At 44.3% G+C, this 129,806-nt stretch overlaps 1 protein-coding gene and 1 long non-coding RNA gene across 2 annotated transcripts; one reads left to right on the top strand and one right to left on the bottom strand.

Moving 5' to 3' along the window:
• Positions 1-63,570: 63,570 nt before the first annotated feature.
• Positions 63,571-104,403, top strand: GEMIN8 (gem nuclear organelle associated protein 8). Its single transcript, XM_075914529.1, has 4 exons — positions 63,571-63,682; positions 73,091-73,127; positions 77,294-77,741; positions 103,761-104,403. The coding sequence occupies exons 2-4, from the start codon at positions 73,125-73,127 to the stop codon at positions 104,015-104,017; spliced, it is 708 nt and encodes a 235-aa protein (XP_075770644.1). The 5' UTR covers positions 63,571-63,682; positions 73,091-73,124; the 3' UTR covers positions 104,018-104,403.
• Positions 102,994-118,564, bottom strand: LOC112545739 (uncharacterized). The gene is made up of 3 exons (XR_003089285.2): positions 118,441-118,564; positions 112,426-112,514; positions 102,994-103,362 (listed from the first exon to the last, which is right to left on the bottom strand). It is a non-coding gene; the product is annotated as an uncharacterized LOC112545739 (long non-coding RNA).
• Positions 118,565-129,806: the final 11,242 nt, after the last annotated feature.

A 129,806-nucleotide genomic window follows, 5' to 3' on the forward strand; every position in this document is an offset into this window, starting at 1 on the left:
AAGGTCTAAAGCAAATGTCTAGATAAGATCTTCACATGCCCTTAGCTATACTGAGGAAACCCCACAGCAGTTCAGTGATAAATTCTTCTATAATTCATATCAGAGTCTGCATTCCTAATGCATATACATGAGTCTCTGTGAAAAATCAATTGCATTGCTTTGGGTCATACACTTTATTATCTTCAATCTTCTGTACAATCCTGAAGTTCCTGGTGATAAATAATAAAGATGTTGTATTTATGAGTGACAAGATATTGACAGGGGAAACATTCCTCACTCCATCTGATGGAACTAGTGTGTTTTTCATTCATATGAAAGCATCTGAAGTATTGACACTTGCTTTATTTGGCACCTCCAGGATGGGAAAATGTGTGAGAATCTGAAGCAAATGCTGCAAACTTAACAGAATAGTTTTTTAGCATTCTTCAGTTTTCATTCGGGAAGGTATTTAAGCACACACTTAAGTCCACCAACACAATATTTAAGCACATGATTACATATAAGCACATTAAATCTAGGGATGTGAAGGACTAGTCGACTATCTGATAAGCAAATGCTTATCAGACAGTTGACAAGCTTGTCAGCTAGTCATCCCTCTCCCTTTGCTGCCTCTATCAGAAAAAGGCAGCAAGCGGGGGGGAGGGGAAGAAGAGGGAAGAAGAGCACTTCAAAGTGGCAGTGCAGCATGGAGCCTGGGGCCAGAGTCCGGGCTCTACATGGCTCTAACACATTGAAACGCCGCAAATGGAGCCTGGCATCAGGCTCCTCCCAGGATTTCAAAGTGGCAGCACCGTGTGGAGTCCAGGATCACCTGAGGAATCCCCAGCTGATCCCAGGCACCACATGCTTTGAAGCACCTGGAAGAAACCCGAGGCCAGGCTCCCACAGTACTTCAAAGCAGCAGCACCACAAGCAGCCTGGGATCAGCTGGGGAGTCCCCAGCTGACCCGGGGCTGCATGTGATGCTTTCACCTTTAAAGTGGAGCAACAGCCCTAGTGTGGAGACACCCCATCAACTGGTCAAATAGTCAATGCAAAATGCATTGACTATTTGATTAGTCAATTACCTGCACTTTAACATCTCTAGTCCTACGCACATGCTTAAAGTGCTGAACTTAATAGAAATGCTTTCCTGAACAGCAGCCTAAACAAGGAGAAATTCAGTAGATAGGGTGAAAAAAGGCATAAAATTTTAAAAGTAATGGCAATTAACCACTGGAACAACTTAAGAAAGATATACTTGATTCTCTATCAGGCTATGTGTATACTACAGGCTTCTTGCACAAGAAGCTTTTTGCGGAAGAGATCTTCTGCAAAAATGTCTTGCACAAGAGCACGTTCACACTGCAAAAGCACATTGAAAAAGTGATGCACTTTTGTGCAAGAGAGCGTCCAAATTGCATGGACGCTCCCTCAAAAGGAAACTCTGATTGCTATTTACAGACTGACCACCAGGGCACCTGTGCTTTTTGTGCAAAAAACCCTGTTCCCTGTCCACACACAGCTTTTTGTGCAAGAACTCCTGTGCAAAAAGGAGTTATTCCTCATAGAAGGAGGAATACCTACACTGGAAAAAATCCTCTGTTCTTTCATTTTACTTGCACAAAAACACACTTGAGGAGTAGACACTCCGCGAGTTTTGGGGCAAAAACTCTTTAGTGTAGACCTAGCCTTATTCAGTCATCTTAAAATCAAAGTTGTCTGTCTTTCTTAAAGATATACTGAAGCTCAAGCAATAGTTACAGGCTTGAGGCATCAACTACGAGGTGAAAATATAATAAGAAAAGCCAAAAAGGAGTTTGAAGAACAGTTTGCTATTACTTTTTGAGTTTTTTGGCTAAGTGTTTTTTAAGTACATCAGAAGCAGGAAGCCTGCTAAACCACCAGTGGGGTCCCTGGATGATTGAGATGCTAAAGGAGCACTCAAAGATGATAAGGTCATTGCAGAGAAACTAAACAAATTCTTTGCTTCAATCTTCATGGTTAAGGATATTGGGGAGATTCCCAAACCTGAGCCATACTTTTTAGGTGACAAATCTGAGGAATTGTACCAGATTGAGGTGTCATTAGAAGAGGTTTTGGAACAAATCGATAAATTTAACAGTAACAAGTCACCGGGACCAGATGGCATTCACCCAAGAGTTCTGAAAGAACTCAAATGTGAAATTGCACAACTATTGAGTGTGGTTTGTAAACTATCCTTTAAATCAGCTTCTGTGTCTAATGACTGGAAGATAGTTAATGTGATGCCAATATTTTAAAAAATGCTCTAGATGTGATCCTGCCAATTGCTATACAGTACTGGGCAAATTAGTTGAAACTATAGTAAAGAATTAAATTGTCAGACACGTAGATGAACATAATTTGTTGGGGAAAAGTCAACATGGTTTCTGTAAAGGAAACTCATGCCTTACTAATCTACTAAAGTTTTTGAGGGGGTCAACAAGCATGTGGACAAGGGGGATCCAGTGGATATACTGTACTTAGATTTCCAGAAAGCTTTTGACAAAGGTCCCTCACCAAAGTCTTTTAAGTAAAGTAAATTGTCATGGGATAAGAGGGAACATCCCTTCATGGATTGATAACTGGTTAAAAAACAGGAAACAAAGGGTAGGAATAAAAAGTAATTTTTCAGAATGGAGAGGGGTAACTAGTGGAGTCCCCCAAAGGTCCGCACTGGGACCAATCCTATTCAACTTATTTATAAATGATCTGGAAAAAGGGGTTGAGGTGGCAAAATTTACAGATGATACCAAACTGCTCAAGATAGTTAAGATCAAAGCAGACTGTGAAGAGCTTCAAAGAGATCTCACGAAACTAAGTGATTGGGCAACAAAAAGAAATTTAATGTTGATAAATGTAAAGTACTGCACATTGGAAAAAAATAACCCCAATTATACATACAATATAATGGGGACTAATTTAGCTATAACTTCTCAAGAGAGAGATCTTGGAATCATTGTGGATAGTTCTCTGAAAATCTGCACTCAGTAGCAGCAGTCAAAAAAGCAAACAGAATGTTAGGAATAATTTAAAAAGGGATAGAGAATTAGTCAGAGAACATCGTATTGCTTCTAAATAAAACCATGGTATGCCCACATGCCTGCATACAGATATGGTTGCCTCATCTCAGAAAAGATATATTGGTATTGGAAAAGTTTTGGAAAAGTGCAACAAAAATTATTAGGGGCTTCGAATGGGTGCCATATGAAGAGAGATTAAAAAGACTGGGACTTTTCATCTTAAAAAAGAGGAGACTAAAGCAGGATATGATAGAGGTCTATAAAATCATGAGTGGTGTGGAAAAAGTGAATAAGGAAAAGTTGTTTACTTCTAAAAAAGTCATGGAGGTTAGGTCCATCAGCGGCTATTAGGCAGGATGGGAAGGAGTGGTGTCCCTAACCTCTGTTTGTCAGAAGCTGGAAATGGATGACAGGAAAGGGATTTCTTGATGGTTACCTGTTCTGTTCACTCCCTCTGGGGCATCTGCCATAGGCCACTCTCAGCAGACAGGATACTGGGCTAGATGGACCTTTGGTCTGACCCAGTATGGCTGTTCTAATGTTTTTATGTAAGATCTCTGTTGTGTTATTCAGGTCAGACTAGATTATCATTATGATCCCTTCTCACCTTAAATCTAGAATTCCTAAAAACCAGAACAGTGAAATATTAAGAGAAGGGAGGTTGAAGGAAATAAAGACGGAAGCCACAAAGGGAAGGAGAAGCTTGTGAAGGGGAGTAACAGAGAGGAATAAATTGGAGCTAAGGCTCTAGAATTGTGAGGGAAATGAAAGTTACACTCCATGTAAAAATCCCAGGTGGAATCAGGAGGCTGAAAGTCTGGCTCCGTAAATTCACTGGAATCGTTTGCTCTTTAGCTTTCACTTTAGCTTTCTCAATATCAGTCATCTTCCCAAAAAGCTAAATCACCACTGGAAACATGTTAGCAGAGTACAGGCAGTCCCCGGGTTACGTACAAGATAGGGACTGTAGGTTTGTTCTTAAGTTGAATTTGTATGTAAGTCGGAACTGGGACATATTGTAGGGGAAACTCTAGCCAAACATTTCTCCAGAGCTCAGTTTTATTCTCCCACACCTCACTTCCCTCAGTCCTTTATTCTCAAGCTGAGGTGTCTGCTGAGAAAAGCTGCTCCGCGTCTCCCTTGTCTGCTGGGGGGGGGGGGGTGCTAGCTTCACGTCTCCCTGGTCTGCTGGGGGGAAGCAGCTAGTGCAGGGTTGCCTCACCCCGTTTGTAAGTAGGGATCCGATGTAAGTCGGATCCATGTAACCCGGGGACTGCCTGTATTGCAGCAGCCACCATGGAAAGGAATCAAACATCAGCCCTTTCACATTATTAGAAACAGAGAGCCAGCAGTTGCAATGGGAACAGCAGCTGATATCTTGGCACCATAGGAATGTCCCCTGCAGAGAAAACAGCATTTTTGTTCTTTATCCTTGCCTTTGACATCTGGTTTCACACCAGGGAGTACACAAAATTGAGTAAAAAGTTGTATCACCTAATCTGTGATAATCTGGTTTTCCTTAATTATAGTTGTTCTTCTAAGAGACAGAGAAGTCCCAATATTTGTATGATTCTCTCTAGATAGGACCAAAGTGATGAAAGAACTTGTAGAAGCCCTAGGCAAAGTGGAGAGGACAGGGAGGTACCATCAGAGACTTAGATAAGGGCAGTCACATGCAGTGGGTAGAGCAGGAATCAGTAACCAGAAGTCAGAGGCCACAGTTGGAATCACTTCTGCTCGAAATAGGCAGGCATGGGGGCTCCTGTGGTCATACACAAATACATTGAGTGACCACTGAACTGCTGCTGAACTTAAGAGCTGGTCTGCTGACTCTTCCTACCAGTTAGATGGCAAACCCAATCCTGCAGCCTATTATAGGCCAGCTGTGTTTGTTGACTACTAATTGCTCACATCAGTAACATGGGTTGTGAGGCGGACATATCTGTCTCTTGATCTCCAGTTGTCACCAGGCCTCTCCACACTTCCAAAATCACTGTTTGTGAAAGCAGGCAGCAAATCCTAGTATCTGCAATAAGGATGGTCGTCGTCCTGGTTCAGAAGAGCAGTGGAATGAGCATGTAAAGTTGGATGCAGTGTGATCTCTGCCTTCAGGGTCTCAGTACATCTGTAAATGGGTTTGTACAGAAGCCAGAGCAAGATATGTGGGGAAGTGGTCTGAAGGCCCTACAATTAACCCAGCAACAGAAGAAGAGATTAAAACCGGCCCTGCTGGATCTGCACAAGCTGGCAACAGAGAAGAGAGACCCTCATGAGGGTGTAATGGGGACATAGAAAGGTGCAGCTCTATAATGAGAAAAGGAATTCTTCATGATTCAACAGGTGTGATGCTCTCTCACCCCACAGGGAGTGTTGGATTGTAATGATGGCTCTTCAAACAGTGAAGGGAGCACAGGCACTGGAGATGAATTTCCAGTACTCCCTTTTCTGAAATTCACTGCCTGTCCTCCCTCCACCGGAGGATGGTAATGGCACTCCAGAGGAGTTCATCTCGGACTGGTAGTTGGTTTCAGGCTATCTGTCCAGCTCTAGTCCAGGTACTCTAGTAAAGAAGCCTGTACTGCCAAGAGAAGACCACCCAGAAAAGACTATAAATTATAGGAGATGTAAGTCGCAGTCTTCAAAGTCCTAGCAGGCCCAGATTCAGCCTTTTCTTTTCTGGTTATGAAACCATATTCAGAAAAATTAAGTGAAGCCAGAAATCATTCAGCTACACCTTAAGCAGATGCAGCATGTCTTTTAAGTGTGCCTTTGGTAGACAGAAACAGAGGAAAGCTGGCTAATGGCCTACTTCAAGCATGTAGGTCAACCTAGCAGTAATTAGCACTAACAGAGCATTTTTAATCCTAATGCACAGCTCTCAAAGCATCTACCATTGTAAATAAGTATCATTATCCCCACTTTACAGAGAGGGAAGACACTTAACTTCTCTGCAGCTCAATTTCCCCAAGGTTAATCACTGAGCCATTGTCTGAGCTGGGAACAGCAGCCACCGGTAGCCTCAGATCCAGCCCACTGGAACTGTTTCTCTTTAAATACTCTGAACATTGTTCACTCTTAAAAATGACAAACTACATACAGATCCATTCTCTGGCAGCAACTTAATTGCCTGAACTCCAAGTAACAGAAAAAAGGGAAGTGCAAGGCAAAAAATGCAACAGGTTTTTTTCTCCTACCAGTACTGATTTAGTCCTGCTGTCTCTTCAGTAAAAGAAGAAAGGATTCAATTTGATTTTACCTGATCGCTCCAGGGGGCTTATTCTCCACTGCAGGATACAACTGCCTCCCATTGGGGGGCATGTTAGATTGTCAGTGGAAGTCACTCTTATCATGCAACGGGAGAATTCGCTTCAGATTTATCTCTGTTGATTATGCTGCTCATTTCTGGAGGCATCCAGAAACAAGATGAGCTGGCACACATCAACTGAGGATCTACCATTCCAGTCAGTTGGTCTTGCTCTTGTGCAGAAAACTGCTTCCTACTGGTTTTGCACCTCCCATCACAATTTTTAAAAGGAAACTAATCAGGTTTCCAAAATGTAAATATTAAGGTAAAACAATAATACATTTATTATAATTTTTTGTTACATCATAAAACTTGCCTGTGCCTTTACTGCAGTTCAGTATGTATTTATCATTGCTTTCATACATTTACTGCCTGGAGAAAAGTCCCTCATGTACATATATTTTGTGTTTGTTTAATTATACAAAATATTCAAGCTAGCCAAAGGAATTCCAAGAGGCTTCTGCTTTCTGTCACCATGGAGACAAACAAACCAGAGATGTGTCTTGTTTTGACCTGGACATCTCCCTTTGTATAAAATATCAGTCTGAAACAAATACATTAGGAAAACACTTGACTGTGACAAGGAATGGCAGGATTGTGTTATGAGATCGATAAATCTAGGTGTAAATTGGGCTTCTTCACTCTCCTAAGAAAAATGTCTATGTAAACCTATACACAGAATTCTACAAATATTTTTATAAAGACTTTTATCATTACTCTAAAAATGCCATTCAGAAAAGCATCTGGGACAAACATGTAATTGAAAGTCTTTTAAACCTTTGTATACTTCTTAAATGTTGAAATGACATTATTTTGAACAGCATATTTGCAAGTATTTATAACTAAATACAGAAGCATCTAATGTAATTTACTAATATCATTGCTATTGAAATGATTTGTGTGCCAATAAGACTCTACTAATCTTGCTAAACACATTATTATTTTAAGAAGTCATTTAAAAACAATTTATATTAATCGGGTATGAATTAATTACTGGAAGTGCCCAAACACGTACCTCACCTAATTCAGAAAGACAAAAAGAACCATCACTCCAAAAGCTGATATAATGAATCAACAACTTCTTGAGTAATTATTTAAGCCAAAGACTCTTTGAGAGTTATTGAATTTTAAAGATTGGTTTCAGGTCTAAAAAAAACTTTCTGTAAGGAATAGGTATATCTATCTGTGCTTTTTGAGGACAGAATTTCATTCCAGCTGAGCTCTAATAAAATTACAGAAATATCTCAGAAATGGGCTAAATAAAAAAAGGAAAACTGTAACTTTAAAGATGCCACAAAAAGATAACCGAACAGATTATCAAAAGATAATTACATCCCTAATACATATATGTATTTAACTACATGTTCATAAAATGCAGAAACTCCTAATAGTAATTCATGAAGGAATGACAGCATCCAATATGAATGTAAAAAGCCTGAAAGAGGAGTATTTTCCTATAATTTCATAGAAATAGAAAGGAGAAGACCATAAAATTGCTACCCTACTTAAACAGCAAACACTCCTCAGCTCATTCTGTCTCTTCAAGCGAGCCACTGCGGACAGCTAAGAAAAACAGAGAAGACTTAAGAATCCAAACCCTGGGAAACCTTCCCAAGATTTCAACATGGATTATTTTGGCAGGAATGCAATGGCAAATGGCAAATCCAATGATAGCTTTCAGCTTTTTTTAATACATGTTTTATAATCTGATGCTTTTTTCTTAAAATTCCATCCACCTGAACCAGACAATTGCATGAAAATTTCAATACTTTTTAAAGTTTTTGTCCCTCATGGTTATGCAGAAAAGCTTCAAAACGTAAAGCAATTGGACCTAGGAGGCTCAGAAATCAGAAGGCAAATAAAAAGTACTCCAGGCTTATTTTTAAAAATATTATATTTAAGCAAATCTCAACTTTGAGGGCCTTACTCATGATATTTGAGCTCTTTAGATTGGCAATACTACAGTGGCAGGATCCCAGTCTAGGTACATCCTTAGCATGGCTAGGCACTGTATCAGTATGGGAGAACGTCAATGGTAGGATTCTATTTCTTTTTCTCCTAAGAGGAGCTAACAAAGAGCAGTTCTGGTTGTAGGCTGGGTGTATTTAAGCCTTCTGGATTATAGCAGACCTGTGACTCGTGTCTAGTAGAATAAACTAGCTTTATTTCCCTAAAGCCAGCTACATTAAATGTCAGCAAGACCTATACCATTGAAAGGGGGTCCTTAGTCATTGTATCAGTGTGACAGATATGTCTCCATTGGTTTCATCTCTATCTCTCTAGTCCTATTACTGTAAGTGAGATAACGTGGCTCTGAATCACTTCAATGAGTGTTTAGGAGCAGCCCTAGAAGTAGAAGAAGCAAGCAGAGGCATTCCTGAAATACCAGAACAGCAGGGGAGGCATCCTCCTGCAGGACATCCAGGTGAGCCTCAGATACAATATCTCCCAAGGAAAGGGGGAGTCCTCTGGGAACAGGGTTTGACTTCAGGGATATTGTTCTTCAAGACACGAGAATGTCATATCATGTGTCCTGGGAAAGGCTCAGCCAGGAGCGTAGCTTCCTGCTTGTCTGAGTCTCAGAAACAGAAGTTCTTGGTGTGCTGATACCATCCTTTAAGAGCCCTGGCAAGGGGTACTGTGCAGGTGTGAGGTGTGGCAGAGCTCCAGTCAGTGCCGCCCCATCACTCCCCTTGAGCATTAAACTCACTGACTCTTAATTACAAAGCTCAAAATAACTTATAACCATTAATTACTGAGGTAAGTAAGTACACTGAAGGACTGGGCTGGGTTTTGCAACTGAGAGAAACTTCCTGTTCAGAGTAGAAACCCAAAATGCATTCATACTATTGCAACACCTTCCTGACCTTGCTTCACAGAAGGTGGGCCTCGGTGCTTAGGAGGCAGGATGGTCCTGAAGGGATCCTGGTAGCAGAAAAATGGGTTCACTCTGGGGTGGGAACTAACGGGGTGGGTTGCTAGGAAGTTTCTTTTGGGAAGGTGTTAGCTCATGCAGAGAGTGAGGTGATTGGCCTTTCAAGAAGGGTTAGGGGCTGAGGATCTTGGGATCCTCACTGTGGCTGATGAAGGTTTGTATCTGTAATAAGGATGGTCGTCCTCCTGGTTCAGAAGGGGAGTGGAATGAGCATGTAAAGTTGGATGCAGTGTGATCTCTGCCTTCGGGGTCTCAATATGTCTGTGACTTGGTTTGTACAGAAGCCAGAGCAAGATATGTGGGAAGTGGTCTGAAGGCCCTACAATTAGCCCAGCAACAGGAGAAGAGATTGAAACCGGCCCTGCTGGATCTGCACAAGCTCGCAACAGAGAAGAGAGACCCTCATGAGGGTGTAATGGGGACATAGAAAGGTACAGGTCTATAATGAATAAAGGAATTCTTCATGATTCAACAGGTGTGACGCTCCCTCACCCCACAGGGAGTGTTGGATTGTAAGGATGGCTCTTCAAACAGCAAAGGGAGCACAGGCACTGGAGATGAATTTCCAGTACTCCCTTTTCTGGAACGCCTGGCATGAAAGGGTAACTTGCTGTTACTCCCTATGGAGTAATGATTCTTTCCATGTTGGTATCTTGAACACTGGCAGCTCATCACCTTCATGCTCCTCATGTCAAATTACCTCAGCTGTATGGCCACTTTAAAAAGCTGTATTTTCCCCTTAAAAAGTATCCTGTCTTTCCCCAATTCTGCACCCAATACATTTCCACAAACATACCTCATTTGCGTAATCTCCATGTTGCCCACTTTCATGTTTTTACTGTGTATCTTCTGATGCATGGTATTTTTCTTAACCTGAAGTCAAGGTGTTATGTGAGAATATTACTTGTTATTTAAACAGAAGTTTATAGCCCTTTTGATTCTGGAGGAACACTTGAAAAGACAACGTCGGTGTCACTTATAGGATCAAAAAGCAAAAGACAAAGAGAAAAAGCTCAAATCTCATGGTTTTTTGGCTACTGATTTGGGATTTTTGGACACTTAGAAATGGCAATATTGTAATCAGGCTGATAGATATTCTGATTTGTTATTTCAGGAGCAACCAGACAATATTTAATCCATTGAGATTCCTTCAGGGCAGCACTGCATAATAGAGATGCTATCATGAATCATATCTTGCTACTGAGCACAAGCAAGCAAATAACTTTCCCTTTTCCTTCTACCTTCACTTCAGTTTGATAACTATATTAAATGTGTTTTATATTACTGTAAATATCATTTGTTACAGGACCATGCTGCCAAAAATCACTGTGATTATAGTCCAGAATATTGCGTAACACTTTTGCGGTTCTAATAGGTTTTGTGGGGTTTTCCATGCAAAGGTCAAAGTGGCTGAGTTATAGTGAGTGGGTGTATGTTAGCTCTCTTCCTACTGCCCCTGCAAAGCAGCTGTTGTGTGTTAGTGCTTCATTGCAGTCCAAGGGAATATGAGTGACTATCTACAGCTATTAATCAGCACAGCAGCTGTGTTCAATCTAGAGATACCTGGAACATTTTGTAGCTGTCAAGTGGTTCATGCCAGTGTAGGTAATGTAACTGTGAAGAGGTAACTAATAGCAGAGCCATATAAAAGAAGGAGCCATCAAATACAATCATTTAAGTGGATGCAATAATGAATAGTAAATGTTATTAATAATGGTGTTTCTTGTGTATTTCTACCCTGAAAACAGCAGCATGGCCAAACTATTGGCTAGCACTTTCCTCTGATATATGAACAAAACTTATTGTTACCACCCTGAATATAAGAATAGATTTCTCCTGTTGAAATCTATTGTAGCTCAGTGTATTCTAGCCGTATTGCTAAGCATTTTATGTTGTATATTAGCCCTTCTAGGAGGACCATTTGCTTATGGTTGGATTTCATTCAGCAAAGTTTGAAACACTTAAGAAGTGATAAAGTTATAAATGCCTATTATATGTGTTGTATTGGCATAAAGCTCCAGCTAAGATAGGTCCCCAATCTGCTAGATACTGTACAAACACATGGGGTAGTCTAGACACCAACCAGGAGGTGTGACTGCAGTAAATGTAAGCCAACCAGAGCAAGTTTTGATCTAGCGTGCTAAAAAAAGCAATGAAGCTGCAGCAGCGTGCTCAGCGACATGACAGGTCATGTTCCTAAATACATAGCCAGGGTCCTGAGGGGGGATCTAAGCAGCTAGTCGAGGAGTTGACTATCCGATAAGCATATGCTTATTGGGTAGTTGAGTGACTACTCAACTAGTTGCCCCCACTGTTGTTCTCTCCCCTTGCTACCTCTATCAAAGGCAGCAACTTGGAGGAGAGCAGGAGTTGGTGCTGGGGGGAACTGACTTAAAAACTTGTTCCCCCCCAGCGCTGTCTCTGCGGGTGGGGGCAGGAGAGGCAGAGTCACAGTAGGGGACCGGGTGCAAGCCAAGACAGCTGATTCCGGCTCTTACCTGGTCCCGCACTGCACCTCTGCCTTTAAAATGTAGTAAGAGCCAGGCAGCTGTTACTACATTGAAAAGGCAGAGCTACAGCGGGTTTAGCTCCCAGGTCCAGGAGCTAACTCTGCTGTGGCTTTGCAGTTCCCCCCTTATTGAAATTCCATTGACTACTCAATTAGCTGATTACATGACATTTAACATCCCTAGTCTTAAGTGGGCTGAGCTAGCCTGTGCTACTGCTGCTTCACACTATTTTTAGTAATCTAGTTAGATCAACGCTAATTTGTGTGTGTTTCCACATACTGCAGACATTCTTCCCATTGAAGAAGGGTATGTCTACACTACCCTGCTAGTTCGAACTAGCGGGGTAATGTAGGCATAACGCACTTGCAAATGAAGCCCGGGATTTGAATTTCCCGGGCTTCATTTGCATAAGCGGTGCGCTGCCATTTTTAAAACCCCGCTGGTTCGAACCCCGTGCAGCGCAGCTACACGCGGCATGAACTAGGTAGTTCGAACTAGGCTTCCTAGTTCAAACTACCGTTACTCCTCGTGGAATGAGGTATGAGTTCGAACTAGGAGGGTAGTGTAGATATACCCGTATAGACATGCCCATTATTAGAGACCTTCTTCATCCATAGGAGCTAGCAGTCTAATATATAACAAAGGAAGTAGTAGCCGCTTAATTTGTCTATACCTCAGCACATCTGTTAACTGCAAACTGTCTTCATTCGCACAACAAGTATGCTGAAGACAGTCCTGATTTCCTAGCTCTCAGGCCAGTGTCTTAGTTGCAAGTTCATCCTTGATCTCCTACGTGGGGTAATAAAAATCAAAACTACATTTAAAAAAGAGAGATGCTTGTCAACATTGAATTGACTAAGCATTACGAACGTGCTTTGACAATCTTTGAGGGAGTTTTTTACATGCATTTTTTCTGAGTTAAAATTCATGTAAAGTTTTTGCAAGCACCAAAGAAAACACGGGTCTCATGGCCAATCATTAAACTGCCCAAACATATGAATGTTCAAGATGGAATTGTCCACTTGACCATCTTGAAATCACCTTTGCGGTGATCTGAAACCCCTGACAACTGTTAGGCTGTTGGTGTGTTAAGGTTACTGCCTCTCATACTGACTGTCTCCTTGTTTCCCTGTTAGTCTTTCTGCTGTCTCTTGTCCTATACTTAGATTGTAAACTCTTTGGAATAGAACATCTTCTTGTTCTGTATTTCTACAGCATCCAGCATAATGGAATCCTGGTCCATGGTTTGGGGCTTGTGACCAGGTGTATAAACCCTGCATGGATGCCAGAGAAACTCCATTTTGTTTCTGTGGCTTCCATTTTAAACAAGCCAGAGTCACCCCACCAATACATGGAACCTGCAGGTCATGCAGCATTGGCAGAAGAGCTAATTTGGCAGGGAAAGGGACGGTAACAATAGATCATAACACTGAGGAAAATAACGTGGCAGCTAGAAACAAGTCTAAAAATATAACTGACTGTTTGGAATATGTTGGCATGCATCCCAGGAATGTTGTCAGCTGGTATGCATCCAAAAATACATCTGACAAAGATATTTGCAGAAGTGTCCAGAAAGTTCTGCCAGACAGTCTACAGGTCAGTGTGCTGGTGGGCAGTTGAGAGAGTAGGACTTGAGGAACTGAAGAAGCAGAGACCTGAGAGCTGTCAGAGAAATAGGCAAGCAAGCAGCAGCAGCACAGGGAGTCCTGTCATTGGAGCAGAGTGGGGAAAAACAGGGAGAGTGAGTGAGCTAGCTCAGGAGAGAAAGTGTAGTGAAGTAAGCGATAGAATAGTATAGTGTTTGTTTATAGTGTATGGTGTGCAGGCGGATATTAAAGATGTGTTAATTGTTGGAGGAATTTATATATGTGAGACTTAAGGTACATTTTTAAACTGTGAAATACTCACGATCTGTAACTGCACAGCCACCTAAGCATCATCTCAACTGTATGTTATTGCGGTTTGAGGTGCTTTTTAATTTGCTAAAACAGATTCCCGTTTTAGATTATTATACCAGGTATTGCTGCTGGCACCAATACAAGGTGCCTTGTTCTGGAAAGCATATTGCTTGTGTCAATCATTTATTTATCAGAAGGCTACATCTATGTCCTCCAAGTATTTCCTTACCCCACTCTGGAGACCCATACCTAATGAGAGCTGATTAGTTATATGTTTTCAGAGTAAAAGCACCAGTGACAAAGGAGTTAAAGAGCTACTGTAGGCAAAGCTGACTCTGCCCTCTGACCCTGTCAAACATATCAGTGATGGAGTAAGGGCTTACAAGTGGGAATTTCCAGTCAGTTGCTGTGATTTTCTGGAAGCAGACAATGGCTTTATATCACCCAAGAGAGAGTCATGTAACCCTTCAAGGGAATTTACCTCTGAAAGGCCATTCATCCAAGTTCCCATGCCTAGGAGGAGATAACATACTCTGATATACTATCTGGGTAGGATAGGTTCACCATGCCCCCGAGGTGAGCCTTGGGTGAGTGGTACATCTACCCTCTATCTCTTTGGGGGTTTGGGAATCTGGGACTACAATAATGGGACTAAGGGAGAGGGAGCTAGGAGACCCATTCCCTTCAAATACAGTCAGATTAGTTGACTCAGTTTGTATCACAGAGGCCCCTGCTGAAGCAGATGGAGGCACCTTAAGGACTTTTCAGTGTCCAGACGATTGGTGGTGCCCATCAGCAGTCTGGGAATGGAAAGTGGGCTCCCAGGTTTTACTGAAATACAAGTAATAATACACCTCACCAGAGATGAAATTAACGGGGTGAGCCTCTGGCAAGAACTGTCTGAGCTTCAGGACCTGGGTAAGTACCTGTAAGAATTTAATAGAAATGTAGCCGTGTTAGTCTGGTGTAGCTGAAACAAAAAACAGGACTATGTAGCACTTTAAAGACTAACAAGATGGTTTATTAGGTGATGAGCTTTCATGGGGCAGACCCACTTCCAAATAGTGGAAGAAAATTGTCACAACTATATATACCAAAGGATACAATTTTAAAAAATGAACACATATGAAAAGGACAAATCAAATTTCAGAACAGAAGGGGTTGGGGGGGGGGGAGGTAAATGTCTGTGAGTTAATGATATTAGAGGTGATAATTGGGGAAGCTATCTTTGTAATGGGTAAGATAATTAGAGTCTTTATTCAAACTCAGGTGTAAAGTGTCAAATTTAAGCATGAATGACAGTTCAGAGGATTCTCTTTTCAAGTGTAGTCTTAAAAGGCCTTTGAAGCAGGATGCAGGTAATCAAGTTGTTGAGACAATGTCCTTTCTGGTTGAAATGGCAAGAAACTGTTTTTTCTTTGTGATCCTGTCTAATATCTGTTTTGTGGGCATTGATCTTTTGGTGAAGTGTCTGAGACGTTTGTCCAATGTACATAGCAGACGGACACTTTCGGCACATGATAGCATAAATTATATTTCTGGATGCACAGGAATATGTGTTCTTGATCTTATAATTCACTCGGTTAGGTCCAATAATGGTATCAGCAGAGTGAATATGTGGACAGAGCTGGCAACGGGGTTTGTTGCAAGGGAAGGTACCAGGGTTGGTATTAGAGTGGTATGTCCTGTGGTTGTTGGTAAGAATCATCTTGAGGTTAGGTGGTTGTCTATAGGAGACTATGGGTCTGTCTTCAAAGGCCTTTTAAGAATACACTTGAAAGAGAATCCTCTGAACTGTCATTCATGCTTAAATTCGACACTTTACACCTGAGTTTGAATAAAGACTCCAATTATCTTACCCATTACAAAGATAGCTTCCCCAATTATCACCTCTAATATCATTATAGACTAACTGAAGTGTAGGAGCATAAGCTTTCGTGGGCAAAGACCCACTTCGTCAGATGCATCTCACAAAGTGGGTCTTTGCCCACGAAAGCTTATGCTCCTACACTTCAGTTAGTCTATAAGGTGCCACAGGACTCCTCGTCGCTTTTTCAGATTCAGACTAACACGGCTACCCCTCTGATACTCTAATATCATTAACTCACAGATATTTACCTCCCCCCCCCCCAACCCCTTCTGTTCTGAAATTTGATTTGTCCTTTTCATGTGTGTTCATTTTTTTTAATTGCATCCTTTGGTATATATGGTTGTGACAATTTTCTTCCACTATTTGATCTGAGGAAATGGGTCTAGCCCATGAAAGCTCATCACCTAATAAACCATCTTGTTAGTCTTTAAAGTGCTACATAGTCCTGTTTTTTGTAAGAAATTAAGTTCCTTTTCCCCTGCAACTCACGAATCATAAGTGCTTCACAACCCTTTAAATACTCTATGAATAAATGAAACATTTACTATTATTATTACTACTGCTATAAGAAGTGATGGTTTAGAGAAAAAAAGGGGAAAGGCAAACAGCACTGTCAGGAACAATCTAACAACATTAAAAGGGAAATGACTGCTGTGTATTTCTACTAGATATACATTTAAATACTAGAATATCTTTTGAGATGGCAGAATGAATGTAAATTTGAGGAAATGACCAATACTGGTTATCGTGAATACTGCTAAAGACAATAGGAAATTAAAGTTTCAACCTGATAGGGTTCAAGGAAGCGCCTTGAAAGATTCTGCAGTAGAAACACCAAATTGTTCCATAAACGCATTTTGTATACTGAATGATGACATGATATCATGCCATTAAATCTCACTTGATAGGTCTACAACCCCATGTCAGAGAGATGGGAAATGCATCCAATTGATATGTATCAGGTTTTATGAGTGGATGGCCGGGCTAGTTTAATCACCAAAACCTATTTTTGAGCATCAGCAGTTTTTGTTAACTCACTGCTGATGGAATGAGACAAGGGTGGGGAAATCAATTTCTTTTGGTAACCAGCATCAGATCAATTTTAATCCAGAAAGAAAAGTGCTTTTGAGTCTCCAGAAGGCCTCTGATAGGTTATTTCTGTCAGTGTAGCAAACAATTAAACTTTTCTGTCACACGTATTGTATGTTCTTTCAGCATTTTTGCAGAATCATAGAATTGTAGGTTTGAAAGAGACATCAGGAGCTCATCTAGTGGAGTCCCCTGCTTTCATAACAGGACTCGGTATAATTTAGATCATCCCTTGTCTAACCTGGCCTTAAAAGACTCCAATGATGGTAATTACACTACGTCCCTGAGCAATTTTTTCCAGTGCTTAACCACCCTTGACAGTTAGGAAGTTTTTCCTAATGTCCTTCGTAGATCACCCTTGCTGCAATTTAAGCCCATTGCTTCTCATCCTATCATCAGACATTAAATACAAACATTTTTCTCCCTCCTCCTTGTAACAACCTTTTATGACCTTGAAAACTGTTATCATGTCCCCTCTCAGTCTTTCCTCTGTGAACTAAACAAATCCAGTTCTTACAATTTTCCCTCATAGATCATGATTTCTTGACCTTTAATCATTTTTGCTGGTTTTCTGTAGACTTTCTCCAATTTAGACATATCCTTCCAGAAATGTAGCACTCAAACTGGACCCAATACTCCAGCTGAAGCCTAATCAGCACCAAGTAGAGCAAAAGAATTACTTTTTGCACCTTGCTTACAACACTCCTGCCAATATCCCAAAATGATGTTTGCTTCTTTTCAAAAAACTTGTTTCCACTTTTTGTAGGCCTTTTTTTTTTTTAAGTTTCAGATCACTTTTAATAATTGAAGATCTTCAGATCATTGAAAAATTCCAAATCATTAAAATTTTGGGACTATTTGCATTATTGTAGTGACAAGAACATATTGTTCACTTCCTTGTATGCTAAAATGCTGTCCCATTGATGTGCTAGTTAGCAAAAATCAACTTCTTAATAGAAGAAAGAATAATGGATTTCATTTAGCACATTGAGCACTTGTTGGCTCCTAAGGACACAGTAAAGTTATTATTGATAAATGAAAAATCTATGATGGTTTTGTGGTGGGGGGTGCAAGGGTGTTAAAGTCTAAGTGCTAAGGACACTAGTAAGCATAACTTTGTAAACTGAAGACTTGGAGAAGTTCTTGGTTTGGTTTGCTTTCTTAGTCAAAGCGTGAGTCAGAGTTTAATCTTATTCTGGGACATCATGCCACTATATGGACTTCACAACCACACTGGTCTTTTATGCTATCTCATGCCAAACTCTGACCTAAGTTCACTGTCACTCCTATCACACATTACCAACTTCTGAGCTGTGAACATCTGAGTTTGATTATTTTTCACCATAAATGTAAACTTGCATTATTACAGTTGAATAGCATTTCATTTTCCTCACCATGGGCCTAATCTTTCAAATGCACCGAAGAAAAGATACTTGCATGTGTGTTTGAAGAAAAGCTAGAAATAATAGTGCCTCTTTCTGAGTGTCTGTAGCTTCTCTACCACCCAATTTAATGTCAGCTACAAATGCAACTTGTGTTGTTTACTCCCTCTTCCCGATCAATTCTATTAAAGACTGGATCTGGTCAGAAAATGTCATTCACAAAGTCATTTTCAGGACATTTCTTGTTTCTACCAAGGAAATATTGGAGAGATTTTCTGACAATTTCTTTTATAAAAAAAAAAAGCCTACATTGCATTTAAACACACATACATCTATACTATTTTAAAAGGAGAGGTGTCCATCACAGCATCTGTCACAGAGAACATTTGAGAAGACTTGAGAAGTTTCTAGGGCAATGTTTCTTAAACTTTTTAAGACCGAGGAACACCAAACAATACATTTTTTTTATGAGGAACACCGAGGATTTTTTGTTGAACAACAACAAAAAGAGCCGGGGGAGGCGGGGAGTTATTGGGGGAAAAAAGGTCGCCTGCCCCTTTAAGGGTGGCCATTTTGAACTCTGTTGTTCTCCACGGCACACCTCCGACTGCCTTGCAGGACAGTTTAAGAAACACTGTCCTAGGGGGAGGCAGGCCCCCACCCCCACTTACAGCCCCGCCCCCTCCACCAAGGTCCTGCCCCACCATGAGGAGGGGAGGAGGAGGAGCAGCGCACCGAGCACATGCCTCCCCACCACCACCAAGGGAAGGGGAAGAGAGCATGCCCCAGAATCTCTGTAGCAACAGAGAGGTAAGAGGATGCACGGCCCAAGCTTCCCTGCCCTCAGGAGCAGTGGGGAGGGAGGAGGCCCTGTGGCCTGAGCCAGCCCAAGCCTCCCCAGCCCCGGGAGCAGCGGGAAGGGAGGAGACCACGTAGCTCCAGCCTCGCCGGCCCCAGAGTAGCAGGAAGGGAGGCAGCCACATGGCCCTAGCTGGCCCACACCTCCTCGACCCCAAGAATAGCGGGAGGGAGGAGGCCACATGTATATCTCCTGTCACTACGGGACAGGTAACGCTGGCAGAACATAATTCCCAGGATCTGATTCTTTTCACAGATCGGTGGTTGTAAGGGAGTTTGCTAACAGTTGTGTCTGAGGTAGACCATCTCTAATATTTCAGGCTTTATCCACATGAAGAGCCAAATTCTGATCTTTCTTACGTTAGTGTAACTGAGATCTGAGTTTGACTCCGTGTTTGAAACAATGCTAGCAATAATGCTAGCTTAAGCATGGTTGTTGCTACCAAGGAAATTGTAGTGGAACTCTGACTCTCACGGAAAAAGATTTATTTACAACGGAAACCATATGTTTGCTGGATTGGATTGGGAGAAACAAAAGTACCTCACTCTATAGCATCAATAATTCTAAAATTTAATTATCTGCTTTTAGCCTGTCATCAGTCTAGTTTTCCTTGTCATTTGTATTGCTTTGAAAAAAACTTCAAAATTAATTTCCTTTAGCCATTTCATTATGTTTTTCTTATAAGACACTGAGATATAATCATTTTTGATTGTGTCATGTATTTGTATTTTCTATTAGAGCAAGTAAGGTTGTAATCTAGTTTTATAAAGTAAGGCAACCTAATATAATATTGGGGATTTAAGGATCAAGAGGTGTCACTTTCATATTGATTAAACATTGAAATAGATTTCTATTCTTATCTAATTTAATATGAGACAAAATTAAGTAAGTGAGTTGAAGATGGATCAGCAAGGTTCTAGATAATGACAGATCAGGCTTGTGTTTCAATTGCAAATCCTTAAACACCAGCTTCATTTGTGTGAAAAAACAGACTATAAAAGATACTGTATTTTCCGGCGTATAAGACGACTTTTGATGTTAAAAAACATCCCCCCAAAATCGGGGGTCGTCTTATACGCCGGGTATGGCTTTGCAAAGCCTCAGGGAAGCCGGCGGCGGGGCATCCCAGGCGCGCCTGAGCTGCCCCGCCGCCGGCTTCCCCCAAGGCTTTGCAAAGCCGCGGAGGGGCTCCGGCGGCGGGGCATCTCAGGAGCGCCTGGGATGCCCTGCCGCCGGCTTCCCCCAAGGCTTTGCAACACCGCGGAGGGGATCCGGCGGCGGGGCAGCCCAGGCGTGCCGGGGCTGTCCCGCTTCCGGGGCGTCCTCAGAGGCTTTGCTCCCGGTGTCCCTGGTCTGCTGGAGACGGTCCCCAGCAGACCAGAGGCACCGGGAGCAAAGCCGAAGCAGCAGCGGGGTGCCGCGCTTCCGAGGCTTTGCTCTGGCAAAGCCTCAGAGGCGCGGGACCCCGCCGCTGCTGCGGCTTTGCTCCCGGTGCCTCTGGTCTGCTGGGGACCGTCTCCAGAAGACCAGGGACACCGGGAGCAAAGGAGGCGGAGGGGCGCTGGAGTATAAGACGAAACCCTATCTTTTAACTAAAAAATTAGGGGGTCGTCTTATACGCCCAGTCACCTTATACACCGGAAAATACGGTATATCTTTCTCTAGGGCTTAACAGAACTGGAAAGAAATGATGAATTGGCAGGGTCCTCACATGCACCTCTGGGGTGTACTTTTATTGTTACATTTACAAAAAAAATCAATTAAGTTTTCCCCTTACCATGACTTCTTCCTAGTGTCTCTGCCCTCCATTTCTTCTTTCCCCTCAGGAAGAATCACACAACCCCTTTTGTAGGCTATGACTAGACTGCAGGCTTCTTTCAGAAGAAGCTTTTCCAAAGAGATCTTCCAAAAAACTTCTTCCGAAAGAGAACGCCCACACCGCCAAAGCTCATCGAAAAAGACATCTGCTTTTTCAAAAGATAGCATCCATACTGAATGGACGCTATCTCGCATTAAAACTGTGATTACTATGGACGCAGTGGCCACCAGTGCTTTTTCCTCTTTCCTCTTCTTTTGAAAGAACTCCCTCTTCCCCATCCACATATGCCTTTTTTTCTGAAAGAGCTCTTCTTCCTCATAGAAAGAGGTTTACCAAAGTCCATCTGTTCTTTCAATTTTTTTTTTGAACAGATGAGATTGCAATGTAGACGTAAGTGAAGATTTTTTGGAAAAACAGCTGTTTTTCCGAAAAAACTCTATAGTGTAGACATAGCCATAGTTTAAATTGAAATTATTGATCTTGTAACAGATTAGTAGGGTTTTTTTATCCTGAGACACCTCACCCTATTATCATGTATGGGTCCTGCTATCTTAGTATGTAACCCTGATACTGTTACATACTTTCTTCTTTCCACCTCAAGGGAATCATCTAGGATATACAAGCCATTGTTTTTCCTCTGTGCGATCCACCTGCCAACCAGTCCCAAAATTATGTGTTGCTGTCAGAAGGGTCTCCTCCCTGCTTGTGACATTTCCCCTACCATGCCCATGAAAAAAAGCAATAAGAGGTTTGACCTGAATAGAACCCCATAGATCTATAGATGGGGACTGTCACCAGAATCCATCTTTGCATATGAGCTTGCAAGATCAGGACCTTATTCATGAATGTTTCTATTCATATGTCATGATCATGAGAGATGGCCAGCAGCCTAGGGACTAAGGGGTTAACTATACCTAACTCAGGTAGAGTTGGCCAATAGGAATGTAGGTAGTAATTTCAAACTGGGACAAAAGCATTTTTATTTTTTCCCCTCCCTTTTCCCTGGGCAGTTCCCTCCAGCTACTGAAGGAGACAGACATGTCTCTCTCTCCAAAAAACAATTCTTCACTCTTCTATAAGTAGGGTAAAGTTTAGATAAACCCATTAGGTTTTATTGTTTTATGGTTTGGGAAATGGTATCTGATGTCTGTGTACTTTTAAAAAATGTTTTGGCTTCCCTTTGTAACTAAGTTCTAGGCCCATGGTGGAGTTTCTCCATGAGTATTACTTTATTACTTTTCCATCTAGTCGTTATGCTTGCAACAGGAATATTGGGGTGATAATAAAAGTTCTTTCTCTTTCCTTTTTATTAACCTGGTAGTGGTTAATGGTTATGCCCTGGTTTGTACTTTAGGGGTGAGATTTCCCAAGTGAACTCTCCCCTGGTTTTCTTATCAATACTTGGATGGTGGCAGCAGAGTTTTTTATCCCCAAAATCTAGGTTGTTAAGATTTTGGGGGGAAGTTTTATACCAAAGCCTGGTAGATAAGGTTTTGGGGTACTTTTGCTGGCCCCCACTTCTGCATTTATCATGCAGAGAACAGTGGTGGATCCCCAGGCCACTCACTCTCCCTGGCCAGAGCAGCAGGCAGGTGTCTGAGCTGCCCCTACCAGAGCAGCAGCCACGAGGCTCTGGAGCATCCGCTCTACTCCTAGATCAGCAGCAGAGGCATGGCGGAGCCCCACGCAGCACCTGCAGTGCCCCAGAGCACCTAGGATTTAGTTAGGGGTTTGTATAGTAAAAGTCATGGTCCAGTCGCAGCTCATGAATTTTTGTTTATGTGACCTGTCCATGACTTTTACTAAAATTACCCATGACTAAATCATAACCTTATTTAAGAGGAACTTTACTAAGCCTCCTAAATTATAGCAATGTGACAAAGTCAGGCTGGGCAGTGGTGAAGACAGTCCTAGAATAATAAAGGCACTTTTCCTATAAACTGAAAAGGGGTTAACTGCCTTAGACCTTTAAAAACTCTTCCTTGGGTGAGAGAAGCTGCTGCACAGAGACAGGCTTGCCCAAGGTGGGAAGCTGTTCTCTTGCCTACATGAAAAGCGACCTAACTGACTGCCTGTTTAGGTAATGGATTGGCCCCCTGAGCCAATAACAAGGCCACCTTCTTCCGGAGAAGGGGTAGGAAAAGGCCATTGTCTTCGTTTTGTGTTGTGAATTTGTTTTTATTCTTTGTGCCTGCCCCACAGCTTATCTGGAAAATAAACCCCAAGTGAGGAAAAAAGCACCATCAGGAGTAGGGCTGATATCCTCCAGGCTTCCTAACGCCAAAGGGGCCAGTGGTGAGCCTGGTGACATGTAGAAGATAAAATGCCACCCCCTTCTCTTTTCTGCTTTGTGGAAAAAGTGTTGCCTAGTGAACTATTCAGACATTTGGATAGAGACAAGCAGGACATCTTGAAGTCTTTTGATATTTTACAGACACCCAAATTATTTTCTGTATGATAGTATATGTGTGCATGTACACACACACACACACACACTTTTCCTCTAGAAATCATGCTGTAACAATCTTGATGATTTAATGCAAAGAAAAGCTAAAGAAAAATGGCTTTAGAAAGTAAAATAAAGCCACACATGACAGCCAGAAATACTAGTTTCCAAGATATGACTCAAAGTACAACTATTGTCTATGTCCATGTAAATGCGTGGAGGGGAAATGGAAGATTCTTAGGAATTTCAGCAGTCATTCCTTGTTTGCCTCACATCTAGCACTTTGCTCAGAGAAAAGCTAAATATGCTATGGATTTTAACTCTTTTTTAATCTTCCATTTAAAAATATTATTTCAAATTCTTCTACATGTACCAAACAGTTAGGCCCCAACCATTATATCTTGATCATCAGGGTGGATCTGGGACCTTCAGAGCTAAACATAAACCTCTATGGCAATGGTGGGCAACCTGCAGCTTGAGGGCCACATGTGGCTCATCAGGGCTGTATGTGTGGCCCAAGAGATATTTTCTTCTCTGTTTTCCACATGCCCAGTTGCCAGATTCCACTGGTTTCTGTCCATGTAGGGTTTTTTCCTACCGACTTTACTAAAGTGAAACATACATAAAGCAAGGGCACGTGAAGTGAGGTATGTGCTGATTGCATATAACATTGACTGTGAGACCCGGGTGCTCCTCTCCATCCGATCAAAGTGCTGCTATGCTTCAGTCAGCACACCCCACAAATTCTAGGTATGCAAGTGCAGTTAGAAAAACCATCCTATTCCGGGAGACTGTCTTGGTTACAACAATGTTGTGGCCCAGTGAGATGAAGGAGGGCCACTCACGCAGCTCACTCACTAGCCTGGATTGCCCATCGCTGCTCTACAGTTTGAGCCAGGGTATTGTTTCCCCTTCTTGCAGATGACTTCCTTCAGGAAACCAGCCACTAGACATGTAACAGAGGATTAAATCTTGTATGAAAGATAGATTTGTTTTTTGTTTGGCTCCTTAGAGCACCATTTCTCAAACTGTGGGTCACGACACCCCAGGGGGGTCACGAGCAACTTACAGGGGGGTCGCAGCTGGATCTGAGGTTTTTTATGCAAAAATGTGTCTCTCCCCAGAATCTCAGTTGCCGGTTTTCACCCGGACCCCTGCCACATCTGGAGTGTGCAAGGGAGTGAGGAGCGCCGCAGAGTCTAGTGAAGGGGGGCAGGAAGGGGCAGTTGCTGGGTGCCACGCTAGGGGGGGCACCAGGCTGGGTGGGAGTGGAGCACATGCTGCTCTGGCCCACATGACCAGCAGAGACCGGCAGCTGGCCACCTGATGCCTCCCCTACAAGCTGTGAGCTGAGGCAGCCAGGCCAGGCGGCAGGAGCAGTCACTTTAAAAGTAAGATTGTTCCTCCATGCCTGGCTCTGTGGGGGGAAGGGGAGAGATTTGATTGGAGCGGGGCTCCCGATGCTGAGGATGCCTGCCTCGGGGGAGTGAGGAGTGCACTGGGATGGGGGGGCGCTAGCGGGGCGTGGGTCTGAGGCAGGGGGGAGTGCACTGGGATGGAGAGGTGCTAGGGGGGTCTGGGTCTGAGGCAGGGAGGAGTGCACTGGGATGGCGGGGCGCTAGCGAGGCCTGGGTCTGAGGCAGGGGGGAGTGCACTGGGATGGGGGGTGCTAGGGGGGCCTGGCTCTGAGGCAGGGGGGAGTGCACTGGGATGGGGGGTGCTAGGGGGGTCTGGGTCTGAGGCACGGAGGAGTGCACTGGTATGGGGGATGCTAGGGGGGCCTGGCCTAACAACTTTGGAACAGTGAGGGTGGGGGGGTCACACAAATTCATTTAGCATTTTAGGGGGTTGCGGTATCACAAAGTTTGAGAACCCCTGCCTTTGAGGGTTTTATTTTTTGTGCATGTTTTGTTTTTATATTCTAGCACTATCCTGTAAGATGAGCTCTACCTTTTTTTCCAAAGTGATGGTTTCCTTCTTATGCCTTTGACTAACTTTCATAGAAAACAGTAGCATGGAGGTAGTGTCTTTCCACTGAATTAAGTATAGAGTTGCCTCAGTCACTTAGGCTACGTCTAGACTGCAGAGTTAAACTGAAAAAAGACATGCAATTTGCAGTACACAAGTTGCATATCTTTTTCTGATTTACTTTCAAAAGAGGCTTTTCCAAAATTTGGCATGTCCATATGGCACCAAATTTTGGAAAAAAATTGATCTTTCGACACATCCCTTATGCCTTGTAGAATGAGGTTTACAGGGATGGTGAAAGAGCATGTCCGCTTTTTCAAAAAAAATGTCTACCTCTGGTATCCCAGAAAAGCAATGCAGTCTAGACGTAGCCTTAGTAAATAAGAATGTCTGAAAGACTGATCTAAAGTGGTATTCATTACATTGATATAAATAGGTCAAATATATGGGTACAGAGCAAACTGGATACACAAGTCCTGAGCTCTCCCAACAGAAGCAGCACGCTCAGTCCCTGATAAGAAGGGAACATTTTGCTTTGTTTTCCTGTGACATCATTGGCCTGATTGATAGATAACACAGATGGGCATGTAACAGTCCTACACAAGTCTTATGCAGCCCTGCCATTGCTTCAGTTTCCCTTTCTGGGCTTATCATCTTCATCCAGATGTTCAAGAATCAAAAGACCTCTTTTTGGGGTCAAATGTCAACTTAAAACTATCTTGTCCCCAACTCCTGAAGATTGGTCCTTCTTTAGGGTTGGTCCTGGCAATTCAAAGGGGCCCAGTGTTCCTGGCTGCCACTGCTGCTACTATGGCAGTGGCATCGACTGGAGCCTCAGGCCCCTTAAATCACCACCGGAGTGCTCCACTGCACAACTCTGAGAGTGGGGGCATCTACCCGAGGCTCTACCCCTTCCGGGCACGAAGCTGGGCCCCCACACACACCTTACCCGGAGAAGCTGTTGGACCCCCTGAAGGTGGGTGAGATAATACCTTTTATTGAACCACTAGCTGCATCACATTGATAGAAGTTGGTCCAATAAACGATATTTAATATAATATTTAATTATATTTAAATTATATTACCACATCATAAGTATGCTGTAGTACATGAATGCAACAAACAGATGGAGATGAAGCAATAGCAAGGCATTTATTAGCAGCATAATAAGCAGTAGCTGCAGCACACCAGCTGCCTAACCACTATATTCTATTGCCTTCTGTTACATTTGATAAAAGTAATTTTGGCTATAAAGGGAAGAAACTCCCCTGCCCTGCAATTTCAGGTATGAAGTCAGTATTTCATTACAAAAAAAATGGGTAACAACATATCTGCATTTGAGAAATGGCAGGGGTGCTAAGGAACCAAAGTTTGAGTGTGGTTCCTTTGTTAGAGTAAGAAAACCATAAATTCCCATCTCCTCTTAAAATCATTGAGAAGAAGAGACCTTACACCTATTGACTTTCTGATAGGTGGGTATGGAATGCTTCTTATCTTGCACCTGCCTATGCACCAAGAAGTGATGATGCCAACACCCAGTCCACGTTGGATGACTTCACCGTAGTAGCAACACAACAAGACATTGCACTAGAACCAGGGTTCGGAAAACTGTCTGTCAGACACAAACGACCACCTGTCTGGACTAGAGACTATATTAGGGTATGTTCCTCGTTCCACGTTCCACGAGGAGTAATGGTAGTTCAGAATAGGAAGCCTAATCCGAACTACCTAGTCCGTGCCAAGTGTAGCCGCGGGGCACGGAGTCCGCACTAGCGGACATTTAAAAATGGCGGCGCCCGGCAATATGCAAATGAAGCCTGGGAAATTCAAATCCCGGGCTTCATTTGCAACTCCGGTTGCCTACATTACCACCCTCGTTCGAACTAGGGTGGTAGTGTAGACATACACCCTTATGTAGTATTGACAGTGTTTTCGGTGTAATATTTGTGCCAACAGTATAGTGGCATGTTCCATATTTGTTGCTGTGGTTAGAACAACAATGTTTATTTTATAATTAAGAAAGCTTCTTAAAAGAGGAGGGAATGTGATGTTTTAGATGCTGCTTGTAATTATTAGAACTGGGGGCACTGGCTGTTGGGAGTCTGGAAGCACTGGATACAGGAAACAGGAAGGAGGGGGGGAGAAGATTAGCCAGGGCTGAGTGAGAGCTACAGAGGGGTGCAGCAGCTTTGTAAAGAGCTTTCACTTTTGGTAAATACAGACCTGTTGATGTTTGTTAGTACCTTGCTTGTATGATACAACAAATTCATCTTTCTTGTAACATTAGAGACCAGAATTGCACACAATGTTCCAGATGAGATCTCATCAGTGCCTTGTACAATGGTACTAACACTTCTCTGTCATTACTGAAAACACCTGGCTTGATGTATCCTAGGACTTCATCACATTGACAATCCAATCACATTGGTCTTCAAACCACCTCTTTGTTGGGGAAGTGCCCTTTGTACTAGAATTGATTTTTTTAAAATGGAAAAAAGCCTTGTGACAACTTTTGTGACATGTTAACACTGTTTTGTTTCACAATTTCAGTCTTAGATGAACAATTTCACCAGTACAAGGTAGGTTTGGAATATGCTGTCAAAACAAGGAATTAAAATCCTGAAATTTTCCTCTTGGTTGACCCTATTTCCCAAACTGCTTTTATTAAGAGAATTAAGTTTTTAAACTCAGAAAGATAAACTATCAATTACAGGCAGTCCCCGGGTTACATGGATCCGACTTACATCGGATCCCTACTTACAAACGGGGTGAGACAACCCCGCACTAGCTGCTTCCCCCCAGCAGACCAGGGAGATGTGAAGCTAGCGCCCCCCCCCCCCTCCCCCAGCAGACCAGGGAGACGCGGAGCGGCTTTTCTCAGCAGACACCTCAGCTTGAGAATAAAGGACTGAGGGAAGTGAGGTGTGGGAGAATAAAACTGAGCTCTGGAGAAATGTTTGGTTAGAGTTTCCCCTACAATATGTCCCAGTTCCGACTTACATACAAATTCAACTTAAGAACAAACCTACAGTCCCTATCTTGTACGTAACCCGGGGACTGCATGTACCTCAAAATGGAAAATGGTGGGGCTCAAGAATTTGACAGTCATTTCTTTACAACTGCATGGATGGAAATGCCACTTTTTGTCGCCTATTCACAGAGGAAAAACCCAACAGCCGTAGCAACTGTGGCAATGGTGCTATTGAATGTCTTGAGATATTGTAGGCAATGCTAAGGTTTTAAGAACTGCCCCCAAAAGCTTAGGCCAGTTAAGGCTTAGCAGGGAAGCATTGTCAAGCAGTTCCTCAGTGATGTGTTCCCATTTGCCTCCTATGAGGAATGGAGAAATCCTATCTCTACCAAAGAGTATACATTTTCTTACACTTGTCCACATGGAAAATCAGAGCCTGGGTTTTACTGAACTACTTGGGCCCATCCTCTGAGAAATTCATAAACACAGACTGACTGGCAGGTTTGCCAAATGAAAAACAATACACCAAGATGAAGGATTAAAACAAAGGAGATTGTATCAAGAATAGAATAATAAGGGGACATCCACAAGAGCAAGAATTCTTAAAGATGACTAGTCTAGTTTGCAAAAGAGCTTTAAAATAGACTTACCACTTTTTCATGTATGCAGTCCTGGGCTTATTAAATAGCTTTTCTAGTAAAAGGGCCATGACATCTACATGCCTTTTGCTCCTAGAGAGGTAATTGCTTTTTCAGCACAAGTCATTTCAAGCTCTGTGCCATAAACTGAGTGACACACTGGACAAGTAATCTTGTGTTCCCACCGCACAAATTAGGAAGGTAACAGACCAAGAGAGTGACCATATGACCACCATTTCCACTGGATTTCAAATTACAGCATGGGAAGTACTAAAAAAACCTGTCCACCAATTTGTTACACAATGGATGGTAGTTCAGCCTATATTCTTAGAATAATTCTGGAGTAAAGTAGTTTTCAGATGTACTGTGAATATCTGGTACTTCAAAGAGGAAAGGTTTTTATTGTTCATTTTAGATTGTTTTGCATTTGAAATTTGTTTCTTGGCTATGTCAGACATTGTAACTGTGTTTTATAGTGATTTCAGCTTCCAATTCCCAGCTTATAGCTGAGTTAAATGAAATGTAACCCCCGGCTTATTCAGAACAGTGCTCTGTCCCCCTCTGCTGCTGGCTAGGACCCTGGGAGAATGCTGAGCCTGCTACAGCCTTGATTCATAGAGATGGATGGGACTTTTAGTTCAGGCAGTAGAAGCTTGTGTGTTTAGCTCCAGAGGTTCCCAGGTTTGATTCCCCATTGCCAATACCCAGCATTACAAATATATAAAGCATAGACTATAATCTTAAAACTTTAAGAGAATGTTAAAGTGCAGAATTAAGAACTCCAAACTTAGGAAAGGCTAGAATTAAGATTTCCTGAATTCCCCCTTGTTTACATGAAATGTTATGCAAACTTGAATTTCATGGCCACACACTGTCTCTTCTACAGGACCCCTAATTACTTAATGTACAGACTGAACAATACTCACTTAGGGTACGTCTACACAGCAAAATAACACAGTCTGCATCTACACGACAAGCAGTTATTTCAACATTATGTCAAACTAATGTCGAGCTGGAAGACTTCTTACTCCGACTCCTGCAACCCTCATTGTATGAGGAGTAAGGGAAGGTGAAGGAAGAGTGCTCTTTCTTGGACTTCCTGCTGTGTAGACAGTGCCAAAATCCAAAATAAGCTATTTCAACTTAAGCTACGCAATTGATGTATCTCAAGCTGCATATCTTGTTTCAGCTTTAGCCCTGCTGTGTAGACGTGCCCTAAATGAGCTGCTTTTCAATATTTCATTTTATCTTCATTGATCAACGTGTAGCCCCAAGCCTTATTTACTGCACACAATTCAGAAAACAATTATTATCCACGTAGACTTTTCTGTGGTGCTTAATGCTATAGTACCTACATGTTTCATAAACAAGAATTTATCTTCAAAGTACCCCTTGAGGTAAAGGGTCTGTGATATAAAGCAGTGTTTTAAAGTGGTCCACGAAATCACTTTGAGAAAGCTGCTAACAGCTCTGTGGCCACCTTGTGGCTCCCATTGGTGCCGGTTTGCCATTTGCAGCCAAGGGGAGCCACGGGAAGTGGAATGGGCCGGGCCACCGCTTCCCACAGCTCTCCTTGGCTGCAAACAGCAAACCAGTGCCAATGGGAGCTGCGAGGCTCCGTGGCCACAGCGCTGGTAAACACACACACTGGAGTGGCCATTTAGCAGCTTTCTCAAAGTGGTTTCACAAGCTTCTTTGAGAAACACTGCTATAGGATATAACTACATGAGAGATCTATTAAGCTTCCCTCTAAACACATAAGTGGTTTATACAAGAACCTTCAGGGCTAGAATTTGGGGCCTTGTAGGTTGTGGGCCACTGATGCCACCACATCACCACTGGTGAAGCTCCTGTTTGAGGACCCATAGAAGGCTGGGCCCAGCAGAAAATACCACCCAGAAGGACCTATGTGACAGCTTCCTGCAGCCCATTGATTGGCTAGTACCAGTACTTAAGCCAGGGAGACTTGACAGGGAATTTTTCTGAGCAACAATATATACTGCCCCTTTATCTTGCTTCAGACCCTACATATGAGATACCACACTTCAGCGTCTGATGCTATCTGCCTCCCGGGGTATGTCTTACTGCAGAGTTTTTCAAAAAAAACTTCACTTATGTCCACAATGCAATCGTGTTATTTCGAAAGTAAATTGAAAGAACAGAGGGTTTTTTCCGACATTGGTAAACCTCTTTCTATGAGGAAGAATGCCTTTTCTGAAACAGCTCTTTTGGAAAATGTTGTGTGTGGATGGGGAGGAGGGTTTTCTTTCGAAAGAAGAGGCCTCCAGGAAATAACACAGGTGCCCTGGTGGCCACTCAATCCAAAGTAATCACAACTCTATAGTTCCTGTCTCCTGGAACCTTTTAAAGCTGCAGACACCCTGGACAAGCCTTGTGGCAGGAAGCCGGTCCTGGGAGCAGCACCTGACCGCTTGGCTCTCCCTGCCACTGGCATTCTGAGCAATGGCTGAGCCGCAAGGCCCCCAAGACTCCCCTGCCCCTCGCAGGGAGCACGACCAGGGTTCCCAGGACCCACCAAGAGGCACCAAGCGGCGGGCACCCTCCTGGTCTGGAGCAGAGATCCTGTCCCTCCTCAAGCTGGAGGATGGGAGGGAAGAAAGCCCTACAGGATCTCTGCTCCAAACGCTACAACACCAACATTTATAGACACATGGCCGAGGCTGTAGCAGAGCAGGGTCACCCACCCTGAACCTTAGAACAGGTCTGGAGTAAGATGAAGGAGCTCCACCAGGGCTATGCGAGGGCCAGGGAATACAGCTCGCACTCCGGGGTAGGACACCACTCCTACCCCTACTTCAATGAGCTGCACCAGATCCTGGGGGCGGGGGAAGCCCTTTCCCCACCTGTGGTAGTCAACTCAGAACTCGAGACGCCTGTTGTCATCCGGTCAGAGGTCACAGAGGAGGAGGAGGAGCACATGCAGCATTATTGCGCGCCACGCGAACTCAGCAGGCAGCCCGTGAGCACATCCAGGATCCTGCTCCCAGGCTCAGGGGAGGCCACACACACGTCTGGCCCTGGGGAGGGGGGACATCCTCCCACCACCTGCCGTGGCTGGAAGCAGGTTAGCCAGAAGGGCGCAGGTACAACCCCATAAAGACTGAGGAGTACCGCACACCACACACGGCCATGACTCCATGTGCGAGGCACCACCCGCTCATGGGACATCCCCGTCCTCTGGACCGAGGACTGTTGCTCACTGCTCAAGAGGAGGGCACAGCCTCAGGGACAGTGTCTGTATGGATGACTGACCACCTCTCCCTCTTTTTATTCTCCACAGCTGGTCCAGCTGAGACTGAGGGGTGAGACATACCACCCAAGCCAGCTGCCTGACCACAGGGGACCCAAAAGCTCTCCAGGGTCCAGGAAGACCTCATGAGGCAGCATGTGGACATCCTGTGTCACATGCAGCAGACCCTGGTGCAGAAGGTCCAGGAGGACGCAGAGTGGTGGACCTGCATGTGGAACCAGCTTGTGCAGCAGGGCGATAACGTGTGTCATCATGTGTGAAATGATGGCACACCCAACTGCTGTCACTGCTCCTACCTTCCATCTTCCTGCCCCCCATTATGCCCATTCCCCCTCCTCCTGCATCCCCAAGCGATGACTCTGCTTCCTCCCCAAGCAATGCCCATGCCCCCTCCCCCGCCATCTCTGACTCACCTCCAGCCTCCACTCCTGCCTACCCCTCTGTGGTCCCAGGACCCACCCAATCCCAAGTTTGCTGAGGTCCCAACACCTGAAGTGGCATTTCCAGCCTCCCCCCACACCACTCCCAGCCATGAGCCCCTCCTCCCTCTCCAGGTTATGAGCCCCCTCCCCAGCTTTTTTTAATGAAAGATAAATACAGAGTTCATTCTGTTGAAATCCAAACAGGTGACTTTCTTTGATAGGATAACGAGTCTTGTGGATAAGGGAGAAACGGTGGAAGTGGTATACCTAGACTTTAGTAAGGTGTTTGATACGTTGTCGCATGATATTCTCATCAATAAACTAGGCAAATACAACTTAGATGGGGCTACTATAAGGTGGGTGCATAACTGGCTGGATAACCATACTCAGAGAGTAGTTATTAAATGGTTCACAATCCTGCTAGAAAGGTATAACAAGAGGCGTTCCGCAGAGGTCTGTTTTTCATATCTTCATCAACAATTTAGATATTGGCATAGAAAGTACGCTTAATAAGTTTGCAGATGATACCAAGCTGGGAGGGGTTGTGATTGCTCTGGAGGACAGGGTCATAATTCAAAATGATCTGGACAAATTGGAGAAATGGTCAAATACAAAGTGCTCCACTTAGGAAGGAACAATCAGTTTCACACATGCAGAATGGGAAGTGACTGTCTAAGAAGGAGTATGGCAGAAAGGAATCTAGGGGTTATAGTGGACCACAAGCTGAATATGAGTCAGCAGTGTGATGCTGTTGCAAAAAAAAATATGATTCTGGGCACCACATTTCAAGAAAGATGTGGAGAAATTGGAGAGGGTCCAGAGAAGAGCAACAAGAGAATGATTAAAGGTCTAGAGAACATGACCTATGAAGGAAGGCTGAAAGAATTGGGTTTGTTTAGTTTAGAAAAGAGAAGATTGAGCTGGGACATGACAGCAGTTTTCAGATATCATGGTGACATTGTCTTCTCAGGTAATTAACATTCAGGGGATATAAATTCAACTTTAGCAAGAAAACCCAATTTATGGCTAGAGTCCAATATCTTAATTCACAGCAAGTGGTGTTTTCTGGTGTGAATGGTTCTATAGACTTCAGTGGACCCACCTGTAGAATAAACACTGCACAACATGACTTGAGAACGAGCCCCGTCTTAAGTGCTTAAATAGGCCATATGTTGTGCATAAGTTTTGTGTTGGCCTTCTGCATAAGGTGATTGAGGGGTGGCAGTCAGGGTTTGTCTAGGTGGGGGGAAGGTGGCTTCTGACACCATCTGAGGGAGGGAGACTGTGGGCCCATTGACTGTACTGTAGTGGGGCGGGCTTATGGGAGCCTTTTGCAGTGCCGGTGCCAAGTTTTTCATGCCCTCTTTTGACAAAGTGAAGCCTAAGCCTGGAAAAGATTAATGGGTGCCTCATCACCTAGCTGCAAAGGATAGATAAAGAGGAGGCTGGGGCCAAATGGAAGAGGAGATGGGTGTACAGTCTTTTCCACTGCCTGACAGAGCCAGGGAGGAAATCAGTCACTTGCTGGCTATTGCCGCAGAGGAAGAGTTGCTTTATTTTATGCTGTTTGTATCTTGTTTTCAAACACTAAATCAAACAGGAATTTTTAAGGTTGTGATCAGTGAGCCAGAGAGTGGAAATATGTAGCAACTCTGAACCTTCACTTCATTATTATGAGCAGGCAAAATCTGAATTTCTACTAGTATTCAGTCCTTTGATCCAAGCCGCAATTCATCCATTTATCCAACCATTTTCTGAATTCAGCTTTCTTTCTTTTCTTTATGCAGTGAATTGGTAGTTTTCCCCTCTTTTGAAGCTGCTTTTCAATGTTATCAATAGCAACAAAACATGAGGCAAACTATCAAGTGTTTCTTGCCTGAGCTAACTATTTACCACAGCACTCCCAAGTAGGTCAACATTACCAGAGAGTAAAATAGGTCTAAGCATGCTGACATCATGAAACATCCTAAAGGTCAAGTTAGGAAACCCCAGAGATCTGACCACATTCATCCATACATTTATGACCTCAAGGCATGATTACTGCAAGTCATGTCTAAGAGTGAAGCTATGCAACTCAGGGGGAGGGGAAGGAATGCAGACAAAATATAACTGATTGCTTATGTAAGCGGGGGAATGGTCCCGCTATTGTGGGGAACTTTCCTGGCTTCTATACACCCCAGTGAAATGGACCAGCGAAAGGATCTGAGTCCCCGCTCCCACTTCCTTTACCCCACGGCTCCCTGATCCTGAGGGCTCCCCCTCCACTCTCCTGAGTAGCAGAGTCCTCGAAACCCCAACAAGGCTGGGCCCAGGTTTCCTGGGGCTTAATCCCCGACCTTGTAGTCACTAGGGGCAGGAGTTAGGGTGTCTCCCACTCTGAGGTGCTCTCTTTACACTGCAGGCCTTCTTGGCCCAGTGATCATTTCATCAGGTTCAAAGCAAATACAATTTATTAAACATCAACTGATTAAAGAGAAAAGAATAAGAAAAAATTAGAATGGTTAAATGAGAACACACAGCCCTGCTCTGTAGCACAGGGACATCAAAACAGCAGTCTGCAGAGTATAAGGACAGTTCACAGTCTCTTCCTTAGAGGCCCTGGATGTGCTGCAGGGGGCTGCAGGCTGGACACACTTGCTCTGGCAGTGACCACACAGCCTCAAGCTCTAAGTGGCCAGACCCCTCTCCCAGTCCAGAGCCTCTCCCCCACTTTGCAGTTCCCAGCTGCTCACCCCATCCAGCTGCAGGCTGTGCTGCTTGGCCAGTCTCTAGCTCCTTGCGTTGCTTCTCTGTTCCTTTTGGCTCTCTGAGCACTGCCAGTCTGCTGCTCAACACAGGGTCTGCGCTCCTTGAGCTGTGTGTGTCTGGCTCTGCTGCTGCAAAAATTGCCCCTCAGCACAGCTTGCACTCCTCTTAGCAGTCTCTCAGCTCTCTCCTTGCTCAGAAAGACCCTGAACAATCCCAGTTCACAGGGAGGACGGGTCCTGGCCTCTCCCCTTCCTCACTGGCCTGTCCAACTTGTCAATCAGGCTAAGCTGGAGTGTTGGCTGCTTTCCATTGTTTCTGGGGTCTGTCAGTCTCATGGACCCTTCCCCTTTTGATACTGGGAGCTGGCAAGCCAAAAAACTCCCACAGAGTTTAAGTAAGCAGCTAACAGTCCCCTTACACTTAGCAATACAAGTTGCCATGAGCACATCAGTCCATGACTTATTATGCTATTTCCCATTGACAAAATACCCCTCCTATTTCAAGGGCTATTCTTCCAGGCACTTGTACTTTACTACCTGAAATTTCTCCTCCTCCTCCTCCGTGATCATGATTTCCTATAACAGTTATACTCCACTGGAACAATGTGACTCTTGACTAGTATAAGGGGGAAGGGGAGCTTGTCCATGCAACATAAAAGAACTTTTGGAAATGATGATATATCTTTATCACTCTCATTTTATCTGTCCCTCATGGCTTTCCATCAATAAATTTAATCTCACTCTTGCTCTGGCTCTCCCACTCACATAGAAACTAATCTAGCTATTTTTCCTCTATGCTTTAAAGTGGGGAATTGTTTTTGATATTTCCACTTTTACATGCTTTGGAGGCATCCAGATAATATGGTGGTAGAACCTATAACAAAGCTTAGTTAGAAGTAAAACATGATATAGCTTATGTAAGGGTACGTCTACACTGCACGGCTATTGCGGGATACCAGAAGTATCCTGAAATAGCTACTCTGCATCTACACAAGCCACCCGTTACTTCAAAATACAGTATTTTTCAAAATAATAGGCATGCTATTTCAACATCCTGGTAACCCTCATTCCACGAGGGTAAGGATGTCTCGAAATAGCACATTATTTCAAAATTTGGCTCTGTAGAGATGCGCCAAATTTCAAAATAAGCTACTTTGAAATAGATTTGAAATAAAATATGCAATTTGCACCACGCAAACTGTGTATCTTATTTCAAGGTTATGGTATTGTGTAGATGCACTCTAATTGAACAGTAACATTATAAATGGGTGCAAATGTTGATCATAAATTGAGTGATTAATTATGGATCTTTTTTTTAAAATTTCCATTATTGAGGTTAATACCCGTGTAAAAATGTGACAAGTATAAACACTATTGCCAGCATTTTCAAATTTGAATGCTTACAGCACCCAACTCTCCACTGATGAGAATAGAAACTCATTATCTCTGAAACTCGGGCTGCTTCTCATTAAGGAATCTAAATCCCTATTTAGGCTCCAACTTGGAGCACTCTGGTTTGACAGTGTTCATGTTACAGCCCAATTCTGAAGTCAATAGGAGTTAAACTACTATAATAGCAGGGAGAATTGAGTGTGAAATCTATTAGCTTGTAGAAGAGTTTCCCAGGGCAAATGATGAATGTCTCATACTAAAATAGTAGAAACACTGCAGGGAGCAAACTGCATTAATAAAACCTTTGATTGAAAATTTATATTCACAAGAGTTAGGAAATTCACAACTATGATCCCAGCACAATTGTGGGAATTACTCATGTATACTAAGAAACACATGTAAGATTACTATTTATTACAGTGTCACTTCTATAGTAGAACAGTGCCCGGCACACCAATGTAATACATTGGCTGTGACAAGTCAGAAGAACTAGTCCATGCTCAGAGAGTTTACAGTATAAAAGTTAGGGCTGTCAAGTGATTGAAAAAATTATCCGTGATTAATTGTGCAATTAAATGCGATGTTAAATAATAATAAGAATACTATCTATTTAAATATTTTTGGATGTTTTCTACATTTTCAAATATATTGATTTCAATTACAACATAGAATACAAAGTGTATAGTGCTCACTTTATATTTACTTTTTATTACAAAACATTTACATTGTAAAAAAAACCTCAGTTCACCTCACTGAAGAATTGTAATGCATATTCTATCATGAAAGCTGAACTTACAAATGTAGAATTATATAAACAAGAATGGCTTCACTTAATAAAACAATGTAAAACTTTAGACCCCACAAGTCCACTCAGTCCTACTTATTTTTCAGCCAATCACTAAGATAAACAAGTTTGTTTACATTTGTGGGAGATAAAACTGTGCTTTTTGTTTACAATGTCACTTGATAGTGAAAACAGGCATTCAGATGGCACTGTTGCAGCCGGTATAGCAAGATATTTACGTGCCAGATGTGCTAGAGATTCATGTGCCTCTTCATGCTTCAACCACCATTCCAGAGGACATGCGTCCATGCTGATGATGTGTTCTGCTCGATAGTGATCCAAAACAGTGCATAATGAAGCATGTCCATTTTCATAATCTGAATCAGATACCACCAGCAGAAGGTTGATTTTTTTTGCGGGGGGGGGGGAAGGGTAGTTCGGTTTCTCTAGTTTCTGCATCAGAGGATTGCCATAACTTGGAATATATGGCAGAAGGCGGATAAAACCACGGAGCAGGAAACATACAGTCGTCCCCCCCTCCCCCCAAGGAGTTCAGTCACAAACCTGCAGCGCTCAAGTAATATTACGAGCTTTTGCAGTTTTTCAAGCTCCTTATCTGTTGGCACTGATAGATGGTGCTTTTGAAGAGCTAATGTGGATGTGATAGCAGCTTTATTGCTAAGCAATAGCCAATGTGGAATTCCATCTGGTTGAAATATCTTGTACCAGAGGTTCTTATTTCTGTTTATTTGAAGCTTGTTATATTCCTGTACTGTTAGCTGGATTGAGTCTGAAATGGCCCACGAGTTTTCTACATTTTGCCAGCTCGTTTTCAAAATTACCATCACTGAGTGCTACAGTAATGGATTGCTGCAGACTATAAGCAGTGCATGTCATGTGTTCAAAAGGCAAGCAACTGGCTGCTGCTACCATATTTTGTGCACTGTTAGTACTAATTGTTATCTTTTCATGAATATTCCATTCTTTCGCAACATCCATGAAACGCTCTGCACATGCTTCAGCATAATGTCTGTCTTCAGTATGAGTTACTGTTACAAAAACAACTGTAGTGTCCATGCAGCATCAATCAGGTGTGCCGTGACACCAAGATAGCTATGATTGCTCAAGGATGACCAGTGATCACCAGTCAAAGCAACAACCAGTGCATTTCTCAAAAGCTCCAACTTTGTAGTCTTATCATTGTCATATAGGTCATTTATTCATGATGAAATAGTTTCTTGAGAGGGCAAGGTATATGACTGATTGGAAGATGCTATTTGAATTATCTCTCTTAGCTCTCCTTCATTTACAATGTTGAGTGGTCTGCAATCCATAGCTATCCACTTTGCAATTGCATTGGCTAAGGTGTTGTATTTTGTTTGATCCATGGGCTTGTAGAAATCCTGAAACTTTGTAATTGTACAATGTCGTGGCTGTCTGGACTCGTTTGCTGGTGGTGGATTATCTGTAGCACAAGATCCGGAGGCAAAAGCATTTCAAATGCGGCAGCGTTTCAAAGGGGCAGTGCCGCACAGAGCTTGGGGTCAGCTGGAGTCCCCAGCTGACCCTGAGCTCCGCGTTGCACTGCCCCTTTGAAACACCACGGCAGCATTTCAAAGGGGCAGTGCCGCACAGCTGATCCCGGGGTCTGGTATTTCAAAGGGGTAGCACCACACAGCGGATCCCTGGCTCTGTGCAGCACTGCCTCTTTGAAACAGTGCAGCAGCGTTTCAAAGGGACAGAACCACACAGCTGATCCCAGGCTCCACGCAACACCTGAGATTAAGGTGCATTAATATTTTTACATGGTAATTCTGCCCTGCGCTAATTGCAGGTGTTAACGCACATTAATTGACAGCCCTAATAAAAATACAGCTCATATAGTGCAATATAAAATACTAACAGCAATATTATAGCAATAGGCATTAAACTTGCTAATTGCACCTACCCAAACAAGCAGACAACATTGCTACAGAGATAGCATCAATATAAGTCTGTATTCTGGCTGCTTTCCGCTATATGCAGAAACTTATCTATATATGTCATTTCTAGGACTAATTTGTGGTAAGTGGGACAGGTCAGGGTGCAGCTGAATTTTACCTTTTAAAGTCACAATTCCTGGCTTGTGATTTCCTTTTTAAGGCCATGGCTTTTCAGGGGTTTCTGGTACATATGCAGTGCTTTTTTTGTTTAAAAAAAAATTGCCGGTACTCATTTCTTGAGGAAAGTAAATTTGAAAAATGCCTCTCCCGCCCTTCTTCCTCTATCCTGCGCATAAGCAAAAAGCAAATTTTTTACCTTGTGCAAGTGCTCAAGGCCAGCTGGGGGCTGTGCTGGGGGAAACTGGCACAGAGCGAGTGCTCCCAAAAAAATGTGCCAGTTTGCCGTACTGGTGTGTACAGTCACAAAAAAAGTACTGTACATATGTCTAGCACAAGCCAAAATTACACCAAAAATTACTTTGCAGAGTTAAGTCTGTTGCTGAATTCTCTGATTTTTGTACTTTTAAATTCTCAACCATAATGCTTCATTAATTTAGGTTGGGGGAAAGGGATTTTCCATTAAATAAATGTGTGCTTAACTAGGACAAAGTTACATGATGGCCCAACATTCTTGTATTGCCCTTCTTCTTGTTTCATAGTTTTCTGCGAAATTAAGTCCATCCCTACCTGATACATGCTAAAGAGTCCAAGGTATGTCTATATGTTGTGAGAGTTTTATGGCCTGTTACAGGTTGGAATGTATTCAGTATATTTCCTCCGAAAAAGAACAATGAAGCTGAAAATGAAATCCTTAAGCAATGAAACAGCACCAAGAAAATTCCCCAAACTCCCAATTACTACAAGTCTAGATCTTGCTTACTTAGACCTGTTGTGCTGCCAACAGACTTCACATTGCTAAAACCAACTTTGCACTGTTTAGACTTGAACAAGAATCATATAAGTCTACAGAGTCATATAGTCATATAAGTCATATAGCAACAATCAATGTAAGCAACACAGTTTCTGTAGTAGTACTGCCTCAACTTAATTATATCAACCTAAGCATTACACCTCCTGTAGAGGTAGAATTATTAAGTTGGTGTAGTGAATTAGTTACATTGGTGGGAGCTACATTTGAGGGCTTGTCTACACTATAGGGGGAGATTGATCTAAGTTATGCAACTTCAGCTACATGAATAGTGTAGCAGAAGTAGATGTACTTAGATCTACAGGCGACCGCTGCACTTATGACCTAATTGGTTCCTGGAGAGCTGTCGTAAGTCAGGCCATTGTAACTCAAACCCTTATTGCCCATAGGATCAATGTTGTGTGGGGTTCCATTCCTGGCCCGATTTGACTCCTGGAAGTTGTAGTCTCTTGGAGCCGGGGGCTCTGCTGAGCAGTAAGCGGCCCCGTGGCACGAACGGCGCCCTGAGCTGTCTGGGGGCTGGGCCAGGCAGTAGGCAGCTCTGTGGTGGGCGCGAATGGCACCATGAGCCAGCCAGCCGGGAACTGGGCCAGGCAGTAGGTGGCCCCGTGGCGCAGCATGAATGGCGCTATGAGCTGGCTAGCCAGGGGCTGGGCCGGGTGGCAGGCGGCCCTGCACGTGATTGTAAATGTGGGAGGGTCACAGGTCAGGTGGTCACAAGTCGGGGGTCGCTTGTACTGACCACAGTATATTTGCAGTGGAGTGTTGATGGAAGATGTTCTCCCATTGACTCCCCTTGCATTTCTCATTGTGGTGGAATACTGGAATCAATGGGAGAATGATTGGTGATCAGTTTATCATGTCTAGCATAGACATTCCTTTTCAGTTTGAATAACAATTTAGAAACATAAAAAACAAAAGCCTTCTTGAGAGTCAACCAGTTTCTGCCTGCTCTGTGGAATGCCACCCCAAGTCAGCTGCATCAAATAGCAACTGTTCTGCAGACAAACATAGAAACCAAAAGGTATGTATAAGCAGAGGTTAAAGTAAGGAGGTGCACCCTGGTGTACAGCTCTGGCAAGAACTGGCCGAGCTACGGCAAAAGCCAGCAGGGAGCTATTTAAAGAGTTGGCGGGGATCTGGGTTGCAATAGGACAGTACTGGTAAGAAATTTAAGTTCCCTTCACCCCTGCATAGAATACATAGAAAACTAGTCATAAATTACATGGCGCCGAATTTTGAAATGGCCTATTTCAAAATAAAATTGAAATAAGATATGCAAACAGCATATCTTATTTCGATTTTAGAGTGCAGTCTAGATGTACCACTAGGTATCATCTTTGCTTTAGTAGTGGGCATCCTCTTTGAAAATGCACATCATACCAACTTTAAATTGCCCCTATTTAGACCTCTAAATGGCAGGTTAAATGTAATGGTACTATGAAAAAGGAAGGATTGTCTACAGCTGCTGTTGTCTGGTTTCACCATTCATTTTAATTATATTTCATCTGATTTATTATATTAGGCAATATACTGAAACTGGGGTGCCCTTGTTCAAAGAAACATCCAGTGGAGATAATTGTTGCCATATTTTATTACTAACGTTATTGCAAGGTCATATAATAACTTGTGAGAATTACTGGTAGTGCTGAATATTTTGTCTTGCCAGCAGTGATATAAGCCAGCTATTTTTCCCTTGACCTACAACAGTTTACATAAAAGCTGACAGATTTACAGGAAGAACAGGACATTTCCCCATAATTTGAAGAGTAGAGAGCATTCATAAAAAGAAATGCAGTTTAAAGGCAAACCAATGTTTTGTTCAGCTCAGTGCTAAAATGATCTAAAAGTTTTGGGGTTTTTTAATTGTATTTTTAAAGTGTCTATTAGCACTTTCTAAATAAAAGCTATACAATATTAAACATCATCAAATTAATTCATTTCACTTAACTTTCTGCAATTGAAAGAATACCAAGACTTCTTATTATTTTAGGCAGGTGTTTAATATCCTCTGTAGAAAGTGAGAACGTGGAGATAAAATGAATAATAAATGTATACTTGTAGTTTATCAGAAAGTGAAATCACTTTGTTTATATGATTCTGTGTCAAAATTAGCAACAATTACCAGTTGATACTATCTAATAAACTGTTTTTAAGTTCTCATAGACTCATAGACTCATAGACTTTAAGGTCAGAAGGGACCATTATGATCATCTAGTCTGACCCCCTGCACAGTATAGGCCACAGAATCTCACCCACCCCCTCCTAGAATAATCTTCTTACCTATATCTAAGATATTGAAGCCTTCAAATAGTTTGAAGACCCCAAGATGCAGAGAATCCTCCAGTTGAGATCTGTACCCCATGCTACAGAGGAAGGTGAAAAACCTCCAGGGTCTCTGCCAATCTACCCTGGAGGAAAATTCCTTCCCGACCCCAAATATGGCGATCAGCTAAACCCTGAGCATGTGGGCAAGACTCACCAGCCAGACACCCAGAAAGTTCTCTATAGTAACTCCTATCATCCCTCCATTGGCCTATTTCCCACTGATAATGAATGGTCAATTAGTTACCAAGATCATGTTAGCTCATCAAACCATCCCCTTCATAAATCCCTCTAGTTTAATCTTGAAACCAGATAGATCTTTTGCCCCCACTACTTCCCTTGGAAGGCTGTTCCAGAACTTCACTCCTCTAATGGTTAGAAACCTTCGTCTAATCTCAAGTCTAAACTTCCTACTAGCCAGCTTATATCCATTTGTTCTTGTGTCCACATTGGTATTAAGCTTAAATAATTCATCTCCCTCCCTGGTATTTATCCCTCTAATATATTTAAAGAGTGCAATCATGTCCCCCCTCAGCCTTCTTTTGGTTAAGGTAAACAAGCCAAGCTCCTTAAGTCTCCTTTCATAAGACAGGTTTTCCATTCCTCGGATCATCCTAGTGGCCCTTCTTTGTACCTGTTCCAGTTTGAATTCATCCTTCTTAAACATGGGAGACCAGAACTGCACACAGTATTCCAAATGGGGTCTCACTAATGCCTTGTATAATGGCACTAACACCTCCTTATCTCTACTGGAAATACTTCGCCTAATACATCCCAAGACCGTATTAGCCTTTTTCACGGCCATGTCACAATGGCGGCTCATAGTCATTCTATAATCAACCAGGACTCCGAGGTCCTTCTCCTCCTCCGTTACTTCCAACTGATGTGTCCCCAGCTTATAACTAAAATTCTTGTTATTAATCCCTAAATGCATAACCTTACACTCCTCACTATTAAATTTCATCCTATTGCTATCATTCCAATTTACAAGATCATCCAGATCTTCCTGTATGATATCCCGATCCTTTTCTGAATTGGCAATAGCTCCCAACTTTGTGTCATCCGCAAATTTTACTAGGACACTTCCACTTTTGGTGCCAAGGTCAGCAATAAAAAGATTAAATAAAATTGGCCCCAAAACTGATCCCTGAGGAACTCCGCTAGTAACCTTCCTCCAACCTGACAGTTCACCTTTCAATATAACCCGCTGTAGTCTCCCCTTTAACCAGTTGCTTATCCACCTCTCAACTTTCATATTAATCCCTATCTTTTCCAATTTAACCAATAATTCCCCATGTGGTACTGTATCAAATGCCTTACTAAAGTAGAGGTAGATTAGATCCACTGCATTTCCTTTATCTAAAAAATCTGTTACTTTGTGTTAGTTGTGTTTAATTGAATGTTTGGGCAGATCCCACTTTATGAAATGTTTGTGGATAATTAACTAGTTATTATTAAATATTTAAATTTGTGTTGTGATGCAGTTCTTTTGGAAGCTCTAATGTAAAAACTGCTAATGCACATTTGATCCCTCCTTCAGCTTCTCCGACCAGAATAATTTCTTATGTTTAGTTTAGATGCCTACAGTTTATACCTATACAAGAAGGATGCCTACACTATTAACGCAGATAAGAATATATGTATATATATACATCATGATGTAAAAAAATGATGTGGTGTCAAAAACCCTAAAAGGGCAGGAGCAGTGTAAAGAAAGCACTTGCCTAATAAGGAGTTTGATTAATTCAAATAGCTCAGGGAAGAACTATTAAGATCCTAACTAAGTGCAAGTGGACTCCTTTTACTTTTAATGCATTGCAGGGGTTGGTATACATACATACCTTTGCAGACTCATTCATAAATAAATTAGAGTACAGTTTTCAAGCACATAATATGAAACTATTTTGTAAAAAAGACAATAGATTGACCAGGGCAAGATGAAAATATGGAAAGTATAAGTGGTAGAGGAGCCATCCACATTACCAAAATCTCATCTATTGTAATTAAAAAAGAGCAGAACAATCTTCTTTAAATAACATATAACACCACCCAGTGACTTGCCCAATAAACTCACGTTGGGACAAATAGCATTATTTAAATGAAAAATGTTTTACATGGGAAAGTGTTATGAAGCATTAGAAATTAATTTGTATTTATATTACCATCTTCCATGATGCATTGTCAACATTCCACATAGGAGAGAAAGGGCTAGGAGAAGAAAAAATGTTACTTTGCAAATATATAGGAGCAGTGTCCATATTATTTTAATTTTCTTTAATTAAAAAAAATTGAATGATGATGGACTATGTTGTATGAGTACAAGTTTCAGAGGGGTAGTCATGTTAAGTCTGTTTCAGCAAAACTAACGAGGAATCCTGTGGCACCTAAATTGGTTTCTTTAAGGTACCACTCCTCATTATAGGTGTAAAGACTCTTTTGTTTAACACATTTGTACAAATTATAAACTAATGAGCTAAAAATTGTCACAACCACTGCAGTTAATGAAGATGTTAGAGTTTTCATAAAATATGCTCTATAAAGATAATATGAATTCAATGAGAATGCAATAGCTATGATCAAGTGCTGAAAGTGTAGGGTCTTATTAACACTGTTCAAAAGTTGAACGTATGAATTTCTAGTGCTATTTACCTTCCAAGATACAGCAAATAATCCTGCTGTAAGATGAAACTTTTATATTCTCCTTATATAATCCTTATAGTGTAAAAAACAGAATGCAAGAATACAGGAATTATTTTTGTCGACCATATTACAAAATGTGATGCAAGAGCAGAATTGCATTTGCAGAAAAGTTGTATATCTATCCACTTACAGTGCACTGCATCCATCACCATTGTATCTGAACCCTTGCAAGTACTTAAAATAGGAATAAGAATCTCTCTCTTCCATCCCAACTTTAGAGGGGTTCGTTATTCTTTTGGGTTCATTTCTAGGTTTTTTTGTATACCCATCACATGTATACAATGCCTCACACAAGGGGATCTGATTTCTGAAGGGAGCTCCACTGAGCACGAGCACAGTACAAATAACAAAGGATACATATTTTTGTTTGCTTGTTTATGTTTGTGTATGCATGCACATCTGAAGAAGTCAGGGAAAAGCTAAACTGAATCAATGTGTGATGCAAATAGTTCTGAAAGCAGTTACTTTTGGGTGCATACTAAAAATCCTTATTCTATATGACGGAGTTATTTTTTCTCTGGGGAACTTGTCTCATTACTCTGCTCTGACCCTTCCCCACCCCAACTATGCCCACTTACTATCTGGTGCAATAAGACCATCAGGAAACATGCTGACAGTGAGCTTGTGGTTTTCACATTATACTGTTCAGTTTGTTAATAATAAGTTTCATTGCTATCTTCTTTGGGAGTTGGGTTGTTTTGGTTTTTTTGCAAATGCTGAAAACAAGCATTTAGAGTTTTATTTTTTAATTTAACAAGCAAAGGGTTTGTCTGTATATTACAGCATACCAAATAGGACAGATCATTTAAATTAGCAAAGGATGGACCCTGCAACAATGTCTAATTAATGCTTTGGGAACTAATGTCACTACCATTTAACATCAAGTACTTGTGAAAGAATAAAAAGTTATCTTACATTCCCTCATACCCTGCTCTTTTGCTTTCTTCACACAATATTTAAAGCTAGTCAGATTCCTCCCTAGTGTAACTGTGTTGAAGTCAATGACTGTCTTCCATTGACAACGTCTATGGCAGTGTTTCCCAATTTTATTTGGCCACGGAACCCCTAGAGTTGCCTTAAAAAAAATGCCCCTGCCGCATTTCGTTAAGCAAAAAGAAAAAAAAAAGCCCTCACCATGGCTCTGTCTCTTTAACAGGAGGTGGGGGAGTGCTGGCTCTTCGCGGAACCCTTGTTTTCGCTTCGCGGATCCCCAGGGTTCCCCGGAGCACCAATTGGGAAACACTGGTCTATGGAATTGTACCTTGGATGAACTTAACCCAGCCAAACAATCTGTTTTGACTAACTGCCCTTCTTTTCCAGGGATAAGAGAAGCAGCATTTAAACGCTCGTGCTTATTAATTCACTCAGACTGGCTGTAATTGGTTTTTTGAAGGTATGATCATGGGATGTAGCCAGACCAAGCTTGATACATTTCAAACAAGCTCTCCTTATTTAATCCTCTTGCTTAAGATAGTAAGCTTTATTTTTATCTGAATTTAGCTCTACCTGCATGAAATCAGAAGTTGCTTTTTGCCACCTGCATCTTGATTAAAAACAGATCAGGAACTGCTTTGATTGTGGTGCTAAGCCAGTATTTATTAAACCACTTTGGTAAAATAGCTAGTTGAGAAGAAATATTGCTACTTCTGGTAGGAGGCTGTCTGATCTACAAATGGTGAGGGGTATTATACTGTGAGTAAGGGTACGTCTACACTACAGCGCTAATTCGAACTAACTTAGTTCGAATTAGTTAATTCGAACTAAGCTAATTTGAACTAACGCATCTAGAACTAAAAACTAGTTTGAATTAGCGTTTTGCTAATTCGAACTAGCATGTCCACATTAAGTGGACCCTGAACTGGGCTTAAGGATGGCCGGAAGCAGTGCCGGCAGGGCATCAGAGGAGGACTTAGAGCATAGAGATGCTGTCTCAGGCTAGCCGAGGGCTGCGCTTAAAGGGTCCCGACCCCCACCCCGGACAGACAGTTCTCAGGGGTGCCCCGCTTGCAAAGCAGTCCTGGCTTGGAGTGCCCTGAGTGCCCACACTGGGCACATCACACCACCTGGCCATCAGCCCGGCTGCACTTGCCGCAGGCTGCCATCTGGGGAGAGGGGACAATTGGGGGGCTGCAGGAGAGCTTCCACCCCCAGAAGCCCGCAGAGCCAGCCCAGTCCTCCCCATCGGGGGCTCGTGCCCCATTCCTTCCCTCACCTCCTTCCACTTACCCTTCCCTAGCCCCTCTTCTTGATGTACAAAATAAAGATAATGTGTCTTCCAAAATGGAATCTGTCTTTATTGAACAAAACTGGGGGAGACTGGGAAAAGGAGGTGGGAGAGGGGAAGAGAGAGGGTGGGAGAGGGGAGGGCAACTACAATGATCAGGGGTTGGGAACAGGTCCCATATGAAGAGATGCTAAAGAGACTGGGACTTTTCAGCTTAGAAAAGAGGAGACGGAGGGGGGACAGGTTGGGCATGTGAAAGGGACATTTAGATTGCTAGACTTAAGAACTTGAGAAGAAAAGGACTCTGCCCAACTTACCTGGGGTGGGACTTTTATTAATAGTTTATGTTTGGGAAAAAAACACAGAGTTCATAAATTAATGCCAAACCCACTTCCTGGCCAGACCCACTTCCTCAGATCAAATTCTGGAAAAGAATTGGCATGACCATATATACGAAAGGAATATAATGAAAAGCTCTCTTTACAAAGATAGCTTCCCCAATTATCACCCCTAGTATCACTATCTCATAGATACTAGCCCTTCCCCTCATCCCCCTTCTGTTCTAAATCTGATTTGTCAGTTTTATAATGTGTTTACTTTTTTTCATTGTATTCCTTTGGTATATATGGTCATGCCAATTCTCTTCTAGAATTTGATCTGAGGAAGTGGGTCTGGCCCAGGAAAGCTCATCATCTAATAAACCATCTTGTTAGTCTTTAAAGTGCTGCATTGTCCTTTCTTTTGTTTCAGTGCAATATGTGACCCTGTTTCCTAGATCCATGAATGGAGAGAGAAGTTTGCATGTGGACTTTACCCCTCCTGCATGGAAGCAGGAGTCAGCCAGCTCTAGAGCACCAACTGGGCTGTGCAAAGGGTATTCTGTGGCTCTGAAGTTGACACAGGAATAAAGAGCAGAGGAAGGGCAAAACTAGTATGATACATTGTCTCTCTTCCAGACCCCATTTGAGCTTTGCTGGGAAATAATACTACTCTGTATTTTCCTTCTGTGACCCCACCTCTTCAGAGACCTCAGTTGTGGGTTGCTACTGTGCCACATTCCACTGTGCTGCTGTTCACAAACCTGCCACAACGTGATCTATAGCAAGTATTCTGATGAAAACTGTGGCCACAACACAGTAGATGCCTTATATAGTTACAAATGGGTTCAAACAAAATATAACAGTCTGTTGACACTTAAAATAGGCAGAGCAATTGAAATACATATTTATTACTGGGCTATTCAGTCACCCTTCAACAAACATGTTATTTATGTCTATATATTTCAGTTGCTTTGCCTATTGGTTTTCTGGCATATCTACAGACTGTTTTATATTCGGTCTCTGTGTATATGGCCATGAGTCATTACAACAGCTGACAAATCCAACAGAATGACTTGCCAAATGAAGCCTGTGGACACATACAATGCAAGGCATGAAGAATAGAATGTTGTTACTGGCCTATAAACCAAAGTCTTGCTTTCAGAGTTATGTAGTTTTATCAGGAGGATAATTCCATCCTTTATGCTATCTCAAAAGGGATTAAAGTGAAAATGAAAAAAAAAATACATAGCTGTATTGAATTTTGTTTGCTTTTTTCTATCCCGCTTCAAGATTAGTGGTGGAACTCAACAAAAGTTTTTTATTTCTTCTTTTTCATAGATGCTACTGTATATCTGGATTCAAAACATGACACAATAGCACAAGAAACATCTTCTGAGATTCAGGCATATAATGATTTGAACCTTTCCTCTTGTAAGGTTTATATAGAGGGACATGCCATAATCTTACCCTTCTAAAGGGACCACTGAATGTGTTTAAAAGGGGATAGAATTGCAAACATAGCAAATCCTGCAATCCTCTTGTTTTCCCAGGATGAAATTTAGACTAAATTTAATCCAAACAAGACAGAGATGTTGCTAATGGGTAATTGAAAGAATCTTTGGGATAGACAGAGCCTCTGACTGACCCCTTTATGGAGTGGGCATGCCTTTTTGTCATCTCTCTGATTTTCCATCTGTGTCTGTTTTAATCCATTGTGGCCACTAGATTCTCAACTGACCTCCATGGTCCATATAGTGCCCTTTACAATATTTGCTGGCCTAAAAGTTTTGTCTCTTGTCTGATGCTGACTTTATTACAATTATCTATGCCTTTGAACTCAAAATTTGACCAATGAAGTGTATTCTACATTAGACTATCCTTGATTAACTTTATACTAGCTGATTCGTCTGTGATCTGCCTACTTTTTAATTGGGACAGAGCAACATGATACATGATATATGTACTCTGTGCTCTGCACGGGCTCTCAGTTCACTTCTGGTTGCCAGGGTTCAGTGGTTAGCTTTAAAAACACCTTAAAGAGTCCAGCCCATGATTATCTCTGAGGGTGTGTCTAGACTACATGCCTCCGTCGACGGAGGCATGTAGATTAGCCAGATCGGCAGAGGGAAATGAAGCCGTAATTAAAATAATCGCGGCTTCATTTAAATTTAAATGGCTGCCCCGCTCTGCCGATTAGCTGTTTGTCGGCAGATCGGGGTAGTCTGGACGCACTGCGCCGACAAAGAAGCCTTTCTTGATCGGCACAGGTAAACCTGGTTTCACGAGGCATACCTGTGCCGATCAAGAAAGGCTTCTTTGTCGGCGCGGCGCGTCCAGACTGCCCCGATCTGCCAACAAACAGCTGATCGGCAGAGCGGGGCAGCCATTTAAATTTAAATGAAGCCGCGATTATTTTAATCACGGCTTCATTTCCCTCTGCCGATCTGGCTAATCTACATGCCTCTGTCGACGGAGGCATGTAGTTTAGACGTACCCTGAGAGTACTTTTCTCCATAAGAGCAGTTGTAGTAGTTAGATTTGTCAGTATGCTCTTGTCTGTCTCAGGAGGGTGTGTGCGTGTGTTTGTGTGTCAGGAGGTAGATGTGTGTGTAAATTATCATTCTGCATTTACAGCAGGAGATAGGCAGGTTTATGAATTTTAATGAATAAAGATTAAAAACTACACATACGATAACATTGTAAATGCAAGAAACCATGAAGACATTGCTGAAGCAAACAAGGAAGTAAGGCTTCCCAATTCCAGGTCTATTGCTCAGGTATGTGCACCCAATGTTAATGAGGCCATTTTGTTGTTTATTTCATGATAACAGCAAATCAGCATTGGGGTGCTGTACAAGCACCTAGCAGGGGAGAGCCCCTGTACTGAATAGTTTATAATAGAATTAAAGGCAAGAGACAATGAGTAGCTGTAAGAATCGAAAGGAAAGGAGGAGCAAGAGGATGGGGAAAACTCATAAAGTCAAAAAGTTAGAGGCCAATAATGTACACGATGTGATGCTTCCCATTCAAACAGTATCTTTACACTTATATAGTCCCACCCCAGGTCTTAAGTGGTGTAAATTGTCACTGTTTTTAAATCTTTGCCTATTTCCAGGTTTGCTTGTTCAAGATATGCAGCAGTCCACACCTGCATGACTATGGTCAGGATTAAGCCTTAAGGGTGGAGTTTGACTAGCTGATCTGGATACCCAATTCTTGTTAATTTAAAACAAAAACAAAACAAAAAAACTCTGGTATCCATATCCTTTAGGCAGCTCAGCACAACTGACATGTAAAAGCTAAATGGCAAAAAGTAATGAAGTTTGTGTAGGGAAGACAGCCCCATCTCTGATATTCAGTTATACCAAAGTACTAATGCTTATGCCCTATTACTGTATATGCTCTACTGTTGCAGGTCAAACTGTTTGAGAAGCTCTACAACATTAGGATGCAGTTTAAATGCTATATTTTAACATTAACTCTGATTTATTTTGTTCATTAATGCAGTTGTTTAACATGTGTGTACAATTTACATGTCTTTGAATTCCTTGTTTTTAGTAATATTTTGAGAATTGAAGTTTAAAGAATTCTCCCATGAACCTGGGCTCCACGGGCACATCTGTACTTATTGGAAGATCAAGGGCTCTGGAAGTCAATCTTCTGGCATTCGATTTAGTGGGTCTTCTTTACACCTGTAAATCAAATGTTGAGAGCTGCCCTCGCTGGCATCTGGTACTCCTCCTTTTGTGAGAAGTAAAAGAAGCCATTGGTTGTCCACAGTGTGGACACTGCCAAGGCTAAGCTTAAGGTCTACTGTAGACCTGTCAAGAAATGTAGGCGAGAGCCAAAAAATAATGGGCCAAATCAGTGGTCATGTAACTCATATGTAATTTGGTCCAACATGCTCAGATAGGTCCAGATCCTGAAAAGTTTTACTCATTTTAAATAGTACCCTACTTCACTTGTAATCCCAACGAAATCATTAACACTACTCATGGAGTAAGATGTAAAGTTAAAACATCAGAATCTGGTCCATATCCTTTGCCTTTACTGTCCTCAATCCCTCATGCAATTGTCTTATGTATCTACCATCTTCACGTATTTAGAATATGTGTGATATTTGTAATGAGATTTCTAAATAAAAATAACTATTGAAGTGTCTTTTGTCATTGAAATAGCTCAGCTGTTTTGAATGCAAGGAAAAAAAGAGTTACAGTTCCTAGGAGTGCCAAAAATGACAAAATTCAAAGAGCTATATTAAGGAAAATTAAAAAGCTAAAAAACCCAAAGGGGTAAAGAAATTCAAAGACAAGAATGAAGCTGCCTCATTATCATATTTATTGTGTGTACATCCTGCATAAAGTACAGAAAACTCTGATGTATTTCATCACAGGCTGTTGTGCAAATGTCCCAGTGGTAAGCCTTCAGGAATGGGAATTTGAGAACTGAGTTTTTAACTGTGAAAATTCAGATGACAGGGGCTCCGTTTTCCAAGAAATCACATATAGCACACGTTATTTTTAGTTGGCAGATGATTTACCTATTGTAAGCATTTTAAATTCACACCACTACTGTTCCAAAGAATTGATGTTATGCATTTGTACTTACAATACTGCCACCTATTGATGCAGTTTTGTATATTGTAACCAGAACTTTGAAAAAAAAAATTGTAATAAAACTTTGCACTTTTATCACCTTTAAGCTCCATGTACTCCATTCAGTAAATGTCTCAATCAGTAAATGAAGAGGAGACATTCAGCACAAGGATGCTGTGAAGTTTACAGATTTAATGTTTTGTAAATCACATCCACTGACTTGAGTAGGAAACACTGTAGAAATATTACTGCTAAAGTTTGCTAGAACAGGGCAACAGTCTCTCCTATGGCTGCTAACATTAGGTTACATTATAACTTGAAACTAAATAGGATTCATAATGTCACTTAAGCATCTAGTTCCCATTCAAAAGTCAAATTCACTTTAACTGCTTAAAGATCTGTCCCATTTTCAGAAGTAACTTAGGACCTTCAGACCTTTAAGAGGCATTTAAGCACTTAACTTCCTTTGATATGGATCTGGACCCTAAGCATCATTGGAAGTCATTGGTAGCCTGTATGTTGAAAAGATCAGGTCAGTTTCAGTGGAGGATCTCACTACTTGTAAACAGTGTTCCCTCTAAGCTGAGCAGCGCGCAGTTTCACCAGTGATTAATCAACCCCATCCAGTCAGAGGCTCAGGGCTTCCTTTATGGAGCTGACTGACTGAGAGTGGGATGATTAATCACATGTGAGCTGAGCTGCTGTGCAGCTTAGAGGGAACACTGCTTGTAATGTTCAGAATGAGTTTAATATCACCTTTTAAAGCACAGTGAAAAATACATATCCTCTCTCACTGGCAGCCAATTTAGCGGGTCTTCACTAAATTGACTGTTTGGGGATTGACCACAAAAGCGCCAATCCCTCCAGTAAGTGTAGACAAAGACCTAAGAATAAACAGAATTATTTTACTATTTTTTCAGCACAATGCCTTGCTGCTATCTAAAGAAAGGATATTAAAATGAAATACAAATGCTATGTTCCAAAGCTGTGGTTTGATACAGATCTTGGGCAAAATCCTGGAAAGGCTGATGAAGGATGCAAACTAAAATTATGGCAGCTTTACTAATGCAAATCAATATGGTTTTATGGAAACTAGCTCTAGCAAATAAACTTTATTTTTTGAGGAGATTAGCAATCTGGTTAATGATGATAGATTTTTCTGAGGCTTAATACTGCATGACATTCTGATTAAAAAATCAGCACATATTAAATGGCCAACTTAGGGAATTCAAAGTAACTGTAAAAACAGAATCATCTCCATGTTTCTAATTGGATCTTACAGGGATTTGTTTTCAACATACTGCGGTTCAATAGCTTTGTAGCCGTGGAATTTTAGTTATAATGAATGTATGCTATAGCAAAAGGTTTGGATTAAACTTAAATACAAGATGTAGGCCTCAGACAGGCCCGGCAGCTTTGTTAACTTAGCTCCAGCTCTGTTAACTTAGCTCCAGCTCTGTTTGATGCTAGCATACTGAAATGAAGAGACAGAACATTGTAATACATAGTGATGTTAATATTAGGAAAGGCCTTGTAATAGATAAAGAGAAGTTTAATGGTGAAAGACTTTGTAACTTTGTTAATGTGACTAGACGTACCCATTTGTTCCATGCTGCAATTCTGTAAGGGTATGTCTACACAGCAAAGTTATTTCAAAATAACAGCCGTTATTTCGAAATAACTTTATTAGCATCTACATAGCCAAACCACTATTTCTACTTTATTTCAAAATAGCAGAGCACTTATTTTGAAATTGGTAAACCTCATTCTACGAGGAATAACGCCAATTCCAAAATTGCTCATTTGAAATAAGTGCTGTGTAGACACTAAGGCTATGTCTACACTGGCATGATTTTCCGGAAATGCTTTTAACGGAAAAGTTTTCAGTTAAAAGCATTTTCGGAAAAGCGCGTCTAGATTGGCAGGATGCTTTTCCGCAAAAGCACTTTTCGCGATCGGGGCTTTTTTGCGGAAAACAGTATTATGCTATCTACACTGGACCTTTTGGGAAAAAGTCTTTCGGAAAAAGACTTTTGCCTGAACAGAAGCAGCATTGTTTTTCCGGAAAAGCACTGATGATTTTACATGAGATCGTCAGTGCTTTTCCGGAAATTCAAGTGGCCAGTGTAGACAGCTGGCAAGTTTTTCCGGAAAAGCTGCTGATTTTCCGGAAAAACTTGCCAGTCTAGACACAGCCTAAGGGTATGTCTAGACTACAGGCAGTCCCCGGGTTACGTACAAGATAGGGACTGTAGGTTTGTTCTTAAGTTGAATCTGTATGTAAGTCGGAACTGGCGTCCAGATTCAGCCGCTGCTGAAACTGACCGCCAGTTCTGACTTACATACAGATTCAACTTAAGAACCCCAAGCTTCCCCAAGTCAGCTGCTGCTGAAACTGATCAGCGGCTGATTCCAGGAAGCCTGGGGCAGAGCAACTCTGCCTCGGGCTTCCTGTAGTCAGCGCTGGTCAGTTTCAGCAGCGGCTGACTTGGGGACGCCTGGGGCAGAGCAGCTGGGGTGCTGCTGGGTTGCTCCAGTAGCACCGCTCCTCGGCGCTACTGGACCAACCCAGCAGCACCCCAGTTGCTCTGCCCCAGGCGTCCTGATTCAGCCACTGCTGAAACTGACCAGCAGCGGCTAAATCAGGACCTGGGGCAGAGCAGCTGGGGTGCTGCCGGGTTGGTCCAGTAGTGCCCAGAGCGGCGCTGCAGGACCAATCGGCAGCGCCCCAGCTGCTCTGCCCCAGGGTCCAAAACAAAAGCCTGGTCTGCTGGGGGGGGGCACACTAGCTGTGTCCCCCCCCCCCCCCAGCAGACCAGGGACATGGGAGCAGAGCCGCAGCGGCAGCGGGGTCCCGCACCTCTGAGGTTTTGCCAGAGCAAAGCCTCAGAGGCGCGGGAACCCGCCGCGGCTGCGGCTTCAGTCCCGGTGCCTGTGGTCTACTGGGGACGGTCCCCAGCAGACCACAGGCACCGGGACTGAAGCCGCAGCAGCGGCGGGTTCCCGCGCTTCTGAGGCTTTGCTCTGGCAAAGCCTCAGAAGCGCAGGAACCCGCCCGGTGCCCCTCGTCTGCTGGAGACGGTCTCCAGCAGACCAGGGGCACCGGAGCAGCTTACAAACGGGGCTTTCTTGCCCCGGAGCTCACAGGTAGCAATCCGTCACCTCGACCTCCGGGGCGAGAAAGCCCCGTTCGTAAGTGCGGATCCGACATAAGTCGGATCCACGTAAGTCGGGGACTGCCTGTACACACTTCCGTCGACAGAAGTTTTGTCAATAGATTCTGTCGACAAAACTTCTGTAGACAAAGAGCATCCAGACTACATCACTTTGTTGACAAAGAGTGTCCAGACTGCCGGATGCTCTGAAGAAGGCACCCAGAAGTGCTTTTGGAAGGTCACAGGGGCAGCCTTAAAGCCCAGGCACTGCTGCATGCTCTCTGCAGAGATGCATGCTTAAAGGGATCCTCCTGGACAGCCGTTGCTCTGCTCCTGCTTCTGGCTTGCCTACCTCCTAGAGGGAAAGCAAAGCTGCTGCAGTTTTTGCTTTGGTTGCCCTGCTTCCTCGGACACCACAGCAGTTTATTTTTTGGTTTGGTTTTTGGCTTGTGTGTTTGTTCTTTGGTTTGTTTGGTTTTTTTGTTCTTTTGTTTATTTGTTTTTTTGGCTTTTTGGCCATGGAGCCTGAGCTGCCCTGGGCAGGTGATGGCCCCACATCGTGCTGCTGGAAGCTCTGCTGCATGCTCAGGAGAGCAGCATGATGCTTCTGGCAGAGCTGGAGTCTGAGCCCAGCTTTGAGCCCCATGCTCAGGCTGCAGCCCTGCTGCCCTTGACCCCAACTTAGTCATGGAAAGGCGAGTATGGAGGCTGGACACCAGTTCGGACTGGTGGGACAGGCTAGTGCTGCAGCAGTGGGATGACAACCAGTGGCTCCGGAATTTCCGCATGCGGAAGGCCACCTTCCAGGAGCTCTGTGTCTGGCTCGCCCCTGCCCTGCAACAACAGGATGCCCGCTTGCAGGCAGCCATCCCCCTGGAGAAGTGGGTCGCTATTGCCCTATAGAAGCTGGCCACCCCCAACAGCTACCGCTCCGTGGGGCATCAGTTCGGCATGGGGAAGTCTACCGTCGGGGCTGTCCTGATGGAGATAAGGCACTCTTGGGGGACAGTCCAGGGGGGCAGACAGAGAAGGGGGACGGTCAGGACCGGGTACAGGGACCAGGGGATGGGGTGGGGGTGGTGGAAGCCTGCGTGGCCTCATCCCACGGGAGTGCAGGAGCGATGGAGCGGTTGCCTGAGGGGGGACTCTGGGAGTGGAGGGGTGGGGGAGCACCTCTCACCAGCCCATGCAACTCCTCCCATGTCCCCTTATGTGTGCTCGTGTGTGTCCCTTTCTGCAGGTGGTGACGGCCATCAATTCAGACCTGCTCCACAGGACCATCCTGCAGACCATCCTGGCCAGATTTGGGGGGGTGGGGTTCCCAAACTGTGGTGGAGCACTCAACGAGACCCACATCCCCATCCGCGCCCCGCCCCATCAAGCAGCACAGTACATCAACAGGAAGGGCTACTTCTCCATGGTGCAGCAGGCCCTGGTCAACCACAGGGGACAGTTCACCCATGTTTGTGTCGGGTGGTCAGGCCGGGCACACGATGCTCACGTGTTCAGGAACTCCTACCTGTACCGCAGGCTGCAGGCTAGGGCATTCTTCCCAGAGAGGAACCCAGCAGTCGGTGATGTGCACATGCCTACATGCATCGTGGCCGATGAGGCCTACCCTCTCATGCCCTGGCTCACGAAGCCCTGCACCAGCCACCTGGATGTGAGCAGGGAACTGTTCAACTCCTGCCTCAGTAGGGCTCGCTTCCCAGCCATGACCTCCCGTATTGCAGCGCATATGTCCATGCGCTGCTGGGCAAATTCCTGCAGCAACTGCCAGCGCCACTCGGCCTCTGCCTCCAGCCTCCTGTCTATCGACTCCTGCATCCTTTGCAGGACCATGGTGTGCTGGCACACCAGGTCTAGGTAGGTGCGGCAGTGCCACCGGGTTCCCTGAAGCTATCTGGGTGGTGGGGCAGGTGTTGCGCCCGCCTCCTGGGGAGCTGGTCCGGCTGTGGAGGACGAGAGGGAAGAGTTGTCAGTCATGCGTGCTCACACTTTCCCTGAGAGGGCATGCCCTCCTTCCTCTCAGCAGGCGGTGCCAGTCCTAGGGCCAGAGGCTGCTCATGTGCGTCTCAGTAAGGCATGGTATGGCCTGGCCTGCAGCCATGGCCTCCCTGAAGCCCAGGCGGTGTGCAGGCCACCGTCGTGCCCTCCCTCACGCATCCCCCATGGCCAAGCAGCATGGACAAATGTCGGGCCACAGTTGGGGCTCCCGCAGAGTGCTGAGAGGCCAGCGGCTGTGCGGCAATCCCAGCGTCTCCAGCCCATGCCTGCATGTGGCATCCCTGCCTGCAGCCATGCAGGTGCAGGGGGGTAGCACGGCCCTTCCTGAGGGTGGCCATGGGTGTGGCCCCCCGTTCCTCCGGGCCGTGATGAGCATGACATGTCACTGCACTGCACCGTGACCTTTGATCCTGCCTGCCCTGCCCTGTATGTGTCAGACCCTCACAGCACTCACCTGATTTTCCCTTCCCGGTGTCCAAGATAGTCTGGAAGGCTTCCTGCATCTGGGTGCCTAGCTCCTGGGTGCTCTGGGTGCCGTCCTCCTCCTCTTCTTCCTCCTCCTGGAGCTCCTGGTCCCCCAGCAGGTGTTGCAGCCACTGTAGCACGGAGGTCTCCAGCCCAGACTCCACAAGCCTCTCAGGAGGCAAGAGTTCCCCTGACCCCAGGATCCTGTCCAGCTCCTCATAGAACATGCAGGCGTGCGGTGCCTCCCCGGAGCAGCTCCTTAACTTTTGCCCTGACCTGCTCCAGTGTGTGGGGGGTGGTGATCTTGTTTGGCCAGGCCTTCTGCCATTCTGGCATACGTGTCCGCATTCCTCCTCCTGCTGGAATGCATGGCCTGGAGGGACTCCTCCTCAGCCCAAAGGCCCAGGAGAGCTTTTATCTCCGGCCCAGACGAGGAGGGTGCCCATCATTTGGAGCCCCTGGCTTCCTGGGGGGATGTGTTCCTGGTTATTCCTCTTAGAATGAGGTTTACATCCGTCAACAAAACTGCTGAGTTCTGTCGACGTTACGTCGACAGAAGTCGACGGCAGTGTAGACACAGGTATAGTTTTGTCGACAAAAGTCCACTTTTGTCAACAAAACCCTGTAGTCTAGACACACCCTTATTTCAATATAGGGGGCCTCCAGTCCTTCCCAGGGTGCCCTGGTGGCCACTCTGGCCACAACCAGGAAAACTCCTCTCCTCGCGACCCTCCCCGGAGCCCTTAAAGGGGTAGAGTCTGTTTGGCCACAGGGCCTGTGCCAGCTCCAGGCCTGCCAGCTCAGAGCCAGCAGGTGCTGCCCCAACCCAGTTGCCAGCATGAGCCAGGCAGCCAGGGCCTACCAGCCCTCCACCACTCCCCAGGAGCAGTCGGCAAGCTCCCAGGAGCCTGCCAGGGGCTGGAAAAGGCAGGCACCTCTCTGGTCCAGTGCAGAGATCATGGGCCTGCTTGAGGTTTCGGGGGAGGCATCCAATATCCATGATCTCCGCACTAGATGGAGGAACGTGGACGTCTACAGACAGATGGCTGACAGCCTGGCCACCAAAGGCCACAGGCACAACCAGGAGTAGGTGCACATGAAGATAAAGGAGCTGCAGCAGGCCACTGGGGGCAGCTCCCAACCAGAGGGAGACCCAGACCCCTTCCCTTATTATGATGCCCTGGACCACATCCTGGGGGGCTGGATGGTCCATGCCCCCCAGGTGGTCATTGACCCTGGGGCAGAGGGCCCTGCCCATGACACTGAGGAGGAGAAAGGAGGATGACAGCCAGGAGCCTCAGGAGCTGTCCCAGCAAGCCTGTCGCCGGTGTCATCCGAGGCTGGGAAGGCAACGACATGTGAGTGCTAAGACTGTCCCCTTATGTGGCGGGGGTGGGAGAGGAGAGGAAGACCATGGATCACGCAGCAGCCTGTACATGTGCTGTGCCACCCCTGGGTACGTGGCCCCGGCTGACTGCCACACAGGGGCCTTGGCCTGTTACCCACATGCGTGTATGTATGAAGGCACATGACGTGCTCCTGACCCCAGGGTAGGACATTGTACGATGCCCTCCCTCCACACAGAGGCAGGGGACATCTTGCAGCCCCACCCCACCCCCATGGGGATAGCAGGATATGCTTAACATGGCCTCTGTGCAAGCACATTGGCTCTGATGGTGCGGAGACCTGCTGTCCTCGCCACACAGAGGGGGGCTGGGCTTCACCCACCCAGGGAGAACTGACCACTTCTCTTCAGTGCCGGACTGAGCCATACTTGCACCCTGGGCAGCGGGCGCATGTGTGGCCCCGCCCCCAGGCGCGCGGTGCCCCTTACCACTTCAATCAGGCGGCCCCCATAAGTTGGCACCCCAGGCAGCTGCCCAGCTAGCCTCCCCCTTATTCCGGCCCTTCTTCTCTTGTTTCTCCACAGCCGCAGCAGCTGCACCACCCCACCCAGGACAGCCTCCTGCACCCGGGCCAGCAGCCTGACCCGTAACCAGGAGGAGTACCAGCGGCAGCACCTGGGGATCCTGCGAGGCCAGCACCACACCCTGGACCACTGGGTGCATGAAGACCTGCAGCTGTGGTGGGAGAGCTGGAGGGAGCTGCTTGCCCAGGGCCGTGCCACCTCCAACCACCTGCAGACCCTGGTGCAGAGATTGCTGCTTCCTGACGCTCCACCCCCTGCTGCTGCCCCAGCTATTGCTCCTCTTCCCACTCCTGCTCCCCCTCCTGCCTTTTCCTCCCCTCCCCACCCGCACCACCCTCCATACCTGCTCTCCTCCAGGGACGCCGAGGCCCCCACACCCGCAGTGCTGGGAGATAGGTGGGCCAGCAAGACCCCCAACCCTGAGCTTCTCCTCCCCTTTCCTCCCCTCACCTCCCTCTTCCAGCTCCCTGCTCCCAGGTTTCCCCCTCCACTCTCCCGCCCTCATTGCCGCCTCACCCCAGTTTTGTTCAATAAACAGAGTTTGTTTTTGTCAACAAATGTGTCTTTATTTAATGGGAAGGGGGTTAGGGAGGGGTCAGTGAAAGGATGTGATGGTGAAATGAGGCACAAGCCTCCAGTGGGGCACACCAGGAAGACTTTAGTCCTCCTCCGGGTGGAAGCTCTCCTGCATGGCCTCCCGGATATGGGCAGCCCCCCGATGGGCCTCCTGGCTGGCAGCCGGGTGGGACTGTGCGTACAGGCCAGCCAAGTGGTCAGCCTCTGCCATCCAGTCCAGCAGGAAAGCCTTCCCCTTTCTCTTGCACAAATTATGCAGCACACAACACACTGCCACCACGTGTGGAATATTCCGCTCGGATAGATCCAGGCGAATAAGGAGGCATCTAAAACAGGCCTTCTACCAGCCTAATATCCCCTCCACCATGATGTGGGCCCTGCTGAGCTTGGCATTAAAGGCCTGTCGGGAGGAGTTGAGGTGTCCTGTGTAGGGCTTCATCAGCCAGGGTTGTAGGGGATCGGCTGCATCCCCCACCAGACACACAGGCTTGTCCACATCCCTGACCCTGATGTGGCGGTCAGGGAAGAAAGTGATTCTTCTGGCTGGGGATCCACCGAGAGGTCAGCGACTATTGTGCCTCGTGCCCGGAATGCCAAAAGACTAGCCTGGGTTGGGTCCCATGGGCACCGCTGATACCACTACTGGTGGTGAGGATGCTGTTCAAGCGCATAGGCCTGGACCTGGTGGGCCTGCTGGAGCTGGAGCTGGAGCTGGAGCTGGAGCTGGAGCGGCGCACCAGTGGGAAACAAATATATTTTGTTCATCGTGGACTATGCCACCTGTTACCCAGAGGCGATCTCTTTATGGGCCACTCCCAGGCTGCTGCTCTGCGGGCTGCCACTCGTCCTGCCACCACTCGTCCAGCTGCTGCTCCTCGGGCAGTTGCTCCTCGTCTGTGGCTCCACTGGATGCGGCTCCTTCAATCCCTTTCTCCTCTCCGTCTTCCATTGTCTGTCTTGTCTAGATTGTAAGCTCTTTAGGCAGGAACTTCTCCCATTCTATCTTTGCACAGTTCCTCACACAATAGTGCCACATTATGGTTTTTGCTAGCTCACAGTTCTTTTTGTTTTGTTTTCCATGGTAGATGTCTACAGGGGGAGGGGGGAAGAAAGCTAGATGGCCTGAAGATTTTGGTTTTTTAACAATATTAGTCCCCACATTCACTCGCCATTTTTCCCCTTCCAGTTCTCTCTTATCCAGGGTTATTTTTACAAAATAAAACCTAGTTCAGAGGTTAGTCCAAATCAGTCACCCACAGTCTGCAACCTGTGACAGTTACACCCTAGCCCTAGATTATCTTTGTGTTTCAAATTGACAGGACCTAAGAATCAGTTAATAGTTCATTCTGAAAAAGTTTATGTTTTAACTGAATAAGAATCCACGGTCATTCAAGGCACACACAGGTCTGAAGACAGTCGGTATTTTAGGTTGAAGAAGCGTGATAGTCAACTGGCTGAGAAGTAATCAAGCAAAGTGACAGCAAAGAGATTGATCACTGAAAAAGCAGAAGGTGCTGATCTCACCATTTACAGAATATACCTTAGCAGCTTATTTAATGGAGTGACATCAAATGTAAGTCCCAGAGGGCATTCATCTTTTAATATTTCCACACAGAGAGTAAGTATGCAGGATAGGCGTACAGGAGAAAAGTAGCAAACAACAAAGGGACTCGCTTTGCCACAATATCTACATACCTTCAGGATCTCAAGTAACATGTTTTTAAAAATTAGTGATTTTTAATGATTTTAGATAGAATATGAGCTGCAATTAATGCAAATAAAACATATTGGGGTAAAAAAATCTGTGTCAAATTTGGTGATAGCTTTTACTTTTAAGTATGTGATTGATGGTGATGTCTTTAACAAAATGACTACATATGGCATACTTTTGTGCAGTTTATCCTGTGATAGCTTTTTCACCACTACAAACATACAGTAGTGACATTTCAGCTGTAGTCTGTAACTTGGAGTGCCTTTGCTTTAATAGAGAGTCTGTCTGCATCTTTCAGCCACAGGCTCCTCCGATGGGGTGCTAACACTGACATATGCAGGAGAGCATGTTATCAAGATGTAATCCATAGGTCCAGGATAGATAATGGATTCAGGCAATTCCAAGTGAGAGGGAACTGGTCAGAGACCTGAAGGAATTGCTGGGGAAGATGCAACCTATCTCAACCAGGAGGAAATAGCCTTGTCTGTCTATCTATGTACTTCTTAGCCATTGGCCAGGGAGAGAGGCAAGAAAGAACAGGGATATTAGCATTAGCATGTGACCCCAGGATTTGAAAAGGATTAAATCCAAAAGAGTAGAAGGGATTATTTATGAAGCATTGCTGTATTATGGAAGACCCAAGCAACCTGCTTACATAATGAAATCAGGCTGACTTAATAACACGCCCCTTTCAAACAGGATGTCTATTTGAGTTCCAGGAAGGGAAGGCATGAAGCATCAGGCACAAGCACGCAGGAATCTTTTCCCCCATCACACTTTCTCTCAGCATAACACCACATCAGTATCCTGAAACCACACAACTATACTACTCCCAACAGAATGGGGGGGGGGAGAAGATACAAGGCTCTATTTGTGTTCACTTTTAAGGGCACATTAGAGGCTAGCTGGATGGCAAGTCATGCACATTTACATTTTGCAGAAAGAGATGCAGGCAGAGATCTTATTTAATAAAATGTGTATCCAATAATCATCGCGCTCTTGATACTTTTACAGGTCGGGCCTCCCTTGTCCGGCACACTGGGGACCTGAGTCCCAAACCACGGAGTGTGCCGGACTAGGGGAGGTCCAGGCTCCGCACCCGGCTGCAGGCTCCGCTTCTGGCCGCGCCCGCGCAGTGAGGCGGCTCCCCGGCTAGCGGCCAGGCCCGGGGCGGTCACTGACTCATTCACCCTCGGGCCCCGCTCAGGGCGAGCCGCTGTGGTTGCCAACTTCCCCGCCCGGACTCCATTGCAGCGCCTGGCGTCCCGTCCGGGAAGTTGGCAACCCGGCGCGGCGGGCGGGCGGGGGCGCGGGCTGCCCTGCGCCGCTAGATGGTGCCCGAGCCCAGGAGGCGCCGCAGCCGGCGAGCCCCGCCCCCGGCCCGGCAGGAAGCGGAGCGAGCGGACCCGGGCGCTGGCGCTGCTCGTGGAGCCACAGTACGTGCCGGGCCCGCGCCGCGTGGGGGCGGGATCCGGCGGGGGGGGAGCGACTGTTCCCCGCCCACGTGCCTGAGCCGCAGGGGAGCGGGGACCCCCCCCGCCGCCGTGGGGGGCCGCGGGAGGGGAACAGACCCGCCCCCCCCCCTCGCCTGGGCGCTCAGCTGGTGACTGGGCCGGGGGGAGGGGAGCCCCCCCCCAAAAAGCAGCCTGTGATCGGGGTGAATCGCTGGCGTGGGGCGACCAGCCGCCCCCGTGTGAAGTGAGGAGGAAACCCCCCCCCCCCGCCCCTCTGCCTCAGCAAGGGGTGCTCGGGGTGCGTGAGAAAGCAAACTCACCCTCACCCCCAGGCCGTGACCCCTGCGTTAGCCGGGCACTTAGGATCCCCCTACCAGGGCCTTACTGTATCACCTGCTGTGCAAACAGCAAAAAGCTGGCTTGGTGCAATAGGGACGGAAGAAATGGGTTCCAGTGGAAACGATCAACTGTAGATGTAATACACATTACTGATAACTTGATTTTCGCTCTAGGAGCAGAGCAGTTGTGTGTATATATAAAATAAAATAGCATATATGGCAGGGGTGGGCAAAAGGGCCTCCGCGGGCTGGATCCCACCTGCCAAGCAGGCTGATCCGGCCAGCAGAGGCCCTGCTGCTCCCCCACCCCGAGGCCAATTGGGACCTGGGGGTGAGAGAGCACAAAAAACTTCCTCCCGCCCTGCAAGGAACACATTGTACTTCAAAGTGCTACACGCTCCCAGGGCGGGAGGCAGGGAGAAGGAAGCTTTAGGCTGCTCCCCCACCCCAAGGCCCTGATTGGTCTGTGGGTGGGGTAGCCCAGAAGTTTCCTGGCTTCAAAAAATTTTGTAGTGGCCCCCAAGCCAAAAATTATTGCCCACTCCTGATATATATATATAGTGCGCAGACTTGCTCTGCAGTACTAAGGTTGCAGAACTGAGTTTAGATCCCACAAAGACCTTAAAAAGCAGAGTTCATTGGGGACCTTACATAGAATCATAGAATCCTAGGCTGGAAGAGACCTCAGGAGGTCATCGAGTCCAGCCCCTGGACCAGACCTAACTAAATCATCCTAGCCAGGGCTTTGTGAAGCCGGGAGTTAAAAAAATGTTTAAGCGCCTGTTTAAATCTTTGCAAAATTGGGGCTTACTGATATATGTTACCACAAACCCTGGGGGTGTTTTTTAAAATTAATTTTTGGTGTGTTTTAAGAAGTCGCTTGGTATTGGGGACACTTTTATTATGTGTTAGACGACTAACTTGGCATTACCCAGGGCTGGGGTGGGGCCATGCACCCTGACTGCCAGCTTCTTCACTGTGCTGCAGGTGGGAGGGGAGGTGGCTGCACATCCCATCTGCTGACTTTGACCAACCCAGGGGCAGGAGTGGGGTGCACACCCTGGCCGCTGGCTTCACTATGGCCGGTCTGGCTGGGTCTGGGGAGGCCGTGCAAGCTTCTTGCTGGCACTTCCCAGGCTTGGCAAGGGTGTGTGTGTACAGCAGCTAGCACCTGCTTCCCAGGGCGGGTTGGGTGCTGCCAACCAGTGGCTTCTGGATGGGACATTTGCCCCCTGTGGTCATTCCACAGTATAACTGTTCTTCCTGCCATACTTGTCCCTTTCCATTTTATGAGAAACAATTGAATTCCAGGGACATCCTGGCGCAACCAAACCCTGACCATGCCTTAAGTTATGATAAGAAGCAGCAGCATGCCAAAATCGGTAGTCCTAGCTCTTACCGTTTAGGAAGGGTTCTTGAGCAAATGGACTCACGGACAAACGGACGCAAATTTCTAAAATATATAAACAGGTTATTATTTATGTTCAGATAATAGCTAATGATCACCACCAGAGTTTGGACCTCATATACTGCTTCTTAGCATATTCAAAATGTGCCTCAGGACCATGATTCACGACCATATTTGGTCCAGCAGTTGGATCATTAGCTTCCTGGATGGACAGTGTGACATAAATGCTGATCCATGCCCTTCAGTGCCAGGCACTGTATGCAAACACCACAGAAGACTGCTCGTGCTCCAAATAGCTTAGAATCTAAAAGACTCCCAGCTTCCTTCTCATATGCATGCTACTTCCTACCACTGACCTGCCAGCCCCAAGATAGGACAAAGGCCCAAAATAAGGGCTACTACTATCGTATTGCTAACTACTACAGATTAAAAAAAAAAGTAGTACAAATTGACATTTCAGATTTTCCAAAACCTACATTTGCCCTTTTGCAAATGCTCATTGTATCCTGGATCTCAAGGCAACACCTTGTCTTCTCACATCCATATGGGACAGAGGCCCGTAAACTGTGGGGTACCCCTCAGTGGGTATGGAGAAATATTCAGGGAGGCCCACGTGCACAGGCCACCCCCATACGATATGAGGAGTGAGGGAAGAACCACCACTCCTCCCCGCTCTGCCCTCTGCTCCATTCCAGCCCTACTTGCAGCTGCAGCTCGAGTCCCACTCGAACCACAGCTCTGCTCCTGGATGCAGCCCTTGGCTTCCAAGACAGGGGACCCTGCTTGCAGCTGAGGCCTCAGCTCAGGGATGGGCAATAAGCAACCCGCGTGCTGGATGTGGTTCAGGCTGGATGCTGGTACTTTATTTACTTGCAAGTCTGTAGGTATGGCCATTTGTGGCTCCTGTGGGCTGTGGATCACCGTTCTTGACCAATGGGAACTGTGTGAAGTTGTGTCTCGGTCTTTGCTGTTTCCTGCAGTTTCTGTTGGTCAGGAATGGTGATCTGCAGCCAATGGGAGCTACAAGCAGCTTTACCCAGAGACATGCAGATAAATAAAGTGTTAGCAGCCCACCTGCCAGGGAGCTAACCCTGGCAAACTGCATCCAACTTATTGCCCACTCCTGCCCTGGTCGCAAAGTTGGTCCTGTTCCCAGCCCTCGACCATGCCTTCCCAGGGGGTGTGGACTGAAGAGTTTGGGAACCATTTATATAGGAGTAGGGCCTTAGGCTCTTGGGACATGGTGAACTGTGACTTTATACTTGTTATTGCACGGTCTGTGTGCAGTTTTTGTACTAATTTAACTATTTCAGTGTGTGTTTGTGAGGCAAATGCACTATTTCTACCAAAATAGTTAAATGAGTACAATCTCTAGCCTGGGCACAATTATACCCTTATAACTTATCCCCCTTTTCTTACAACAATAAGCTGTATCTGCATTAGCTCCTTTATACCAGTATTACTGTAAGCATATTAGATGGGTCTGTATTTCTCTATACTGGCTAGATAAGAGTCATGTCCTGAGTCTCAAAAGTCAACCAAAGAACATATTTAATATTTACAGTTATTTACAAACAGAAATGTAGTTTACAGGAGATTGTGTTAAAGTGACATATAGGTACAATTAATTGGTTCTGTGATGCACATCTACATTTCTATGAGAATTATAACTGAGACATGTTGATATTAAAATTAATGTATATAGTGATGCACAGCCGTAATTAATCAGTAGCTGTGTGTCAGAAAAGGCTGAATGGTTTTTCTTTAAACATCCTTCTGACTCCCAGATTTTCTAGCACTAGATAGGTAAGCTCAAACGATCATTTGAAAAATATAAGCTTTTGGTGTTACAATATGGCATTTTGTTCTCACTGAGTACTTGGAATATGTACAAAACGCTTAGAACAATTTTAGTATTTGTTCAAGTCATTGGTCCATCTGTTCCTTTATCCGGCTGTCAGCGTTACCACATTCTTAAGGATTTGGTGAAAAAAGTGGAAAGAAAATAATACCTGATCTGCACAAGTGATTGATGTATTCCCTGAAATAAGAATTGTAGAGACTTACTTCATACTTATCTTACTTTGCGGAGCTACAAAAGTTAATGTTGATAAGACTCTCCAGTCCTCTCTAAAATTTTGCTTTTTATTTCAGTGACAGTAAATTCCACAGATTGGCTCCATGAATGTGGGATCTGTGAAGAAGTATTGTAATTTGTCCTAATTTCTTTCCCCTTCTTAATTACATCATGTTCTATGTTCTGTTACAATACAGTAGTGTGAGAAGAAGTGACTGACTAGCTCTTGCTGTGCTCTTCGTAATTTTGAATAATGGAAAGTCCCCTCAATCCTTTTTTAGCTAAATAGCCTTGTTTCTTCGGGTCATACACTAATATATTGTACAATATATTTCAAGTGTGGCTACCAAAACTGTCTACAATACTCCACCAGGGGGCTGTGCTCTCAAGGCGTACAATGTATCATCACACTTTCAAAAGACAGCCGTCCAGGATCCAATCCAACAGGCTGTTGATCCATTTCAACTTAACTTCTGTGGAACTGAGTGATGTATGGTGCTTTGTGGAATCATACCTCTAGTCAGTTATACAGGTCGAACCTCCTTTATCCAGCACACCACAGAATTTGGCAGAAAAGGGAAGATCAAGACTCCCTACCTGGGTGTAGGGTTCTGCTCCTGGCTGTGGCTGCGTGCCGTATCGCCTGCCCCGCTGTGTCCAGCCCCCTCACCCCTACTGCACCAGCCCCAGACAGGTGCCCCCCTCTACCTCCAGCTCCGTCTGGGGCTGCGCTCCTGGCCGTCAGCCCTGACCAGGGCTGTGCTCCCCACTACACCATCCTGCTGGGGCCGTACTCCCCACCACCAGCCCAGTCCAGGCTGCACTGCTGAATTTGGCAAGCCAGGGTTCTCTGGTCCAGCAGTGCTGGGCCATGGATGTTGCTGGACCACATTTTGAGTCCCAGTTTTTAGAGGTTTAACCTGTAGCTTTAGTGTCTCTATTGCTTGCTCACTTCATGTTTACAAGTAAATGGGCATGTTTTGATTAATTGCAATATATCAGTATTTGATATAAATGGAGAATTATTTTATTATTTGAAAGGTTAGAAAAAGAGATAATACAATGTATCAGCAATGGACTGTTTGTCCTGTGTACCCTGCCTAGCATAATAGGGTCCTTATCCATGACTGGGACTCTTAGACACTGTGGCAGTACAAACTGATAATTATGTAGCTGTTGAAAGGGGTGGATTGGGAAATTTCTATGCCAAAACCCTCCAAGCAACAGAACATTTTAAAAAACAGAAAGGGATCAAAGAATTCTTTGACCAAGCATTTTATTGTAGCTGCCTGCAGCCTTCACATCTTTTACTTTTGGCCCCAATTCTGCCAGATGGTCTGTGCCAACATCCCCCAATACTTTCAGTGAGCCACATTCAGTGACACTTCATGTTGGGACCAAGGTTTGCCCGCAAAGATCATTTGGCAAGATTGGCCTGGCCTTAATTGTACTACCATGAATAATCCCTGTGATTGGACTATTCACCATAGTAAAATTAGCACGTGTAAATGTTTGAACGATTGGGTCCTTACCTTTAATGCCAGCATTGCAAAATTCTTCCCAACCAATTGCCTGGGATAGTAATTTTTGTTTGAGCAAGTAAATGTTTTCATCATCCTTATGGTAGTGCAGGAAAGTAGATGTTTTTTGCCTGGGTTAATACATTTCCTTGGTAATTTTACAGTGGTGGTTCCTGCTTTTTAGCAATTTTCTTCATTCAAAAGTTAAGTGATGTTCCCAGTGGCAATAGATTACTTTCAGATTGTGACACAACCTCCATATTTTAATTGTTAGGTATTGAAAAAAACAGAGCCAGAATGAATTCATTTATTTTCTGCTTCTTGTGTGTGTGTTGATAACCAATTGAATTTACTTTTGAAGAGTCATTTTGCTTTTTTTATTACTAATTATTTCTTTATGGTTTGTATTGTAGTTAGGGATGTCAGTGGTTAACCAGTAAACATCATGGTTACTGGGTGATGGTTACCAGTTAACTGGCAGCCCAGCTAGGCTGGAGCAGCTCCCCGCCAACCCCTGTGTAAGCAGTTAAACAGTTAAATGTAATGTTTAGCCAGTCAACTGATGTAACATTTAACTGGTTAACTGACTAAATGGGATTTTTCATCCCTAATTATGGTAGGTCCCAGGATCCGGACTTTCCTGTAGTAGGTGTTTATTTCTATAATAGTTCATTAATAACTTGCGAAAATTAAATTTTTATGTTTGCTAAGATGTGTGATTATTTCATGTTCAGGAAACTGATATATTTTAATGGATTTATTGGGAGATTTTTACCCCTCAGAAAGCTCTTTGTGCTTTTGAATATGGTGTGTATTTTTATCACTTACGGTATTAAAAACAAAGTTTGTGTATGTTAGACTTTGAACCTGATTTTTGTTTGTTTAAGCCAGTTCAGAGAATGTTTTGGTATGCAAAAGTCATAGGCAGACATTGACTTCTGATGTATGTAATTTTTCTAAACTACAGGCGGAAATGAGAGAGGCAGCCACAATAGAGTTTACATTTTAAATGTGAGAAAGAGACCTTTACATTTATTCCAGTGACCTTGACAGTACCCAGATGTACGTACACATATGCACACATCCACCCTATGAGAGAGAAATACAACTTTTAAAAAGAGGATAGCATGGGAAACTGTATTATTCCAGTGACCTTGACAATACCCAGACGCACTTGCGCACACACACAGACACACACTCATGGGAAACTGTTTGAGATGAACAGAAAGGGGCAGCACTAGGGTCTTTTATATATCTGTAGGCTACTAATGCTGCAAATCACTACAATGTTTCTTTAGTGGCCTGAGCTCATTTTTCCCTCTGCTTCTCTTGGCAGATGAGAAGGAAGACAATTCAGTCTCTTTGACAGTTTTGAACCTGATTCTGCTAATGTTTACCTATATGAGTGGGTCCATTGGGACTACTCATGTATGCAAGGACTGTTTGTAGAAGTGTTGGTGCGTAAGGGTTTGCATATTTGGGATCTGTCTCCACCAATACAAAGGGTGACAATTATGCCTTTGTACTGCCTTTTGGTAGCTTCATGATTTGCATTTCTTTGGTGATGTCAGGAGGGACTGCATCTCCTTTCTCTCAGCACTGCTGTCTTTAAGAGGCAGTTTGATCAATAAAGTCATAAATAGGAGGCCAAATGCTGCTCCAGCTGATTCCTTGGGCAGCCCCAGTGGGAAGAATTCTACTCATTTATACTGGTGTAATCTGGGATAACCTCAATGAAAACAGTGGAGTTACTCCTGTTTTACAGCAAGTAACTAAAAGTAGTATTTGACCCCTACTTGGAATAGTTTGGGAATGTCAGTTAGCAGATTCTTTGGTTCACAGACATTTATAAAAAATGGGATGTTAATCTTGGTATCACTCCCCTCTGATGTCCCTTCAAATGAGAGTTTGTAGGTGATGACACTATGTAGGATGAGTGGTTGCTCTTTAAAATCTAGGTATAATAAAATAGCTGCCAAGTAGTCAAGGCATTTTTCAAAATACCCTTAAGTGGTTTATGCTGGTAAATAACTTTGAAGGTTAGAAATGCAAAACATGTCCTATGCAATAGTAATTTTAAACAGCAGCTTGTAATTGCAGATCTTTATACAATCTGGTCCTTTCCAGCTTCCACTTCTGTACTTAACCTCCCCTCTTCTATCCATTCAGCTACTTGGTCACCACCTGAATTTGTCTGTGCTTCCTTTACATCAGGGCTACGTCTTGACTGGCATGATTTTCCACAAATGCTTTTAACGGAAAAGTTTTCCGTTAAAAGCATTTGCGGAAAAGAGCATCTAGATTGGCACAGACACTTTTCCGCAAAAGCACTTTTTGCGGAAAAGCATCCGTGCCAATCTAGACGTGGTTTTCCACAAAAAAGCCCCGATCGCCATTTTCGCAATCGGGGCTTTTTTGCGCAAAACAAATCTGAGCTGTCTACACTGGCCCTTTTGTGCAAAAGTTTTGCACAAAAGGACTTTTGCCCGAACGGGAGCAGCATTGTATTTCCGCAAGAAGCACTGATTTCAGACAGTAGGAAGTCAGTGTTCTTGCGGAAATTCAAGCGGCCAGTGTAAACAGCTGGTAAGTTTTTCCGCAAAAGCAGAAAACTTTTCTGCTTTTGCGGAAAACTTGCCAGTCTAGACACAGCCCAGGAGTGGCCAACCCACATGTGGCTCTTTGCTTAAAGAAATGAGGCTCTTGCTAGTTCTGAGCCATGCACCTGAACTGCTCAAGGCCAGCCGCTCTGCGCATGCACCCCAGTGCCTCGAGGGAGAAGCGCATGGTGGCCGCAACTCTGGGACCCAGGCGAGGGGAAGGAGGGGAACAGAAGTACTTTAAACTCAGTCTTCATGGATACAGAATAAGGCAGCCAACACGGATGTCATATTTAAATTCCAGGGCAAAAAAAAAGAATCAGCATGTACCTGATTTACACTTGTTTCTTTAAAGAAAATTCAAAGGCTATTGTTTGCCAGGCTGCAGCAATTATTCTGAGATCTGAGTCTCTCCCTTATTGTTTTTGAACCTCTCATATTTGCAGTCTGGGACAGACTTGAATGTTTAGAATTGTTAAAAAGCCATAATCTTCATAAGTAAAAAAAATATGAGGAAACCATACCAGAGCTCAACAAGCTGGAGTGAAACAGGCACTTCAAATTGTGCTAATTTACTTCTCAGTTTGGTTTAATTTTAAAAAACTCACACGTAATAATAGGGCAGTACTGTTACATTTAAAATACTTGGTTGGGATGCTTTTTTTTTAGTGTGAGAATATTACTGTATTTTTAAAGGTTTTTTTTTTTAATTTGAATGTTTGCTCCTCGTCAAGTTCTCTGAAGATCTATGGACTGGCTGTGAAATTTTTAAGTGACTAGAGACTCTTTTATTGTTTTTTGTCCAAAATGTCCTGTAATGTTATTTTTATCACTATATTTTGTGTACTCCATCTATCTATCTGTCTGTCTATCTAAAAAAATAAATATATAATACGTGGCTCTTCACACTCTATCCACAGCTATTTTGACTCTTCATCTCTAACTGGTTTGCCACCCCTGCTTTACATGAAGCAGTGTTGCAATCAAGGAAGTATAAAGTAGGAGAAGAAATCACTATACAATTACAACATAGAATTTAAAATAAACAAAAATCTTACTACCAGAATGAAATAAAATAGGTTTTCAAAATGCTTAAAATAACAGTTTTATAGGATTCCTTCTGGAGATGCTGCTGAGAGATAAAACCAAGTGGTTCTCATTCAAGGTCATTAATTTTGAAGATACCTAGAAGTAGAGGAAGCTACTATTGTGTGGAGGACAAAAAGGAGGATAAGACAAAGTTTATTTATCTCTTCCAGCATTCTAGGTTGCAGGGGTGTCTGTAGATACTAGGGTTCACAAGAGGTTTCAGGTATTCTCTGATCACTTAAAAACCCCCATCTGTTGACTCTTGTCTGTAGATACTAGGGTTCACTAGAGATGCTTTCTGTGTTTGTAACTATAAATTATAAATTTATAAATTAAAAAACATTATTTTCTTTTCTAGTTTACGTTGATCATTGAAGCAAACTCCACAGGTGATGGTAAGCATTTTTTATTTCCACTGTGTATCTGAGACAATGAGCCAATGCACACTTTATACATTAACTACATATACAAGAAAATTGTATCAAACCATCAGCACTCATTTAAAAGAGTTATATTTTAAAGTAGTTAAAGTACATTCAAAATAAAATTAATTTATTACAAGTATTGTTAGATTGGTTCCCTTAGAGAAGAGTCTAGAGACATATAACAGGAAAATAACAGAGAATTCAGAGGATCACTCTTCTTAAATTTATAGCTTTTATTAGATTGAAAAACTCCTCTATATTTCCATTCATATGACAGCTGAAAAAGCACAGACATGCAACTGTATTCCAAAGTTAGATTGTAATGTATTTTTTTCCTTCTTTGCCCCAGTCTAAAACATCCCCTTAATTTTTTATTTCAACAGATGGATTTTTAAATTCAGTGAAAGAGTGAGGTTTTCTCGGCTCACTTTTTTTTCTTCTTCCAAACACAGAAGTATTTGGCTAGGCACCAGAATCACAATTCTGTCTACATGAAGTGGCCCTTTGTATTCCTCTCCCCCTAAATTAAAAACCGGGGTTAGTCAGATAGCCAGATCAGCCAGCTGTATTCTAAAGTTTTCAGTGAGATCATCACCAAGGTCCAATTTAGAAACATTTTAGGTTAAAAGGACTGGAAGATAATTCTTGTATTTTAAAAAGATATGTTGTCATCTTGGGGAACACACAGAACATATGAAACTTTTCTTTATTGTCAAGCTAGCTAACTATTCTGCTGATGGTCTCAAACTTGATTTTTAGTTATTTCAGTGGGAAACATTAAACTAAGTGCTCCAAAACTAACTCCATGAAACTTCTTAGACCTGACCACAGAATTTTCCTGTTCTTGACCATACATTAAAGAAGTAGAGTCAGGGTGACATTGCCATATAATGAAAGCAAAGTAAGAACATTAAATATCCTGGGTTTTGTAGAATATCATAACACCGTTGTGAATAAGAACATTCTAGCAGCAGGGTCAGCCTCTCCTCTTACACATGTGTAAATCAAAAATAAATCCACTGAAGTCAGTGGAGTTTCACTAGCATATTAGAAGTGCATGAGGAACATTTGACCCATAAAGTCTTAGCCAAAAAGTCAAATATTTGTTATGCATTTCCATAAAAATTAATTTGGTGGCTGTTTTAAAAAATCATTTGTACAACACCTAGGAATTGTGTAAATAGATGAGACACAATCCCTGACCCAGTGTTTAAGTGAAATGGGGGGGATTTATTAGCTTGAAACTTGCTGTTATTGTAACTCCTTAAACATAACCTTAAAATTATGTTGCCAACATTTTTAAGCTTTCAGACGCTGTTGGCAGGCAGGAAGGGAAATTGGCTTTGGGGAACAAGTGGCAGGACTTTAGCTATGAAGTATAACATCTTTAAAGTATGATTTTTTTTATCTTGACAGTTACCTTAAGGAGATGTGGAGATGACCTTCCACATTTAAGTCTGAAATATGCCAAATGTATGGTCCAAAAAAAAAAGAAAATAGATCAAGTAAAACTCTTCCTCCCCTGAGGCACATACAATAACTACACAAAAGAGATACATTAAAGGGGGAGCATTAGGCTTTTACACAGATTTCATTGCTTTTGTCTGTTCAACAGATATGTGTTGCTGCATCATCAATATCCAAATGAATGAAGTGAGACTAACTTGTTTTTAAATCCAACATTTTCCATCCATCCAAAGCCCTTACTCAGATGCACCACCCCAAAGGCACACAATGGATAATCCCATCCCAAGAATGCTTTAGCTTCCCAGTATCCCTGGCCTTTCTCCAGCACCAGCTATGTGCACTAGGGATGTTAAATTGCGACTAACATCCCTAGTGTACATGGGTAGTGCTACTCAATTAGTTAATTGGGGGGATGCTCACTACCCCCGCTGCAGCTCTGCAATTTAAATGTAGCTCTACATTTAGCTAACCCCGCCGTGCCTCTGCCTTTTAAATGTAGTAAGAGTCAGGCATCTCTTACTATACTTAAAAGGCAGAGCCGCAGCAGTCAAGCACCCGGTGTGAGTGGGGACTGCTTCGCTGGGTCCCGCGCTGCATCTCTACCTTTTAAATGTAGCTCTACCGGCTTTTAAGACAGCTCCCCCTAGCACTGGCTCTTTCTCCCCTCCTTGGTGCCTCTGATAATACAATATTTTTCTATAATAATTTACTTTTACTATAGAGGATCTGCACTCTTACAGTGTTATAGGCTAGAGAAGAGCTGTGGGTAAACTGTTGCATCAGGCAAACAAATATTTTCAAAAACAGTTGTTGCTGGTTTACATTTTATAACTGGAAAGAGATATTTTAGTTTATTTCAGTCAGTGAACTTATTACCCTTTTTCAGAGTGTAGCCGATAATAAATAAAGTAGTGAGATTTATTAGCAGCACAGCACTTTGCTTAGCATGTGTTTTTTATTGAAACCTTAATGGATACATGACTAAGTTGCCATCTGACCTCTCCCACTGAAATTATTATGGCAAGGAGATTAGCTAATGCATTACTAAACGAAATAAGTTTATTAATGTAGAGGAATTTCAGACACAGTACCCTTTGCATGTTAACATGAATCCTGTGTATTTATGGTGTGTAACTTATCTGATACACACTTTGAAATAATCAAGTCTCTTTCAGCTCACCTTTTTCCTATGTAGCATTTGGATTAATTTGTATTAATAAGCCATGAGTACAGGCAGTCCCCGAGTTACGCGGATCCGACTTATGTCAGATCCGCAGTTACGAACGGGGCCGTTCCTCTCCCTGGTCTCCAGCAGACCAGGGAGAGGAAGCAAAGCGGCGGAACACGTGGGCAGCGGACAGGGCTGTCCGCTGCCCACGCGCTCCGCGGCTTGGCTCTGCTTTGCCCCCCCCCCCCCGTCCCCCTGGTCTGCAGACCAGGGGGACGGGGGGGGGGGCAAAGCAGAGCCAAGCAGAGCCAAGCCGCGGAGCGCGCGGTCAGCTGACAGCCCAGACGCGTCTGGGCTGTCAGCTGGCAGCGCGCTCCGCGGCTTGGCTCTGCTTTGCCCCCCCCCCTCCCCCTGGTCTGCAGACCAGGGGGACGGGGACGGGGGGGAAAAGCAGAGCCAAGCCGCGGAGCGCGCGGTCAGCTGTCAGCTGGCTGCGTCCTCCGCGGCTTGGCTCTGCTTTGCCCCCCCCCCCCCATCCCCCTGGTCTGCAGACCAGGGGGACGGGGAGCAAAGCAGAGTAAAGCCACGGAGCCCGAGGGCAGCGGGACAGCCACGGCGCGTCTGGGCTGTCCCGTTGCCCCCGTGCTCCGTGGCTTTGCTCCGGACACCTGTGGTACAGCAGCTGGGGCGCTGCCAGTTGGTCCCGTAGCGCCGCTCTGGGCGCTACGGGACCAACCGGGCAGCACCCCAGCTGTTCTGCCCCAGGCATCCTGATTCAGCCACTGCTGGTCAGATTCAGCAGCGGCTGAATCAGGACGCCTGGGGCAGAGCAGCTTGGGTGCTGCTGTGTTGGTCCAGTAGCGCCGAGGAGCGGCGGCACTACTGGACCAACCGGGCAGCACCCCAGCTGCTCTGCCCCAGGCGTCCCCAAGTCAGCCGCTGCTGAAACTGACCAGTGGCTGACTACAGGAAGCCCCTGCCCCGGGCTTCCTGGAATCAGCCACTGATCAGTTTCAGCAGCAGCTGACTTGGGGATGCCTGGGGTTCTTAAGTAGAATATGTATGTAAGTCAGAACTGGCGTCCAGATTCAGCCGCTGTTGAAACTGATCAGTTTCAGCAGCGGCTGAATCTGGATGCCAGTTCCGACTTACATGCAGATTCAACTTAAGAACAAACCTACAGTCCCTATCTTGTACGTAACCCGGGGACTGCCTGTATTTATGTCTACACAAGCTTAGTGTGCATTAGTACAGTTCAACATTTTTCCCCAGAGGAGTGGCTTCCACTGTAATAAAGGAGATTTGGGGGGAAAGCTTTGGTGCAGTCATTTTCATTACTTTCTTCCTTGGTGACTAGTAGAGTGAACAGCATGTTCATGCTTTAAGCACTTGTCCAAAATACATGGAGTTTTTTGTTATTATAGGAAGTAAAGCATTTGGAATGAAAATGCTTTTTAATTACCTCAACATTGTCTCTCTTCTCTACTTCTGCTTTTTGCAGGAAGGCTCACTACATGAAGAGACTCGGCCATGGTATTATCAACAAGTGTATGCAAGATACTGGAAGCATTACAACCAAGCCATGCACTGGATGTACAAGCACAAAAATGCCTATAGGAAAGCCATGGAGTCCTTTTATCATCTGTCATGGAGTCCACCCGAAACCTTTCCTACTAGCCGTTATTCAGATTGGGATGGAGGCAACCCATCAGATGCTGACAACTATTCTCCATACGCTCCAAACAGCAGAATGCGTTACCCTTCCTGGTCCCAGCAATACCCAGGTGCCCACTGTAGATCCGGAGTGAGCCAGGAAATGGGCAGAGATTCTGAAATGGAGAACGATTCTGAGTCTGAAGAGGAGATAGAGTGCGACCTGAGCAACATGGAGATCACAGAGGAGCTCCGCCAGTATTTTGCACAGACAGAGAGGCACAGGCAGGAGTTACGTAAGTTCAGGCCTTGGTTGTATTTTATACTTTCCATTTCAGCCTGGGATAAATATGTCCTTAATGTAACACAGGAGTAACTGGTACTAAATGTAAATGAACCAGTGAAAATACATGTGGTTTTTTTACATAGAGAGAATGAGTAATGATTTGGAGAGTGGATGTAGAATGTGTTTGTTCAGGAGCAAATGCTGCATTTGGATCAATTCTGGGGGAAATTGAATGCTTCTGGAGCATTAAGATGGGTAGTGAAAATCTCCCATCTTTTTCCTCAGCAAGAACAGATCATATTAATATTTTAATTATAATTTTTTTCTATAAAAAATGAGCCTTTGAGTGATTTCTAAATTTCCATTACTCTGTCCCTACCATGCTCATGTTTTCCTTCAAAAATACCCAAGTACTGAATTGTTGGATAATAATAATAATAATGGAGATTGCCTATCTTCTAGAACTGGAAGGGACCTTGAAAGGTCTAGTCCAGTCCCCTGCCTTCACAGCAGGACCAAGTACCATCCCTGAAAATTTTTTGCCCCAAATCCCTAAATGGCCTCCACAAGGATTGAACTCACAACCCTGGGTTTAGCAGGCCAATGCTCAAACCACTGAGCTGTCCCTCCCCCTCTTATTTCCTTTAAAATAAAATTAAAAAAATTAATATTTAAAAATCTTGAATCATTTGATGCTCACATTTTAAACTAACACTTAAGTCAGTTGAGTCAGAAGAAATGAATATGTCAGTATTCTCAAAATCTTGGCTTCTTAAAGTTAAATTTAGTAAAATCCTAGATTCCTGAAATGTACAGCCCAAAGGAAATTCCTAGGTACATTATTTAATGCTAGAGGAAGCTGCTGTGTACTCTTTCAAGATGGAGTAGCACTGAACAAAGTCATTTAAGAAACAAAAGTTTAAGATGGTAACACTTGCCACCATCATACCAGCATTGGAAAGAGGTGACTGGTTTCATCCCTCGACTTGCAAGATGCACATTTTCATATTTACACCTATCCTGCTCATGGGAAATAGGTACTCAATGCTACCTGTTCAAGGTCTGACCATTTGTCCTTTCTACAGCTTGAAGACTCTTCAGAGGTGTTTTCAGTTGTTACAGTATATCTGTGGAAGCAAACCAAATCACTCATCGTTTCTCTGCTCTCCTGTCTCCGCTTCTTGGCTCTGGACCTGCGTTATCCCTTTGATCCATGGCATCCACTTCAGGACATTCCCACACAGTTCTCCTCCTTCCGAGGCTATGTGCAGTCTGCAGTGTCGCACTTTCCTCAGTGGCCAACCGCAACGCACAGTCTAGCCCAGTGGTCCCCAACACAGTGCCTGCGGGCGCCATGGAGCCCGCGGGGGCATTTGTGTGTGCCCACCAAGTGCTCGGGGCTGGCCTGGCCCCGGGCACGTGGCGCTGCATGGTACCGGAGCCGTCCCCGGGCGCATGGCACACGGTAAGCGCAGGCCCCGGGAGCGCCGCCGCCCGCGCTCTGGCCGCGCGGCGCTTGGGGAGGGGGGAGTGCTGGCTCCGGTTGTGCGGCGCTTGGAGGGGGGACACGCTGGCCCCAGGCACGTGGCACATGGGGGGGGAGCCCTGCCCCTGAGCGCGTGGCTATGGGGGGGTCCCGCCCCCGGGCGCCCGGCAGGCGAACGGCCACGCCCCCTGGCACCTGGCAGCCTCTAAAGGTTGGGGACCACTGATCTAGCCCCTCACCTCAGGGCTAGCTACAGTCTGTAATGGCCATGCTCCTGTATGTGCAAAGTGGAAAGGGGGGGGTTCTGGCCCAGGGACCATCTGTCAGCCAGGTCCTGCCTTTGTGCCAGTGCCTACAGCCTGGGAGGTATCAGTCTGGAGCTTTTCTGCAGCTCCCCTGAGCCTGTCCCGCACTGCTCTCTCCATGGTGCTGCTGGTTCCCCTCCCCCCCTACTGGGACACAGCTCCTTTTTTCCCTTGCTGCTCAGGGTGAGAGTGAGCTCCCCTCAGCTCTGCAGTCTTTTATAGGAGGCTGGCCCTGATTAGCTGATTGCTCCCTGCCCTGAGAGGCCAAGTATCATAGAATCATAGAACTGGAAGGAACCTTGAGAGATCATCAGGTCCAGTCCCCTGTCCTCATGGCAGGACCAAGCAACATCTAGACCATCTGATAGGTGTTTTGCCCAACCTACTCTTAAAAATCTCTAATGATGGAGATTCCACAACCTCCCTAAGCAATTTATTCCAGTCATTAACTGCCCTCACATAAAGTTTTTTTTCTAATGGTCAACCTAAAGCTCCCTGGCTGCAATTTAAGCCCTGTTGTTTTTTTCTCCTATCATCAGAGGTTAAGGAGAATATTTTTTCTCCCTCCTACTTGTAACAATCATTTAGGTACTTGAAAGTTGTGATCGTGTCTCTCCTCAGTCTTCTCTTTTCCAGACTAAATAAACCCAGTTCCTTCAGTCTTCTCTTGTAGGTCGTGTTTTCTGGACCTTTAATCATTTTTGTTGCTCTTCTCTGGATCTTTTCCAGTTTGTCCATATCTTTCTTGAAAAGTGACTTCTAGAACTGGACACAGTATTCTTGTTGAGACCTAATCAACACAGAGTAGAGAGGGGGGAAAAAAACAGGTGTAATCAGCTCAGTGAAGTTGTTCTTGTTTTACCATGGTGTAAGTGAGAGCAGCATCAGGTCCTTCTGTGTGCCTCAGTTCTCATCTGTAAAATGCAACTAATAGTGAATACCTGCTTCACACAAGTGCTGAGACTAAATTAAGGAAGTGTTAAAAAGCAAGAATCTAAGCAGAGGGAGGGAGAAATGGTATGTTCTCTACTAAATGCTTAGAATGAAGAGTGGTGAGCTCTGTTGAGACCCTGTGGACAATGAAAGATATAGTGCTGCTATGTTTAATTAGATAGAGCAATTGATTTTCCTGAATACTGTTTTTAAAGCAAATGAAATGTATAGACGGTTCATTAAGCTGAACTCTTTCATGACATTATCCTGTTCTGGCTTTCATTCTTGAAGCTGTATTGATTCTCAGATAAATGTAGAGGAAGCAGATAAAAGCGATCACATTATCTGCCTTGTATGGGTCCTCTCTTAGGTATTTTTCTCTTTGTCATCCATCACAGTTCGACTTGGTTCTGGCCTGGTAGCCTAGTGACCATGAAGGGGGCTCAAGTTCAATAATATCTTCTTAATTATTTGTATCTGCCACAAGAGTACATAGTGCTACACACCACCATTTGTGCTGAGCAATTAGCAATTCTACACTCCCAAGAAGTTAAGAATCCAATAATACAAGAGAAAATAAGCATATAATATAAATCAGAATAAAGAGACCTGGTGTTTTATGGGTGTTGAGGCAAGCATGCTTTACAGAGAAGGGAAAGGATTTAGATTTTTCTTTTGAAGGATTATAGTGCAAGATGTATATTAGTTGGGATTTTATTCCAGACATATAGAACTGGGTGGGATGCAGAAAGTCATGGAGACAGTAGTTGGCAAAAAAGACAAATGGGGTAATGAGGAGAGGGAATTAGGGGGAGTATAAGGAACATGAGATAATGCTGACCAAGAAGGGTGAATAGACCGATTTATCTCCATCATATCCAGCGCCTATCTCATTGATTGTTACTGTGGTTATATGCAAAAACATATTACAAATGTTATTTAGTACATTTTCAGGCACTCATAAGTTACTAAATAGAGTATAACTGTAAGTCCATCCCCTTCTGTGTATGCAGTATGGCAGTCTTTAGTCTGTGATTGTGTCCACAGGATTCTGCCTCAGTACAAAGGGAGTACTAAACTTAAACCCACTTAATTTTTAAAACATCCTCTTTTAATGACTGATTTGAAGCTCATGAGATTTAGCGGAAAGCTTCTCACTGACTTTAGTAGAAAGGGTCTTGCAGACTGTCTTGTGTGGGAGGAGAGTAGGAAGAGTTGAGATGTAGGTAAGGGAGGAGATGTGCAGTGCCTTCAAGGTAAACACAGGGATCTTGAACGTTATATAAAAAGGGGGATAACATTCAGGTTGGTGAGGGATGAAGTGTCAGAACAATGGGAGAGACTGATGACTGTAGTATTTTGGAAAGATAGTGGAAATGAATAACAAGGAAGTGAGAGAAGAAAAAGCTGCAGTGAAAGTAGGCAGGACAAGTTTGGCCAGTGGAATTACTAAAACTATGTGTATCCCGGTATACTAAGTTGTATATCGTGAAAGGGAAAAAAGAAAATAAGAGCTTGTTTCTTAAGATTTTATGGGGTTTTTTCTCCACCCACAGACCAATACTGACTTCAAGAACCGGTAGGCTATTATCGGTTCAGTAGCTACTTTTTGTGTTGTGTCACTATGCACTGCAATGACTCTTTACTTTGACAGTTAAGGCTTTGAAACTGGCAGACTTGGAATCTTGCTGCCTGACTTAACATATCAGTAAGGACAGAGTTTTCTCTTTAAGGATTTAAATGCAGGGCCACAGTGGGGGTAGCTGCTGGGACCTGGTGCATGCCAGGACTGAGACAGCATGCCTGCCAGCCAGCTCTCAAGCGCCTTTAAATACACAACAGCTTATTGATTATCATTGAACTGACAAAATTTTTGCCAGCTATCCAATTACTGGATTACACACTTCCTAACATCCCTCGCTGGGAGGTGTGGGGAATCAGGGCGGGAGGGAGGTCTGCAGGAGTCAGGCACAGGGTTGAGTGAGGGTGCTCATGGCAGAGGCTGGAGGCTTACAGCAGAGGGTGGAGGTACAGGAATGAGGGCAGAGCGGAGGATGGGGGGAAGTGAGAGTGCAGGATAGGGGGTTGGGTATGTGGTGGGGCTTAGGGCAGGGGGCTACTTACCTGGTCAAGTGGCCAGCAATGTGGAAAGCCCCGTGCCCAGCTGAACACTCTTGCTGGTGTCACTGTGCAGTATGACTGTTTCTCCTATCAGCACCTCTATTTCCATGTCATGGTAAATAATCCCATTCCAGGCATAGCCCATTTTTCTCGCACAACCGAACCCTGACCTTGCTTTAATTTATGATAAGAGGAAACTGCATGCCAAATGTGGTAGTCCTAACTCTTAATGTTTAGGACACGGGTCAGCAACCTCTCAGAAGTAGCGTGCCAAGATTTCACTTATTCACGGATCTCTGCATCTGCCAGCTCCTCTGCCGTACAGCTCCTTCCCCCAGTAGAACCCTCCCATTGCTCCCCTCCCCTCAGCTGGGCTCCCCACGGCGCACCCCAGGCCAGCCCGCCCTGCAGGGCCCAGTGTGACTACACTCACTTTCTGTATCTGCTTCAGCGTTATGGTGGAGACACACTCTGGCTTGGGGCTCTGGGCAGCGGCGGCGGGCAGCTGCTCACCGGCCTGACTGGCCCGGGACCACGTGACAGAGGCACCTCCAGGGCGATCAGAGATATCCATGCAGTACCGGGCTGGACTAGGAGGTGCCGCTGAGGAGCCCCAGTGCTGCTCCTCACACCACAGCCTAACCTGCTGCCAGGGAAGAGGGAGGGCTCCAGCAGCTGTGCGGGGGAGGAGGGGCGGGGCTGAGCTGTTAACCCACATGCCCTTGAAAATCGGTTCACGTGTCAGTTATGGTATGCATGCTGTAGCATAGGTTGCCAACTCCTAGTTTAGAAATTCTTGAACAAATGGATTCACAGGTGGATGGAGAGACTCACGAGCAGACAGACAAATGCACAAATCTCTAAAATATATGAAGGCATTATTTATTGTATTGGATTATGCTGCCTATTCTGTTGTTTGGTTCCTTGTTCAACTGGTGATTCCATTAATTTAACCTGAAACTGATGTTTTGTGATTGCTTTCACATCTTCCCTCTGGCTATTAGGGATGTTAAAATTCATTTAATTGAGTAAATGTGTAACCACTGAAAGTTTCAGCGGTTACATGCTGGGGGCAGGTGGCTCCTGTCTGCTGAGCCTCTTTCCTGCACAGCTGCCTCTGACACAGAGGCAGCCAGGGTGGGAGGGGAGTGGCACATGGCTCCCCAGGAGCCGGTGTATAACTGTGAAGGTTAAGCGATGAGCATGGTAACACTTTCACATCCCTATTGGCTATTGAGAAGAAAAACATAAAGTCATTTTTCCATGTTATTGCATGTGTCAGACGTAGTGTACTATTCCCAAATTTTTCAGGAACGCCTAACAAAATACATTACACTGGCCTTTTTAGGTTTGCAGAAACATGTTTTAAGAATTAAAAAAACATAACACAAGAAAAGTAGTTTTGCACATATTTTCCATTTCATGCTTTTTAACCAAGTCTTTAAAACATTACTCACCTTTCGGATTTGCCTTATATCGCATTTTTCTCTTTGTGCTCTTTTTTTAATAAAAGGGAAAATGGTATAGTGTTGCAATGCAAGGCTAATTATAGAATTAACAATGCACAAACTACTGTACCACAGTAATAAAATGGCAATGGGATAGTTGCCTGTATTTAAAAACAAAGAAAAGCAGAGGAAATTACAGTCATGCCAGTTAGTTATTGAGGCATGGCAGTCTGCCCATTGTTAATGGCATGCCTAGCTTTTTCCATTAGAGCCCCCAGCTTCAAGTGACTGTATATATACACCCTCCCAATTTATGAAACTAGTCCAAATAACATTTTTCAGACATGATTTCCAGCCAGAGGAAACCATTTAAAAAGTTTTATAATAATCAAATAAGATGTTTGTAACATATGAGTGTTTGAAAATTCAGAGGTTTTCAAATTCATAGTCGCTTCCCCTTTCACAGCATCTTGAAAAAATCATCTTGTTTCTTTGATTCAGTGAAGATTGCTGCCTTCTGCTATTTTGTAAATATTGGTGGATTAAATTGGGAATTTTTCAGTATGCTATTTTTAACTTATGGAAATACCACATTTGTGATTTTTTTAATTTAAACAGGTGTGTTCATGTTTCTTTGGAACAATATAATCTTCCAAATAGAATCATTGGACTGGAAGTGACCTCCAGAGGTCTTCTAGTCCAACTCCTGCACTCATAGCAGGACTAAATATCAAACAGATCATTAAGATAGGTTTGTTTGACACCATTATTTTCCCCCAAGTACAGTACATTTTCCTCCCCACTCTTCAGCTCCTCTGTTTCCCACCAGCAGTCCTAACAGTTTCTTGGTATTGGTTTCCAGTATCTTTTTCTCTTCTCTCTCCGCTGCCAAAGCACGAAGTCTGGTGGCAGAATCATCCCCCCCACGTGCACTCCCTTCCTACGTGTCCTCTTGACTTCAGTGGCTTTGCCAGGACTGCTGCCACTTGAAACTGTCAGCATTCTCTTCCCACTACTGCAATCACTGAAGTTTCTTCTGTCGGAGATAGCACCTCTGAGAGAGAACTGTCTCTTGAGGGCTGAGGAAATGACTCTAGTGTACAGTCCCCCTTCATGAGCTGGGAGATGGGGAAACAGCTGTACTTCATTGCTATATACCAGGTCTTGAGGCACATTTCCCAGCAACAGCCTTGTAGCATGGCAGTGTCTTCAAAGGCTCTAGGACAGCAACGGCAACCTAGACTAGTGAGGCCCTCCATTATCTCAGGAGGGGGGGCCGCAAGATTGTCGTAACCGAGACAGTCTCCCAAGATAGAGTAGTTTTGCTAACTGCACTTGCATACCTAGAATTTGCAAGATGTGCCCATTGAATTGTAGCAGAGTTTTGATTGGCTGCAGAGGAAGAACAGGGCTCTCAGAGTCAGTGTTGTATATTGTAATACCAGTAGGGGAAAAAAGCAGGAGGAAACCAAAGGAATCTAGCAACCCTGCAGTTAGGCAACACTTAACAAAATGTCTTGTGGGCCGCACAGGAATCCCTAATGGGCTGCATTCAGCCCACGGGCTGTACGTTGCCCACCACTGCTCTAGGAATTTGATTAGGATGATGTTTCCTGTAACAGATGAATCGTCACGTTCCTCACCTTTGTAGATGGTGAGGTGGCGCTTACCAATTATGGTTAAGCGGGAGGCTGGAGCAGCTCCTAACCCAATGCAAGCAGGAGGTTGTTCTAGCCCAGCAGGGCCTGCTGTGGGTGGGGGCACTCTAACCCAGCCAAACCAGCTCCCGCCCATAGTGGGTGCAGTCTGGCCCCCCGCTGCCCTGCCCATTTCAAGTGGCTAAAGGTATGTCTACACTACAGCACTAATTCGAACTCACTTAATTCGAATTAGTTAATTTGAACTAAGCTAATTTGAATTAGTGCATCTAGACCTAAAAACTAATTCGAATTAGCGTTTTGCTAATTCGAACTAGCATGTCCACATTGAGTGAACCCTGAACTGAATTTAAGGCTGCCCAGAACCAGTGCCGTCAGGGCATCAGGTTATGACTTAAAGTGTGGAGCTGCTGCCTAGGGCTAGCAGAGGACTGTGCTTAAAGGGACCCAACTCCCACCCCGGACAGACAGTTCTCAGGGTTCCCCGATTGCTTGTCTACCTCGATGAGGGACAGCAAAGCAGTCCTGTCTTGGAGTGCCCTGAGTGCCCACACTTGGCACATCACAGCACTCGGCCATCAGCCCAGCTGCACTTGCCGCAGGCTGCCATCCGGGGGGGGGGTCAATTGGGGGGGCTGTCATGATCCAGGAGGCCCTGCAGGAGAGCTTATACCCCAAGGAGCCCACAGAGCCACCCCAGTCTTCCCCATCAGGGGCTCGTGCCCCATTCCTCCCTCACCTCCTTCCACTTACCCCTTCCTAGCCCTCCTTCCTGATGTAAAAAATAAAGGACACATGTTCAAAAATAGAAACTTTCTTTATTTAACAAAACTGGGGGGTGGAGGATTAACCTCTAGGGAGACTGGAAAGAGGAGGTGGGAGAGGGGAGGGGGAAACCTGGGAGGAGGGAGCTGGAAGGGGGAAGCCAGGGGAAGGAGGAGGAGGGGAAGTAAAAAACTATGGTACTCCATATCTTCAGTACTGTGTACAGATGTGGTCTCCTCACCTCAAAAAAGATATTTTGGCCTTGGAAAGGGTTCAGAAAAGGGCAACTAAAATGAGTAGGGGTTTGGAACAGGTCCCATATGAAGAGAGGCTAAAGAAACTGGGACTTTTCAGCTTAGAAAAGAGGAGACTGAGGGGGGATATGGTAGAGGTCTATAAAATCATGACTGGTGTGGAGAGGATGAATAAAGAAAAGTTATTCATTAGTTCCCATAATATAAAGACTAGAGGACACCAAATGAAATGAATGGACAGCAGGTTTAAAACTAATAAGCGAAAGTTCTTCACACAGCACGTAGTCAACCTGTGGAACTCCTTGCCACAGGAGGTTGTGAAGGCTAGAACTATAACAGAGTTTAAAGAGAAGTTAGATAAATTCATGGAGGTTGGGTCCATGGAGTGCTATTAGCCAGGGGGTAGGAACGGTGTCCCTGGCCTCTGTTTGTGGAAGGCTGGAGATGGATGGCACGAGACAAATCGCTTGGTCATTGTCTTCAGTCCATCCCCTCCGGGGAACCTGGTGCTGTCCACTGTCGGCAGACAAGCTACTGGGCTAGATGGACCTTTGGTCCGACCCAGTACGGACATGCTTATGTTCTTATGTTCTGAGCTCAGGGTCGGGGGTCTCACTGGACCAACTTGATTTTCATGCAAACCTGCTCCTGGGTTTGCATGTGGCCTTTGGTGACCAGGCTGGCAGCTATCCTGCCCTAGACGGCCGCGTTCCTGTGCCTAGTGCGGTCGTGGACGTTGGAGGCCTCCCCCCAAACCTCGATGAGGTCCACAATCTCCCCACTAGACCAGGCGGGCGCCCACTTCTTGCGGCCCCGCGCAGGCTCCTGGGAGCCGCCAGCCTGGTCCTGGGAAGAGGCGGAGGGCTGGGTGGCAACGGGTGGCTGGCTCATGCCATGCCAGATGCAGGGTCTGCTGGCTGGCTGCTGGCAGGCTTGCAACTGGCACAGGCACCGTAGCCAGACCGTGGCCCTTTAAGGGCTCTGGGGCCGGGAGGGAGACAGAAATGTTTCCCTGGTTTGGCCCAGAGTGGCCACCAGGGAAAGCTGGGGAGGGCTAGCCTCCAACTAGTTTGAATTAAGTGGCTACACAGCCCTTAATTCAAACCACTTAATTCGAACTAGGCGTTAGTCCTCGTAGAATGAGGTTTACCTAGTTCGAATTAAGCACTCCGCTAGTTCGAATTAAATTCGAACTAGCGGTTTGTATGTATAGACGCTATTAAAGTTAATTCGAACTAATGGCTGTTAGTTCGAATTAACTTTGTAGTGTAGACATACCCTAACTAATTAGACATAATGTTGAACCAGTTAACTGATTAAACAGGATTTTACATCCCTTATTTGGAGGCAGATAACAGAAGAATTAAGCCCTCCATGCAGGAAAGCAGTGGCAGAATTCTCACTTCCCCAACATGTATTTCTGTCTTGAAATATAACTATAATTGTGCACTTCCAGAACATAGACTTAGGTCTACATTTGATAGAGGCAGATGGATGGACATGCCCACATATCTGTAGTTTCATGAAAGACTGTTTGAGCATGTTAAAATATATTGCTTTTGTGTATAAGATGTGAATTTCATAATGATCCAACAGCCTGCAAACTCTGAAGACTGCGCTGTAGAGCTTCTATAAGAATAATAGCTAATTTAAAGGAGGCACTGGACGGCTTAGGATATTAATGATGAACTGGGCTTTCATCCGTGGTTAACTGTTTCAAATACAACCTGAGCTTCATATATTTTGTTAGCTCTTCAATAGCCAACTTCTAGGAAGGAACTCTAGCACCTAGAACAGGATTAGGCAGTAAGATGGATCTGGTTTGCAGGATGCCATACCTGTATTTACCTGCACCTCCGTGGGTATGGTGCTTGCAGCTCCCATTGGCCATGGATTGCTGTTCCTGGCCAATGGGAGCTATAGAAAACTGCGTGGACTGAGACATCACTTCCCATAGCTCCCATTGGCCAGGAACAGCAATCCATGGCCAACAGGAGGTACAAGCACTTGCACCTGTGGAGGTGCGGGTAAATTCAGCGATGACGTCCTCGCAAGGCTAATCCTGGCAAATCGCATCTGGCCCATGTGCCAATTATTGCCCACTGCTGTACTAAAAGGAAGCAGAGGCAAGATTTGGCATACAACATAGTCTAAACTAGTAGTTCTCAAACTGTTCTGTGAGCCCACTTCGGGAAAGCCACTAGCAAGCCCACACCACTTTGTTTACCTAAAGGCTCTGTAGCCATGGAACCTCCTGGCTCCCATTTGCTCTGGTTCATTGTTTCCAGCCACGGGGAGCCATGGAAAGTGGCGTGGCTCAGGCTACTGCTTCCTGCAGTTCCCCTTGGCTAGAAACAGAAAACTGGAGCCAATGGTTGCCACTGATCTAAACAATTTAAAAAAAAAAGGTAAGGGGTTGCAGGAGCTAATGCATCAGAATAGTGAGAGTGGGTGTGCATGTTAGAGCATCTTGCTAAGCCCGCAGTGGAGTGGTATTATAGCTGAGTAGCACAATTCCTCATAGCAGTCTGGTAGAGTCCCATGCCTGGATCCTGTCCCTATGGAGGGACAAGAGTCTTGCCAAACCTCAAAACCCTAAACTGGGCTGCATGTGAAAGACACTTCCAGGGAATAGGGAGGAAAACAAACTGCAGATGCCTCCAGCTATAGGAGGGAAGGAATGGTCTGTGCGGGGCTGTGGAGTGCTAAGGGACTCTATCTGAATAGCTCATGGGGGATTCTAGGATTCTGCTTTCCTCTAGAACTACTCCTGGCATTGGAGTCTGCTACGCTAGCAATTTTCCAAAGTTAGTCCTGCTTATTTGCTTATACTGCTGGCATCTGCAGCTGCTCTTACTGGCTCCCCCACTCTCCTTCACATTCTTTTCCCCTCCAGGGGAGCCTGGGAGAGCAGCTGCAGCTGCTGGGGAAAGAGCTCATGAGATCGTGCTGATAAGAGCAGCTCTAGTAGAGAGCCCTGTCTCCTGCTCCTCTGGTAGCTCTTCAGAAGCAGCCATCCCATTGACTTGCTTGCCTATTCAGCTCTGTGTTTGTGGACTCCTCTCCTCAGGCTGTGCGTTTGCTGCCTGCCCTGTAACCCGCTGTGGCTGGAAACCCTTACGAGGCTCCTTTTGCAGAGGAAACGTCTGGTATTTCTGGTCTCCAAAATGAGTGTACCTTAGCCCGTCAATTCCTTGCTCTTGCCCTGTTGAGTCCTGAAGGGACATACATTGGCAGAACTCCAACCACTGTCTCCTCCCGGGAAGTGGAAGCAGGGACCAGGAAACAATGAACCCATTCTAATAAGCTATTAAAATAAGAATGATCAGATCAACTGTAACCCTTTGTGCATGGGAAATGGGGAGAAGGGGATTATTACAGTAGCTAAAGACTTTTTAAAAGTTTTGAGGTGGTATAAAACTTTGGGATAAATAAAGCCGAGTGAAAGACCAACATTTTAAGGAGACTGTAACGTGGGAGCCCCGTCCTGCTCCCCGTTGACTCAGGTCCCCCCCCGGTGGGCCTTCTCACCAACTCGTGCTACCCTACTTCCCCCCTTCCGTGTTGTGTGCCTCTCCTCGTCCTCCTTCGCTCTTTCCTCCATCTCGCCCTCTCTCGCTCTGTTCTCCCTCCGTCTCGCCCTCTCCTGCTCCGTTCTCCCTCCGTTCCTCCTTCCTCCCCCCTTTGCTCCCCCGGGCCTGTTTTTAAAACCCGCGCTGACGTCCGGCCCTGATGACGTCAGGCGCCGCGTCCGTAGGCTCCTCCTCCGCCGTACGTCCTTGCCCCGCCGCAGGCCCCGCCCCCGCTGCGCCGCCCGTCAGCTGGGCCGCGGCGGCGGAGCAGGCCCTGCAGCTCGGCCCCGCTCTCCGGGTGGTGCCCAGAAGGGTCAGGGCGACAGCGGGCTTAGTGCGGGGCGGGCCGCCATCAGGAGCACGGGGGCGGCGCGTCCTGTCACAGAGACATAACAAGGGTCATAGTTTCTGCAATTCCATGATCACAAAATTGGTCACATAATCTACCATCTGCCCCAGAATATGGCTGCACAGTATCTAAAGTTTCATTTTTAAAAGATTAATTTTCTAGTCCTTATGGTTACAAAGAAAACCTTCCAAATGCATAGCTCTGAGAGGTGTGAGCTGTTCTCATTCAGTTTGTGGATTAATACCCAGTCTTAATAATAGCCATGTAAATGTCAGAATCTTTCGCTTTCTCTCTAATGAACATGTTAGCTGCAGCACCCCAATAACATGCTTATGACATCGTTATAGGCAGTCAGGAGCTGAGAGGTCTGCTCCTACCCCCTTCCAAAGTCGTCACCTCCTAATCTGTTTGAAAGAGAAGGGCAGAGAGTAAGGATAGTCTGGTGATTGGGGTGTTGCTCACCTTAGACTTGAGAAGCTGGGTTCAATTCCCGGCTCTGCTATGGAGATCCAGCATGACTTTGGGGAAGTTACTTAGGCTATTGCTATACTCCAGCCACCCCTGAGTGACATAATTTATGCCAGTGTAAGCACTGGTGTGCATAGTACTCTCCCACCAACATAGCTACTGCCGCTCACGGGGGCAGTAAGTATACTGGAATAAGTACACTTTTGGGAGAGCTCTCTCCCATTGGCTTAGAGCTGCTACACCATGGAGTGTACAGTGATACGGCTGTATCAGTGCAGCTTCAAATCTACAAGCACTCTTGTAGCCATAGCCTCAGTCTTTCTGTACCTGCAAAATGGAGAAAATAGCACTTTCCTCCTTCATAGGGTTGTTGTGAAGATAGGTATGTTAGTGACTATGAGGCACTCAAAAACTCCAGTGATGGGGGCTATATAAAGTATCTAAAATAGATTGATGCATCCCCTCCCCATTTTCAGAATTCTCATTTGCCTCCTGAGTGCCAAAAGTCCCTTTCCCTGCTGCCAAAGTCTCCCCTGGTTTCTGAGAAGTATCTGTTGTCAATATAAAATTCTGCAACACATCGAAAATATGGCAGCAGTGTGAAATGAAAAATAAATTTGAAACTGAAATTTTTTTAATTGAAATTGGTATAAGAATAACTAACACGGGGAGCTGTGACGGGGCGTCTCAGCTGGACCCAGCTGGTAGAAAGAGCCCCTCCCTCATAGCCCTACTGGGCATGCTCATAGGCTAGCCTGATTATAAAAGGCCCTGAGACCGCTCACTCGGGGCAGGCCCTAGAGGGGAAGAACCTGCCAAGAGAGCTTCAGAGCCAGAGGAGCAGACACAGCTCCACCCAATGCAGCAGCCACCACAGCCTCAGCAGCAACTGCAGCCACAGTGGCAGCCACGGCCAAGGAGACAGTCTGGAGGTACAGTGATGGGGAGGCGCATGGGGCGATAGGAAGTAGCTCAGGGCAGCGGATTGATCCTTGAGTGCTCAGCATATTGTGGTGGGACTCCCTGCTGAGCAAGCAGTGGATGGAGCCACTGCCAAAAGGGTCCTGGGCTGGGACCCGCTGGAATGGGAGGGCCCAGGTCCCCCTAACTCCCCCTCTGCAGTGCTTCTGAGCAGAGGTAGTTTCCCTTGGGCCTGTGGACTAGGCCTCAGGGCCATATTTACCTCTGTACAGGGGGATTGCTATTAAGGACCAGGCCTCTGAGCCATATTAACCCCTATAGAGGGGACTGTTATTTGGACTCAGGCTGCTGGGCGGTATTAAACCCCGTAGAGGGGACTGCTATTTGGGACTCTGGTGGTCAGGCCATATATATCCTGGTGAGGGGGAACTGAGACTTGGACAGCAGCCATTGGGCCGTCTGGACTCTGATAAGCAGACCCGTGGGGGACTTTGACCATGGGATCCCGCCTGAGGGGAGCGTACCCTTGAGGCAAAGGGGAGCCCTGGGCTGCATTGAAGCCGGGGGAGGAGGGAAGAGGAGGGAGCAGAGCTTCTCTCTATCCCCCTTGCTATGAAGAAAGCAAAACCCTGGTGGCAATGGAGCTGCCTGGGGAAAAGCAGAGCCCCTGCCGCATTGACCTTCCCTCGTCAGGGACCACAGAGGTCCCAGTGATGCCAGACGAGGGAGGTACAACCTGTACTTCAGGACAACAGTGTTAAAACCAGGGCCCAAGCCCCTCTTTGGGGGCCTAAATTCCATAGCTGGCTCTCCGGATTTCTAGAGCAAAATAGTGATGAATTTTCTGGGGCAATGACATTTCTGTAGAAGCTGCATGCGAAAGGAGATGTTTATTGGATTAAATGGAATCAATCACAGAATCATGGTCTGGGGATGGGGAAGCTCAGCAGCATCCTGGCCCAGCCCAGGACCACTTCCAAAATTATTGCCCACCCCTGTGCTAGATTTTGATAGGGGAACATGGGGATGTGAACTGAAATGGTTTTGTTTTTTTAAGTAACCTGTCCTCTTCCCCAAGGGCTCTCAAAAGCATGGTTCTCAACCTTGTCACCCTACCTGTTCATCGAAGAATATGCTGTTTCAGTACTTTCTCATTGCTCAGTAAAGGCGCACATGGATTAAAGGACCTGATAATTTTGCTTTCAGTGCAGAAATATAAGGAAAGAAAGTGGCCTTTCTTTTAAGAGTCATTGTAAATAATCTTAGTTTAATTTACTAAGATGCACTGGTAGGTGAAAAACAGTATCAGAAGTAGGAAACCATGTTTTAATTTATATTCTAGTCTGGATCTTTGCTTTCTGGTATGCAGGAAGCAGTTTTATAGCAACTTAAGAGTCTCCACATTTGTTGACCAATAACCTTGCCTATACGTTGCTGGGTGGTCAGCTAGTATACTATAATAGCATTTGGAAATACAAAGTATATTGAGAAGAGAGCCTAAGGAAAAATCCCAGATCCCTTGCTACCGAAGTTCTGATCTATTGAGCCACTCTGGAAACTATGACAACCCCTCTCTCCATAAGCCCCTTATGAAATGATGGACAAGCCAGGTTAGGCAGCTTGCCCAGTTAACCTAGAGACATGAACTTTCATTGGTTTTTTTGGTTGGTTGGTTGGTTGGTTGGTTGGTTTTAACTTGCTGAGGCCAGCTTAATCCTGGTAAGTGTAATTTATTTTATTCTGTGTGTCTGCAGTAGTAGTAACTTGGATCACAGCTAGTTAACTGAAAAGTTAAAAAAAAAAAAAAAGTTAACATGACTTTAAAAAAAAGTTAAAATGTTATCTGAAAACACTTGAAGAGAGTTTTTGCTGAAACAACAAGTAACCATTTCTCCATTGTTTATTATTTTAGTTGCATTCCGTATGACATACAATAAAACTAGCTTCACTTCAGCGGCTCAGTCTGTAGCTAGAGATGGAAATATAGCTCAGCAATTTAATACGCTATTGCAAAAATTACATTTAAAAAAAATAATGCAGGCAAAACACCGGGTTAGACTCACAGTTCACATTTCAGTACTGGTCAGTTGTTGATTATGGTGTTTTGTACAGGATATTAATTATTTCAGAGCACACGGTACTTCATCTCTATTCACAACTCAAAACACAGGTGGGAATCTTTGACAATGGAAAAATAGATTTAAAAATAAAACACCTTAGGATTTAGGCATTTTGAATTTCTTTTAAGAGTCTGGTACAAGCTGTTTCTGTTAATACAACAGATTCTCTCTTCTGTTGTGTGCAAAGTTATGCGGCATATATATAGGCATAGTTAGAGATTTATGTAATCTCTCTGTTTACTGTAGCATTGGCGTCTTTGTCTGTTGTCAGCAGTGTTGCCATCAGCGACAGATTGGGATGGTTCTGGGGGAGGGGAAGGAGTGCAGAATCAGCTGGTCTGTATCTAATCTTATTGCTGTAGACTTGATCCTTACTGGAAGCAGCTGCCAGAGCCTGATCCTGCACTAATTTCAAAGTAGTGGTCAGCAGCTGGTTGACTCTGCAGTTCTGTCATGTGACTGAAGTGTACAGACTCTGATATCCCTTCCAATAATTTGTGTGTCTTACTTGGTGAATAGTACAGTATAATGTGACCTGGCTCTGGTCACTTTAACATTGTAAAACAATGTTATGCCTCAGTGACTTGGGATACTTTAGTCCATTATGTATGCTGTGTGGACCGATCTGTATGTGACAGAGAGATATGTATGACTGATCATGGATTCTGTTAAAGCAGTCTTTAATTTCTAGAACAGGCTTTCACAAAAAATGCTGCCAGCCAACCTGGTTTCTGTATGTACTAATGCTTGTTTGAGTTCATGTGATACTGGGGAGTAATGAGGTTTTTTTTTAAGAAGCTTTGAGGTTCACTTTGAAAAGTAATAGGGGGAAACATAAACTGGCTAACTGGCAGTTTAGTTGAAGATCCTGGATAGTATGAATGTAAAGTGTTACTAGTGTGAACATTAGATTGATAACAATCTAAACAATAAATATTAAGAGGCATTTTTTGATCCTCAGGCAGATATGTGAACTGAGTGCTTACTTGCTACTGGTATTTGTAAAAGAGAAATTAGTTTCTTTAATCTCCCATTACTCTGCATTTCTACAGGTCATTTAATCCAAGGATTTCAAAATAACGTGTAACCATTAATCCTTCCAAAATTCCCTGTGAGGTAGAAAAACATTCTACTAATTTTATAGATCAGCAGACTGAGGCACAAAGAGGATAAATAACCTGCCAACATTACAACTACTCTAAAGCAAATCTGGAAACGGAGCCTAAGATTTCTGACTTTACTTCCTTGTTTCTATTATATATTTAATTTTTTTAATTTACATTCACTCGGTGTCTTGGCAGCAATTTCATCTTATTTCTACAATTGTCAGATTCCCCTCTCTTAAAGCTCGAGAAAAGCTAAGAAAATATCTGTATAACAAAAGGAAATGAGCTGAATTAAATACATGTGATTTGGAAAATCTGTTTTGTTTCTGCTGGAACAGATTGCCTATTACAACCATGTCCTTTCTGAGGAGTGCACTTTTTGGACTCTTCTTCTTGTTACTACAGTGAGATTTCAGACTGCGCAAGATTGACAATGAAACACATCTGCTCTCGTTTCTCACCTTGAAATCCTCAGTGAAACTGTTTTTTATTTAAGAGTTGTGTTTGTAGATTTAAGCCGAGTTTATGGTGAAATGTTTGTTATTTATTCCAGTTAGTAGTAGGAGTGAAGGTGAGTTAGAAATATTCAGCATAGGTTTATAATCATAAAGACACTTTTACTTAGTTACAATTTATGATTGGCTACCATGGCAGTGACTGAGCACTGGTCTATGTGGAAAATTATTTCAGAATAAAGTTACTTTTATTCCATAATAGTGTCCACACATGGGAGTTATACCAGCAGAGCTGTAGCAGAATAGTTATGCCAGTCTATTTCCCTATATAGACACGTCTTGATCCTCCTGTGTGAGGAGTGATGTGATCTCCCTTGAAGATCATGTTTCAGTGAGAGGAGATGGGAGGGGTTTCATAAAGTCTTCAGTTGTAGCCTTAAAATTGTCATTTTGCAAGCAGTATTAACACTGACATTAAATTCATGCCCATTTGTATTTAATGACAGTGTTAAGCATGAATCTAGCTTGCCTAAGGAAATTCAGAGCTACAACTGGTTTGCCTGCAGTGCATCCTATTTTCTCATTTAGTGCAGTATGTGCAGGACTTCTCATTGGTAGGAGGGTGCCCCCATGTCAAAGAAACTATATCCCATAAATAAGACTGCATAATCCCAAGTTATTTGAATTTGGGTTTACCCCCAAACTGGTTGCATCTCACCCACTGACTGAAGCACCATTCCTGCAAAACTCTGCATTACTACAGAAGCAGATCGTGAGGATTCAGCCTTGTGTGGCACTTCTAAGCTCTTTGGGATTTCTAAAGAGCTACAGCTAAATTCCTTGGAAATCCCGCTTACAGAACCCTCCGTTTTTAAAAATTGTTTTGTTTTTTATACAAAGTTATTAATTGTACCCAAAGGTTTAGCTGGTGTTTTGTGATTGATATGTCATTAATGATGACAAAATAACCTGTTTCTGCCAGTTCAGAAAAGGTCACATGAATGTTTGCTGTAGTTTTATGGCTCCCTAGCAAAACCTGTGGAAGAGTCACTCTCAAAATGAGAAACAACATGTGGATCGAAGATTAGTGTGCCAGAGGACTGCTTCTCACATGGCCTTCAGAAACAGGACTAGGAACTAAAAACCTCATTGGAAAAAGTGAATGTCCACATTCTTCAGGTTAGGGATGTGAATGACTGGTAAACCTCACCCTTACTGGGTGATGCTTATCCATTACGGTTAACCGGTGGGAGCTGCAGCAGCACTGGCCCACCGCAAGTAGGGGGCTGCTTCAGCCCAGCGGGCCCCTGCTGTTAGGGTTGCCAGATGGTTTCAACAAAAATACCGGACACACTTGACATTACATCACAATCTACATTACATCTTATTTAGAAAATACCGGACATTTATATTTTCTCAATTTGTTTCCTGAACAGAAAGCTCAAATACTAGACTGTCCGGTTCAAAACTGGACATCTGGTTCAACCCTACCTGCCGTGGGTGGGGGGCACTTCAGCCCAGCCAGAATGGGGCCAGCTTAGTCAGAGCAGCCCCTGCTTGCAGCGCTGCTCCAGTCCAGCTATAGTGGGCAAGAGGCCACTCCAACCCAGCCAGGCTAGAGCGCCTCCCCCACCCCTCAACTCTGTTCAAACGATTAACTTATTGAATGGGATTTTACATCACTAGTTAAGAGAGATTTTTTTCATGCTGATCACGTCCAGCTCAGGTTATATTTAGGAGTGGATTAGGAAGCTCAGAAAATGCACATGGAGAAATAATATTCAAAGTACAGGTTATACCTCCCTAAAGAAAAACACAGAGGAAAGTAAAACGTTTTTGTGAAGAATAATCTGCTATCTCAGCTGGAAACTGGAATACAGTAAAGGAAGAGCCACTGTCACTTCTGAAGAGCAAGACCGTGGTCTGTTGCCTTAATATCATTTGAATGGGCTGTAACCCAGAAACATGGTAGAGTGCAAAGTGTTCCCACCCAAGAGTTTGGAGAAATCTTTATGAGACGAATTGTTGTTTTGCATAGACTCAGTAGATACAGCAAAGTAACATCATATATATAGTAGCCCAGTGTCTGAAAGTATGTAACGCCGAAATGCTGGCTATTCCCTCTGGGCGGCCCGTGCTGCATGGGAGTTTGGGGCCCAAATGGTCGCTTGCACTGCTTGCTCCCCTGTGGCAGCCCAGCTGAGTGGCGCAGAAGTCAGCCAAGCACCATGGTGGGAGGCTAAGGGGGACGGGGCAGTGACGTGCAGCGTGACAGCGGCTCCAGGTCCTGCCCCCTGGCTGTGAACATCACCACCCCGCCCCCCTTCGCCTCCCGCCGTGGCACTCGGCTGACTTCTGCGTCACTCAGCCATGCCACCGCATGGGAGCAAGTAGCGCAAGCGACCGTTTGGGCTCCACACCTCCCATGCAGCACGGGGAGTGCGGCGCCCAAACGGCCATTTAGGCTCCGCGGTCCCCCGAGTGAGAGGCAGGAGGGGGAGGAGGATAGACAGAGAGAGAGGCAGGAGGCGGAGGAGAGCTGAGAGAGAGAGCGGGGGAGACAGTAGGATGAGAAAGGAAGAAAGAGAGAGAGAGACGGCGCAAGAGACCGGAGGCTCAGGAGAGAAGACCAACATGGAGGAGAGACCTGAAAATCCCGTCTTATGACGGGCTAATTGGCTAGTCCTATATATAGTAGCCCAGTGTCTGAGAGTCTGTAACGCCGAAATGCTGGCTGTTCCCTCTGGGGGGGGGCGCTGTTTCCTGAAATGCTGGCTGTACCCTCTGGAGGGTGCTGTTGCCTGAAATGCTGGCTGTACCCTCTGGGTGGCGCTGTTGCCTGAAATGCTGGCTGTTCCCTCTGGGCGGCCCATGCTGCATGGGAAGTGTGGGGCCCAAACGGCCACTTGCGCCGCTTGCTCCCCCGCAGCGGCCCAGCTGAGTGGTGCAGTTGTCAGCCAAGTGCCATGGCGGGAGGGGAAGGGGGACAGGGCGGTGACGTACATGGCCAGAGGGCGGGGCTGGCCATGTACATCACCGCCCCGCCCCCTTTCGCCTCCCGCTGTGGCACTCGGCTGACTTCTGCGCCGCTCTGCCGGGGGGGGGGAGCCTAAACAGCTGCTTGCTCCGTTTGGACTCCGCGGTCCCCCGGGTGAGAGGCAGGACAGGGAGGAGAAGAGAAAGAGAGAGGCAGGAGGCGGAGGAGAGCTGAGAGAGAGATAGGGGGAGGCAGTAGGAGGAGGAGGAGAGAGAGACTGAACGAGAGATCGGAAGCTCAGGAGAGAAGTCTGACGTGGAGGAGAGACCTGAAAATCCCGTCCTATGACGAGCTAATTGGCTAGTTTCATATAAACATATGAAGATCAAAGGCTGTAAAATCAACCACAATACTACTATGAATGGTATAGTGTCCTTATCAAAAATCCAATGCAGGTTGCTATGTTCTGTTCTTTCCTTTAGCTAATATTATGAAAAAGTAAATTTCCTCTTTACAGATCTCTCTCCAAATAAATTTTATTCTAAAAGTGGAAATAGTGTAAATTTGTGTGATTACTCTTTAAGCTTCTTAGAAGATTCTACAAATAATGAAGGCGAAAATTAATCAAAATTACATCAGCTATTTTGTGTTCTTTTAAAATTAGGATAAACTGAGTCATTTCGGCTACTAAGGCACTTTGTGAAAAATTGCTTAAGCCTGGAAGAGGGCTTAGACTCCCCTCCCTCCCTCCCCCCATCCTCCAAATGCCAGCATACAGAGGGTTGTTGAGTCCACATGGATCCCAATTGCCAGCTTGGGTGGAGGGGACTTAATCCTTATTGAACTAGCAGCAGCTTACTCTGATCCTGACAGTGACAGTCGGTAGAATTGCAGTTGTCTTATTTGTGCAGATTTTGTCTGATCGAATGCATTACCAAATTAAAGATGATTATTTATAGCAGGCAGTGTAGGCAAAAAGGGATTGCTTCAGAGCCTGATTACCAGGATAACTTGTAATTACAGGGTTTTTTATTATTATTTGTGCACTGTATGTGTTCCTAGTCAAAATCAAGCCTTATTATTGATATTAATGAAGCCCTGAACACCTTAGTATCCCAGTACAAATGAAAATTAGTTAAATAAGTGTATATGGGCCCTGGAGGTTGGAAGGAATCTCTTCTTTATTGTGTCTGAAAAATGGTCTGACAGATTGTGTGTGGAGGGGGGGTGTTTATTTGTGTGTGGCTTTAGGTTTGATTTTTTGGGTTTGGTGGGGTTTGTTTTAGGTAAAGGGGGGTTTGGCAAAGGAGAATCATCTCGCAACAGATGTGTATTCAGTAGGGATATATTGATTCTAGAGATGGGTTTTAAGACAAAAGTAACTTTACAGCTGGAGAGGGGGTTTTCCAGGGAATTGGGCAATTATAAAAATAACAAAAAAATGTCAACTATGTTTATTGTTTGTAGACTAACTAGATGACACCGCAGCTGGTTGCCTGGCTTACAACATTTGCAAAATATTGTTCCACAATTGTAATAGGAAGTTAAATCTTATTAGTAATTGAATGCTTTCAAGGGAAGCTTTGATATGTTTATTTTTGTCTATGGGCAGTAGAAAGAGGTCCACTCAGAAGTGTGTAAATTGTTTTGTTTTTTTGCAAAGGTATTCTTTGCTACATCCAGTTCCTTTGGCCATGAGACTGATTTGAGAGTGTGAAGAGTTTCTAGTACTCTAAGCTGAGGATAACTTCCCTAGAGAGCTTTGCTAGTTTATGTATAGATTAACATTGGTATTTGCTTTGGAGTAGTGTTGGGTTCTTTGCTTTGCCCCATATTTGCAGTTTATAACATTTTCTTGAATTCAGCACATTGCTAGTTACTTATTTTCAAATCTTTTTATCCAAAGGCAATTGCCCATTTCTTGCGGCTACTTTTTATTTTTAAAGTATATTTTGTGCCTGGGAAGAGAACCAGATTGGTACCAGTTGAGACCAAAGTCTACTATTTTTTCACAGAGCAAGTGCAGTATAAGCAACATAAGGGAAACTTCCCACTTTGCTGGACAGACTACTGTTATAAATGTTTTAGGTTATATATCAATTTTTTCCTTAGCCTTTTCCCCAAGATTTCCAACAGCTGTAGTGTTTAGTGCCCATTGTGATGGTAGATTTTGGGACCCTGGATAACTGGTTTCAGACCGCAAACCCATTCACACAGGCCCCAAAACACCACCGCTGATAATGTCTTTTAGCAATAGTGTCTTGCTGTGAAATCGAACAAGTGTCATAGAAGTGAAAAGCTTTGTGTCCTTTTCCATGTCCTCTGAGTCAGCCCACTTTCTGAAGAGCATTAAACAGCATTGGCTCTGGGCTTTAAATGTCTGAGACTATATAATGTAGTGATTTTTGTAATATCTTCACCATGGGATGATAAATGGTTTGGTAAACCTGGGTTCAAAAAGCCAGGGCTGTATATTTATAAATAGAAAATAAAGCATATACTGTAGCAGTGCACTGATTAATATTGCGACCAGAATCAAAAGATATTCCATATAGGTTTCTATCCATATTTAGACCCTCATCTGTGTGTTTCCTTATGGGTATTGGCAAAAGAATGTACTTCCCTAATGAGCCCTTTAAAACAAAATACTTGCAAGGGGAGTGTCTAGATAGAACAGGTGTGATCATAGTCCCAAAACCTGTCCTCCTCCTTCTGCCACAAAAGTATGGACAAATATGGTAACCTTGAAAATGTTAAGGCAAAGCTTTCTGTATCTCCAGCAAAGAAAGAGACGCCAGAGTTGAAGTTCCATGTTATCTCTCTCTATATATACAAAAAAAAAAATCCTGGGGGACGACAAAGTGACGTCATCACGTCACTCTGCGTCCACAGGAGCCAAGCTACACCCACTCCCATCCTGGCCTTCCCCGGAGCCCATGTGGAGAACTGGGGCTGCCTGTCACCCAAGCCCAGACCTTCCCAACAGCTGTGGGTGGGGAGACCAGGACTGGCGCAGCCTCAGCCCATCTCCCTCCCCCCCAGCGGCCAGGGGGAGAACCGGAACCAGCGTAGCCTCAGCCTGGCCCCCCACAGCAGCCGGGGGAGGGGAAAGAGACCAGGGTTGGTATGGCCTCAGCCCATGCCCCCCACCTTCTGGTGACCAGAGGGGAGAGCCAGGACTGGCGCAGCCTCAGCTCTGGGCCCTCCCCAGCGGCCTGGGGGGGGGGAGGACGAACTGGGGCTGGGGCATCCTTGGCCCTCCCTGGCAGCTGGGGAAGGAGAACTGGAGCTGCCATGCTGCAGCCTCAGCCCAGCCCTTCCAGGGGCGGAAGAGCTGGGTTGGCCCTGGTGTGCCCCAGGCAGCTGGGGGAGAGCTGGGGCTACCTTGGGCAGGCCCTCCCCAGCAGGTTGGGGGGGGACCAGGGCAGCCTGGCCCACCGAGACCCTGCATCCCCAGCCCACTCCTGTCCCCTCCCTCCCTGGCCAGACACCTACACCCAGAGAAAGGGGGGTTGGTGAGTGTAGTGAGCAGGGGGCACAGCCCCCTAGTATTATTTAAAATATCTATTTTCTGTGAAGAAAGTATGAGGAATAATTTGTTAGTGAGGCTGAAAGACTCACTGCTCTACATACCACTTTTCAGCATAAAAATAAACTGCAGATGTTCCAAGGCAGATATATATCATAATACTTAACTTTGGTTTAGAGTTTGCAGATGTTCTGTGTTTCACTAGAGATAAGTCTCAGTGTTAGTGTTGAAAAATAATGCATTCTCCATAACTGCACAGACTAAGCCTTGTGTGTGTTTAATACATTTTGACTTGTAGGCACTTTTGTTGTTTTAAATACTAGAATAAAAACACACTGCTTGTCTTTTCTCCCCAGAATAAGTATACCAAACTAAGTTAAGTAGGGCTCTTATTGTGGAAGATGTTAAGTACTCATCTCTCATCATAGGTGTTTGAAACTAGTAGTGCTGTAGGTTCTGCTATATCCCTGGCTTGAAGTGGTTTCAGGGTTTATTGTTTGGTTGTGTGGCTCTCCACACTCTCACAATACATTATTTATTCTAGCACCCCTATATTTTGTTTGCAATAGCTGTTGGAAGCATTGAGCACCTCAATGAGTATATCTTCTAGGAGTTTTCCCGCAATGTTGGACCCTTTGTTTTAACTTTTAACAACAAAAAGTAATCTTGCTGGTTTTCCAGTTAACTTATAGATGATTGCATGGAGCTGAGCTGGGGATGGGGAATCATCCACGTATTACTTCCTGATGAGTTTTAATTTATTTCCAAGAGCAAATAAAACTGTTTTGCCGGTCTGCATTATTGTAATTTCACTTTAATACTTCAGTGTGCTGCTGAGTTTTTTAAACAGCAAGTAATGAGAGAAGTATCTGTGTGCACTTTGTAAAACTCAAATAATGGATGAACTTGGCGCAAGAGTATAAACATGGCATGCAGCTATATTTCCCACAATACACTTGATGGCTGGCACTTGCATGACAGACTGGCTTGTTCCTTTTTTCCTGTAGAACTTGGCGCAAAATGTAGAAAATGTATTTGGATACAATTGGCTGTGGTTTAACTTAAGTTACACTGGTTTGTGTATCGTCTCAGCACAGCTGCAAAGTATTCTGGTTCTTCCACCATGCACTAGTTCTGGTTCTGATTCTTCCACCATGACAGGACCTTGAATGTGTAAGGGAAAGATGAGGCAAAGTCAATTCAGTTTTGGTTTTTCTAAAGGCAAAGATTCTCACTCAGCAACTCCCAAGATTCAACTCACATGACTTTGTCCCCTTTTTTAGCTGTGATTTGGTGCTGTTCTTACATCACCCATCATGATATGTAATGTGAAATTTGCTTTGTAAATGTAACAGAGAGCCACACTTTGCTTGAGAAATTGAGCCTCGTCCATAACCAGTGGGCCCCAGGTTCATTTGAATCTGTATGCATTTACAAAAGAACCCACTGATGAGATTTCAACAGAGCTAAAGCATTATTGGGAGGTATCCTAATAAAATATTAAGTCTCCTGAGATTTTATTTATTTATTTATTTATTTATTTATTTATTTATTTTGCCTAGGAAAGCAGCAACAGATGGAAGCTGAGCACCAGGAGATGTATGTTGAAGCCGATCATGACCTGCACCTAAGAACACGACGTTCAGTACAGCCCCCTGCAGAAAGACCTGGAGAGAGACGAATGGCTGAAATGAAGAAACTCTATGGTGTGGGTGCTGCCAAAATCCAAGCCATGGAAACTGCTATGCAACTTGCCTTTGATAGAAACTGTGATAAAAAACAGCCCAAGTACTGGCCGGTTATCCCTCTTAAACTGTGAGCTGTCTCATCTTCAGTACTAGCAGTCAAGCGCTGCTGCTGTGGGTATCCAATGAAGTTACACAGCTCAATGAATGAATCAGGGATTATTACTTGTACTCTTTCCTCCCTTTCCCCTCCCCCCCTTCAAAGCATACTACTCCTCTTTTTTTAATCTGTCTGCCAGAGTTTTCAGAACTTATAGTCTCTCCACAGGGCAATACTAAATTTCTGATTTGTTCTATACAGATAGGGACATTTTACTTCTTTTAAAATATGTTTTCTGTAATTTAACATTGGTCTGTTTTGGCCATGCTTTCAGGAAATGGAACAGCATTTGTTTTCACTTACTGAGCTGGGAAGACTGTTCAGCAACGTAAAAATAAAAGTTATGAAATCTCTGCAAAATCTCCACGTATTATTATTTTAATTTAGTAGCCTTGAGATCAGTTTTAACACAATACAGCTTGAAGTGTTGTGATTTCTGAAGCCTCATCATTAATTTTGGGATCCTGCAGTCTATTGGCTAAGGTACAAAATACTAAATTACCGTAGCACAGCCATTTGAATGCCTTTTGAAAGCTTTATAATAAGGCAGGGATTTTTTTCTTCCAGTCTAAAACTGAGCGGGCAGAATTTCAACCTAAAAGGAAATGTATATGAAAACATTTTTTTTAATTTGTTCACTGTTTGGCATGGTAGCTAAAATGTCTACTTGATTTTCATACATAAAGAAAAGAAAAAATATGCCAATGGAGAGGGTTAGGTTCTGGTACTGTCACCCTATGCTCACTTTGAATACTGCCTCAGTCCACTAATAGTTCAGTTGATTTGCGGACTCACTTTTAGTATGCAATACTCACTATCCATAAGGGTAGTAGAATTGAGTCCTTAGTGTTAAAAATGGGTACTCTGGTATACTTAGTTTGCCCCAAAACAAGTCTACACCCCGTCAAAGTAATGTAAACTTGAAACATTTTTCTGTAGAGTTACACAAAGAATATGATTAAATGGCCTCTCTGCATAATGTACAATATTGTCATGTTCTGTCATAAGCAGTTTCAAAGAAATATTAATGTCTCCACTATCATAAACATGGGTGAGCCATTTTTGGAATAAAGAAAGCTGAGGCTGAAGTTCTAACTCTAATTTGTTCTAGTTCTGTCTTGTTTTTGCCTGTTCAGCCTAGCTTTTGTAGCATGTGTGGTATATAATAGATCACATTAATCTCTGTCCTTTCCTATGTCCAGGGAGACTAGAGCAAATTTCAGATTAAACATTGAATTTCTTTGTTCTTATCGCAGTGTTAAAACTTCAAAACTACTACTTTTTTTCTCATTCTGACTGAACCCCCTTTATTTTAGCATAATGTGAAGCAGTAAGATTGAACTCCTTGAAATTAAAAGTTTCTAAACCCCAAGACCCATTACTGGTGTGATTGAACAAACAAGATTGTACACAGCATAAATAAATACAGGCAGTCCCCGAGTTACACGGATCCGACTTATGCCGGATCCGCAGTTACGAACGGGGCCCTCCCTCTCCCTGGTCTCCAGCAGACCAGGGAGAGGAAGCAAAGCGGCGGAACACGCGGGCAGCGGACAGGGCTGTCCGCTGGCCGCATGCTCCGCCGCTTTGCTCTGCTTTGCTCCCCGTCCCCCTGGTCTACAGACCAGGGGGACGGGGAGCAAAGCAGAGCAAAGCCACGGAGCCCGAGGGCAGCAGGACAGCCATGGCACGTCTGGGCTGTCCCGCTGCCCCCGTGCTCCATGGCTTTGCTCCGGACGCCTGTGGTACAGCAGCTGGGGCGCTGTCGGTTGGTCCTGTAGCGCCGCTCTGGGCGCTACTTGACCAACCCGGCAGCACCCCAGCTGCTCTGCCCCAGACGTCCTGATTCAGCCACTGCTGGTCAGTTTCAGCAGCGGCTGAATCAGGACGCCTGGGGCAGAGCAGCTTGGGTGCTGCTGGGTTGGTCCAGTAGCGCCGAGGAGCAGCTGCTCTGCCCCAGGTGTCCCCAAGTCAGCCGCTGCTGAAACTGACCAGTGGCTGACTACAGGAAGCCTCTGCCCCGGGCTTCCTGGAATCAGCCGCTGATCAGTTTCAGCAGCAGCTGACGTGGGGACGCCTGGGGTTCTTAAGTTGAATCTGTATGTAAGTCAGAACTGGCGTCCAGATTCAGCCGCTGTTGAAACTGATCAGTTTCAGCAGCGGCTGAATCTGGACACCAGTTCCGACTTACATACAGATTCAACTTAAGAACAAACCTACAGTCCCTATCTTGTACGTAACCCGGGGACTGCCTGTAAATGGGAGTTGTGAAATATGATCCTGCATTTGGAGTACTGAAATTTTGTGATGGTATGTATTTTAGTAGCCTGAGAGATCGACTCTGAAATGTCAAGAATTAGTGTTTTTGTAAGGATCTCTCTTGGTTGACAGAATAAACTTTTATCTTCTCATAAAAACTCTGTGATAAAACTTATTTTTCTTACATACTGCCCTAGCTGTAAAACTTTCTTTAGTACCCAGGTGTGGTAAGCCTTCTCTTGCTTGCTCTGTTTGCTAGGGTAGGCTGCACCTTGCCCTGGTGTGGCTTTAATTATGTTGTAAAAAGCGCATATGGGTGCAGAGAAGGGCTTCACAAGAACCCTTTGCCCACTCACTGCCTATCTGATAAGATGCAAAGTGGGTGAGGAGGGCTGCTGTGCCTTTTGAGGCAAAGGCATCTTCTCCTCCAGATCCATGTACAGATTTCTCTCTCTTCCCGTGTGAATGGGGTACTCAGCTTCCCCTGCAACACTAGTGGCTATTTTGCTAGCTCAAGGATCCATGTAGGGTTGGGATGGTACATCCCCTCACACATCTCTGTTCCTAAAGAGCTGGGAATGTATATCTTTTTGTGGAGCCCCTGCTATGTAGGGGATCCTCTGTAAAGGAGAGGTAGACCCAGGAGAAATGGATCTGAAATGTCAGAGATGGAGAGGGCTGTCTGCCCTGGGACAGAATTAGTGGATCTGTGGAGCTTAAAGACAGGTTTCATGACCTATTCCAAGGAGGCCCAGTCCTACCTTTTCTGTTTTCCTTCCTCATCACCAAATGGAATAATCTGGGGAAAACTCTGAGAGAAGATTTCATTCCCCTTAATTTCTCCCCCGATTTTATAGGAGGGATTGATCTGACTGTTCATGAGTTTCACAGGAGAGCCTCATACCTGATTTACCACGAGAATGATGCATCTCAGGTTTGGAGGAGAGGAGCTCTCATCTGCAGACTTACAACACGTGCTAGTGTTCTTTAAGGGGGTCAACAAACATGTGGACAAGGGGGATCCAGTGGATATGGTCTACTTAGATTTCCAGAAAGCCTTTGACAAGGTCCCTCACCAAAGGTTAAGTAAAGTAAGTTATGAGATGAGGGAAGATCCTTTCATGGATTGATAATTGGTTTAAAGACAGGAATCGAAGGGTAGGAATACATAGTAAGTTTTCAGAATGGAGAGAGGTAACTAGTGGGGTCCCCCAAGATTCTGTCTTGGGACCCATACTATTCCACTTATTTATAGATGATCCTAGAGAAAGAGGCAAACAGTGAGGTGGCAAAATTGGCAGATGATACCTAACTGCTCAAGATAGTTAAGACCAAAGCAGACTGTGAAGAGCTTCAAAAAGATCTCACCAAACTAAGTGATTGGGCAACAAAATAGCAAATGAAATTTTTAATGTTGATAAATGTAAAGTAATGCACATTGGAAAACATAATCCCAATTATATATATACACAACATGATGGAGACTAATTTAACTACAGCTACTCGAGAGAGAGAGAGATTTTTGGAGTCATTGTGGATAGTTCTCTGAAAACATCCACTCAGTGCGCAGTGGCTGTCAAAAAAGCAAATAGAATGTTAGGAATCATTAAAAAGGGGATAGAGAATAAAACAGAGAATATCTTATTGCCTCTGAATAAAACCATAGTACGTCCACATCTTGAATACTGTGTATAGATTTGCTTGCCTCATCTAAAAAAAATATATATTGTCATTAGAAAAGATTCAGAAAAGGGCAACAAAAATGATTAGGGGTTTGGAATGAGTCCCATATGAAGAGAGATTAAAAAGGCTTGGACTTTTCAGCCTAGAAAAGAGGAGACTAAGAGGGGATATGATAGAGGTCTATAAAGTCATGAGTGGTGTGGAAAAAGTGAATAAGGAAAAGTTATTTACTTATTCCCACAATATAAGAACTAGGGGTCACCAAATGAAATTAATAGGCAGCCGGTTTAAAACAAACAAAAGGAAGTTTGTCTTTACTCAGCGCACAGTCAACCTGAGGAACTCCTTGCCAGAGTATGTGGTGAAGGCTAGGATTTTAACAGGGTTCAAAAAAGAGCTAGATGGATTCAAGGAGGCCAGTTCCATCAATGGCTATTAGCCAGGATGGGTAGGAATAGTGTCCCTAGCCTCTGTTTTTCTGGAGATAGGTGACGGGGGAATCATGTGAGGAATACCTGTTGTGTTCTCTCCCTCTGGGTCATCTGGTATTGGCCACTGTCGGCAGACAGGATATTGGGCTGGATGGACCTTTGGTATGACCCAGTATGGCCATTCTTACGTTCTTATGTGCAGGATAGGGATGTTACATTTAGTTTAATCAACTAATTGACTAGTCAATGGAACTTCTCGCGTAAGCTGAGACAGCTGATTCCTGGCTCCCACCGGGTCCCTTGCACTGCGCATTTTTAAATGTATTATGCTTATCAGATAGTCGACTAGTCGCATACATTCCTAGTGCAGGAAATAGGCGTCCTCCTACAGATCTCTCAGCTTTCAAGGGACAGAATGTTCATGGTTAGCCAACTAATTCCATGCGCAGGCAAATCAGTGGAGTTTTGAAGCCTTTTTTCTACAATAATTCTTTGTTCCGTCTTTTTTGCACATTCCAGGAACCAGATTGTGGAAGCAGCAAAGTTAACAACTCAGATGTGAGGAAAATACCAATATTAAGATTGCATGTGCAATACTAATTCCAACCCCTTGCACTTATGTATTATGCTACAGTCTTTAATTACATGCCTTCATAATATTTCTAAAATAATACCATGTTATATCCCTTCAGCCCCTCACGTTGAGGAGCACAAATGGAATGTTGTAGACCCGATTCTCCCCTGCCTTAACACCTTGTGCAGTCAGTCATCTGTGCCTGTGCAAAGTGAGTGTCCAATGTCACCAAGTCAGAACTCTTCCTTTAGTGCTGGTAGCATTTGACATTCACTTTGCATTAACTATTCACAAATGTAAATTTGACTCTGGAAGGAAGAGTCACACAGAGGGTCACCACCTTCCTAATGACTGGTAACAAGGCCCCTGAGGCCCCATCCTTTGTCCTGCCAGTTTCCCTACCCCAATGGTCTGCCCCTGCTCCGCCTGTTCCCAAGACTCCATCCCCATCATTTGCAGTCTTCAGCAACACAGCTGACACCGCTTTGCCTACCATTTTCATGCAGTGCAGAGCCATGAGCCATTCAGGCAGTCTGGCCCCAGAAGCTGTGGCTGCTGCTGCTGCACTGCCTCCTTCCTTCCACTCCTTTTCCACAGATCAAAAAAAGGACCTCAGGGCTTGTCAAATGGCACTTGGACAGACATGCCAAAACCCAGACTGTCTAGGTTAGCAACCTCACGCCCTGGGTAGTAAGGAAAAAGGAGCTCATGGAGAAATTTGGTCTTTATCTCAATAATTCAGCTTTCCCGTCAGTAAAATGGGAACAATGCAAAACAATATAAACATGTTCTAAAGACTGATTTGTTAGTGTTTGAAAAATGCTTTGAAGGTTGGGGGGGGTATGGTAAAATAATTTTTGTTGTTTATAAATGCAGTAAAAATTGTCATAAATGGACACAATATAAGTTTAACATACAGACAAAATGATGACCTCTGCATCTGATCCCCAAAGAAAAATTGTTTGTGCTGGCACAGTGGAAACATTGTCAAAGATCTGCTTGTCCTTGTTAAACTATTTCTCCATAAAGCAGCTAATTATCTTTCATCTTCCCACGGTTGCTGCTGCCTATATATGTATAGACTTATTGGCGGCTATTCTATCGGTCCTGACCAATTTTTACCTTTCTAACTTACTCATTTGTATTGATGTGCTCCCTCTTTTGTGCTTTTCTCTTCATGGGTGGATGGGTCAGAAACCTCAAGTATGGTGATTGGCTACACATGCTATAGTCTGTATTCAGGTGACTCATTCAGAAAACATTTTTAGCAAATATCATGCCTAAGCAAGTTACAACAAAATTCTATCATAACCTCTAGGAAAGACATGCACAAAATTTCTGCTCTTTGTATCTTCTTTCGTTCCCTTTGCTAAAAGATTCAGTTCAGTCTTAAAAACTAAAGCTGCATTGGTAAAATATGGGTGCCTATATGTAGGACACCTAAATAAAAGAACCTCATGTCAATCATCCCAGCACTGGATGAGGGAGACTGGTTCGCAGCCCTTGACCTTCAGGACACTTACTTCCACATGGCCATACATCCATTGCCCAATTTCTCCATTTTGCCTCAGATCACTTCCTATACTGATTCCTTCTCGAAGACCCTGGCAGTCGCTGCAACCTATTTGCATCGCCAGGGTATTACAATTTTTCCATACCTGGGCGATTGCCTCATACGAGGTCCTTCCCACCAAAGATATGGTGCTTTTTACCAAGAGGCTTTTCGGATCTCTAGGCCTCATCATAAATGAGCAGAAATTGACCGTATGCCCCACCCAGTCTCTAGAGTTGATAGGGGCTTGTCTGGGTTCCACAACAGAATGAGCATTTCTCCACCCGTATTTCCACACCAAAACGAACCTTGTTTCGGTCATGGCATCCAGCCCCACCATGCCAGTACTCACCTGCCTCCAGTTCATGGGTCACATGGCTGCCACAACATACATGATCCAGCATGCATGTCTGCACTTTTGTTATCTCCAGCACAGGCTCTCGCCAGTATACACCTCATCCAAATACAACATACACAAGCAGATTTCAGTTCCCCCAAAGGCCCTTGTTTCATTACGATGGTGGGCCAATCCCAAAAACCATCTCGCAGGTGTCCCATTCCACCAGACACAGCCCTCCATCTAGATTACTATGGATGCTTCCCTCCCTGGATGGGGTTACTTTACTCAGGGCAGGTGACTTTCTCTCAGACATTCGTGAGTGTATGGTTTGCATCCTTACTGACAATGTTACTATGATGTTTTACATCAACTGTCAAGGCGGTGCTTGTTCTCAGTCCCTCTGCATGGAGGCCATCCGCCTATGGAACTGGTTCATCCACAACAGCATCAGCGTAGTAGCATCTTTCCTGGGGCTAAGAATAGAACTGCAGATACTCTCAGAAGACACTTTGCAATAGACCATGAGTGGAAAGGCCACCTGTGCATCTTTCACGATATGTTCAGAGATGGAGTTTCCCTCTCATAGACCTGTTCATATCACACCACAATACCAAATGTCCCCAATACTGTTGCAGAGTGAGACTGGAACTAGGATCGTTGGGGGATGCCTTTCTCATGGGATGCTCACCTCAACTATGCTTTCCCCCCCAATCCCTCTCATTCTGAGGGTTCTAGGGATGTTAAATTTCAATGGAATTTCCATCGACTACTCAATTAGTCGATAAGGGAGGCGCTCACTCACCCACTGTGCCTCTCCCTTTTAAATGTACAAGAGCTGCAGGCAGCTTCTGTATATTTCAAAGGTGGAGAGGTAGCAGGAACCTGTCCCCGCTGCCTTGGGTTCCCCCTGTGCCTCTTCCTTTGACATGTGCAAGAGCCTCAGGCAGCTCTTGTACATTTCAAAGGGAGAGGTGCAGCAGTCAGGACTGGCATGAGCAGGACTGTTTCAATCCCCGCTCACGTTGTTTCCCCGCTGCCCTCTGTCTCTCCTACCCCCCATGGAGATGGTGTTGGGGGGAACTGGCTTTTAAGATGGCTCCCTCCAGCACTGGCTCGTGCTTTCCCACCTTGCTGCCTCTCTCTGATAGCAAGGGAGCAAGGGAGGGGAAGTGACAAGTCGAGTTCCTACTCAACTACCCGATAAGCATTTGCTTATTGGGTAGCCAACTAGTCACTTACATTCCTAGAGGGTCCTGTGCAAAATCAAATCAGACAGCACCCTACTCATTCTGATAGCCCCCTCCTAGTTGAGACAGATTTGGTTTTCCTATCTTTATCAGACATCTCTTCAACTTCCTTATCCTCTTCTGGATCACCAAGACCTCCTTCCTCAGAACAGTGGCACCTTTTTCCACCCTCAGCTGCAATCACTACACCTGATGGTTTGGCTCCTCTCTGGTTGTCTGAAACCAAGAGACTATGCTCAAAGCAAGTAAAGAACATTATACTCCATAGTAGATGCCAGACCACTTGAAATACTTACCTGTACAAGTGGAAGCATTTTGCAGCTTGGTGTGGAAACAGTCAGTTTGACCCATCTTCCACACCTCTTCATACAATCCTCGATTACATCTGAAACAACAGGGACTATCAGTTCCCTCCCTCCCACACTGAGAGCATTCTACCCCCCAATTGACGGGTTCTCAGTATTCTCACATTGTATTACAAGAAGGCTCCTTAAGGATCTTAGTAACCTTAATCCTCCACGTAGGCCACTATCTCTGATGTGTGACTTAGAGCTGGTACTCAATACACTTACCAGACCACCTTTGGAATCTTTGGTTACATGCTGTCTTCTCCTGTTAACTATGAAGACCGTATTCTTAGTAGCAATCATATCAGTGAGAAGAGTTAGAAAACATGCTGCCCTCACAGCGGCAACTCCCTTCACAATATTCCATAGAGACAAGGTCATACTTTACTTTCACCTGTCCTTCTTGCCTAAAGTCTGCTCCAGTTTCCACATTAATGAGCCTATTGTTCTCCCCACATTTATCCAAAGACTCATGCCTCACGAGAGGATGCTTTCCTACATACCCTAGATGTTCAGAGAGTGCTTTCTTTCTGTATCGACTGGACATGGACCTTCCATAAATCATAGACATTGTTCATTTCAATTGCTGAACGTTCTCGGGGAACAACACTTTCATCTCAGCACATTTCCAGAATTATAGTGTCATGTATCGTCCACTGCTACTCTCTACAAACTACTGCAAAGTACTCCCTGTGTTCCCCTCCCCCGGGGTCATTCATTACAGGCTGTTTCTACAACAGCAGCCTTCCTTAAGGGGGTATCACTTAAGGACATTTGTTGTGCAGCCACATGGTCATCCAACCACACTTTTATGAGACATTATGCAATCTCGACACGAACAGATACGGCCTTGTCTTTTGCTAATGCGGTGCTCTCCACTGCTTAAATCTGAAGCCCACCTACCATCTAACCAAATACCCCTACGTAGTCACCAACAGTGGAGCACCCACGAGGACATCACTTGAAGAAGAAAAGGAAGTTACTCACCTTGTGCAGTAATGCTGGTTCTTTGAGATATGTGTCCTGTGGGTACTCCACGACTCACCCTTCCTCCCCTCTTCTTTGGACCACACCTGGGCCAATCGGGCATACACGAAGAAACTGAGGGGAGTCAGGCCGCACGTGCAAAGGCACAAATGGCACAAGCTGCCTGCCGCACATGCGTAGCCTGACCAGATACTGCTAGGAAAAAAATTCCAATCTGTGGTGCCAGGATGACCCAACACCAACAGTGGAGCACCCACAGGAACACACATCTCAAAGAAACATTCTGTGTGACAATGGAGCTAATTCTGAGGGACCTACTCTCAAGTGAGGCAACACTACACAACTGCAGAATCAGAGGGCTAAGTGAACTAGAAGAATAGTAGGGGATTTACACAATTAGCACATTAGGGGAAACCTTGCAATTAATCCTTTAAAAATCTATTTCCTGTGTACATATTGCTGAATTGAGTTTTTGTTAACGGCAGCCCTGGAGGCAGAAGGTCATGGAACCGTCTACAGTAGAGACTAGAAAGGCCTATTAATTCATCTTATTCAGTCTCTGGGACCAATACAATATTGTTCCCTGTCGTGTGTTTCCCAATTCTATTGTCAGTCCACACAGAATAGGAACACTATGGGCAGTAGCATTGCCAGCATTTCTACAGCAGCCCATTGTCATTCTTCTACACTAACCAATTATGTGTGTGTGTGTGTGTGTCTGTCTGTCTCCTGGGAACTTCCCTGTGTTTTTCATGGTATCCCTTGTGTCTTTTGCTTGCTGTCAGACTTCAGAATTCTGAAGCATGCTTTCTTGCACAGCTCCTCTTCAGACTTAGTCTTGCACTGAAAGTAATGGTGCTGAATTTGGGACACTAATTTCCATGGCAACATGCTGTGATATCATAAACACTGGATTATGAATTCATTGCAGGAATAAGACAGAGGAACAGCTGCATAGTAACAGAGAACTCTTAGTCCAATACTGATTTCCCACAAGAGTGAAGCAAATACAGATAATTACTGATAGTAAATGACAAATACTCTCTTCATTTTGTGATCTATTGTGAAAGTGGTCATCATGCACTTCTGTTATTGCAGCTTAAGCAGGGATCTCTTGACTACAGAAGTGCCATTGCAGAGCACTTGGAAGAATTAATGGTTTGCCTTTTGCTAATATGTTTCACTACAAGGGATCTGCTCAAAACATGTTCCCATGTTAAAGCCAGTTAAATTTTGTTTAAAAAGAGAGTGCCAGAACTGTGTTACTACACTCTCTGCTCTCCTATTGCTTTTTAGGTTGGCAGTGCTGTTTGCTATATTCAAATCTAGCAAAATGAGATCTGTTTTCCCAGAGCAACCATTGCTAAAACTTTTTCACAGTCCCACATTCACAGTAGTTAGTAAAGCTGGATTATTGCATTGTATTTTGCACATTGGCATTCCAAGGCTAATCTGGCTTCCCATACTTCAACAGGTAGTTCAATGAAAGCACTCCTGTAAGTAGAGCAAGCTAGGTTTGATCTTAGATGGTATTCCATCCCATAGGACCATGTGGTAATTTAGTATTGTTGAAACACAGAGCTTTAAAATAATAAGAGAAAGCACTAATTGAACACACAGTTTTTTCATTGAAAAATGAACTGTTTTTCTACCAAGCTTTTAAAGACCGAGACAAAGCAGATGCCATTCTCTTATTGCACAATGTAACACAGTGCATTCTCCTGGGGAATCAGTTCAAGAGTCACAGATACAATTCTTGGCAAGACTTTTCTAGTATGTTAGAGTGAGACTCTCAAACAGAAACTCTTGCCAAAATCAAAATGGCTGTAAATTCAAGTTTGCCCTGATATGTCAATATTTCAGATCCAATATTACTTTCACTTTTGGTTCACTGAATTCAACTGATAAACTGTGATGGATGAAAGGGTAACAGGGTAGTTTGCCACTAACTAAAGATATTATCATTTTTGGAAAACGTTTGTTTTCTTTGTCAACATGTAGAAAATGTTGGATGGCTTAGTGATAGCTCTTTGCAGAGCTTGAAAAATTACAATATGTTTATTAGTCTAAGGAAAAAAATCAGGCAGTCTCCTCTGCATTACTGCTCCACAAAGCTATGTGTCCTGCAATGTAAAGGAATTAAACACTTACGCAATACATTTTAATCAACTGTCTAATATTTTTTTAAATATTATCTCCAGTGTTTTTGTTATATACAGGCAGTCCCCGGGTTACGTACAAGATAGGGACTGTAGGTTTGTTCTTAAATTGAATTTGTATGTAAGTCGAAACTGGTACATATTGTAGGGGAAACTCTAACCAAACATTTCTCCAGAGCTCAGTTTTATTCTCCCACACCTCACTTCCCTCAGTCCTTTATTCTCAAACTGAGGTGTCTGCTGAGAAAAGCCGCTCCGTGTCTCCCTGGTCTGCTGGGGGGGAGGCTAGCTTCGCGTCTCCCTGGTCTGCTTGGGGGGGGGGCGCTAGCTTCGCGTCTCCCTGGTCTGCTGGGGGGAAGCAGCTAGTGCGGGGTTGCCTCACCCCATTTGTAAGTAGGGATCCGATTTAAGTCGGATCCATGTAACCCGGGGACTGCCTGTATCTTCTTTCCCTTCCTGACTTTCCACCCTGATTTTTTTTTTGTTTAATTCTCTAGGTGTATCTTTTTTCCTCAGTTTTTTTCAGTATCTATTTCTTCCTTTCCATCCCCCTCTGTCCTCATGGATTGTTTTCTATATCTTCTCCAGGCCTGGATAAAAGATTTGTGGGGCCCTTTGCCCTGTGGGAATTGGAGCCCCCTATCTTCTGTAAACTGGGCAACAAAGTGCTCCTACCCCATTCAGACCCCCCAAATTGCCCTATTCCCACTCCCATGCAGATCCCCAGATGCCCATCCGACCCACATATGCCCCAACAACCCTCTAACAGCCCCCCTCACACTTATCCTGAGAACCCACATATACATCCCAGCAGCCCTGACATACTTCCCACTCACCACAGCCCTCATCACCTCAGCTGCACCCATAGACACGGGAAGTAGAGGTGCAGGGGGTGCTGTAGCTCTACCAGATTTTGTACCTGGCTTCCCCAGGCCTAGGGTCCAGCACCACTGCTGACCCATTGTCAACTCAGGCAGTCCCTCCACGGTCCCACTGTCCACGTTTCATGCAGGATCTGTAGCCCACCAATCCTGGGGTCACTGGCCTTGAAGGCCCCCTTGCCAGCCTGTGTCTCTGCTTCTGGCCTCGGACCAGAGCTCTACAGCTGCCTCCAACTGTGGCTAGGTGGCCAGCTCTCCCAGACATACCAGACACCATTTGCAGCAGTGGAGTACAGCCCGGAGTAGTTAGCAACCCTAAGTGTGATCCCAGGCTGGGGCAGTTCAGTACCCTCACCCTAAAAAGAATTCTAGCACCACTGTCTGAACCAACTCCATGCCCGGAATCCTGGAGTGACATACTCAATGTACCATCCTGACACTGTCACCCCTACCCTGTTCCGTACGATGTCCTGGTGACATCTGGACCACTCACAAACAGACTTCTGGCACACAAGCCACAACTGCAGGCTACATCTACACTGCAGTGCTATTTTTAAATACTGGAAGTATCCCAAAATAGGTATTCTGCATCTTTTGAGTGCACCTCTTATTTTGAAATATAACGGGCTTGCTGTTCTGATGTCCCCGTAAACCTCGTTCTACGAGGATTAAGGGACGTTTTGGAATAACTCTCTATTTCAAAATTTGATGCTGTGTAGACAGCGCCAAATTTTGAAATAAACTATTTTGAAATTACCTCAAAATAAGTTATGCAATTTGCATAGCTCAAATTGCGTAGCTTATTTCGAGCTAAGGGTGCAGTGTAGACATACCCTGACTGTCTGTGTGTAACTGCAACCTGCTAGTCACATTTTAGCTCTCACAAGGCTTGGCTATACTGCAGGAAGATCCCGATGCAACTGTAGTCCCGTATTTCTCCCCAGAAATGTACAGCCTATACTGCCCAACCCTCTATTGGACAAGGCAAGTTATACTCTGTTATGTCTTTAAATAGAAATAATATGTACGCAACTAGGCACACCCAATGGAGTTTCCCAGACACATCAATTTCAACACACTATATTAGATAAAACACTTATGTTTACTAACTACAGAGAGAGATTTTAAGTGAGTATAAGTAATGAGGCACAAAAGTCAGAGGTGGCTATAAGAAACAAAGATAAAATGCTACTGGTGCCTAACAAACTCTGCTAAATTCAAAGCAAGGTTTTCTCACTGCATTCTTCCAGTAGTCTTATTGACCAACGTTCCTACGTTTGGACCTCTTCTCCCAGAGTCCGGTGATGGCTTCTGTTGTTTCAGGTGCAATGAATGTGATGGGGAGGGGAAGAAAGCAGAGTCTCTTGGGAGGGGTGTCCATTCTTTTTACAGTCCCCCATCTTCCTTAGTGAAGCATTTCCAGCAGGGAGCAAGGTGACAAGGAAGCTGTATAGATGGCTTTGCTAAGTTGTCAAATTTGTACCCTTGTCCCTTTTCCTGCCAAAGAAGGACCCCTTAATGGTCCATTGTCCATGTTTTCACTTGGCTGGAGCACCAGCTCATCCCGTATCTCTGAGGAGGAACTGGTTTGGCCATTCCCCAGACTTCTCTGGGAAACCTATGTATTGTCATGATCTGGGCTTATATTTATTACTGCACATATAATGCAGCTACATGGATTTTGCCATGGTGTTATCGATCAGCAAGTTATGTGTTCTCAAGATACCTCAGAAAACATTCTTTGTACAAAAAGTATTATAATAGAGTACAGGGGAACATACTGCTATCTTTTGTCATACCTCACCACTCCCCATCTTCCCCCATTCTCCTCACAGCCCCCATCACTAAACCCACCACCCTACCAACATCCCCTACTTGCCACCAATCCATTCCTCACAGTCTGCCAACATTCATCCCATAACTTGTCAACAACTTACCCTGCAGCCCCTGGGACTTTCCTGTCCATTCACCAGCATCCCTGCCCCTTGGCAGCTCAGTGCTCTGCTACTGTCCAGCTGAATGGTTCCTCCTCCTCCTCCTGGTAACCAAGCTCCACTTGCTCCCACCACTAACCCCACAGACATAATGGCCCTGCACCACTCAGGATGGAGGGGTGATAGGCCAAACTTCAATGAGCAGCATTGTGATGTTGTAGCATCACTCTGGATTTTTTTCCAGTTGTTGGAGGGGGCTGAGATGGGGGCCCTATGCAAGTGCACACTGGTTAATCCGGGCCTGCACCTCCCAAAATCACTCTCTCACAAGTTTTATTCTTGTATCAACTGATCCCACCTATCTCTCTCCCTTACTCTCGCCAACAACAGAGGAGTAGAAAATAATTTTATCTGCATATAAAAGGAGCACCAAAGTAATAAAAATGAGGGGTAAATTATACTCTCTCTATATGGCAACCCATAGGTAGTCAGGATTCTAGTAATTTCACTCATCAAATATGCAAGTCACTTTGCAACTGCATTTTTGTCTTATGAAGTTAATTCAAACAGCAGTTCTTAAACTAAAACATTAACAAACTCACCAACGTACTTGAAATAAAAGTTTCCATTTCCGCTATTGATACATTTTGTACATTGCTGTGTGTTTGTTCTCCCTGGAGATCTTCATTATTCTGATGGCTAAGAATCTCTATCTTAACTACCGGAATTTTTAAGTTTGAAAATCTTTTGAGGCTGTGGGGCCCAGAGGGAGTCACTGGAAAAAAGGAGTGGCAGGCAGTGTTCCCTGTAAGCTGTGCGCTTGTGGTGCTGCACAGGAGAGATTCTGGTGCTGCCCAGATGATTAGCAGAGCACACATAGCTAGGTGTTTAGTTTCTACTAGTGGTGCACATTTGCCTAAGCCTCAGTGCATATAACATTTTTATTCTGCATATGGATGGAAAAGTCTGCACATGGATGGAAAGAATTAGAGAGAACATCGAGTGGAGTTATGAAAAATATCACAATCCAAGACCCACCACTACCCACCCACTGTGAACATGCTATTACAGCTAGCAGCCAATGGCTCCTTGAAAGCCACTGAAAAATAGTTATTCACTCTTTTGTGTTTTGTGTATCATTTCCTCTTCTTTCTTTTTTCTGCTCCTCTCTCTCCCTCCCCTTCCCAAGCACACGCTTCCTGGTCCTCATCTCCCCTTCTACATGCTTCCCTGACTCTTGTCTCCTTTTTCCCTCTGGTCCCCTGCCTGGCTATCTCGTTCCCTGTTGCTGTAGACATTCCTCTCCTAAGGGAGGCTAACAGCTCAAATACCAGCTGGGGCCTTGCTGTCCAGAAGGTAATTTCTAGTTTGGCTCCTATTCCTATACAGTAGTGATTCCTCATGGAATCAGGTAGGACGGTGGTTCTTCCTTGTTTCTATCTGCTCTTTATACATCTAGACACTTCTTTGCAAGAAACAGCCTGGACAATTATTGAGTGAGCTGAAAATGGAAGAGACTCCAGCACCATGTGACCATCCAGCTCCCAAGAATCTTCAGGAAGTGCATTGCAGACAACCAGTGGTCTGAAGATCACTGTTAGAGAAGTGCTGATCAATTTATGCTGGTCTTGTAGGAGGCTTAACAAAGAGTTCCATCCATTTCTACAATGCATCATCTCTTTTACACTGTTACTCTCAGTGTAATATTGTAGTGTAATATAGGTATAGTAGTAATATTATACCTATGTGTTCAGATGTAGGCCACCCATCTTCCAACCATTTTCAAAGTCAGCTTCAACTAACAAAGGCTGAAGCCTGACCCATATTTAAAAATTAGATCAACCTAACTACATCCCTCAGGGCTGTGAAAAATGTAGCCTGTATGATGTAGTTCGGTTGACCTAATCGCCAGTGTAGAGGTTTCCATTGATTAGATACTGCCTCTCAGAGAAAATGGATTACCTCCTTCGACCAAAAAAAACCCCACAACTTTCTTTGATGTATGAAGTATCTACACTATCAGGCACAGCTGAAGTTGTGCAACTGTAGCTACATAGTGCGGAAGTGGCCTGAAAACCAAGGATGCATCTTTTGCTCACACCAGTTTTGATTGGAAGAAATGCAAGTGATAGTCTAGAAAAGTGGTTCTCAACCAAGAGTCATGAGCAGGTTTCAGGGTATCCGATCTGCAAGGCATGACTGGCATTTAACTCACTAGGGCACAGGGCACAAAGCCAAAGCCCTGTCATGCAGGATTGCAATCCAGGGCTCTGAACCCTGCCATGTGGGGCTGGAACTGAAGTCTAAGCAATAGCCCATTTAGCAGTTCCAGCTAATTGCATTTGCCAGATTTCTGTGTTGGATATATTGTCTGTAGGGTTTATCATTTTCCACAAATAGAGTAACTTCTTTCCTTTGTAAATTGAGAAAGGAAGGAATCATTTGGTTGTAACAAGCACTTTAGGCCATCTGGTAGCTGGGATATGTTCTGTTTTGGCTGAATTTACTTTCTGCAGATATGTTTTTTTAACAACTAAATTAATTTTAAAAGACATGTCAGAAACAGCCCATGACCACTAAAGGCCTATTATAATAGGTTACAATTAATATATCTTACACAAAATGTCTCATTCTAGTTTCAGTTTTTTTATAGTATTATTTTTGTCGCTATATTCTCTAAATAGTTCAGTTACTTCTTATTATCTTAAAGAAACCGAGACAGAGTAAAGGGCCAATCTTTCTTTAAAGTATATCCCTACCAATATTAGAGATAAGACACTAAATTATTATAAATGAGATATTTTTTTAAAATCTAATTTATTTTTAAATGCATTGTTTGTCCACTTTCTTCATGTATCTTAGTGTCAAGAATAAAAATAAACTAGAGACTTGTCTGTTTCGCTTTTGTTAATATAGCTAATTTCAGGCATATACTAGGAAAATCATGCCATGTTTGAGATGAAACATGCTGATTATATGTTTATAAACAATATTTATACTGGAATTTTTTTAAAAGCATGGAAATGTTTTTATTGGCTTTAGGATTTCTAAAAAACTGATTTTTACCAAACCAAATTTTGGGGCCAAATTTGATCTGACAGATTCTGTAGAAGGGCTCTGTGTAAGTACAAAGGTTTGTCTCTGTAATCAACAGCTGCTGGTCCAATATAAGACATTACCTCACCCACTTTGTCTCTCTATGGGTATGTCTACACTACAGAGGGTTTTTTTTTGAAAAACAGCTGTTTTTCCAAAAAAAAACCCTTCACTTATGTCCATACTGCAAACGATTTCTTCCGAAAGACAATTGAAAGAACAGAGTTTTTTTCAACATTGGTAATCCTCATTCCATGAGGAAGAAGCCTTTTTCCAAAAGAGCTCTTTTGGAAAAAGGTGTGTGTGGAAGAGGGAGTTCTTTCGAAAGAAGAGGAAAGAGGAAAAAGCACAGGTGCCCTGGTGGCCACTCCATCCATAGTAATCACAACTGAAATGCGAGATAGTGTCCTTTCAGTGTGGACACTATCTTTCGAAAAAGCAGATAGCTTTTTCAATGTACTTTAGCAGTATAGATGCTCTCTTTTGGAAGAAGTTTTTCCAGAAGATCTCTTCCAGAAAAGCTTCTTCCAAAAGAAGCCTATAGTCTAGCCATAGCCTATGATTCTAAGTTCTTTTATTCTGATTTTTCGCTCTGACTTTCCACATACTCTTCATGCATTCCTTTAAATGCCACATTTTGGATCTGATTCCTGGATGCCTGTAAAGTCACTGGAGGGAAACACTGATCCTTATATATATGGGACTACTAAAAATGTCTTAATCTATACCTTCTCTCCTTTTATCATCTAACCACATTTCCAGGCCTGTGCTTTCAAAACTAGGTCCAGTGCTGGGGACAAATGTTTCTGCTGCAAGTATCTGTCCAGGTAAGGACCTGTTACACTGTAATACCATTTCTTTACTTCTCTATACAGGTTAGAGACCAGGAGACATGTCATCTCTGACTATAAGCTTTAGAGGGATAGCCAAGTTAGTTTGTAACTGGAAAAACTTAAAAAACAATCTGAAGAAATGGGTTGTACCCATAAAAGCTCATAATATCATGTATGTGTTTTGTTAGTCTTTAAGGTGCTGCTAGACCATTTGTTATCTCTGACTATAGTTTGTCTGCACCATACTCATGTGTGTGTGTACTGAGTGGTTTATATTACTGCTGAGCCACTTGGTCATTCCCATCTATTTTTAACACATTCCATTTCTTCTTAACAGTACAGCTCTATGGGGCACATAGCCACTTGCTAGGCACAACTGATTTTTCTATGGGTCAGCAGCCCCCATATGAAAAAAGGTTCCCCACCTCTGGTTTAATTCAACTTTGTAAGTAATGCTTCAGTTTAAATCTTAGGCACTGCTCACATTTAAGGCATAAAATTACAAACTTCTGTAGGCTTACATGCTTTTGCCATTTGAAAAAAAAGTTTGGTGAAAAAATTAAAAGGAAAATGAAATCAGCTGGCTGTGACTCAGCCTCTGGCTTCCAGCTGGAATGGGGAACCCTGTTAAAATGAGTAGGCTCATACTTTCCTCCCCAGCTGTTTCAGTTTGGTTAAAGGTGCTGTGAAAAGCACACTCTGGAATATATTCAAAGGCTGTCTACGGTTGGCGTCAAAGGAATTTTCTGCATCATGGGGGGGGAGGGGATTAGAGCCTTTTTTCAAGTATTATCTCTTGCCAAAATGTCTACTGAGTTGGGTGCCCTGAAGCTGTTCATTGGCTGGATACTATGTTGGAGTTTCTAGATGGGAGCCACATGTTCAACACTCCCCAAGTAAAAATTATTCTCTTACTTTGCAACTCAACATAAAACCTAGCTAACTCTATTTGCAATATGAAGGGGTGGGGTTAAACTATGTCTGTTTTAGTTATTTTCAGCAGATATATGCATTCACCATGTTCGGTCTTTACTGAGTACTAATATCCCACAGGTATATCATCCTTCTCCATACTGTATAACTGAGCTGTTTAATGGCAATTAGTTCTGTGCTGAAGTCTGCCCAAGCGTTCTGATGAAAAATGGACAACCTATGAGTCTGAGCCTATGGGAATGTCAATGGAAATTTTACAGCTGATTTCAGAAGCAGCAGATTGGGTTTGACAGCTTAGATCATCCCCTCCCACTTCCCAGTTCAATGATGCAATTAAGCAAGTGCTTAAGACTATCGCTGTTGGACTTATCCCTTTTGTCTTTAATGAGACAGAAGGGTCTAAATGTCATTGAGGAGGCTCTATGGAAAGAAATCTCTACCAGGATCGCTTCCTATCACCCTGCCAGGGAGGCAGGATTTGCCTCTGCCACATCCACAGGAAAGGTTATGGAGGCCCCCTCCACAGCTGGCAGATCCATCCAGACAAGAGTGGAGACGCATCAGTGGGATATTGTGAGTAAGCTTGTTCAGCTGTACTTGGTCTGCAGCTTTAGTATCCATAGAGCTCCAATCTCCAGATATGTCTGTCTGGTTTTTGCTATCATTGATTCCAATGGAATAACAGAGGGTAAAGGAGAAGTAGTACCAAATTTTTCACCATCCATACAGTCCTTTATTGGGGCTCAGATAGCCATCCGCTGTCTGACATACCATTACCTCATGGATGTGTGAAGTACATGCAGATGATCACAAAAACAGAAGCAAATTGGGGGATTCACAATGGACAAGGTAGTTGCTATTACAGTGCTACTGTTCCATGAGTGAAGTCTTCTCAGATCTTCATGGTGAATCTCACTCCACACTCCCCATGGGCCAAGAACACCCAGTGACTTTGGGGAACAGCCATACACATAGTGACAGGAAAATCTCTACAGGAAGAACCACAATGCAGATCTGAGGGAAATGACTCTTTAATTGCCAAGGTCATGATCTGACCATTAGTTCTTCATTTTATTTTTAAATCACAAAACACTGTTTTGGTTCCTGACAGATTATTTGGAGTACATGCTAGAGTGATAAGAGCATGCCATTGAATGGTGAATATGTATTTAGCGCTCTGTAATTAACTCAGAAATGGTAATCACTAATTTTCAGATAAAATTAACTGTGGTTCATTGGGAAAAATTATGCATTCCCTTGAATATGTAATTATAATTATTCTAACGCAATCATGGCTCATATTTACATATTGAGAAAAAGTTGCCGAAAATATGACCACCTCGATAATAGAAAACAGTATTGATTTTTCCATATGGGGTACTTATTTCATTTGATATTGTAACTGAATTTTAAGTAACAGAGGGACTTTATCTGGCATGCAGATAATGTTAACAAATTACATTTCATTTTTTGCTGTCCTACAAAATATTCTCCTTTCTCAAAGCTGCTTTTTCCCTAGACCTTCATGTACTGATGTTATGAACAATTAGTCCAGCACCTTGTAAGATGAACTTCTGAAGCAACTCTGTGAACTGCACTGGGGTGCTTCCTGTGGCACCAACAGTTGGAGTCCAAAGCACTGCAGCATCACATGAAAGGAACAAATGATAGAGGGGAACATGAATTAGTCTCCTTAATCTAAACAGAAATAGAGTTAAAAAAAAATAAGAAAGGTCATTTCTTCATCTTCGTTCAGGAATGAAATTCATGGTACAACATTAAATAATTGTCTTTTCATTTCCTTTTAACATCCAAGGCTTCAATTAAGGCCACTTGACGCAAGAGACTACATGGGACACTGAAATGGAAAGAACAGTATGCGCAGGATTAGCAAGGTTCATTTGTGTTTATTTCAGTCTTCTTAAAATTTAAAAAAGCTGCTACCCACCAGCACTACCCACAGACTCCAACTGGAAGAAATTACACATGACCTCTAGAAAGTGGAAATACAGGATAGCCATATGGTAGCTGCTCAGGGGGATGAACCAGCCAAGAGAAATATCGCACCACTACCCAAGGCCATGTGGGAAGAAACTATGCACAGCAGAAAGCTGTGGAGAAAAGCTCATCAGTAGAACACTGTGGATACGTCTACTCTGCATTTGAGAGGTGTGATTGCTGCTCATATAGCTAATCAGGGCTAGCCATGCAGCTACCTGTGCTATAGCAGCTTCACTGCTACTGTTCCTTGAACTAGCTTTGATCTAGCTAGGTCAGACAGTCTCGGGTATGTCTACAAGCACTTTAGTTACACATTGCAGTTACAGTGCAGGCATCCCTGATGGAGGCATAAGAATTCATGTAAGTGTGTCTACACTGCACCTGTAGCTTGAAATAAGCTACGCAATTTGAGCTATGCAAATTGCATAGCTTATTTCGAGTGTATTTCAAAATAGCTTATTTTGTAATTTGGCGCTGTCTACATAGCACCAAATTTTGAAATAAACCACTAATACGAAATGTCCCTTGATCCTCATGACATGAGGTTTCCAGGGATGTTGGAATAACACACCTGTTATTTCAAAAAATATATTGAAATAACAGGAGTGCTGTCAAGACATGTAATAGCTATTTCAGGATACCAGAAGTATCCCAAAATAAGCGTGCAGAGTAGACATACCCTAGAACTGGTAGGCAGAGGCAGCATAGGGAGTCCCTCTAGCTGCCCCTCCTTGTAGGTGCCAGAAGGATAAGAACATAAGAATGGCCGTACTGGGTCAGACCAAAGGTCCATCTAGCCCAGTGTCCTGTCTGCCGACAGTGGCCAGCACCAGGTGCCCCAGAGAGAGTGGACGGAAGACAATGATCAAGCGATTTGTCTCCTGCCATCCCTCTCCAGCCTCTGACAAACAGAGGCCAAGGACACCATTTTATCCCCTGGCTAATAGCCTTTTATGGACCTAACCTCCATGAATTTATCCAGCTTCTCTTTAAACTCTATTATAGTCCTAGCCTTCACAGCCTCCTCTGGCAAGGAGTTCTACAGGTTGACTACACGCTGTGTGAAGAAGAACTTTCTTTTATTAGTTTTAAACCTGCTACCCATTAATTTCATTTGGTGTCCTCTAGTTCTATTATGGGAACTAATAAATAACTTTTCTTTATCAGCCCTCTCCACACCACTCATGATTTTATAGACCTCTATCATATCCCCCCCTCAGTCTCCTCTTTTCCAAACTGAAAAGTCGCAGTCGCTTTAACCTCTCCTCATATGGGACCCGTTCCAAACCCCTAATCATTTTAGTTGCCCTTTTCTGAATCCTTTCCAAGGCCAAAATATCTTTTTTGAGGTGAGGAGACCACATCTCCTATGCAACTAATTCCTGGGAATCATATAGACTGCCTCCGTCCCCAGGAAATGCCAGCATAGCACTTGTGCAGCTGTTATTTAATGAGCTGCCATGGACCACACCAGCCAGAACCACCCAGAGCCTGCTTTCTGAACCCGCTCCCATCCTCCAACTCCCTTCCTCACCTCAGAACTTCCTCCCACATTTGAACTCCCTCCAAGAGCCCACACCCCCTCCTCAACCTTTACGCCCCACCCCAGCCCTGAGCCCCTTCCTATGTTCCAACCTCTTGGCCCCAGCTCAGAGTGCCCTGGTGTAGTCCACACATATCATCCCCAGCTCCTCCAGTAGAGAGGCCACACCCCTATGTGGAGCCCTCATCCCTCCCATACACCACCCTTGCCCTTCCCACACTCTGAAGCCGTTGGCCCCACCCTTTAACTGCACAAAGCACCCACCCCAGAGTACCCACCCCAACTCAGAGCCCTCAACCACTTCTGCACTGCCCCAGTCCAGAGTCCCCTCGCACACCATAACCCCCTCATTCCTGGCCCCCTTCCAGAGCCTGCACCTCCAGCCCAGAGCCCCATTCCCTCTCAAACGTACACTGTCCCCCAGCCCACACCCCCTTTTGCTTTTCTCAGCAGCTTCCCCTGGTAGGGGGCCCTGCTGTACACAAGCAGCTGGCAGTTCCTTGAGGTGGAGGGGTCAGTCAGAGATGCTCCAAATTTGCATCTCTCTTCCCTAGTAGTACCTACCCGAGAGCCTCCACTTCAGCCCCTCTGAGCTCTCTAGAGTATGCCTACACTACAGTTAAAGTCCCCACTGGCCAGCCTCAGCTGACTGAGGCTCAAACATTACTGTTTAGACATTTGAGATCTCTGAATCCTTTCCCCTCTGAGGTTGCAGAGCTTGGGGTTCAACTAGTCCACACAGCCCCCACAACAAGCCCCAGTCAGCAGACACAGGACAGCCAGTTTTAATTGCTGTGTAGAAAGACCCACACACATCTCCTCCCAGCAAGTGGGACACAGTAGTTGCTAACCTAGGTGGCTGTACAGGCCAGTCCTTCCTCGCAGGAAGTGGGCGTAGGTTATTGTAGTTTGGGGCATGTCTCTCTGAGTGCATTCCAGAAAAGTGCACTGGGGGGATGATCTACCCTTTACCACTGGGATGGCCACTGCAACCCACCCAGTCAGCAGGGCAGATCAAGAGCCGCACCAGCAGCCAGGCATCACTGTGTGCAAAGCCATAGCTGTGTGCAACACCACAGGCAGCACAAAAGGGGCCTGGCAACAGGGAATGCATGCTTCACTAGGACTGATGTTCCTGAAGCAGGAGAGCTAGTCCCTGGATGTAGTAATCTCCCTCACACCCTTTAAGTTTCAAATAAAGGTAAATTTGGAAATTACAGGGGAAAGTTTATTTTTAAGGGCACTTCCCTAATGTTTTGTTTATGACACACACTCAGGGTACGTCTACACAGCAGTTTTATTTTGGAATAACTGGTGTTATTCCAAAATAATATAGTGCGTGTCTAAACTACAAGCAGTTACTTTGATATAATGTCAAAATAATGTCAAGCTGGAGGACTTCTTACTCCAACTCCTATAACCCTCATTTTAGGAGGAGTAAGGGAAGTTGGAGGAAGAGTGTTCTTTCTCAGAATTCCTGCTGTGTAGACAGCACCAAAAGCCGAAATAAGGTATTTTCAAGTTGCATAGCGTATTTTGGCTTTCATCCTGCGGTGTAGATGTGTTCTCATTTACAAATAATACATAGTATTATAGTGTACAATTGTTCACTTGACAATATTTATTTAGTTGATGTGTAATGTGGAACATTGGTCACCGAAGAAAGGACAGATAGTCACTCTCTGCATGACATTTTAATATATTTCCTCTCAGCCTACTTTGAGACAAATCTGGAACACAATTCAGGTGAAAAAACTTGAAACAAAGAACACTAGAAAATCTAATGGTTAGCGATTTTTTAACATTGATGAGCTATAATAAATTCATAAAATAACAATGCAATATTAAGATTATATATTTAAACATAAGTGTCAGGAAATGGTCACAGTAAGACTCCCATAACATTAATTTGTGCACATTGCACATATAATGACTATTAAAACATATATTTAAACAATTTAACTAGGCATTAAACATGGAATAGTGCAATTTTTCCTGCTATACAGTTCATTGTCAGGTAGGGAAACAGTCAATCAGTGGCTGCAGCATTACAGGATCCCTTACCAGAAACAGTTGGATGAAGGCAAGAAAAATCAAGCTCCTGCAATAGTCTCATTAGTCTTTCTCACTGCAAGTGAGTGGGACTCTGGCAAGTAGGAGCAATTCATTTTACAGTAATATTTAAAATCTCTCCCACATTCAAACTGGTGGAACTCCTGGCCTTCTCCTGGTGCCTGCTTGTGTCTTGCAGTGAAAATGAGTGTGTGAGCAAAGGGGAGGAAGGTAGACCAAATGATTGCGGGAGGAGGGATGGAGTGAGCAGGGGTAGGGCCTTGGGAACAGATGGAGTCTCAAGGAAGGGGTGGGGCAAGGATGTCTGGTTTTCTGCAGTTAGAAAATTGGCAATCTCCCCCTCAGCTGAGAGAGGCAGCTTTCCCAGGAGAAAGGGTTGAGGCAGGTCCTCAGGACACCGAGGGCTCAGAAAATGCCCCTCAAAAAATGGCCACATTTTTATTATTGTGCACACCCCTGCTTTTATGGCCTGGATCTTTAACTTCACAAAGCCAACTTTTGCATTCCCCCAAGCCTGTGATTCTCCTGGGAAGCAGTTTGGAATTTACATGATGTCATAGAGAGTAGCCTTTAGCTCTGTTGTAAATTACACACAACTGCAGTACCCCCTGCATGAAGGCAGCATTCTCTAGTTTTGCCTTCCTCCACGCTGTCAGCACGCATAAATGGGCCAGCATGTATGGCGCAGGATCTGGCTTGTGTCTTTGCCTGACAATGCAACAAAGTTAATTTCTTAACTTTGAAATTAATCCTGAAGCTTCTAGTCTGAGTGAAGACCCCCACTCAAAAGTTTCCCCTCTCTGACCTCAAGCTGAGCATTGTAATGTAGTCTTGGCTGAACAACCAAAAGATCTGACAACTTCAGTTAGCTCTGCTAACTTCTCTCTTTA

The sequence above is a fragment of the Pelodiscus sinensis genome, chromosome 1 (assembly GCF_049634645.1).
Source record: "Pelodiscus sinensis isolate JC-2024 chromosome 1, ASM4963464v1, whole genome shotgun sequence".
Taxonomy (NCBI): domain Eukaryota; kingdom Metazoa; phylum Chordata; order Testudines; family Trionychidae; genus Pelodiscus; species Pelodiscus sinensis.

What these genes read in the sequence shown, in the direction of transcription:
- GEMIN8 (XM_075914529.1), top strand. An exon ending in GAGGCACAGGCAGGAGTTAC is followed by an intron (nt 77,742 to 103,760) that starts GTAAGTTCAGGC and finishes TATTTTGCCTAG; the next exon opens with GAAAGCAGCAACAGATGGAA.